Here is a 144179-nt window from a genome sequence, read left to right as displayed (position 1 = left end):
ACCTTGTAGCTGTTATAGGCTTTAGTACTTTTTATTGCTCTGTAACCTTTCTATGCCACCTTTTTCTGCTCAAGTAATGTAGCAACTTCACTATTCATCCAACTTGGAACCCTCCTCGTGGAGTATTTTTTTAATGGTATATACACATTCAAGGCATCTGTGATTAATGTTTTAAAAGCGTACCACAGTTCAATTGTATTCATTCTCTGCGCGATATCTACCCAGTTTATAGAGGCCATGTAGTACCTTAAGGCATCGCAATTTCCTTTTCTGAAATTAAAACCCATTCCTTTGCCTTTTACTTCTGCTACCTCTCTCGTCATCATCCACCGTAGAACTCCGTGATCACTTCCTGCTACTGGTTCCTCTACTGTCAGCCCTGTTATGTCATCTGATTCATGTGTGATGATGAGGTCTAGGATATTATTTTCTCTAGTACTTTCCCTGACATGTTGATACAAATAACAGTCATCTAGTTGATTTAAAAATTGTTCCTCATGTCGAGTTTCCTTCCCATTTCCTCCAATCAATTAGAGGCAAATTGAAATCACCCATAACAAGGCATTGACGCTTACTTGCCCATTCCAGTGCGTCGTCTGTTAGCCGAGTGGTCAGGAGCGGGAGTGCAGTAGCACGCGCTCTTTGAGTAGACCGGGGGTTCAAGACCCTGACTGCTGAATACGGTCGATCTGCCAACCCGCACTGGACCAGCGTGGCAGATTATGGTCCATTTCTCTCAGCATGAATTGTTGAGGAGGCTTCCATCCTGCAGTGGGTTGATAATGGCTGCACTTTACCTTTTTTGCCCATTCCATGCAAATGTGCATGTAGAGGTTTTCGTCATAATCTTCACAATCACCTGGTCTGTAGATTACTCCTACTCGCATTATACCTTTGTTTCCAACTATCTCACATCATACAGATTCTATACTAGCATGAGAAACGTCTGAATTCCGGAAAGCTATCGTCGCATTACCCCACCACCCCTCCTATCTACCCTATCCTTCCTAAATACATTATACAAGCCGTACTGAAACTTATCATCCACAATTTTCGGGTGCCTCCACGTCTCTGTAAGCCCTATTATGTCCGCGTTACTTGTTTTAACCAGCAGTTCGAATTCGCTCATTTTATTGACAACACTTCTAGCATTACTATATAAACAATTAAGACTTACTGTTCTTGTATATTTAACAACCCTTGAAATTTTTTAGGCTCTCTTCCCTGGCATTACCTACCCGCTGACTTGAAACGTTTCTGCCCCCAGAACATCTAGATAATGTCCAGTTGGGGTAACAGATAGGAACTCTTGAGGTATGTGCAAGAGTTACTTTGACCAGTATTATCAGATAAACGCGAGTCAGTATTACCCATAACCCCCCCCCTAACTAGCAGTATCCCTGAACTTTTAAGATATCCTCATTAATACTGGCAAAAACGTTTGCACCACCTTTGTTTAAGTGTATCCCGTCTCTACAAAACAAATTCCTTCTCCCTACAAGAGTGGGCCATGCTGATAGAATTTTCCCCCCTAAAGCTTTGCAGAGTTCTACAAGTCTTGAGTTAATCCACAAGGCTTTTAACATATAATCCCTCCTATCGTGTCTGGGCAAATTGCAGACACAGACATTGTGGCATAGCTCGCGGCATTTCCTCAGCATGGTCCTGTATTTTTCCAACAAATCGTCAGATCGTGTACGTTTAATGTCATTTGTCCCCATGTGAATAATAATATTCTCTTTACCCCCCCTTAAAATCTGACAATCTGTTCTTGACATCATTAATAGCTGCTCCCGGCAGACATACCCTGGTTCTACTGCACCTATCCTTATTATAAAAAATATTCCCCGTTTCCCTGACAATGGAGTCTCCTAATAAAACAATGTAATTTTTAACCAGAGTAGTTTTTGCACTTGGTTTTTCTGCTTTGAGGCTCGAATCGGGTGTGCATCACTTGGTAGATTGCTGAGGTCTTGAGTCCCTGACAAACTCCCAGATGCATTATTCTCGAGGGCATTTTGATAATGAGAATAAATGTACAGCGTCTGCTGGCATTTGAAAAGCCCTGTAGGGGTTTTATTGCGTCAAAATTTTAATCCTATAAATAAACATGCATGTATTCATTACACAGAAATCCCCTCCCCTCAGCTGTGATATCTCATACGGCTGGTATTATGCATTCATTTTCTTATACAATTTGGCAATCTGTTAGTTATAACTTACAGATTCTCCCTTTATAAGTAAACATTCATCTTTGTTAGTGGGGAACCGGTGCAAAAGGTGACCTCTCATACTGATCTTGGCCTCACCTGGGATGTTGGTCTCACTTTTCAGCCTCACTTTGCCAGGATGAGGCAGAAGACGTACGCTGCTCTTTGGGCAGTGCGTCAAGAACTCGTTGGTGTGCATCAGCCAGCGCTGCTTGTTCGGCACATCCTGAGGTGTATTTCGCCGATTCCTCTCTTTGCTTCAGAAATTTGGTCATCTGCCCCTGCCTCATACCTTCAAAAGTATCTCAGTTTAGAGTACTGGTTGCTTAGATGGATGAACAGGGTGGTAGGCCACCCCCTAACTATCTCCAGATCTATCCTACAAGCAAATCTGGGCACCACTCCCTGGAGACATATCATCATGACAAAAAATGTCTTCACGCTCGCACGGCTTCTAACGAGGCGAATTGATGCTCCATCGGTATCCACATTAATCTCTGGCCCGAGGAGAGCAAGGGGGGAGCACCCCGACTCCTGTCTTCCTCTACGTCTTACGCTGTCACACATTGATTCCCTGAGGAACATGTTTCCAGCCAATTGTCTTCGGATCTTCAATAAATTTAGGATCCACCCTGATAGGTTCTGTGAAGACAAGCCCTACAGGAAGGAAATCCTGAAGAACTGCTACCAGATTATGAAATTATAATACTCACCTGCTCCTGGATATGACAGACTGTTGGTTTTTTTTTTTTATTTTTTTTTTATTTTTTTTTTATATTACTGTATATCTTGTATATTATTGTATATTTAATCCTGTAAATGTCTCGGGTCGAGCACGCATGTACTCTTGTTTATTGTGCATGTGTTCCTCGCACCTTAGTCTGTAAATATTTACACCCTTCTGGCACAGAGCCGTCCCAGGGTGACCCAAGGTTTTTTGGGAAATAAACTGATTTAATAAATAAATAAATAATTTTCTTAAACACAGAGCCATCTAGGTAGCACTATTTATAATCAATGTCCTCCCACATTGTGTGGAAAACACCCGAGTAGTTCTAATCCTGTCAATGAGGCGAGTAATTATGTTTTACTTTTGTCATCCCCCCCGAACTCACTTCGGTAAAACAAGTCGTCTCTGATCAGATGAATCTGAGTTTGCCAAGTTCTACACAAAACACGTGAGATAAAATACTGAAATAAAATGTTCATTCAGAAGAAGATTTTGGTCACGTGGTTCTTTTCATATATTATTTTCCTATTGGTTGTAGAAGCAAATTTTCAAAATCATTTTGGCTTTAGAATTTCAAAAGAAATGTGTCAAATGCTGAACATCCTTATGTTTTGCCGACTTCCTTGCCTTCTTCGTAACTCTGAATATTTTTTATCGGCCTTGATATTTTGACACTTTTTTTTTTTTTTTATAAGCGACTGGTAACCTTGTCCAGTTCTCAAACAAATTGAAAGAGCAACTGATGACCGTAAATGGTGATGGCTTCTTTTGTATTACTTCTCTTCAATAATCTGGTAGTTCTGGACAAGGGCGAATGGAGCTCACTGTTAAATGGATTCTGGTCGTTTTTGAGCAGCACCAAATATTTGCCTGACCTTTTATTTCGATTCAAATCTTGATGATTAATATTTCCATTTTATATAATTGTCTGATAAAAATCTTTCTTAATGTACAGTAAGATGGAATTATTACTTTAAAATCGGCCAAATTTTGTACTCTAGTCATTTTTCCCCCGTATCCTTTACAATCTTTCAATAAGTGGTCGACACCCAGAATGTGTGCCCTACAAAATGGCTGATTATACGGCCATGTTATATATATATATTGTTATGTATATCTTGCAGTGGTGGTTTGGTTCATATGCGTGGAGTACTGGTCATGTCTAGCATAAATATAGATTTGGGTCTATAAACGGACACTTATTAGGCCTCTACCTTGTCAAGAGGTAACTCGAGGTGAAATGAACTCATGATTTTTAGAATAGAGATGTCGATTCATCGAAATATGCACAATAGAAGTTTACCAAGGGCACTGCTGAATATATATTAAGTTCTCGCGATAAACAAATAATAACCATCGCATTAAATTTGTAGAACGTGAAAGAAAGCTGGAACTAAGCCAACACATTTCACACCATTGCGCAATGTCTTTTTGCTAATCCAATATTTCAGGGCGTAAACTTTTTCTTGCTTTGTGACGTATGGACACAGCTGTTCTTAAGCAGTTAATTCATTCACGGTTGTATAACAGTCACGTCATCACTCGAAATTATATTAATGGAAAGAAAATGCTTTCCATGAAATAAAAAAAATTAATTTAATTATAAAACTGCCATGAAATTTAAATTATTTTATTGCGGGCATTTTCACACGTAATAAGGATTTAAAGGAGGGCAGTCAACAAACATGGGAATGTCAATGGGAAGCAGACATACGCAGAATACTGCGAAATAATTGCATTTTTATAATATATTCGTTGTTAAGCTGGGAATGTTTCATATGAGAGACAGTGTGCATCAGAAAATAGACGATAGGATGTGTGTAAATCACAAAATTACAAGGAATGTCCAGAGATGGCGCTAGATGTCTTGTCTGCTTTTGAATGTTGAATAATAAATAAATAATCTGTCAACACATAACCAATATGAATCAAAATTTACGAGATGCGTATCTGCTTATTCTTTTTAATTGAAAGCTCAATAATTTTTTTTTTATTTATTTAAACTGCCATAGCTCCATACGCTTTCAGACTACTTCGCATAGTTAGATGAATTTTACCCACGCGAGTATCACATTTGAAATAATCAAATCCCGAGGTTCGAATCCCGGCATAGCGCGAAGAGTTTTACTGGTCTTTTTCACAACGTGGCTGAGTTAGTTAGTCTCAGGAAAGGGGTTATTCGTCCAGCAAACAGAACAGCCACAATTTAAAAATATAATAAATAAATATTAATTTATTGCAAATGCAGCAAGCCCATCACAGCACCATGGCTAGGGGCAGATGAATAATACAGAGGAAATAGCATAAAATAATCGAATACACAACATGTTTCACATAAACATTAGCAACGACTAGGAATTAAAAAAGAATTTGCAGAACAGGACATTTGGCTTTCAGTTGCAGTTACTGGGTTGGAGACAGACTGCTGTTTTTATTTATTTTCATTTTATCTGATATCTGACTCTTGTAGGCTTCACAGTTGAGTAACTTGTTACAATCAACAGGCTACTCAACTGTGAAGCCTACAAAAAGGTGATGAAGATTTATGAGGTTAAAGGTTGCATTGGGGAACATCCTGTCAATTTGCATGAACCTGGAGAGGTTGAATTTGAGTTTTTTTTTTTTTTTTTTTTTTTTTATGTAAACCCCAAACACGAGAGGTATTAGGACCTATAGTACTTAGTACCGTGCTTGGGTTTGAGGTTAAGAAGACGAAAGAAAATATTTGTTGACATTGGACTTCAACTTCTGTAGATTGTAATTTTCAGGAAATACGTATGAAGGAAGGTTGTTCCAGAAAACGGCAGTTGAACGAATAAATGAGGAAGATGAAAAGTTGGTTCTGTGGGTTTGAAGTTGGACAGTAAATGGATGTTGGCTGGTGGCGGCACGTGTTCGGACTGTTTTTAAAGAGAGAACGGAAATTATTGAAGCCAATTCAGAAGAACAGTGTCCATGGAAATATTTGTAGAAGAGGCATGCAGCAGAAACAGTACGTCTATGAGAAAACGAGAGGAGAGACTCTGTTAGAGATGAATCATTAATTAACCTAACTGCCCTCTTCTGAATGGAATCGAGAAGCCTGAGAGTGATTTTGGGGGCACCACCCCAGATGTGGGAACAATATTCCATGGCAGGGCAGATTTGCGATTTATACAGAGTGAGCAGCTGTTTGGAAGAAAAGTTACGCTGAGTGCGAAATAGAAAACCAAGTTTTTTAGATGCAGAGGAAGCAATATTTGTAATGTGCTTGTGCCAAGAGAGATTAGAAGTCAGGGTAATCCCCAAAAGAGATATAACATTTTGCCTAGAAATTGGAGTGTCACTAAAGATAAGCATAGGAGAAGAAGAATCCTTTTTGCGAGACATAAGACAAGACTGAGTTTTAGAAAGGTTGAAATCAACTAAGTTGTCTTTGCCCCACTGGAGAATTACCTGAAGATCGGCATTTAAGGAATTGGTAGCAGATTTTCGAGAAGTTGAAGCTGATTGAGCAGGACAAGGTTTCTCAAAATGGAAAGTGGAATGCAATGTGCTATCATCGGCAAAACTATGGATAGGATTTCCAGTCAATGGAAGAAGGTCATTGATATACAAAAGAAATAGAGTGGGGGAAAGAACTGAACCTTGGGGGACACCGGCATTAGTGGAAAAGGTAGAAGACAGAGAGCCATCTACCATCATCCACAGTGCGGGATCAGAGAGAACACTGGATAACCAATTACTAAAAACAGTTGGCAAACCATAAGATGGAACCTTGTATAGAAGACCTTTATACCAAACACGATCGAAAGCCTTTGAGATGTCAAGAGCAACTACTTGTGTTTCACCGAACCTTTCCATTGAATTAGTCCATAAATGGGTAACATAAGCAAAAATATCACCAGTGTATAGACATTGACGAAATCCATACTGGCGATTGTTGATCAGACTGAAGGTTTCTAGGTGGTTTAAGAGTTGGCGGTTAATTGATTTCTCCATTACTTTAGAAAGAGTAGAAGTAATTGCAATAGGACGATAATTCGATGAGAGAGATTTGTCACTCTCTCTTTAGGAACTGGCTGGATATGAGCATATTTCCAAGCAGAAGGAAAAACACCTTTGGAATAAGAAAGTGAAAAAAGGCTGCAAAGAATAGACGTAAGATCAGGAGCACAGGTTTTGAGAACAAGTGGAGAAATACCATCGGGACCTGGAGCTTTCTTAGCATCAAGATTCGTCAAAATCCTTCTGACATCCTTTTGACGGAAGACCAGTACGGATTGAATGAAGCGTGTTGGGAATGGTGGGAGGTGTTTTACCAAGATCATTAATACATGAGTTGGAAGAAAAATGGGATGCTAGCAGGTCAGCTTTATCCTTGGCTGAAGTGACAACAGAACCATCTGATTTGGACAGAGGTGGGAGCAGAGATGGGCAAAAGTTGCGGCCAATAGCTTTGGCAAGAGACCAGGATGCTCGGCTACCATTAGTGCAAGAAGCAAGTTTTCTACACGTAGCCTGTTCAAACTCTAGTTTGGACTGATTAATAACTGCTTTACAATTGTTGCGAGCTTTGGTGTAGGCAGAAAATGAAACTTAAGAATTAGAAACAAGCCAATTACGATATGCAACATTGTTCTCTTGAACAGCCTTAGCGCATTTATTGGAAAACCAAGTTTTAGATAAAGGATGAGATTTTAAAGTGGAGTGTGGGATAAAGGATTCCATTCCTGCAAGGATAATTTCACTGACGCGATCTGAGCGAATGTTGACATCAGAAGTTTTGAAACAGTAATCAGACCAAGGAAAAGAAGAAAAGAAGTCTCGCAGGTCATCCCATTTTGCATTCTTGAAATGCCGAACAACAAGAGTTTGGGAATAGCCATGAGATAAAGGTTCCATTGGAGAAGAGAATCACCAAGTTGTGATCTGAAATGTCTACAAGACCTCTCACGTCGACCGTGTACTTAGAAGGGTTGTTTGTGAGAAAAAGATCAAGCGTATTGGCTGTATGATTAGGACTGTCCGGTATTCTTGTAGGTAAATGAACGATCTGTGCAAGGTCATTAGTAATTGCAAAAGCCTCACCATCTCGACCAGCTGGGACGGTGTCTATAAAACGGAAGCCAGCTGGAGTTGTGAACATTAAAATCACCAAGGAAAATTACCTCACTGTTAGGAAAGTTGGACTGGAGAAAGTCAAGTTGCAAAGAGAGGAAGTCAAAGAGCTCCCAGTGATTAGTGGAGTTGGGAGAACGGTAGAGACAACAGATAATTTTGACACAATGAGGTAGACAGATTTTGAACTAGAGAAGATCAAAGAGAGGAGATTCAAAATTGCCAAGTCTCTGACAGGGAATATCAGAACGAACATACGCACAAGTACCACCTTTGAGGCGAAAGGAATCATACAGCGAATAATTTGGGCATCTGAGATGAGCAGTAGTTGAATCAACTGATAACTGAGATTCTGTCAGAAAAAGTACATGGGGTTTGGCAGACTGCAAGTGGAAGTGAACATCGTTGAAATTAGAATTGAGACCACGTATATTTGTGAAATGAATTAGGAAGTGCTTGGGAGGTTTAGATCTTTTCGCAGATAAGCCTGGTGTATTCAATAGTAAGAAAAGTGGGTGGGGCATGCTGTATGAAGTAATGAAATTTTTGGATATGGCGCACACGTGGTAAGAATATACCCAGAACCTTGTCATAACGTGGCCTCGACAATGCCCCCTGCATACAAACTACTCGGACTCCCTCCTGTCACTATCTAGCTGATCCGGAAGATTCCTAGAGAGTTACCAATAGGTTCGGTCTGGTGTGCTAACTAGCGGCCGGCCTGCGAACACCGCTTTAGAGCTGTACCCTCGAAATGTAAGGAATGTTGGATCTCGCCACGATGTTCATCATAACCTCAAATGTCATCAATCATACTACATGATGGAAGAGATTGGGAAGGGTTGACCGGAACTTAGCTCTAGAGACTAAACATGGGTTCCACCACTTCAAGCCTCCAATAAGCAAAGTGGTGGTATTGCTCCGGTTGATGAGAGTCATCTACCACCTAGTACTGCCTGCTAACATAGAGGGACGGCATTCCTCCATGTGGTGTGGGCGCCACACTTCGACTCCTGCTTACGTTGGTTCACAACTGGGTGGTCACCCACCATGTACTTGTGCATTGAGGTTATATCCAGGATTACTAACAGTCCCACCATCATGAAGGTGCAAGCAGAGGATTTGGCTATCACAGACCGTCCAGTTTCGCCGAAATTGGGTCCATTTGACTTGAGTGTCACCCGAATATCAGTTCCATCAGCGTTTTAGACTCCCAAGTAGCAAGTACAGCTTGTCTGGCATATCTGAGAGAATGTCTGTAACAACCTTGAGGGAAAAAACAATCAACTCGAGGACCTAGAGTTGCTGGTTTCTTGAATTTTCCCTGTTGGGAGCAGCTATTGTATTGGCTAAATTTTGTGAATCGCATGTAGAAATGATTAACTTTGCATGAAGCATGACTCCAGACTCGTTGATCATCTGTTGCAGAGGCTTTGTTTTTAAGTTTTCATGAAGCTGTTGCCTGGATATTGTATGGGGAAAACGAAGCTTACTATTGAGCCATCTAAGAACCCAATATTCTAGGGAAAGAAATTTCTGGACGGAGTAATATGGTCTTAGTCGCTGACGGGCCTAAAATCTACTACTATAACAAACGATTATTGTTTTAGAAAGAGAATGAATCCCACAATGTTTTGCACATAATTTTAAAAGACACTGGTCTGTTATCTATGAGAGGGGGAGGGGACCAGGCATTCTGTGTGCTATCAGACACTTAGTCTAAAACACTGATGGATCCAATATCTTTCTATCTCAGAAGATTTAGGAGAAGTCCGGTTGGCCTGCCCCCCTAAAACCGCTCATGCACATCTTCTCGATGGTAAGCCCTGTTACCTCACTTAGGTGGCAACGACCGTGTAGAGTGGTTCCTTTCAAGACGCCTAGTCAGCGTGAAGAGGAAAAGACCAAACCCTCCAGCACATGACAACACAAAGAAACAAATGGTCCTCACTCAGTCCCCAGCGACTTTCACAACCCCCCTAACCCCTCTTAGGCAGCGAGAGGATCAGAGTGGAAGCAGAGGGTGCTAGAATCTCTGGTACGACCAGGCTGCCATGCACAGAAACTGAACTTGTCCTGTTACAACGCAAGATCGCTCATCGGTTAAGACAGGATATTAGAGCTGGAAAAGGAATTAGAAAATGTGAATTGGAATATCATCGGTTTGGCTGGAACAAGAAGAAATGAATCACTTATAAGTTTATCAAGTGAAAATCTGCTATACACCAATGGAAACAGTAAAAGAAACGATGGTGTAGTTGGCTTTCTGGTTCATAAAAGGTATAAAAAACAACATTTTGGACTTCAAAAGTACATCACCAAGGGTATCAAGTCTACTACTCAGGATTTCTAAGAGGTACAAGCTAAAGGTTATTATGATTTATGCACCAACATCGAGCCATGATGATGAAGAGTTTGAAGAAATGTACACCGAAATTGAGTCTTCTAGATGAACAGAAAACTAACTACACTATCATAATGGGGGACTTAAATGCTAAGGTTGGAAAGAGAAAAAATAGCGCAGAAAGGGAAATAGGAAATTTTGGAATTGGTGAAAGGAATGAAAAAGTTGAGACTTGTGGAATTTTCAGAATCTCGAGGATTGTCAGTAATGAACACTTTTTTCAAGAAAAGGGTGAACAGAAAGTGGACATGGAAGAGTCCAAACGGATTAGCAATTAATGAAATCGACTTCATCCTCACTAACAGAAGATATATTGTGAATGATGTTACCGTCCTGAATAAGGTAAGTGTTGGAAGTGATCACAGAATGGTAAGATGTACACTTGATATAGATGTAGGAAAGGAAAGGAAAAAACTGACTAGAGTAAATAATACAAAGGTCTTTGAGATAACAGAGGAGGAGAAAAAGCAGTATGTACTGGAACTTAAGAACAAGTTTGAGCTTCTGCAGACTGTTCAGGTTTAAGATATAGAAGGAATATTACAACTTTCTGAAAGTGATAAAAGCCCAAGAAACCTATAGGGGAAAATAAATCTAAAGAAGAAAAAATTAGTCAAGAAACACTTGTCATGTTGAACGGAAGGCGACAAATGAAGAGCAAGATTAATATTGACAAGGAGAAAATTGAATATACTGAGTTATGCAAAGCCATTAGAAAGAGACTCAGGGACATAAGAAGATTCAACACAAGAAAAGTAGAACAAGCATTAATGGAAAAAAGGACTTAAATGAACAGCCATTAGCAGTAATACAGAAAGACAAATTATACTAAAACTGAAGAATAGCGATGATGTACTTATAAATAGCAGAGAAAGCATAATTCAAATAGCAGAACACTACTATAGAGAATTATACAAGGAGCGAGGGAATGATGCCAGCAGTGGGGAAGATGGATCGCAAATTAATAACACGATATCCTTCCTGATGGGGTAGAACATGCGTTGAAGAAAATGAAGAATCAGCCCCGGGGGAAGATGAAGTTACTGTAGAGTTGTTAAAATTGGGAGGATGAGACATAACACAAAAACTGGCAAGACTTCACAAAATGCATTAGAAATGGTGTGGTATATAAGGAGTGGAATAATGCGATCATAGTTTTGCTGCTTAAGAAAGGAGATAAGTTGGAAATTATAGCCCAATTAGCTTGTTATCCCACATCTACAAATTGTTCATAAGGGTCATTACTAATAAATGAGAAAGAATACCTGATGAGAATCAACCGAAAGAGCAAGCTGGCTTTAGGACAGAATTCTCAACTATGGATCACCTTCACGTGATATCACAGCTAATGGAGAAAACAAATGAATATAAAACACCATTATGCCTGGCATTTGTGGATTATGAAAAGGCATTTGACTCCAAACAGCATAAGGCATCGTTTCGGGCACTGGAAAGACAAGGCATTGATACCCCATATATTATGATTTTGAAGAAAATACAAGAGAACGCTACCTCCTTTATTAGAGTAGACAGAGACACTAGCAAATTTAAAATTCAGAAAGGAGTTAGACAAGGAGACACAATATCTCCGAACCTGTTTACTGCTGCCCTTGAAGAAGCTTTCAGAAGATTAGACTGGTCGCGGAAAGGAGTCAATGTGAATGGAGAGAACCTAAAATTTTTACGATTTGCAGATGGCATTGTGATCAAAAGCCACGAACCCAAAAAATTAGAGGAAAATCTAAATCAGTTACGCAGAGTTAGTAAGGATTTTGGACTAAAGATGAATATGGCTAAAACAAAAGTAATGATGAACAAGTATGGCACAGAAGGGATATAATGATTGAAGGATCAGTAATTGAAAAGGTGCAGTCATATACTTATCTTGGACAAGTCATTAGCTGTAATAATGATAAAGGCTGGAAGTCAAGAGAAGAATAAATTTCGAATGGATAGTAATCAGGAAATATAGTCACATACTGAGGTGTAATATCCCAATTTGTCTGAAACCTAAAATAATGAATTAATGTATACTACCCACCATGACTTATGGAAGTGAACCTTGGGCACTCAACAAAAGAATGGAAGAGAAGCGGAGAACTACACAGCGAAGAATGAAACGAATTATATTGATAATTAGACTGTTAGATAAGAAGAGAAACACATTGATCAGGCAGCAAACTCAGGAAAGGATATTCTTATCAAAACTAAAAAACTAAAATGGTCTTGGGCAGGACACATAGCTGGAAGACATGATGACAGATGGACTAAGAAAATAACAGAATGGTACCCAAGAGGAGCTAGAAGAAAACCTGAAAGACAAAGGCGGAGATAGATAGATGAAATTCCTGAGTTTGTGGGTAGTAAATGGATGGCCAGTGCTCAAAACAGAAGGAACTGAAAAGTTGCTGGAGAGGCCTTCATCCTGCAGTGGATTGAAAATGGCTGATGATGATATCTACGAGTAACTTTGCATCTACCTCGTACAAGTTGAGAAAAAATGGGGTAAACAAGTCGCTACTCTCTTCGCACACTGTCCCATCTCATTAAGCCAGCACAATTCATCTCCTCGAATTCGTCCTTTCTGAGACCGCGGACAAACCTGATCACCTATAATCATAACCATCGCCGGCTGTAGATATGTTCAATCTAAAATGTAATTTAAAACTAAATTTATGCGCTCCTTTCTCATTTTTGGTCAGTAAAAGTAGCAAAAATTAAATATTCTTTTTATAATAAACTAGGAGTCTCCACCAATAAATTTAAAGCTAGGTTTTTAAAGGAAAAAACTTGGTTGCATGGTTAGTGAATAATACCGCGTAAAGAGGAATTGTCTGAATTTAAAGGTACTTGTGAAGAATTATCCTAGGGTGCAAATGACGTAGCTGTACATTTGTGGGTAGATAATACCTGGAGAGGGCTTCATCCTGCAGTGGATTGAAATGGCCGATGATGAATAAAGAAACGTTGCACCAGTACCAAACTTGTGATGACATAATATGCCACTGCTTCTAATTTTCGTTACCTACTAGTTGGAGTTATTAGTCCAATTAGATATCCTTTATTTAAAATCGTTTAAAAAAAATACGAAACTCTGCATTCAGATTGTCACAGACAGAAGAAATGCGAATAAATGCAAATAAAGCTGAATTGGAGTGATGATACATTGCCTCGTTGAGTATAAATCCTGCACAGGCTATTCAATTGGAAGCTCGAATGGGGAAAACGCGCAATTTGTCAGACTTTGAAAAATTGTCTTATCCGAAATGCACGTTTAACAGCAGCTACGATTCAAGAAAGGAAAGACACGACTGGTTTCTCAAAGGCATCCATCACAAAGGTTTTTAAGACTGGAAAGCATGAGGTTCTTTCAAATCTCTAAAGGTATAAGTTTGGTAGAAAAACAATACTTCAAGAGCGAAGCCTTTGTACTCGAAGGATGACTTTGTGCAAAATATGACATTCACCGTGCAGCAAATAACAACTGAATTCAATCAACCCCAGAACTGACCTACTTCAATCAGTACCTTGCTCAGAGATTTGAAGAAATCGGGTATTCGCAATCGCCTGCCTACATGAGAGCTACTTGTTTCAGAGAAAACAGAAGAATTTGCTTGCAGTAGTGCCGAGAACGTCGTGCTTAGAGAGCGAAACAATGGGAGAAAGTCATGTCGTCAGGAAAATCACGATATACTGTGTTTTGCACTGATGGTAGGCAGAGTGTGGCGAGAACCTCACGAAGCGAAGGACCCTGATTGCCATTTTAAGACAATCCAACGTCTGGAGGTGGTATCATGGTATGGGGGAATGTTTTGGTTGGCACGGACTTGGTCTGTTGATACTGGAAGAGAATCATCCATGGAGTACCTGAACTTTGTATCAGATTTACTGCACCCTGCAATTTTACACTTTTATCCCAAAGGTGATTGCCACTTAGATGTCAATGCAACATCATATCGTGCTAAATTCATACAAGAATGGTTCTGAGAACTGATACGGATTCCAATATTCAGCTGATCTCGTTCTTATCGAGAATTGTGGAAAATGCTGGAGAGAGCTACTCGGCAATGAAGTTTGCTTCATTCAACTCTGTCGTAGCTACGAGATATTTTACTAAAATAATAGGTACAATTAGGCTAAAACTCGCAAAAACACATCATAGAATTCTTGCCGCGCCTCACACTTGCTGTTATTAGCAACAAAAGCGGCCTGATTCGATACTGAAAATGGTTTGTAATATTTTGGCGGTTAGCGTATAATCCAGCCAAATAATCTACGTAGAACCCTGAAATTCAAGTCTTCAGCCAGTGATACTTTAACTGTTATTGAAGAATCCTTTGGTCTCTCGGAAGAGCTCTCCTTTCGTGAGCCCGATGTTGGAAGTCATCTTATCTATGGCAGTCTTGATGGAGGCCATGATAGTGTCTACCATGGAGCGTCTCCTTCGCCCATCTTTCTGTTTGTGTGAGTGTAGTCTCCTTTAGTGAACTTCAGTGTTGTGTGTGTGTGTGTGTGTGTGTGTGTGTGTGTGTGTGTGTGTGTGTGTGTGTGTGTGTGTGTGTGTGTGTGTGTGTGTGTGTGTGTGTGTGTGTGTGTGTTGTTCTGTCTTATGGCTCGGTAGATTGGTGCTGTTTTCCTGGAAGTAATCCCTCAGTGAGGTCAGTCAAAGCCCTCCCCTCGTTCTTTTCGGATTATCCCGGACTGTTGCCAGTCTATATATAATGTCTGTAAATTCTGTGTGCTCTGAGATGGATTTTTTGTTTACTGGACGAAAAACGGGGTTTCTGGCAGAAAAACCATGTTGCCCTCATCATCCACGTTGTGAAAAGGCCCATTGTAGTGAGCGTCGGTACGGACGCAAATTATGTGCTCCGTGTATGCCTTTAATAGTGAACGAAATTCTCTATGAACAGTTCAATGTGTAGCATCTACATGATCCTAAGGATACCAGTTACATAGTGATACTCTTCTTTGACCTGTGACTTAATCAGGAAATTATTTATTAATATGTTTATATTAATAGTAACTGAACTATGAACGTGGGCCATAAAACCGCCTGACTTTCTTTCAAGGTTATCGCTGATCCTGTATGAATAGAGCCATTTGACTAGTTAGCCTCAGTAGTCGAGACTAACTAGTCAAAGATGTTAGAGTCCTTAGAGGAATAGTTCCTAGAGTCCTTAGAGGAATAGTTCCTCTAAGGACTCTAATATCTTAATTCAGCAAAATCAGGGAGCTGCTTGTTAATGGCAATAATGACTCAGACTAAGAACACGACACTTGTAGTAACTGCTGGGACACGTGACACACCATACTTCTGCAGACGAAACCTTAATCTGCAGCAAATCAAAGCACAGAATATACCTGTTATGCTTGAGGTATTCAAGCCTCTCTCCCTTGTCACCGAGCAAATGGAAAGGGTTTTTGGGAAAATATAGTGTAAAGAGTAAACAAATAGGAACCGCAGCAACGGCAAATAGGAAGGATGACACCCCCAACCTCCGCGAAGAGAAGATAATGCATCGATAGAAATACAGAGTTGTTAAAATTAAAATATCCCTATGTAGCCAGTTCTCCCTCTGGAGCGAGTTCTAAGGCTCGCACTAAAGAGAAATTTGGACAACAGGTACAATAAAAAAATGCACTCGCCACTTATAGGAAAAAAGATTAGTTACAAAATTTGTCACTGTATGGCGCGTAACTATCTTAGTTACGATTATGAAAATAACTTATGTTATTTGCATAATCTTAAGTTATTGCCACAGCGCCACTACTCAGCACTACTGTACTGTACTTATAAAAACAAAGCAGTCTCTTCAAAATCATACAGTAGATGTTTGCCTGCACTACAACAGCAGGAATGCCAACAACGTTGCAGGAAAAGGCGCTATTAGCGAAGCTGTACTATCAGAACAATAACTTTGCAGGAAAAGGCGCTATTAGTGAAACTGTACTGTCAGAACAGCAACAGTGCAGCTATCAGAGAATTCCGGCGTCAGAAGTGCATAAGGCCCACGTGGACCTATGACTGTTTGTACTGTCCGCAAAATGATTGGAAATTTGAAGCGACAGGACATCGTGGTGTTCAACCAGGTACAGATCGAAAACGAGTGGACTCCTGTCGTCTTGAAGACGTGACTATGGCTGTCGTGGATTTATCAAGTCAATCTCCATGCGGTAGCGCAATTGTGCCAGCTGTTTCTAGTGAAGTAAACATGCCGTATTCCACTCTAAGGCTAGTAATGCGTCAGGTGTTGCAGTACTATCCTTACAAGATGCACATGCTAAAGCATGGTGATGGAGATATTCGTTTCACATACGCACTTCAGTTTCTGGCGCGAATGACAGTGGATATCACTTGGCCATGGAACATCCTTTGGAGTGATGAAGCCCACTTCTGCTTAAATGGACAAGTGAATACGCACAACCGTCGCATTTGGGAAACAGAAAACCCTCGAGTTATCCAAGAGGTCCCGTTGCATTTTCCAAAAGTGACAATGTGGTGTGGATTTACGGCCACATTCATGATTGGGCCATATTTTTTTGAACAGGTAACACCGACCGAACCCCGCACTTGTTTCGTCACTGGACAGCGATATTATGAAATGTTGGCAAATTTCGCAATACCAGAGCTGCAACAGCGTGGGTGTCTTCAGGAAACCATATTCAAGCAAGGTGGTGCGCCACCCCCACATCCACCGTTGCGGCCAAAGATTGCTAAGGCAACACTTTACAGACGAACGGGTCATCAGCTGTTGTTTCGAGACATCTTGGCCACCCCAATCACAGAACCTCACCCCATGCGACTTCTGGTTGTGGGGTTTTTTGAAGAACCAGGTGTATCGGGAAGGATGTCAAACCCTGGAAGATCTGAAGGACAGCATTAGACGTCACGTGCTGGCTATTCCAGCGACATGTTACGTTCTGCTGTAGAAAATGTTGTTCTTCGAATGGAAACAGTTGTTGACCAAAATGGAGGACACATTGAACAATTGTAGCGGTATTCAAGCGGTTTGTATTGCCAAAGCGCCATATAGTGACAAATTGTAACTATTTTTTTTTTTTCGAATAAATGGCTAGCGCATTCTTTATTGTACTTGTTTCCCAAATTTCTTTTTAGTACGAGAAAGTTGAACTCGGTCCACAGCCCTCTACATAGGAATACTTTAATTTTAACAACTCTGTATTTAATACTTTGGAAGAGGGCAATTCCGTAACCTCACCTTTGCACTGATATGCAAAACAATGACTTGGAGAATAAAGAAAGTAATTTGGATCAGGAAGTTAGACATCATTTGGAATATGAGGGAGACCGGACAAATGACCCACCCAACGATGGTAAGTGAAAAACAGTTCACAAACGCAGTCCGATACCGTCATCATAAACAAATCGTGTTGTTGTTGCATCTGTCTTAACAACTGCCAAAATGCCGGTCGTTGCGGCTCCGTACACTCAGATCCCCGTGATGCAGTAAGTGAACAGACACACATACCTCACATCTCTGCAAGCAGAATAGCCTTAGCAGTATAATAGTGGAAGCATTTACACAATTTGTTTACCCTATTGCTATGCAGGCTGAAGCGTATATGCACAATTTAGAGGAGAAATTTCTGAAAATGTATGAATGTTTATCTACTCTAGGAAGTCGCTGCACCCAGGAAGTCGCTCGTCAGTTAGCCCTAAACAAGACGGGACCACTACCAGGCTTGCCACCAACTTGGTGCTGGGTGCCAAACTTGGAAATGCCGAGACTACCAAGTGCAAGACAGCCAGTCGAAACAGTTCCAATAGGAATAAAAACAGTTGGACGGGCACGGCACTAGTCTTGAAACTTCGTCCTTTCAAACTGGTTGGTTCATCACCCAGACTTCCTCGCAGCAGTTTGTTTGTCTCGCTTTTGGCCTCGGACACGTCAGCAAAACTCATCACTGGCGTACTGTTTGAGGAACTCCAGTTGCATTTAAAGATTCAGAGACTGAACACTCATAGCACATCTTATGCTTCTTTTCGCATCTATTGTGACAGAAGCCAGTTCAAAGGATTAGAACGTGTACAAAATGGCCTGATGATGGTGCCGTGGAACCAATCAGGCCATTTTATGAATCACGAAGCAGAAAAGAAGCGATACCCTCAAATGCCCTTGAGAGATGTCCACAACAGTCCAGAATCTGACAAGACTATGTATCATTATTTCTCACTAACAACCCAACTGCTTTACATGGGAATTTCAGTAGCAAAACAAGGGAATTCCATATTTTGCCCTTAACATACATATGGAAAGGGAACTCCCAACGGTAAATGGAAATAATAAGATTGAAAACTACTCAAAAATCTTCGTCATCTCTATCTCAGATGGATCAGACCGCGAACATCCCTTGTCACGGTCAAGAGAACAGCTTCATTCCATCTCCTATTTCAAAATATGCAATCTATGAGGAATAAACTCAATGAAGTTGAGGAGCTTTTTTTTTTTTTTTTATGAAACCCCACGAGAGGTATTTGTTCACATTAGACTTGAACTTCTGTAGACTGTAATTTTCAGGAAATACGAATGAAGGAAGGATGTTCCAGAAAACGGCAGTTGAATGGATAAACGAGGAAGAAAGAAAGTTGGGTCTGTGAGTTTGAAGTCGGACAGTAAATGGATGTTGGCTGGCGGCGGCATGTGTTCGGTGTTCGGACTCTTTTCAGAGAGAGAGAGAGAGAGAAATATAGAAGCCAATTCAGAAGTATCTGTAGAAAAGGATGCAGCAGAAACAGAATGTCTATGAGACAGAGAGTGGACGGACTCTGTTAGAGAGGAGTCACTTCTTCTGAATGGAATATAGGAGACAGAGGTTTTGAGGGCACTACCCCAGATGTGGGAACAATACTCCATGGTAGGGGGAATTTGCGATTTGTACCGAAAAGTAAAGCCGACAGACAAAGCAAGTTTTTTAGATACAGAGGAAGCAATATTTGTAATGTGCTTGTGCTAAGAGAGATTAGAAGTCAGGGTAATCCCAAAAGAGATATATCATCTTACCTAGAAATCAGTGTCACCAAAGATAAGCAATGGAACAGAAGCATCCTTTTTGAGAGATATAAGATAAGGCTCGGGTTTAGAACCATTGGAATCAATTAAGTTGGCTTTGCCCCACTGGAGAATTACTTGAGATCGGAATTTAAGGAAGTGGTAGCGGATATTCGAGAAGTTGATGCTGATTGAGCAGGACAAGGTTTCTCAAAATGGAAAGTGGAATGCAATGTGCTATCGTCGGTAAAACTATGGATACGATTTCCGGTCAATGGAAGAAGGTCATTAATATAGGAGAGGAAAAGAGTGGGAGAAAGAACTGACCTTGGGGGGGGGGGATACCAACATTAGTGGAGAAGTGCTAAGAGTGCTAGGATGGTAGAAGACTGAGAGCCATCTACCATCACCCTCAGTGAGCGATCAAAGAGAAAACTGGATAACCAATTACAAAAAAACAGTTGGAAAACCATAAGATGAAAGCTTGTTTAGAAAAACTATATGCTAAACACGATCGAAAGCTTTGAGATGTCAATAGTAACTGCTTGTGTTTCGCCGAATTTTTACCATTGTATTTGTCCATAAATGGGTAACATAAGCCAGAATATCACCAGTGCATCGACACTGACGGAACTCATACTGGCGATTGTTGATCAGACAGAAGGTTTCTAGGTAATTTAGGAGTTGGCAGTTAATTGATTTCGCCATTACTTTAGAAAGAGTAGAAGTAATTGCAATGGGACGATAATTGGATGGGAGGGATTTGTCACCTTTTCAGGAACTGGCTGGATATGAGCAAATTTCGAGGCAGAAGAAAAAACACCTTTGGAATAAGAAAGTGAAAAAAGGCAGCAAAGAACAGGAGTAAATTCAGGAGCACAGGTTTTGAGAACACGTGGAGAAATACCATCAGTACATGGAGCATTCTTAATCGAGCTGGCGCCTCGATTTCCCAAACGACTGAACTGGTGGAGTGTTCGAGAGCTGACGTTGTTAAATTGTACCAGGACTGACGTCAAAATGATCAAACAACGAACCGACGGCAAAAGTGCAAAGGTGAGCGAAAGGGTGATGTTAGAGGTGAGCACCGGGTCCGACGATTCGTACAGGCGCAGCACCATTGAAGAATTTACTACCCAATACAACATGGGCCAACCCGGAACAACATCTGGCGTAACCACGCTTCGCACGTATGGGCAGACGACCCCTACGGCATTCTCTCCTAACCAAGTTCATCGGCGTAAAAGACTCGCCTGGTGCAAAGAGAACGAAAGTTGGACGTTAGAAGACTGGAAGAAGGTATGCTGGTCGGATGAGTCACGTTATTTACTCCACACAGTGGATGGTCGTGTACGGATTTGGCGTCAACAACATGAGGTTCTTCATTCATCATGCATGGTATCAAAAGTGCAGGCCGGTGGAGGCGGTTGTGTGGTGTGGGGCATGTTTCATTGGCAGGAACTTGGACCCCTGGTGTATGTGGAACAACGCTTCATTAGTCTCCGCTGTTGTCAACTACTTGCTGACTGTGTACACCCCGCTATGTTACACTTTTTCCCGAATGGCGATGGTGTGTTCCAAGACGACAATGCGCCGAGATATCGGGCACTTGTTGTGCAGGAATGGTTTGAGGTTCTGACTTAAAACATATCGTTTGGCCTGCGAACTCCGCTGATATCAATTCCATAGAGCACTTGTGGGACACTACGGAAAGGCATGGTGCCTCCGTAGCCAGGTGGGAAGGAGCAGCAGTGCGTAGCACACGCTTCTTGATTAGACCGGGGTTCGAGCCCGTCACCACCAAATACGGAGGATGCGGAAAGGTCAAGGAATGACCACCGCATATCCCGGAGCAATATGGCCTTAGTTGCTAATGCTCCTAAAAATCAAATAACTAACTAACTAACGGAAAGGCATATCAAACGTCTGGAAACACCAATCACCTCCATACCTGCATTGCTGGTCTGCGCGGGTAGCACAGTGGTATCGTCACCGTCTTCCCCACACCGGGTGGAAAAGGCCTTTAATGGGCGGAACTTTAATGGGCTTTTTTCACTCCGTGGCTGAGTTAATTGGTCCCAGGCGTAGATAGCAAGGTTTTTCTCCCCAGTAACTGGGGTTTTTTCGTCCAGCAAAACAGGCAAATCAACCATAGAACATACGCAATTTACAGACACGAATACGGGTTAATGTATTTAATTACGGGTAACCCTAAAATAATAATTTAATAACACCTGCATTGCTGACTGTATTACAGACAGCCTGGTTGGCCATACCTCCCAAACGCTTCCGACATCTTGTTGAACCAATGCCACGTCGGATAGCTGCTGTACTGAGGGCAAAGGGAGGACCTAAGAAGTATTGGGTAGGTGGTTATAATTCAGTGATCACTCAGTGTATATTTTCACATGTAAATTTGTAATTTTTTTCTCAAATTCCTACACTTGTATAATTAGTAATATATATATTTTTTCTCCTATCTCATCCTTGTTTATTTCATTGTGTTAGCCTTTACTGTAAACCCCTGGCTTGCAGCCGTTAAGGGTATTGTGTACAGTGTGGGCCTTTTATATGCAATAAAGAGTTCTTCTTCTTCTAAAAATTCCTACCGTCATCTACGTCACTTGACCTCGGGTGTTTTTCACCTGGTGGGAGGAGAACGAAGATCCCACCAACTGTGCTACCCACGAGGGCAGGAAGAATGTAGAAATTTTGGGAAAAGAAAACATAAAATTTTATCTATTTATTTTGTATAAAAGTATTCACGCCGATCCTTCTCATAGGCAGACTGGAAAGCGAGTATGTCCGTACTTCAGCATGACCCCCTCCATATTGGAAAACCTTTAACCCAAATAAGATTATTTATTTTTTTTTTTTAACATAACTAATGTTGATATACGAAGAAGCATATTACCCAGCCAGCATCCATTGATAATCTTTACTTTTGGTCTCTATAACACGTCCCACCCATTCGTATTTCATAAAAAATACAACTTACAGAAGTGAAAGCGAAATGGAAATAAGTTTCACTTGGAATCCAATCTTTAACTTCTCCGGGGCACTTTTAATAGGATCTTCTGGAAAAGTAGAAGGGGCATTAAAACGCTCCATCAAAAATCTAAAATATTAAAAACGCATCCATTCGACACACCCGAATGGATGTATCACTCTGTTACCTGGGCAGACTGTATGTTATGTCGTCGAATTGTCAGTTTGCTGGATGAAACACCCGATTTTACGGAAAAAAATATGCAACCCTCATCTCATACTGCTTAACTTAACTCCAAAAATCCCGTAAAAATTCCTCTTGTTATTAACATGATTGGATCCCGAGTTTTTTTCTACCCGGTGTGAGGAAGGACAGGGGTTATATGTACTATACCGCTAACGAGAACGTACTGGTTCTTGACGTGCTGACAATTTATAAAATATTTATTTCATACGAGGAAAAGGCTATTTTAGTTTTTTCTGGCATCACTCTTAACCCATCTGCAAATATGAAAACAGAAAAAAATTAAATGTTGTTCTGAACTTAATCAATGGGAGGAGCGATTGTTCATGTGACACCCTATTATTATTAAAGATAAGTAAGACTTTTCTGCATCTCTGTCCCCATTAAACTTGAGAATATAGGAACGTGATAGTAGGAAAAGAAGGAAAGTAATAGTGAAAACAGAATACCCTCAACAAAATTGTTCATATCATAAAGAATTGTGAACCAAAACGGTCATTTGACTCGCTCTCACACCGACTCACTCCGTGGATGGCCCAGTCCATGAGACTACCGGATTGGCAGCCACCCAGAGTAGGCCTGCCCTGCATGGATTCAAAGGTCATCCACCTCTTTCAATCCGCAGACTAGCAGAGGTTTTTCAAAACGAAAAGGACAAATTGCCTGCAGCTGGCTTGGTCCTTCTCCCTCTTAAAACAAACTTAATTCACTAACTAACTCTAAGCTACAAACAGATATCATGTTCTATAAATAATGCAGAGGTGTCGAACAACACCTTGTTAGAACAACTAGAAGAACAGAAGTTCTTCTAACTGTTCTAACTCTTTCAGAGAAAGCACCTTATAGCAGGATGCATAGACCGCTGCACATACTTAAATATTTTGGTAAGGGATCCCTATACTTTTCTCTTCCTCAAATTTCTACGCGCCATATTTTTCTTCGTTAATACCAAATATAAGAATAGCGTGACTCTAGACACTGGAGCAGAACACTGCAAAAATAGCACCTGATCTGTTAATTTTACTACGCCCGTACTTCGGTGTATGCTTACTCAAACTCGTTGCTTAACCTGACAAGGAAAAAAAAGCACTCCCGACAGTCTGGCAAGCTGTACAACATAAAAAGGGCTGGTTAGTGTATTCCATGAATTGACTTTATTTGCCTTTGAATTTACAGTAAGTAAATTCAAAGTGAGTGCTCTTAAACTAGCCTCCAAGCCAGATCACTGCATGATGCATATACCCAATATCCTTAAGAATTTCGCTAAAGGGCTGGGCTATATCTAACTTAAAAATTGTTCAAGGAATATGGTACAGTGGCATATGGTTCATTCCGAAAATGTTTCCAATATAATACAGCACCCGGAAAGAAGCAGCTGCTGGGAGCATTTGATAACCTGCTTGTAGATGCTTGGTATAATTTCGGCAGCAGGACCAGAATGCGCGATTCTAAATAGTTACAAGAGTCTTCCCAAAGCATATTTCATTATTCTGGCAGATGCCAAATGTGTGTCATCAGGACTACCCGAACGTACTTTATTATATACTCAGTGATCACTGAATTATGACAACCTCCCTAATACCATGTTCCGCCACAAAACACTCTTAAGCAATGGCTGCACTATACGTCTAAAGACGTCCGTAGGAATTCTGCAGCCACGCTGTCTGCAAAGTATTCCACAACGTCCGAATATATGACAGTTAAGTGTCCATACACCTCACTTTCATTTCCAAAACATTCCACAGGTTTTCAATTGGATTGAGGTCAGGCGAATTTGGATGCCAATCAGGATGAGTGACATCTTCACTGTGTTCCTCGAACCACTCGTGCAAAATGCGGCCCCAATGACAGAGGGCCTTATCATCCTGGAAAATTCCCGTTTGTCCGGGATTTAATGTAACATGGAGGGTGCACATGATCTCCTAAGGGCTTCCGGTAGACTTCACCAGTAACACCACCAGGGGTTCTGATTTTTGCCAGTAAAAGATGTCCCATATTAAGCACCTACCACCACCTGCCCAGGTAGCGGACACCACGCACGATGGATCCATGTTGATTGCACTACACACGAAGTCATCCGTCCGCGTGTTGCACCCGTTATTTGGGCTCATCCGACCAACACACACGTTTTCAGTCCTACAGTATCCAACTACCGTGTTATGTACATCAAGCACTTGCCGTCGATGATGATCAGCGGCGAAGAGAGAGGGTATCTCTTGGGTCGACTGCTGTGGAACCCCCTACGTCTGAGTGTGCGGCACATCATCATTTGAGATATTGTTCTATCATTTCCCATATTGTATTGCGATGTCAACTCTCGCAGAGTGACCTGCTGCTGTGTCGTACAACACGCATCTCCCTTCACTCACCAAGAACATCCACGTTGCGTAATCCTTTAGATTTCTGTCGGCGGGAAGTGGTTTGACCCTTTTGACACCATCTTTTGTACACCTTAATCAGAATGAGCTGTTGCAGAAGAGATTTTTAGGAGCATCAGCGACTAAGGCTATATTGCTCCGTGGATGTTTATAAATTGAGTGTGCTCTGTGGTCGATTTTCTGTTTGTTGGAAGAAAAACCCGAGTTACTGGGGACAAAACCATACTACCTTTGCACGAGACCGACTAACTCAGCCGTGTTGTGAAAAAGGTAAATAAAAATTCCTTGTGTCATCGACAGGAATCGAACTGAGGTCTTTTCCACCCGGTGTGAGGAGAAAGGCGATTTTACCAACTGTGCATGCAACCTGGCGCAGGTTTTTCCTTAATCGTAACCTTTTGAAAATCCATGATATCTTTGCCAAGTCCCATAACTATTGCTTTATCACTTTAACTTCCACTAAGAGACGCAAATTATCACTGCTCTAGCGTTGTTGGCCGTATATTCCATTACGAATGGAGTGGCCGCAATTCAGTGATCACTGAGTGTATATGCACAATGTTACCACTTATTTTGTGGGATTATATTGCCTCCCAACAACCTTCTACAGTGCAGTCTCCGTTTGGTTAACTTTTGTCTACCGTTCCAAAAGAATTTGAATAGCCGTTGATGTAGTCTCTTCTCTTTTGAGTACAGTACTTAAAAGGCGATATTCTCACAATATTCATTAATTGATATCCTTCTTGCAATAAACATTTCTCCTAAATTCCACTGATATGCAGCACGCAGTAGTAAGGTGTTATGAGCATCAGCGACTAAGGCCATAATGCTTCGTGTATACTGCTGTAAATGTAGAGCGATTGTAGAAAAGGGTCGAATATTTATCTGCTTGTCGGTAACCGAATCTCATTCAAATCACTTGCTGTTTCCTTTGTGATTCGAGGTGAGCCCTTATTTCCTTTTGCACTCCTGCAACCCAGCATTATTATGCAGTATTTAACAAGCGTCCCTGTTTTTCTCTGTTCCCTTTATTATTACTAGCTGTTGAAAAGCTCCCCCACTTCCCTTTTAAAGAAATTCCAAGCTTCTTGGGTCCTGCAGCTAGTCTGCACCAGAGCAATGCTCAACAAAGGTCATATACTCCTGCAGAAAAGTCGGCTTTAAGCGCCACGTATCCTTTTCCCTGGTAAATTGTGGGAAACAGAGGAAGATCCGTATCTAATATGTTGTGATCAGTGATGGGCGAGATGCAACAATGTTCACATGTTTAACTCCAGTGATTTTTTAGCCATACACTTGGCACATAAATGCGGTCGATGCGCATACCTAGTATCTCTTGTGTCCAAATGGCATCCGTATTTCCTTTTGATTGTACATTCTCCAGACATCAATAATTAAGTCATGGCTCAAACTAATTTCGTAATACAGAAGCACCCCCATACTATGTGCAGGATCTTCTGTGCCCATTTTGTCCATACACACAGTTCCAGTCCCTACCAAGGTAACTCCAGCTGACACCTAACATAAAGAGACACATACTACTGAACACTAATTCATTCCGAAGTAGCTTGAGCGCATAAACTTTATTAAGATGTATTACATGCATCTAACTTCCCATCAACACTTACCATTGACTGTCCACGTCTCTCAGCAAATTGCGAAATTTTCTTACAGAGTGTAGTAATATAACGATCCCTACCGCTCTTACATTTCTTTCCCTAAATCTCCAAGATATTAAGCATTTAATTCCGTTTCGAAATTTCCGTGCTTGTACAACATTATGGAAGTGGATTCTTGAATAAACAACACTTCAGTCCCAAGTGATAACATTATCCAGCAAACGTGATGTTGAGTTGCTGTGGACAAAAACCTTCACATTAAGAGCGCTGATATCTACCATGCGAGTGTGTCGCGTGAGGTAACAGTAAATCGATCACCTCAATTTACGGGCAAAATATACTCACGCCCCATTTGCTTAATCTACACTGGCACGCGCTAAGGGTAATATTTAGAGGGAAGGGGAAATGCAATAAGAAATAATTGCAGTAAGCAACGGTTGTGCATCCGAACCATACATACAGATTATTCACAAATAAATGCAAAATTGTTCAGTTTAAAATTTACCTGAATAATTTTCGATATTTTCTGGAAGATATAGATGGATTGGAGTCTTCTGAACTTGAGTTGAGTAGTTGCAATCTTCAGAGGGGAGAAATGTAACACTGCTAATTTCAGGAAAGAAACGTCACTTTCTTGTGTCTGCGATTTGCTGGCACTCACTAATAAGCACTTTCTCCAGTGGGAGCGAGTTCTGTCCTTTTAGGGCAAACAGAGTTTGTAAAGATCCATCCCTAGTGGTTAGGGACACACTTAGTTGTGGCCCACCACCCTGCTATGTAGGCGGACACTGGGCAGGCTTTCCAGGTGATCACCTTCTTAGTGACCAGAAACACTTGAATATTACACAGCTCGTATCATCGCAGTTGAGTTGAACTCATGTTCCTGAGCTACCATACATAAGACTCTATATATGTCGCATGGTATTTGCACACTCGTGCGCATGCGTTTTATAAAATGTAAGCTGAATACCCACTACTGGATTGGATCACACGCGCTCAGTAATAACTTCAAAACCTGTTTACTCGGTATTCCACTTATGCACTGTTTTAGTTTATAAAATTGGTCTTGGTTTTCAAAAGAAGGTGTTCTGTAAGATTGAACAATCTATGAAGTCATTGATAACTTGTAGGGTAGAGGTGTGATGGGATGTCTGTCTCCTATCTTGTATTTGATTGTTAACAAGGTCGATAGTTTATAACGATTCGTACGAGTCCTGAAGTTTTTACTGAGACCATGAAGAAGAAATGGAGCTAATCTCCTTCAGTTGTGTTTCTTCTTTGATGATATCGGAAAGACATCTTTCGAGGATATTCTGGCTTCTTCATTCTGTGCAGGTAATTCAAACTTTCTGTATATGTAGAATAATTTTATTTTTCGAAATTTATTATGATTTGAATGAGAAATTTTGTTTGCAATTTTTGGGCCTTCACTATTATTGTATTTGATACAACGTATTATTTATAAGTTCTGCTCACCGTTGGCGAAATTTAGATGGATAGTTCTATAAAGGAGATTTCTGCGGTAAGTCATGGGTCGTTTTGAATTTCGCTTGGGTAGTTGTGAATCGATAATAAAGAAACGTTGCACCAAGGTCAAACCCCTGATGATAGTCCTCGGCTTTTAAATTTAGTTTTCTGCTAGTTGGAGTTATTAGTCTAATTAGATATTCCTTATTTAAGAACTCTTAATTGTGCATTCTTTCTTTAATTTAGAAAGTGTCATGAAGTTTTAAGTTCTCTTTAACCAAAGAACATACGTTTATGGTTTGGTTAGCTGTGGATAGATTCTGGAGTACTCAGTTCCTCCACAGTTTTTTGCTTTATAGCAGTTGGTCGCTGTTATAAGCTGCGGATAATCTGGTTATTCAGTTCTTATTTGCTGCAAATAAATTTATAATGCGGTTTTAATCTGGATGTTGTATCGTTGATAGCCCGGTATTCTGCATTGAAAATGGTTGTGCAAGTTTTGCCTTGCAGGGGCTGTTGGTGCGAGCAAGACATTTCTAGTCCATTATAAGTTTTTGATGAAAATCCAAACTTATAAAAGAACAGTTTGTACTTGAATTCAAAGAAGATTCCTGTAGTTAATGTGATGTGAAATTAAGTTATATTTCTTGAATTTTCAGCGGGATTGAGCTCAAGGGTTTTTGAAGTCTTTTATTCATGCCATTTACAATTAATTAACCTAATGTTCTTCGTTTACTTTTGATCTATATTTTGAAGTGTAGGAGACACAGATAACGCAGTGGGAGGAGTTTTATTTAGTTCAAAGTCTGTTGCTAGTATGGAGATGATTAGGAGCACCACAAGCTCGTGTGACTCATTTCTGAGAGCAATCTGCAGACAGCTTTGATGGATACGATTCTTAATTGCTGTAATCAGATTGCTCCGGATTCAAGCAGTTATTCAAACTCGAGAAGGCTCATCACATTATAAAGCATATTTCATTCTTTGTAAAACTATGGTCCATCCATCCGAGTGCGCTAGGTTTGTGCAAAAAGTATCCGAATTACGCTCGTTAATCAAGGTTGAGCCAACGCAGCGCACAGAGAAAAAGTATTACGTGTTTAGACATGTCTAATCCTTGCCTCTACGCACTAAGCTGTTCATTATTAATATCAGCTGATAACAAAGACTTGTTTTCATATCTCATCATATTCAAAATGTTGGTGTGCACCGAAATATATGTATGTTGAACTTTGTTTAAAATTAGGGGGGGGGGATATATATAAGGAACGTTTTGTCTTCTTAAAATAGGGAAATGGAAGACTGTTTCCCCCACCCCCATCATCTTGTGTAATGTTACCTTAAAGTAACAATGTTGCGCCATTGAGAAAAAATAAATTAACACAACAGGTTGTAATTAAAATTCGTTTAATAAACTAGGTTAGGAACACATAAAACAAAATCTCTCATCTACATTCTAGAAAAGTACTTTGGCATTACAGGAAGCCTGCTAAAAACTATCAACCTCACTCTTACACCAAGACAACTCATCAGCTATAAATCCTTCCAACAGGAGTGCATTATAACGAGAAGAGTATCGCGGGAGGTGTCCTGTCCGGTCTGCTGTTCGCCGCTGCCCTTGAACGTTTCCTCGCAAGGTACACTGATTTCTCATCATATGTTGACGACCTCAAATTATACATAACATCTAAAGAAGCTGAACAAACTCAATCTGACAAATCAGCGAGTCTCCGCTGTTTAACTCCACCTCGTGTGTCTGTGAAGAACAGAATTAACTGTAAGAGGGCCAGAAATATGTTGATATAGGTTTGTGTTTATTCTGTTCTGGCCTCTTGGCTACCCAGAAGCATCAGTCACCTGGACAGATGATTCTGGGTCTGTATTAATTTTTATTTAAAAAAAAGAATAAAAATAAATAATAAAAAAGTAGCCTTCGATAAGTACACGTTTTGTCATCCAGAATAGCAGAGAAACAAACTGTCTTCTCACTCACACAGGTGCATGTGATGGATTGTTTTGGTTCCCTACTCGGCGTTGATTCTTTTTCTGCAAGCAAAGACTCGGAGGCAAACTTCTGGAGAGCTGAGAGATGGTTCTTAATCTGCAGAAGCAATTCCTGTAGAGAGTTAGGAGCTTCGTCGTAGATTGCACAGTTAAAGAGCAGGTGACTCCAATCTTCTGTATTCCCGCACCGGCAGAGATCGGCGTGATGCCAACCCAAATGATAGTTTTTGATTGAGGGAGCCATGTCCAGTTACCAGAAAGGAAGTTTCCATAGTTAATGAGCACCAGGGTTTAACCGATTTTAGAGAGTAAGAAGGTCACATTAAGCAGGAATTTTCTTGTCGCAGCTCCAAGTGGGGTGGTGCCCCATCTGGTCTGCCAGATACTAATTAGCTCGTTAAATCATCTGGATTTCTCTTTTTTTAGGATCTTCATTTAAATTTAGCTGGATACCAAGTAATTCTGAAGGTATTTGTTTTCTGCGTCGAAAGCAGAGTCGACGATAGATGACAAATAGATCCAACGGAAGGGATCCCGCAATAACTTGCACTGCAGCGGTGGAAACTGTTCTACAGACTCTGAGAATAGGGAGAAGCATGCTCCGGTGGATGGAATTCAGTTTTAACCTAAGTTTGGAATTGGTGGCCCGTTGAAACCAAGCTCCTGCCGCGTATGTGACTATGGACAGGAAAACGGCATTATAGTAGAGCAAGAGTCGCTCCCCTCTGGAAATTGTAATAATTGACCCTGTGATTTTTATTTTCTTATTTTAATACTCATGTGAATCAGATGAGGATAGAAGGAAAGCTTATGTTCAATAAAGACCCCTAGGAGTTTTGCCTGAGTGACTATAGGGAGCCGCTTGCCAAAAGTTTTAACTTGGGGAGGCAGCCTGGGGTCCAATTTGGATTTAAAAAGTATAATTTTTGTTTTCACTGGATTAATTTTAAGTTTTTTAGCCAATGTTCCAGATAACAAATATAATATTTACTTACTTATGTGTATTCTATGGGCAAAAAATAATCTTAAACTGTTAGCCTGGAAGTGTACGTGTAGGTAGTGTTAGTGTAATGTAACATCAGGCTACTTTGCCACCAAGTAGCAGCCACCACATGGGTAAATGCCACGTGGTGCCCGTCCCTGGCACGGACAACCGAGCCTGGGTCTACTAAATCAGTCTGTGCAATTTAGCACTAAATGCCGGCACTCACCAGTGGTAGTGCAAGACTGGTGGTGCCAGCAACCCCGCTCCCAGGCTGCCCACACTTGGAAGCCAGTTAAAAAAAAAAAAGAAAGAAAATTTCACTGCAGCCATTTTGAGCCCACTGCAGAATGGAAGCCTCCTCAACAATTCATGTTGAGGGAATTGGACCACAGTCTATAGTAGTCAGGGGTTGAACCGTCATCTACTCAAAGAGCGTGTACTACTGCACTCCGCTCCTGACCACTTGGCTACGGAGGCCTTGTAGTATAAACTAATAACTCGCTTGCCAAAACTCCAATCGAACTTGGTAACTGTTAATAATTGACGCGGTGAACTTGTTTAATTTAGAACTTAAATAATCTAAGTGTACAAAAAACTGCAGCCTGTCATCTAACAGTGCAACCAAATATTTCACTTTAGAAGCCAAGGGAATTTGCTTATTATTAATTAGCATATGGGGGTCTATTATAGTCCAACTCCCCTTCATTAACATCATAACGGTTTTGCTCTCCGAAATTTTAGATTATGCAATATAAATTCAACTCTATCTTGAAAAACTTGTCTAAATTTACCAACAGTACAAAGTACTACATTGTTGGCATAAGACACTTTATGGCAATTAGGAATTTGTCTAGTCAGCCACTGATTCAGAACGAGATTCCAAAATACTGCCCCAAAAACAGAGCTTTATGGACACCCCCAATTTATATCATTGTTAAAAACTAAATGACTTGCTTTAGCCATAATTTTTCCTACCCTCAGGATAGCTACTAATCGTTTTATACAATAACTTAGGACAATTTTTAGTGATCTCAAAGAATTTAAAATGCTTTTATACCAGACCGTGTCAAAAGCTCCTTCAAAGCCAATAAAAAGAGCTAAGACCTACTTGTAGGTAGATTATTCACAATAAGAAACAGGTCCTGTATGGCATCTTCAGTTGACAAATTCTTAAAGCCATACTGATGTTCAAAAGTTACATTATTTTTGACAAATAAAGTCTTAATCTTAATAGCAATAACCGCTCATACAACTTCCCAAGGTTTGCTAAAAGTGATATGGGCCTGTAGGCCCTTGGATTAGTTAAAGGTTTGCCTGGTTTGTGTAACAATTTCAAAAGTGTAACCCTCCAATAAACATTTATTGTACATCCACATAACAACTGAGAGAACATTTCAACCATCTTCAAAATACAATTATTTTCAACTAAGTCTGTGTCCAGTGTCTTATTAATATTTATTTTATCACAGACAGACAAAAACTCACGTTCAGTAAATAAATCTATATCATCTGGACATACGTAAAACTGATTATGATTATCCTCCATTAATTTACTTCGCTCATAAGTATCATCTGAACCAAAAACATGCTGTTTGTTATAGTCTTAATTAGTAGAGTGCCATTTGTTAGTTTCAGTGTCATTAACTACCACAGTACTAATAAGTTGTTCACGTTAATTTTATTGCGTGATAACTTAGTTACAACTAAATCCTTCCATGATTTTAATTTAATCTCATAAATACATTTATGGTAAATCTTTCTTCTAACACTGTACAATTCTTTATATACCTCTGCCTTAGTTGATCACCCACTCCTGAATCTTTGATAAACTTTTCTCAACGAACAAACTTCTCTCCTTAAATCAGAAAACTGGCCCGTCCACCATGGAACATTCCTAATGTTCATTTTCTTCTTTCTTGCAAGGCCTTAAATGATGAGTTCTGTACATAAAAAGCGTATTCTGAGGCCTTTAAGCTATTTACATACCCAGACAAATTTTCAGAAAAACTTCTAATGAATTTATCAAATTTATGCCAATTAATTCTGTTATAGTTAAAATTCTTCAAATCATCTACAGATTTTTCTTTAAGTTCATAATGGTTAACCTTAATATAAAATCTAACAGCTCGGTGATCACTATTAGTGCAGTCTGTTAGTAGGTCCCAATCACAAACCCTTCTAGCCATCTGCTGAGATATCATAGTTACATCAATATTTGAACTGCCATGTACATTGTAAAATGTGTAAGGTTCTATTTAGTAAATTTAAAACATGTAAATTCTATCAATAGTTAGACTGTACCATAATTTAGATTTGGCATTGGCATCTGTTGCAATTATTAAATTACTATTTCCTGTATTAGCCATTAAGTGAACCAAGTACTGAATTGAAACATCTACATCTTGGCTTGGAGGACAACAAACAGAAGCCAAATAAAAGAATATTACTCCCACATTAATATAAACACAAGTGGCACACTAGATGCACATACCAGACAACAGTTACATTTATATTCGGGTTAAAACAACAATAGCTGTTTTAGGCTGCACAATACAGCTATGAACAACTTTAGAAGACACTGGAACTCCAGTTACTTTATAACTGTTAGTATAAACACCCACATATAGTTCTTTAAACATAATATGTCCACCTTATTATCAGTCACATAAAACTCCAGTTCATCCATCAGCTCTTCACCTTTTGTACATTTAATTGAAGCACCGAAATTATTACATCACTATTATCAGAAACTCTACACAGATTTACGTTATGTATATTAACCATTCGCAACCCTCGTACTAGCTAACTCCAGGGCTCGAATGTATTTAGGACATTTAGCGTCTCTCACAGAATGTTGACACTCCCTACATCTCCTTTTACTGTTCGCGTTATTTGGAGGAAAATTCCTGCGTTGACAATCCACAAAAACATGATCCCTTGCCTACTATGGCCACAAGAAACAGATCTGTGTGTACAATAATTCGCTGAGTGTCCATAACCGAGGCATTTAAAGCAAATGCAAATTTTCTAAACTTATGTGAAAAATACCCAATATAAATTCTGTCATTCTCAAACAGGTGCCTATATAACTTTGGTTCAAAGCCAATTACCCAATTAGTAACCGTTTGCTTTAGAACTAGTACTAAATCTAAAGGTAATTCCATTCATTTTTAACCTTCTCTTCACTAAATCCAAAGTCCTTTAAATTCTTGTGAAACAAATTATTAGCAATGTCTTCCTTTGAAGTATCCTTGGGAGGCATGATAATTTCAACTTGTACTTAATACCCTTTCTCATAATAACTTCAGATTCAATTATTCTGTTCAACTCGTCAGGATTGGCAGTTTCAATTAGAACACCTTTATATCTTATTAATCTCATATTTATCACTTTAATATCTTTTAAATCCTCTTTCAAACTACTCACTACAACGTTCCTTACCTCTTGACTACCAGCGAATTTATCATATTTACAGGTCTCAGAATTATAGTATTATTTTGTCTCGCACAATCTTCTTTCCCTCCTCTCCACTATTTTCTCTGTCCTTTAAACCCTTATCCGTCGAGAACTCTTCAGGTTCCACATACATTACACGCATTTTTAACTTTGTCTGCAAATGACGGCTGATGGGGCTCAACCCCAGTCACAAAAGGCTGACCCCTTGCTAAGTCATCATAAAGACTCGCTCTAAGCTGTAATTTCTCGTTCTCGGCCTTCATTCTTTCGTTATCGATCCAAAGGGCCGTTGTAATAATTTTCCATATCGACTCATTTGTCGAGAACAAAATTGGATGCTGATTTTGTAACCTTGTTAGCTTCATTTGTAGTGTAATCTACCACTAACTTCTTAAGTTTAGTTATTAGTTCATAAATTGTATTAACTTCCCCATACCTACATCTCTGTTCGTTTCGCGTCTCAGAAATAATCTGTCTCCACCTAGTATAACTGTGCTGATATACAGAACTCTGTAAAATGGGCCTGACGTGTGAATTAGTGTCTTTGCGATGTGTTAGTGAATATACTGTAGGATGTGTTGTTTGTTAGGCCTCTTTGCCACCAGAAGCAGCCATCACTTGGAGAGCTACTGCCCGGTGCACGTCCACCTGCACGAAGAGCCGAGCCTGTGTCCAATCTCAAACAGCATCCACTGGAGTAGTGTTAAACTAGTGGATGCTTACCCCTTATGCACACATTGCCCAGATCTGTGCAAAAAAAAAAAAAAAAAACTTGCAATTGTAAAATGACTATGTATTCCAATGGATTCCAATTGTAAACTGACTATGCATTCCAGTTCATTTCCACAAATATTTCTACCACATATTCGAATTAGAAAAATCTGTCTCTTTTATTATCCACCATGCGTACGATATACATCTTTAACTTATTAAGATTGCTGCCTAAGTAAGCTCACAATTTTTCTCCTTTTCGAAAAATTCTGCAAGCAGTTAATTTCCCCGAGAATCCAAAAGGACAAATACGTTATTCTCATTCAAATTTGGTACATCATTCTACAGCAAGGCACAGGCCTCTTCATAGATGGGACAGTATAAAAGAATATACAACCAGTTCTAGGGTTCTCCACAAATACAAAAAGGGTCAGTTTCTAAATTCAGTTGTCAAAGGTTCTCTTTGAATGAGCCATGTCCGGTAAGAATAAATGAAGTTGTCATTATAGAGAAAAACCAAGCATTATTTTTATTCATAATTAAATTTACGTCCTTAATAAAAAGATGAGTGACTCTGCCTGCTTCACTTATGCTTCCCTTACTCTGACATGCTCATATGAATTTGTTCCCAACGTTTTAGTGTTTGTCTTAAATGGAATTACTGGATTTCCAGAAATACCCGTGATAGATAGAAACTTTCTTTTCTTTATCCAATATAATATACCTCGGTAGGCTACAAACATATCCGATGAGATAGTTGCAATCAACACCTGTAAGGCATTGTTTGACACTGTTCTATTTGTGGCCGGTAACATAGAACGCTGCACAAGGGTCAACTTAGTTCTCATTTTAACATTGACAACACTATGCGCCGAAACACCAGAAGCATATGTCATAATTGGGAGAAAAACTGCAGAGTAATCTAAACTGAGAGTTCTTTTATTCAATTCCCACTCTGATCTTGAAATCCTGAAAAGAGCAGCTGTAAAATTTTTGGTTTTCTCTGCAAGATTACAAACATGTGTGTGAAAGTTTTTAGCTTATTTTATAGGATGATTCCAAGATATTTCAAATTCTGTATACACATATGGAACTAATTTTTTTTTGAATAAAAACTCTAGGTGGCCTTTGATAATCAAACCTATTCTTAAAAATCATGATTTTGGTTTTAGAAGTTGATATTTTCAATTCATTAACTGTTGCCCATTCCAGGAGATCATTCAATACCTCATTAGCTCTATCCTCCAACATACTCCTAGACCTACCAGGTATATAGAGTCATCAGCATATGCTATCTTAAAACCAAACTCAATGTCTTTTTGTAATCCAGCACCGCATTCCATAACAAGGGACCAAGAAGTGACCCTTGTGCACATCTTCTAAAGATATGTCTTGAATAGGTTTGAGTTTGTGCTTTAACCATAATAAGCCTCTTTGAAATATGATCTTATCACACAACCATTCTTAGAGACCTGAGGGCACTTCCCTACCATATGGTGTCAAAAGCACCTTCAAAGTCAACAAAACTAGCCATTTCATACACCGAACGTGAATCTCGACAGTGACTTGTCAATGCTGTAATAGCATCCTCAGCAGAGGAACCTTTCTTAAAACCATATTGTTGTAATGAACATAGACCATGTTTTATTAATTTTTCTTGTATTCTAGGAGCCAAGAGTCTCTCAAATACTTTCCCTAAGTTCGAGAGGCTTTTCTAATATTTTTAAGAACGCAATTTTCGACATGTTTGGAAAATAACCAGTCAAAAAACGTTTATTATAGAGATTCAATAATATATTTGGATGGAACTCAAAAAAATTTACAATTGCAATGTTTTCTATAAGATAAATTCCTGGATAATTCTGTACATTTAATTTAGAAATAGCAAATGATAGCTCCATTAATGAAAATAGTTCCACATCCGTGCCACTAAAATATAAACTGTTGTCCTGACGTATATCTTGCTATTCATAATCTTGAATCAAAATCTTGATCATCATCTGGAAATAAATTAATTGTAATCGCGTCAATTAACTTTTCCATCTACTGTCTGTGCATGTCCCACTCCAACCTCATAATAAAGCACTGGACTAATTAACTTGTCACGACTAAGCCGGTACACAAGACCCTCAAGGATTACCCACAGTCGTCACTACATTTCTCCATGATAACAATTTCTGTTCCAAAATCGCTGTATGGTAAACCTTCCGTTTTTCTTTATATTCCACCCTAAGCACGTTTACCTCCTCAATATGCCAATCCCTATGTCGTTGATAATTCTGCCTGGCAACATTTGAATCAAGCAAGGAATCTTGCTAATTTAACACAGTTTTATATTTTAAGAGACTTTTTTTACAATAAAGGTGGCGCTGTAGCCAATATGTCCACCACCAGTATGTTTCCTATGTTACATAACAATATTACAAGATGGCAGTAGAAACATTTATATATTTCAGTCTGCTGGGTCTATATCCTCACTAGGATGAAAAACTGAATTACTTTCCCTAACTGGTTAACTTCTATATCTACTTGTATTCTTTCTTCATTTGCAGGTGGCTCCTTTGACAATATATCAACCCACAAGTTTATCTTCATTAATATTCATAAAATGTTTCCTATTGTCTTTGTGTAGTCCTACGTTGTATTATTTCTTTATGTTACATTAAAATATCAGAGAATATCTATTTATAAATCTCAACTATTAAACTGCTTTTTGAACACCATGAAGTTGGTTTTTGATGCCGAAATTTTTAGTTTATTCGTGTTAGACCATGCGGAAAGGTTATCTAGAACTGCCTGAATACGTTGTTCCAAAACGGTTCTTGACCTACCCGTCACTCCAACCACAAAGTCGTCCCCGTATGCTATTTTAATATATCCATCGTTGTCTCACGTCAGCCACTGCTCCAATACTGCGTTCCAGAGGAGAGGCCTCAGTAATGATCCTTGAGGGAATCCTCTGGAAACAGTTATACTATATTCAAAGTGACTTGCACAAACTTTGATTCTCCTGTCCTTAAAATAAGAACGCATTACTTGGTATGTGTACTGGTCACATCTTGTATTTCACAATGATCCGAGGGCACTCTCCCACCAACGGAAATCGAAAGCGCCCTCAAAGTCAACGAACACTGCCAAGACGTATTTTTTTTGTGAGTACTATATGTATTTAAGCAGAGTTGTAATAGCATTTGCTGTAGAGTGCCCTTTCTTAAATCCATGTTGGTGGATAGAATAGAGGTTATTATCCTGTAAATTCTTTAGGATTCTAGGTGCGATCATCCTCTCAAAGAGCTTGTTGAGGTTCGCCAATAGAGATATTGGCCTATATGCTCTTGGATCTGTTTCTTCTTGCCAGGTTTATTTAATATTTTGAGTAAAGCCAATTTCCAGGATTCTGGAAAAGACACCTAAGAAGCATTTGTTGAACATATTTAGGAGAATGTTTGGGTGCAATTCAAAAAATTTAATGATACCTGATTTTCCAAGAGATCAATGCCCTGACACTTTTTCTTATTTAGTTTAGCTACCGCAGCTCCAAGTTCTACAAAGGAGAACATCGGTACATCTGTCGACCCTGTATATTCTTGATTTTGTTTACGTGTTTCAGCTTGCTCTTCCATATCTAGTTGGACGTCATCTTTAGGGAAAAGTTTATTATAGTCGCCACAGAAGACAGCCAGTCCACAGTCTTTTGGCCCTCGTTGATAACTATTTGATAAATATCTCCACAGAGAAGTTTATTCCTTGTTATTTTATATATAATACCAAAAGGGTCAGCATTTCTTTCATTCTTAACGAGGTCTTGCCAGCAAATTAGCTTATTTTCAGTAATCGCCCTGTGGATATAAAAACAAAAACTATTTTTAGGCCACCCTAATAATTAAATTCATCTGCCGTGCTGTATGTCTTATGTCTGTTAATTCCGTGTGTTCTATGGTCGATTTGTTTGTTTTGCTGGACGAAAAACCCCAGTTTCTGGAGGAAAAACCTTGCTAAGTACGCCTGACACCGACTAACTCAGCCACGGAGCGAAAAAAGCCCATTAAAGTTCCTCGTGTCATCGACGGGATTGGAATCCGGGTGTTTTCCACCCGGTGTGGGGAGGACGGTGACGATACCACTGTGCTACTCGCGCAGACTATGAATGTATTAAGCAAGCCTTCGTATGTGAGATACAGAGCCAGAAGTAATACGTTTGCAAGATTGGGGCTGTCACTTGAACTTAAGTGATACTTGAACTTAAGTATCATCGGTCGCCATCCAGGTTCTCACCAATGTAAGACTCCTCATCTGTAGGTCACTCACTTCAGCTGCTACTAGATTAGTATTAACAACAAACAGAAACCCCATTGGGTTAATTCAAATTACAATCAGCTTAAGAGATTACAAAATGACCATTTGGGACATTTTATTTTTTATATTAAAGAAATCGGTCCCTGCCAGTTTTCCTGGCATCCATCTTTTCTAATATCCACCCCAACCTCGCTTGCTCAGTTCCCTCGATCCATATGCAGTATTTCTCTGATCTGCTTACCTCTCTAGCCAGATGACTGTTTTAAGATACCAAGACTCAGTAAGTACGGTAATTAGTTGTGTAAGTATTGTAGTAGTTGACTCTATTATCTGGGATAAAAGGGTTTAATATTTATTAAATATCTGCGTTTTGAAGATTTTAAATAAATATTCCATCTTAACATTTAGCCAATCGATAATCCAACCCTCAAGGCTAAAACGTTTTTAATGTTTACATATTTAAGGACAGGATATAAGTATCTCTGAACGTGTTTTTGTAATTGTTTCTGATTCATTGATTTATATTTCTCCTTTAAGAACCGTTATATCCTTTTAGAGATGGTTCTGTTTAATGTGCCGTCTAGCTTTTTGGATTTACTGAAATGACTAGTTCAAATGATTTGTCACTGCCTTCAGCATAGCATTCAACAAGATTTCGACAGTTCAGTGTCCTGTATGCCTATGGTAATTTTGAATCCGATTATTGCGTTATCCAATGTTTCGTGTTGATTTATTAATATTTATAATGAGATTAAGTAAAAGCAGATAATCTCATTAAATTATTTGCCTTTGGAATCATCCAAAGAATATCTTGTCGAAGTTTTGAGGTGGGGAAGATTTAGTTCTCGACATTTATTACCTGCTAAAGAGCAGATCGATTAATTAGTTATTGTCACAGTGAGTTTTACGTATTTGTTGGTTGATTAGTGGAGTCTGAAATTGCATCAAATGTTTTCCTTTTTTCCTGAGCAGGACTTTGTAAGTTCTTAAGGTCTAGATTCTGTGGCTCTTTCACTTCCCGTTGAAAACGCATTTCATTTGATTTGTTTAGAATTGAAGTATGGGTTACTAAGTGGTTAACAGATTGTAATTTAGTTGCTGTGTCTTTGGTAATGTAAGTCAGTTACGTGATAGGTGTTGTTATTCTGTACAGGAAACTTTCTGAGACAATTTCTATTTAGTTATAAAAAAATTTATTTATAACAGTTTTTTAAGGTACAGAAATTAAAACGTACCATGTTATTAAAATATAAAAAGTATCTACCAGATATTTAAACTATTAATGAAAAAATGGATAAAAAAGAAAAAAAAGCATGCGATTATTCCCTGAACATCTTTCAACCTCTGGCCGCCAGATTGCAATTCAGGCTTGTGAAAATTTACTTTTGTAATTAGCCTACACTTCTTAAAAAAATGATCGAAGAACATTCCACAAGAACATTCACTGACTTTTTCCACCTCACAGCCATCTTCAAAACTGATGTCGAACAGAATGTTAAAACTTGGTACTGAATGGTAGTCAAATACATCTGCGCACATCAAAGCTGAATTGTTCTCGCCATTGCACTGGGCACAGTTAATGTTGCGGTACCTTGCTCTTTCACTTATTACTGGATCTCGGTAACTATAGCAATTATCAAGCACAATGGTGTCCTTATAACCAGATGGGCACGTGCTGATCTCGGTTCTGTCACAGGATCTGCCGTATCCGATTGCTTCTCTCGAAAAGGTTGCAATTTCGCAGTAGTGAAAGTGAGTCTGATTGTTTGTATTGTTCCAGATTTGCAATCCCCATTTCTTTGCACCTGGATCGTAGACGATATTCTCTTTGATGTATTCATCGCTCAAATCTGGACGAAGACACTCCATAGAAACCTTCCAAAATGAAATATTTTTGCTTTCATCATTGCAGACAGCACAATAATAATTCTTATAAGTAATTCCACTGTCTTTGCTCACAACTGGCGTGTTTCCAAGTGGATCCACTTCGAAGGGTATTTCCCGTATGCACTTATTTTTAATTTCCAAATCTTCCCAGTCCGGACGACAATCACTGAGAACCAATTCAGCATGGGCGTAGGGTAACCGTATGCATTTTATCTTGGGGCCTTCCACGTTATCCGACCGGTACGGAGAATCACTGCAACAGTCTCCAAATAAATTGCACAGTTTATCACACTGACACCCTGGAATGCCTGAAACCTTGCAAGTATTTTTGAAATTTCTCCTAGATAACAAAACGCACGCAATACATAAAATGACATAAAAAAAATTATACCAGTTTCCTTCGATAGAATATCCATGAGTGATGCTCTCGTGTTTTGTATAACCAAATAATCCACAGAACTGACGAATGCCCGTCTTGAGTCTATTTCATTTTAATATAATTTCATCTTATTCCTAAAAGAAATCCCAATTAGTTTATTAGTAGTGTGGATGTCTGATATTAAAATATAAAAATACACTTCTCGACAAAATTAACAGAACAAAATGTTTTTCCTGAATATTTTATTGCGAACAGTGTCGCCGAAGGAGAATATTTGATACAATAGGTATCCCGGCATCCAAATTAAGATAATTCAATAGAAATTGATCTACCACCTTACAGAGCCCCATATTCTGCAAATTATTCATGACAATAAAATCACTGGTTGCGACCACATCACTTCATTCCTTCTTTGGCTTGCTCAGTGGGACAGCCATATCTCCAGTACCCAGGATGTCAAGTCATCATCGTTTAAATGATTCATTGAGATCGCGGGCTGTTAGACTTTCTTGAACTTGAAGCCGGGTAGTCGCAGACTAATGTGACAAGCTGGCGTAATGTGTCACGAAGGGTCTTCTCGGAACTACGGAACCAGTTTCAGGAGACAGGAACCATTTCAAGAAGAGTTGGCCGAGGTCGCCCTAAGTCTAGGTCAACCAGAACAGACCGCTATCTGGCTCTAATAAGAGAATCCTACGATGTCTTATCGTCAACTCTCTCTTGAGGTTGCTGCAGCCACAAGTGAAAATATTTCCAACCTAGCTGTGTTAAGAAGGCTCAATTCAAGTGGACTCTACGCAAGGAAGCCAATGGTTTGTATCCCATTAACCTCAAACCACCGCAGAGGTCGTCGAAACTGGTGCAACGAACATGCTACTTGGAGCCTTAACAAATGCGGTACAGTTCTGTTCTCTGATGACTCAAAATATAGCCTACAAATGGATTCCGGACGATATTTCAACTGTAGATAATAAGGAATTCAGTACAATCCCTCCAACATCAGAGAAAGCGAGACTTGTGGTGGAGGCGATATTCTCGTGTCGGCTGGAATAATTTTCAAAGGGCGGATCAATCTTCATGCTTTTGATGGGGGAACCGTAGCTGCTCAGAGGTACCGACAACCGAACCTCGAACCCTATGTGCAACCTTTAGGGGGTGCGGTTGGCCCAGATTTTATTTTCAGTCATGACAACGCCACTGCACAGAGAGCTCAAGTGGAGGAGGAATATAGTGAAGAGAATATCCAACGATTAGTATTAGTGATGACCACATGGTACAAGGAAGCCTACTGCTTATGTTGTACCAACCAAAAAAATAAAAATAAAATAATAATAGGAAGAAAATTTTAAAATAATAATAGGAAGAAAATTTTAAAATAATAATAATCAATAACACAAAAGGAAATAGACAACCTATGCGTTTCTGTACTCCCGTAAGTAATTATCCAGCTGATCTTTGAATTTGTCCGAACTGTCAGCCTCTACCACCCATATAGGGAACTTATTCCAGTAATTTATAACTCGCTGGCTAAAATAACACTTCCTGCAATCCAGTCTAAACATCTACCCCCCCGTAACTTAAAATTATGGCCCTTAGTTCTAGAATCATAACCGTGAAAATTTCGTCCTCATTCATTGTACATACGTCCCTCATAGCCTTAAACACCTCAATTAGGTCTCCTCTAAAGTGTCTAGTTTCCAAGCTATGCAATCCACATATTCGCAGTCTTTCCTCATATGGACCCTTTTGCCATCTCACCAGGCGATTTACCCATCTTTGGACCGTTTCAAGAATCACAATGTCTTTCTTTAGGTGCGGTCTCCATACTTGAACACAATATTCCAAGTGTGGTCTAACAAAAGCCTTATATAATAGGATTATTACGTGCTTATCTCTACTAGCAATTTTTCGATAGGACACCACGGGCCTTCATTGCAACCTGTCCACAATGCTCGGATAACTTCATCTGAACGTATCATAACACCAAAGTCCCTTTCCTCCACTACCGGCTTTAGTTCAACTCCAATAAATGTATAAGTTATTTTGGGGTTACTGTTCCACAGGTGCAATATTTTACACTTTACTGGATTAAAGCATATCCGCTATTTTTCTGACCAACCCAGAAGTCTATTTGGGTCACTCTGAAGAAGTCATTAACTACTCTACCAATCTTTACATCATCTGCCAATTTAGACATCACGCACTGTATCCCTTCATCGATGCGTCATTTATGAAAATCGAAAACAGCAGTGGTCCTAATACTAATCCTTCGGGAATCCCACTTCTTTTTACATCAATCCAATCTGGAGAATAACCATTTATTACAACTTTCTGTCTCCTGTCCTGAAGCTCTTCATTTAAGGATTTTCCGTGTTTTTTTTTTTTTTCTTTTGTTTTTTTTTCAAACTGTTCCAACTTATAAAGTAACCGCTCATGTGGGACTGAGTCAAATGATTTGCTGAAATCCAAATAAACAATGTCAAAATTATTCTCTAAATCCAGCTCTTGAGTGATCCTGTCAAAATAGCTAACCAGATTAGCGATTTTGACAATGAGATAATTATAGTAAATTTTAAAGTACCGTGTTTTGTATAACTCGCCTAATAAAATAGCAATAGCTTAATTTTTCGGTACTCACCTCCGATATGCGAGTACTGATAGACTGAGCTATTGTTGTTTTATTAAGTGTTAAATCAGGTTAGTTAAACATGATTTTCCCTTTACAAAACCATGCTGAGTATCATTCAGAATTCCATTTCTATCTAAATGATCCTGAATTCCACCCTTGATCATAGACTCCATTGATCATTATTTTCCCCACTACTGAAGTTGGACTAACCAGCGGTCATTTATTCACTCTTAAAACCACCCTTATGTATTGGAGATACATTGGCACTTTTCCAATTTAACAGAATCACTCCCTAGTCCAGTGATGATCTCATAATTAGCCTCAATGGTTCAATGCACCATTTGCCACCTTCCTTAAGATTATGGCGTTAATGTCATCAACCCCAGGAGCCTTACTGACTGGTCTGTAGGCTAGAAAGTTTATTTTTATTAAATAAACTTGTGAAATTTTAACATCATTAATAATTTTTTTCAACTCCACTGCCATAATTTCTCTTTGACATAAACGGTTTTTCTTCTATAAATATCGATGCAAAGTAACTGTTCAGTTCATCTGCAACTGCAACTTCAGCTGGGGGTATCTAATACTATCTCACGTCCATTAAAAAAGGTCTGATCTGGTTTGTTCTTCTCTTCTTTGAATTTATATATGTGAAGAATTCCTTACCCCCCCCCCCCTTATTTGCTCTCTTTGCCAGCGATTTCTCATAATAAGTCTTCGCCAGCCTAACCTTTTCTGTGACACGATTACAGATCACTTTGTAGCTGTTATAGGCTTCAGTAATTTTTATTGCCCTGTAACATTTCGATGGCGTCTTTTTCTGCTCAAGTAATCTGGCAACTTCATTATTCATCCAACTTGGAAGCCTCCTCATGGAGTACGATTGCCGTGGCCAGCACGATCAGCAGATTTTAATCCGATCGAACATGTGTGGGACGCCTTTGGGCGTCTCATTGCACGGCGATAGCCACCTCGTTGGTCACGTGAGGTAATGTCTGCGCTGGTGGAAGAATGGAATTTGTTTCTACAGAATCTTATGGACACCATTATATCGATCATGGCTCACTGCTGTAAAGTCTATTTATCCGTTAGAGGGTATCATAAATTTGTCTCATTTACTCTGTAAATCAATTAAATGCCTATAACTTATCCCAGAATCTATCATACTATAGTTTGCCAATGTGCAGCCTTCAACTCTGAAGACTTGTACTTTTTTTACAGTGTTTCCTTGAAGCTTTCAAGTCGCTTCCAATTTCAAAAAGCAACTTAGTCAACGTCATCTTTGGATGCTAAAACGAAATCTAATTTTTGTAAATATTCTTAAATCGTTTTTTTATTATTATTTCTTCTTGGAGACAACTGGTTGCAGTATTTCAGCAGGAAGTGCTTGAACATACATATTATTTTGTTATACAATAAAATATTACATTATATACAATTATACACTAGAAAGTAATATATCATATTCACTTAAAGCTTATAACACTTTCCAATTAAATTAAGTGGCCCATAATTTAATATGAGATCTGATATGATTTAATATGTTCATAATATGAGATCTGATATGATTTAATATGTTCATAATATGAGATCTGATATGATTTAATATGTTCATAATATGAGATCCAAATTTAATTGGATGAATTGGACAGCTTAAAATATATTTCATAAAAGGTCATTGGTTCCTAATGCCCACCAGCTATGTTCTGAATCGCCAGAGAACTGCATTATTTTTCTCCTTCGTGGGCGCAAAGTGTGACTTGAATTTAGTCTTTCATCCCAATTAAGCCTCCGATCCACATACATTTAAACCTTTCAGACTTCCATTCGCGAGAATTGATATGTGATTTTTAATCCTCTTGTTTATGTAAATAATTTGTGTTTTTTTGTCTTCATTTCATCACAGTATAATGCAATCTGAGTACTTTAATAAATTAACAATTTCATTAGATTTCAAGTCATCTGCATAAAGAAGAAATGCTCCCTGTACTTGCTCAGAACGAAAAGCAAATGTTTTTCATTCTAAGCAAGTACAGGCTGTAGCTCCCCGCAAACAGCATAGAAGAAGACGAACAAACATTTAGAAGCACCTCGTACGGGAGGAGCTTCTAAAGGCCTCTTCATCTGGGAAACTCGAATGCAAACGTTAGCACTTCGTATCCCAAACAAGAATCTCAACGCCACCACAAGCACGAGTGATACGTATCTCAGAAATTTATGGCTGGAGTAGCATGCATAAGACAAAATATATACATCAATTAGACAAATTTATAAACGACTTAAAGAATCGAGAATTCAGGAATGATTAATTGAAACGGACTTCATCTATTATAATGTTCTCCCTAAAACAGACAAATTAAACAAAAATTGCATTTGACATATTTACCAATTATGTGTGCGTCGCAAAATGAAGGTCACAACTGGTCATAATAACTCAAGGTTTTTCCTTTCTTACGAGTGGTCTCCACTTGTGGTTTCTCCCTTCTCACTCCTTTGTAGACGTAAGGATTCAATTTCCGTCAGAGAGCGGAAGAACTATTAGAGCTATCTGAGGTTGTATCTAATCTATCTACAACAGCACTTCTATAGCCTCATACAATTATCTACAGATGTATGAGGCTGTAGTTAGCCAATTTCATGTGGTGGGAAAGTGAAAGTGTTCAGGGTCAAACGGCACCAGTGGTTTCCCCCATCTCCGAGTAGTTTACCTTGTGGGTGAACTAGTTCACTGGAAAAGCTAGAGATTTAAAAGTGTGTGGGAATTGTATTTGTGTGATGTCGTGTACCGTTGTTCATCTGGTCATTTAGCCGCTGGACCCCTGCTGAGGCCCAACTTTTCCCCACTTTCGCCCCGAGGAGGCAGACCAGGAACCCACTTGACTTAGGTTACTCTGGCAGGTCCTGCCGCTGAATTTCCTGAGATTTCGGTGGCTAGGACCTATTAAAGATGTATATACTTTGTATATCCATGCAGTTGTAATTACTTTGAATGTTTGCATACAGCGCATAGCGTCCCTGCATTCATACGGCAGGAGTAGGGCAATGTGTGTGATAGTTAGGCCGAGACTGGGCAAAACTTATTTTGGATTTGATTAAATTTAGTATGTAGGACGTTCGCGTCGTGTATAGGTAGAGTGGGGAGAAGGCAGAAGGCTGGGGGTTAAAAGGTAGAAGTATGGGGGCGACAGAGTAGTTGTCCCCAGGTGGTCAGTGAGGCATGTCCATGCCTCACCAGAAGGAAAAGTAGGGTCGGCGGGGAGAGGGGGGAACAGGGTGTCTCGCCTCTTCCCACCCGGGTTTGGGTTTAAAGTAATCGGGTCAGGTGCTCGATTTTGTTCGCCAATATGGCTTGGTGGCAACGAACTGCGCGGTCCAGGTCGGTGTGTTTCTTTGACAAGACCAGGGTTGAGGTCATTCACACATTTGTAAGCCGTGTCCTTTATTCTTAGTAGAGTCGGTTTCCTTGTAGGTTCCACGATGCAGCAGCCATGACACCGAGTCGTTATCAGATCTCAGCTTGAATTTGTTTTATTGCTGTTGGTCGTGGTTTGGTTGTTGTACGATGAGGGTACGTCTCCTCTTGTAGAGGTCTTCTCCGAATTTGGCGAATGCAATGTATTGCTCTTTACTGTCGAGTATGTACTTTTCCCTGTCTCTGGGCAAGAAGATGAGAGCTGGCAGCACCTCATGCTGCCAGCTCTCAGACTCTCCACAGCAGCAGGCAGGGTCCTCTGTGATGCCCAGGGCTGTGAATTTTGCCTTCCTTGAATGCTCCGTATCCGGTAAGTAAAAAAGTTGTATATAGGCCCGGTGAAAACCACAGCGGAGCCTTCGGTGTAATTTCTCCAAGTTGGGGAGGAATTTCCTAGTGATCTCTCTCTTGATAGAGGATTCCGATTCTGGCCACTTCCAGGTCGAGTGGAAGGGTTCCAGCCAGCACCTGCAGCGTGTGTGCTCACTGTGCTGCAGGCCCGTGTGATGGCTAATAGCATAGCTCTGTGGATGGAGTCCAGTAACCTGTGGTTAACTGCCATGGTGACTTAGAGTACCATGCACAGATCGCATGTATTCGAACTTCTTCAAGCTGACCTCTGACAAGACACTATGGAACAATTGAGACTATCTGCCTGAAATGTGATGCACCATATTTCCGCACATTTAAGGAAACTCAATTTTTTTAAAGTTTACATGACTGAGCGTACAATTCGTAGAAGATAATTAGAATATGCCTCTCCTGTTTGGTGTCCAGTGTTTAACTTCATAGAGCTCTATTAAAGAATGCCCCAAATATCATTTAGAAAGTTCTTAAATTAAATCTTAATTGGTATTTTTCAATTTAAATCGGTACAAAGGGATGAAAAGCGTTTTTATGAACATATGTCTGGACACACTTCTCTTCCGAGTTATGTTTTTAACAAAGAGAAGGTAAGGCCGCTTGCAAAAAATTCCATGGTAAAAATTCCAGGGTTCCAGGAAGACTACAAGTAACTTTCCTGCATTTCTTAGACAACGGAACCATAGCCTCGCCACAGGGACAATCTCTAGCCTTCCCACTTTGCCAACTTTTAGTAGACACAATATATATGGATAAATGAGAACTTTCCGGGTGATCCTAATGACAGTTTCTTTTTTTTTTTTTTTTTTTTTTTTATTAACCCGAACGTTTTCCAAATTGTGTAGTACCATGACGTGTCATTTGGTGATGACATCTGCTACTGTGGATCTGGGGTATTGCAGTTTTGCTAAAATGGTACAAACAGGATTCCCTAATATCAATCGAACCTATGCCTTGCTGTCAGAAGTCACTGTACTAAATTGCTTGACTCGACTATTGCGTTGGGCTAATTACTTTTAGCTTGAACACGTTGCTTTTGTACCTGTTCCTCGCATGTGGATGGCGAGTATGATTAATTATTCCCAAATTCCAGGCGAATCTGAATACGTTTCACAGTATATTGGATAGGCATAGTTTCGATTGATATTATCTAATCCTGTTTGTGCCATTTTAACAAAACTTCAACACCCCAGATCCACAGTGGCAGATGTAATCACTAAACGAACACGTCATGGTGCTACAAAATTTACGCGGAGATGGGGGACACCCCTGGTGCCGTCAGACAACTAACACACTTTACTTTACGGTATATGGGATACAGATTTTATCATCGATACTTGTAAATCGCATATAAGTATCTCTGAATACGAATTTTTATAATTTGTTTTGGATGGGGGAAATTTCCTGGTTGATGTACTTTTTGAATTAGTGACGCTGTTGATTTTAGCCGCATTAGCAGCTTAAGCCATATTGACACCTGTATTTAGACAAAAAAAAGAGAGCTTTTATTGTGTCATTTAATGTTTTGTGCTTAAACCTTTTGCTTTTATGACAGCCTTCAATCTTCGCGGCATACTCTCAACCAGCTTTTTATAAATGTCAGGTGATATGTTCCTCCACTCGGCCTTTAACACAGTCACCAGTTCTGCCTTATTCTTTGGGCGATCTCTACGTGCACGTACACGACGATCCAATACATCCCAACGATGCTCGATAGGTTCAAATCAGGACTCTGGGCTGTTTAATTCAAATTTTCCACACCCACGACCTCAAACCATTCTGTTACGACCCAAGCGGTATGGTATGGCGCGTTGTCTTGCTGATACAGGTATTGGTCTTTCCCGAAGTATTGCCATAATGTTGGAAGTGCATAATTGTACAGGTTGTCCTGGTATTGCACAACTTTCATGGCTTTGTCGATAACGACTAACGGGCACAAGCAGAACCATGGAAGGAGCCCCATACCACAACACTGCCTCCACCAAACTTCATCGTTGGGAAAAATACGGAGGATGCGGAAAGGTCAGGGAATGACCACCGCATATCCCGAAGCAATATGGCCTTAGTTGCTAATGCTCCTAAAAACCAAATAACAAACAACAACAACAACAACAATCAGGAAGAACTGTTCCCCTGGCATTCGCCACAGCCAGGAACGGCCACCAGCACACTTTCTTCCAATCTGCTAACATCCAACTTGCATGCTCTTTCACCATGTGAATCTTATACGTCGATGAACCTTGGTTAGGAGAGGATGCTGTAGGGGTCGTTTGCTGGTATAGTCCATACATGCGAGCGTGTGATGCATGGTCATGCCAGCTAGTGTTCCAGGTTGGTCCATGTTGTATTGGGTAGTCAAATGTTCAATAGTGCTGTGCCTGTACGAGTCTTCGGATCTGGCGCTCACCTTTAACATCAACCTTTCGCTGATTTTTTCAGTTTTGCCATGGGGTCGTTGTTTGACCATTTTGACGCCAGTCCTGGTACATTTTAACTACGCGTCTCCGGAACACCCCACCACTTTAGCCGTTTGGGAAATCGAGGCACCAGCTCGTCGAGCACCCACAATCTGTCCTTTATCAAAGTCCGATAATTCCCGTATTCTAACCTGGTTTCCTTTAAAACCCCGTCCCCGGTCAGGGGAGGGAAGAAACAGGTCTCTGTCTTCTCTCCTCCCTGCCTACCCTCATACTTTGCCTGGCGGGGCTCGTCTGCACTGACCACTTTGGGGATGCCTACTTTATCGTCCCTATTCTTCTATCTGTTTTCCCCCAATCTTTAGTCTCCCCCCTTCTCTTAGTAAACCTACCGAATACACCCCTTAACAATGTCGCCAAATTCTAATCAACGTCTGAATTCTACCGTTTTCTTGTTAATCTCTTTTGGCCAAATTCTAGTATACACCCCAATTTTTTTTTTAGGCCTTGCCACTGAAATCCTTGAAAATTAGGTGGTGGAGTCTACCGTGTACTTAAATAATCTATTGGGTACCTGACTTGCCTCCTCGTGGCAAAGTGTGGGCAACGGTGGGTGCCAATAGGAGCCCAACGGCTAAATGGTCAGAGAAACAACAGAACATAACATTACACAAAGACCCCACACACTTTTTAAATCTCTGGCCTCTGCAGAATTCTGTGTCACTCACAAAGAATACAACGCGGAGATGGAGGAAACCCCTGGTGCTGTCAGTCAACTAACACACTTTACTTAGTCCGATAAATCCTTCCTTTTTCACGCTCGTAATTTTACTACCTACTGAATCACTGACACCTTACTATGCTACGTAGGTCGACTAACTCCTCAGTCTCGTACCTCACGCGGTCAACGGGTCTCATTCAGTTTTTATAGGGGTGGTCATAATTCAATGATCAATCAGCGTATACTACCACTAGTTGGTTATCATTCCTCGCACATGGGGATGGCCAGGGACCATGTGACAGCTTACAGGTGATATGAAATACAGCATCAATCATCTGCCACTATAGTGATAACACATACACAGCATCACCATAATTTCATTGATATACCCAGTTTGTAGGGTATATCAATGAAACAGCTATTTCGCACTAAAGCTGATCATGAGTCCGCTGGTCTTGATTAGAGGATAATTCTTTCTCATGAGGGACAGGGACAATGAGTTTAAATGCAAGATGGAGCAGTGAGTATAAATATACATTGATGGCAAAATGTAGCATAAAAACTGTGCTAAGGGACTGACTAACTCAGTCACGTTGTAAAAAAAAGTCCATAAAATTTCTTGTTATTGACATGCTTCGAATTCGGCCCTTTTCCGCCAAGCGTCAGAGGACGGTGATTACAACCATTGTTATTCGATGGGATGGAAAACTTTGGATGTACCAAAAGCCATAAAGGTACTCATCCGAGTGCTCTCCTGTCTCCGTCATTTCTACTATCCACCCCAACCGCAGCACTCACTTCTTGTTTGATCGCTTGTTCAGTTCCCTGGAACCAAATTCCGTATTTAGTTGATCTGCTTACCTCTAACCGGATGACAGTTTTAAGATACTAAGACTCAATTAGTTTGGTATATATTGTTGTAGTTGATTTTTTTATCTGTGGAAAAATGTTTAACTTTTATTAAATATCTGCGTTTTGAAGTTAAAAATGAATATTCCAGCTTAACATTTAGCCAACCGATAATCCAACCCTCAAGGCTAAAACTTTTTAACATTGTGTGTTGCACCAAAACAAATTTTTATGCTACATATTTAAGGATGGGATACAAGCATCTCTGAACGTGTTTTTGTAATTGCTCCTGATTCATATATTTATTATATCTGTCTTTTAAGAACCGTTATCACCTTTTAGACGTGGGTCTGCTTTGATGTTTTGTCTAGCTTTTTTGGATTTTCTGAAAAGACTAGTCACAATATTATGACACTGTCTTCAGCATAGCCTTCAACAATATTTCAAGAGTGCCGTGTCCTATATGCCTATGATCATTTTGAATTGGATTATTATGTTACTTGACTCTATCGTGTTTATTTATTAACATTGATAATCAGATTAAGTAAAAGCAGATAGATCCTTATTAAATTTTTGCCTAAGGATTCATCCAGAGAATATCTTGTCGAAGTTTGAGGTGAGGATGATTTCTGTCCTCAGCATTTGTTATCTACTAAATAGAAGATCGGCTTATTTGAGCTTGACATATTTGTTATTTGCTCAGTGCCTTCTGAAATTGCATCAAGTGCATGGTAAATTTTCGGAGTTTTTTTTTTTTTATATACTTATGGCCACGTCAATTATTGTATGTTGCAATTTTTGTCTTCGAGATTTAACAGGTTCTTGTTTTTTATTTGCATGTTGAGTATTCATGCCTTTGATGTTTATTTATTATTTTTGGTGTGGTTGCTTGAAAAAGGATTTTTTTTTTCTTTTTCCTGAGCTTCATAAGTTCTTAGTTCTAGATTCTGTGGCTCTTCTACTTCAGGTGGAATACGTATCTCATTTGATTAGATGAGAATTGAAGTGTGGGTGAATAAATGGTTAACAGATTGTAATTTAGATGCTGCGCCTTTGGCAATGTGAGTCAGTTATATGATAGGTACTGGTTTTGCTGGTCTGTACAGGAATGTTACTGAGACAACTTTTAAATTGAAATTTTATTTTTTACAGTTTTTCAGATACAGAAAAAAAACAGTGATATGTTGTAAATGAAATTCGATATACTATGTTATTAAAATATATAAAAATATCTGGAAGATATTAGAAAATTTCAACTATTAATGAAAAAGAGAGAGAGAGAGACAGAGAGAGAAAGCAAATGGTTCCCTGAACTCCTTTCAACCTCTGGCCACCCCCGGGCAATAAGGGCGTGGGAACAATTTCCTTTGTAATCGACCTGCATTTCTTAAACAAAGGATCAAAGGCCTCTCCACAAGAACATTCGCCAACTTTTCCCACTTCACAGCCATCTTCAAAACTGATGTCCAACAGAAGGTTCAAACTTCGTATTTGCATTTTTCGAGATCCCCCCCAACGTTTTTTTTCTGGGCACGTCAAAGCTGAAATGTTCGCATAGTTGCACCAGGCACAATTGATGTTGCGGTACGTTACTGTTCCAGCTTTCACTGGATCTCGGTAACTATAGCAATAATGAAGCACAAGGGGATCCTTATAATCAGATGGGCACACGCTAATCTCGGGTCTCTCACAGGGTCTGTTGTTTACGATCGCTTTTCCAGGCTTGGTTCCAACTTTGCAGTAGTGAAACACAGTCTGATTGAGTGTAGTTTCCCAGATTTTCAACCCCCATTTCCTTGCACCTGGATCGTAGACGATATTCTCTTTGATGTATTCCTCGCTCAAATCTCGATGAAAACACTGCACAGAAACTTTCCAAAACGATATATTTTTGCTTTCATCGTTGCACACAGCACAATAATAATTCTTGTAAGTAATTCCACTGTCTTTGCTCACAACTGGCACGTTTCCAAATGGATCCACTTCGAAGGGTATTTCCCTTAAGCAGTTATCTTTAATTTCCAAATCTTCCCAGTCTGGACGACAACCACTGAAAGGCAATTTATTGGAGGAATCGGGCAACGATATGCATTTTACTTTGGTGCCTTTCGAATTATCGGACAGGTAAGGAGAATCACTGCAACAGTCTCCAAATGAATTGCATAGTTCATCGCACATACACTCTCGAGAGTATGAAGATGATTTGCAAGTATTTTTGCAATTAGGAATTAAAATCGGCTCAGCATTTTCCACCAGATAACAAAATGCGGGCAATACATAAAATGGCATAAAGAGAAATAAACATAAGTTCTTCAATAGAAATTCCATGACTCGTACTTTAGTGCTTTGTATAACCAAAATAATCGCCTGAACTAGCGAAAGTGACCTTCCTGCGTTTATTTCGTTTTAATATAATTTCATCGTATTCCTAAAAGAAAACCAATCAGTTTATTATTATTGTTGATGTCTGACATTTGAAATTTAATCATAAACGTCTTGGCAAAATTAACAGAACAAAATGTTTTCATGAATATTTTATTGTGAACAGTGTCATCAACGGCGAATATTTGATATAATAGGCATCGTAGCATCCAAATTCCCAATAGTATCCAATATAAATCGATCTATCACCTTACAGAGCCGCACATTTGCAAATTATCCACGCGTATAAAAATAAAACTGTTCGTTCCCACACTTCGAACATTTCGTTCCCATATTTGAGCTTGAGAATCAGGATGGCAAGTCATCGTCGTTTAGATTATTCTTTGACTTCAGTTTCGACTCGTTGGCCGAGTTAAATTGGATACCACTCGGATACAAAATTGGATACTATTATATTGGATGCTACTCTGTTTCAAATCGAGTCTTATAGTCCCGATTTGAAACAGAGCAGTCGCAAGTGGAGGTGGCATGTAGGCTTAATGTGTCATGCAGTGCTGTCTCCAGACTGTAGAAGCATTTTAAGAAGACAGGAACCAATACAAAAAAAGCTTGTAAAGGTTTCACGAGAGCTACTGACAACCATAACAGACCGTTATCTGGCTCTAACAGCAAGACAGAACCGTACTATGTCCTGTCATCATTTGTACCTTGAGGTAGCTGTGGCAACAACTGAAAACATTTCCAACAGGATTGTGTTAATGAGACTCAATTAAACCGGATCCTTTCAAGGAAGCTAGTGGTTTGTATCTAATTAGCCCCAAACCACCGCAGAGCTCGTCGGAACTGGTGCCGTGAACATGTGACTTGGAGCCCTGACAAATGCGGCACAGTTCTGTTGTCTCATAAGTCCCGTTTTAGCCTACAAATAGGTTCTGGATGTTATTTCATCTGGAGACGACAAGGAATGCAGAACCATCTCTCCAACATCAGAGAAAGGGACATTCACGGTGGAGGCAGCGTTCTTCGTGTTAGGCGGAATAATGATCAACAGCCGCACCCTCCTTCACGTGTTTGATAGCTGAGGGTGCCGTAACTGCAAGTGTACTGAGAAGCGATCCTCGAGCCCCATGTGCTGCCTTTTAGGGGTACGGTTGGCACAGAGTTTCTTTTCATACACAGCAGTACTACTGAGCAGAAAGCTCAAGGGGTGGAGGAATATCTTGAAACTGAAGGTATCCAACGACTGCCGTGGTCAGCACGATCATTAGACTTAAATCCGATCGAACATGTCTGGGACGCCTTTGGGCGTCGCATTGCACGCCAACAGCCAATTCCTTGGTTACTTAGTGAGCTAAGGTTTGTGCTGGTGGAAGATTTGATTTGATTTTGATTTTATTGGCGCATTAGCTACTTTTTTTTTTTTTTTTTTTTTTTTTTTTATGAGAACCCCAAACACGAGAGGTATTATAACCTATAGTACTTAGTACCGTGCTTGGGTTGGAGGTTGAGAAGACGAAAGAAGATATTTGTTGATATTGGACTTGAACTTCTGTAGATTGTAATTTTCAGGAAATATGTATGAAGGAAGGTTGTTCCAGAAAACGGCAGTTGAATGAATAAATGAGGAAGATGAAAAGTTGGTTCTGTGGGTTTGAAGTTGGACAGTAAATGGATGTTGGCTGGTGGCGGCACGTGTTCGGACTGTTTTGAAAGAGAGAGCGGGAATTATAGAAGCCAATTCAGAAGAACAGTGCCCATGGAAGTATCTGTAGAAGAGGCATGCAGCAGAAACAGTGCGTCTATGAGACAGCGAGTGGAGAGACTCTGTTAGAGATGAATCATTAATTAACCTAACTGCCCTCTTCTGAATGGAATCAAGAAGCCTGAGAGAGGTTTTGGGGGCACCACCCCAGATGTGGGAACAATATTCCATGGCAGGGCGGATTTGCGATTTATACAGAGTGAGCAGCTGTTTGGAAGAAAAGTAACGCCGAGAGCGAAAGAGAAAACCTAGTTTTTTAGATGAAGAGGAAGCAATATTTGTAATGTGCTTGTGCCAAGACAGATTAGAAGTCAGGGTAATCCCCAAAAGAGATATATCATTTTGCCTAGAAATCGGAATGTCACTAAAGATAAGCATAGGAGCAGAAGAATCCTTTTTGCGAGATATAAGACAAGATTGAGTTTTAGAAGGGTTGAAATCAACTAAGTTGTCTTTGCCCCACTGGAGAATTACCTGAAGATCGGCATTTAAGGAATTGGCAGTAGATTTTCGAGAACTTGAAGCTGATTGAGCTGGACAAGGTTTCTCAAAATGGAAAGTTGAATGCAATGTGCTATCATCGGCAAAACTATGGATAGGATTTCCAGTCAATGGAAGAAGGTCATTGATATACAAGAGGAAAAGAGTGGGGGAAAGAACTGAACCTTGGGGGACACCGGCATTAGTGGAGAAGTTAGAAGACAGAGAGCCATCTACCATCACCCTCAGTGAGCGATCAGAGAGAAAACTGGATAACCAATTACTAAAAACAGTTGGCAAACCATAAGATGGAAGCTTGTTTAGAAGACCTTTATGCCAAACACGATCAAAAGCCTTTGAGATGTCAAGAGCAACTACTTGTGTTTCACCGAACCTTTCCATTGAATTAGTCCATAAATGGGTAACATAAGCCAGAATATCACCAGTGGATCGACACTGATGAAATCCATACTGGCGATCGTTGATCAGACGGAAGGTTTCTAGGTAGTTTAAGAGTTGGCGGTTAATTGATTTCTCCATTACTTTAGAAAGAGTAGAAGTAATTGCAATGGGACGATAATTGGATGGGAGGGATTTGTCACCCTTTTTAGGAACTGGCTGGATATGAGCAAATTTCCAAGCAGAAGGAAAAACACCTTTGGAATAAGAAAGTGAAAAAAGGCGGCAAAGAATAGGAGTAAGTTCAGGGGCACAGGTTTTGAGAACAAGTGGAGAAATACCATCAGGACCCGGAGCTTTCTTAGCATCAAGATTCATCAAAATCCTTCTGATATCCTTTTGACGGAAGACCACAGGAGGCATTGAATGGAGCGTGTTAGGAATGGTGGGAGGTGTTTTACCAAGATCATTAATACATGAACTCAAAGAAAAATGGGATGCTAGCAGGTCAGCTTTGTCCTTGGCTGAAGTGACAACAGAACCATCTGGTTTGAACAGAGGTGGGAGCAGAGATGGGCAAAAGTTGCGGCCAATAGCTTTGGCAAGAGACCAGAATGCTCGGCTACCATTAGGGCAAGAAGCAAGTTTTCTACTCTTAGCCTGTTCAAACTCTAGTTTGGACTGATTAATAACTGCTTTACAATTGTTGCGAGCTTTGGTGTAGGCAGAAAATGAAACTGAAGAATTAGAAACAAGCCAATTACGATATGCAACGTTCTTCTCTTGGACAGCCTTAGCACATTTATTGGAAAACCAAGGTTTAGATAAAGGACGAGATTTTAAAGTGGAGTGTGGGATAAAGGATTCCATTCCTGCAAGAATAATTTCACTGACACGATCTGAGCAAACGTTGACATCAGAAGTTTTGAAACAGTAATCAGACCAAGGAAAAGAAGAAAGGAAGTCTCGCAGGTCATCCCATTTTGCATTCTTGTAATGCCAAACAATACGAGGTTGGGAATAGCCATGAGATAAAGGTACCATTGGAGAAGAGGCAATCACCAAGTTGTGATCTGAAGTGCCTAAAGGACCTCTCACTTCAACCGTGTACTTAGAAGGGTTGTTTGTGAGAAAAAGATCAAGCGTATTGGCTGTATGATTAGGATTGTCCGGTATTCTTGTAGGTAAATGAACAATCTGTGCTAGGTCATTAGTAATTGCCAAAGCCTCAGCATCTCGACCTGCTGGGTCGGTGTGACTAGAAAACGGAAGCCAGCTGGAGTTGTGAACGTTAAAATCACCAAGGAAAATTACCTCATTGTTAGGAAAGTTGGACTGGAGAAAGTCAAGTTGCAAAGAGAGGAAGTCAAAGAGCTCCAAGTGATTAGTGGAGTTGGGAGAACGGTAGAGACAACAGATGAATTTTGCACAATGAGGTAGAGAGATTTTAAGCCAGAGAAGATCAAAGAGAGGAGATTCCAAATTCCCAAGTCTCTGACAGGGAATATCAGAACGGACATATGCACAAGTACTTCCTTTGAGGCGAAAGGAATCATACAGCAAATAATTTGGACATCTGAGATGAGCAGTAGTTGAATCAACTGATAACTGAGATTCAGTCAGAAAAAGTACATGAGGTTTGGAAGACTGCAAGTGGAAATGGACATCGTTGAGATTAGAATTGAGACCACGTATATTTGTGAAATGAATTAGGAAGTCCTTGGGAGGTTTAGATCTTTTCGCAGATAAGCTTGCTCTATTATTTTGACAATTCATGGTGTATTCAATAGTAAGAAAAAGTGGGTGGGACATGCTGTATGAAGTAATGAAATTTTTGGATATGGCGTACATGTGGTAAGAATATACCCAGATCCTTGACATAACGTGGCCTCGACTATGCTCCCCGCATACACACTACTCGGACTCCCTCCAGTCACTATCTGGCAGAGTAGAGGTAGCAAGATTATACACTAGCTGATCCGGAAGCTTCCTAGAGAGTTACCAATAGGTTCAGTCCGGTGTACTAACTAGCGGCCGGCCTGCGAACACCGTTTTAGAGCTGTACCCTCGAAATGTAAGGAATATTGGATCTCGCCACGACATTCATCATAACCTCAAAAATCATCAATCATACTGCATGATGGAAGAGATAGGGAAGGGTTGGCCGGAACTTAGCTCTAGAGACTAAACATGGGTTCCACCACTTCAAGCCTCCAATAAGCAAAGTGGTGGTATTTCACCGGTTGATGAGAGTCATCTACCACCTAGTACTGCCTGGTAACATAGAGGGGCGGCATTCCTCCATGTGGTGTGGGCGCCACACCTCGACCCCTGCTTACGTTGGTTCACACCTGGGTTGTCACCCACCATGTACTTGTGCATGAAGGTTATACCCAGGATTACTAACAGTCCCACCATCGTGAAGGTGCAAGCAGAGGATTTGGCTGTCATAGACCGTCCGGACTTCGCCGAAATTGGGTCCACTTTGACTTGAGTGTCACCCGAATATCAGTTCCATCAGCGTTTTAGACTCCCAGGTAGCAAGAACAGCTTGTCTGGCATATCTGAGAGAATGTCTGTGACAACCTCAAGGACCAAAAGGCTATAATGCGCCAAGACCGTGTAATATAGAAAAATTTAACATCTCAGTGACCTAATTAATTAGGCCACCGTGTCCAGATCTAATAATAAATATATAAAAAGAAAAATCAATAAAAGATATAACAATAACATGTAAATTTTAAATAAGATTAAAAACGTTTATGGCTTTCAAAAAGCTAAAAATAGCAGACACATTGTCATTGTCGGATAAAATCTGACTGAGTGTATACGGCTCAGTCAGATGATTAAAGGCGGTAAAACGGATATTGCTAAAATCTGGACAGTCAACTAAAATGTGTCTAATAGATAAAATTGTGCCACAGGACTCACACATAGGAGGGTCATCAGCCCTCAGCAAAAATGAATGTGTCAAATGACTATGTCCTATGCGGGTCCGGGCAAGAACAACTTCCTCCTTACGAATCCTGCGCAGACTAGACTGCCACGGTTCAATTACAGGCTTTATACGATATAGTTTATTTCCAGTCTGTCTATTCCACGAGTCCTGCCATTGGGAGTGTATCTTCTGCTGTATTGTTTGCCTGTAGTCTGTATAGGGGACTGACAGGCAGCGATTTTTATTGGGGATTGCTGATTTGGCTGCGGTGTCAGCCAAATCATTTCCCTTAATCCCAACGTGGCTCGGAATCTATCAGAAGCGGATATCATATTCACGTTCCGGGAGGAAGTGAATCTTCTGCTGAATGCAAGACAGAACCGGATGAGGATTATATATCACAGATGTTAAAGCCACTGAGAGATGTTAAAGCACTAACACACTGAGAGAGTCAGAATATAAAATGAACCGTTGGTGTTGGCATTCACTAATGGGTTCCAAGGCTAACTCTATAGCGTGCAGCTCTGCAGTAAATGTGCTGCATTCAGAGGGAATCTGCTCCGATGTGGTGCTGTCTGTAAAGACAGCAGCAGATCCCACATATGATTCCGACTTCGAGCCGTCTGTGTAAACTGGCGCGAAGTCAGAATGTTCAGCTCGGTGTGCTGAATGAAGCTGCAGGTAGACAGACGATGGAGTGTCTGACTTTCCCCAATTCCTAAGGGACAAGTCACATGCCGGGAAATGAGCATGCCAAGGTGGAAGGGGTTGCTTCGGTGTTTGGGCAACCTTGTCTACCTTGATATTAAGTTCTTTGAGTAGCTCTTGGAGACGAATACCAAAAGGACGATTGGCACTCTTACGGGTGTTGTACAAATTTTCCCATCGTGGCTCAAAAACGGATGGCCACGTAGGATGGTCTGGCAGGGATTTCAGCTTTAAAGCGTAGTTTAGAGACAACTGCTTACGTCGAAGCGATAACGGCGGTTCGTTTCCTTCGACGTATAAGCTCTGGACTGGAGATGTTCGATATGCTCCAATAGCGGTACGGAGAGCCAGATGATGGACAGGATCCAGCCACCGAAGTACACTGTCTCTGGCCGAATTGTATACCAGGGACCCGTAATCTAGTCTGGATCGTACAAGTGCACGGTAGATGCGTAGAAGGGTGCATCGATCCGCACCCCAAGATGTTGAGGAAAGAGAGCGCAGAATATTCAGCCCTCTTGTGCACTTTGTGCGGAGTTGACGGATGTGTTCCAGAAAATTCAACTTTTTATCAAATACGAGTCCCAAAAATTTTGTGTCCCCCGCTACTGGAATAGCATTTCGTCCGAGCCTTAATTCAGGTTCAGGATGAAGATTACGCTTACGACAAAAGTGTACGCAAACGGTCTTCTCCGGCGAGAACCTGAAGCCATTTGCAAGTGCCCAGGAGTTGAGGCGATCAATGGCTTTCTGCAGTTGCTTTTCAATAACCCTCATGTTGCATGACTGACAAAATATGCTAAAGTCATCAACATAGAGGGCACTGTTTACAGTTGGAGGAAGTTGTTCTGTGATGGAATTTACTTTGATGGCAAAAAGCGTGACACTTAATACTGATCCTTGTGGTACTCCCTCCTCTTGGCTAAAGGAACGAGAGAGTGAGGATCCCACACGAACTTGGAAAGATCGATTGGCTAAAAAGTTTTTAATAAAAATGGGGAGTTGCCCCCTAAGACCCAGGCTATGCAGATCTTTTAAGATGCCAAATCTCCAAGTTGTGTCATACGCTTTCTCCATGTCAAAGAACACCGACACCAAGTGTTCGCGTTTTAGGAAAGCATCCCGGATGGATGTTTCCAGTCTAATAAGATGGTCCAAAGTGGACCGGTTCCTTCGGAAGCCGCACTGGATATTGGAGAGAAGGTCATTTGATTCTAAATACCATATTAGACGAGAATTGACCATTCTCTCCAGGATTTTGCACAGACAGCTAGTCAGAGCAATAGGACGATAATTGGTGGTGACTTTTGGATCCTTTCCTGGCTTAGCAAAGGCGAGAACGATTGCCTTGCGCCAGGAATCCGGAAACTGCCCTTCAATAAAGATTCTGTTATACAGAGAGAGCAGATAATCCATAGATTTTGGTGAAAGATGTTTAACCATTTCATAATGGATGCCATCTGGTCCAACAGCACTTGCTTTGGAAAGAGCGAGGGCTCTTTTCAGCTCCTGAATAGTGAACGATCCATTGTAGGGATAGATGCTCTTAGACTTAAAATTAAGTGCCTGTTTTTCCAGTTTATGTTTCAGGACCAGGAACTCTGGGGAGTACGAGGATGTTGTGGAGATGTTAGAGAATGTTTCCCCAAGAGCATTGGCTATTGCAGTTCGATCTGCAATAGCGCATCCATTATAATCTAGGATTGAAGAAGGGTGGGATGTATATTTCCCCTTCATTTTCCGGATTTTATCCCAGACTACCTTAGAATTGGTAGACTGGTTAATAGATGATGTAAAACGGATCCATGATTCCTTTTGACTCTGACGGCGAATGTAGCGTGCTTTGGCTCGTGCACGCTTGAAGGCTATTAGATTAACAGTGGTAGGATATCGACGGAATATCCCCCACGCTTTGTTTTGAGCCTTTTTTGCTGCTGTGCATTGTGAATTCCACCAAGGTTTGGGAAATGGTGGAAACCAGGCAGATGTTTTTGGAACAGCATTCGCAGCTGCTTGGACAATGATTTCTGTGATATACGTTACTGCGTCATTGATAGGCTCCTGACTGACTGTACTGAGGTCAAAATTTGCCTGATGTTGGAAGGCATTCCAGTCAGCCTGATCAAACTTCCACTGTGGTAACCTAAAAGGAAGACATGGTCTCCCACTGTGTAACAAGGTTATCACAGGGAAGTGATCACTTCCGTATGGATTCTCCTCCACTTCCCAAGTGAGTGAAGGGAGTAGAGAAGGGGAGCAGATTGAGAGATCAATGGCAGAAAAAGTACGGGTAGGCATGTGGAAGAAGGTGTTTGTTCCTATTTACAAGGGAAAGGGCATTGTCATTGAGCATACGCTCTATGACCCGTCCCCTTCCAGTGATGTTAACCCTACCCCACAGGGTGTTATGTCCATTAAAATCCCCAAGAAGTAAGAAAGGGGGGGGCAACTGCGTTACAAGATCATCAAGGTCTTCCTGGGAGATGTCAGTCCCAGATGGCAAATAAATAGAGCAGACCGTTAATAGAAATCCCACTGTAAGGCGAATTGCAACAGCCTCTATGCTGGTTGTAATTAGCAAGGGCTGAACTGGGGTCTGATTATTCACAGGGATAGCCACTCGTCCATGAGCAGGACCATCCGCAATTCTATCCTTACGAAAGATTGTGATGTTATGCATGGTGGGATCATCATTTGCCTTTAGATAAGTCTCCTGCAAGCAAAAGCAAACTGGCTCGTGCTTTTGCAGAAGGGCCTTGATGTCATCTGTATTTCGCCGGAATCCACGAAAATTCCATTGTAGGAATGTAGCCATTATTTTGGCTTGGTGGGTCCATCAGGCGGCTTCCGAGGTGCTGAGGGCTTACTTTTATCAGTCTTGGCTTTATCTTTTTTGGGGAAGAATGGACGCTGTCCGGTGTCCATTTCTTCCTCCACGAAGAGTTGCAAGACTGAATCGTCCGGTACCTCCTTGTCCTCTACATCCATTGATTCTGTTAATTTTGGTTGCTCTTTTTTACCACTTGGTTTTGTTAGTGGTGGAGCACTAGGAGGTACGGATATTGGAGTAGCAGCTGATTGTGTTTTTGTGGTGGGCTTTTGTGAACTCAATAAATAGCGTGCAATCGGCGTGAATGTGGTATAGTCATATCTGTTTGTGTACCGATAGTGCACTTCGCAGAAACCTTCTGAGCATATGAAGGCTTCCCGCTATTTATTAGTTGTATGCGTTTTCTAGCCTCTGGGTAGGAGATGTTAAGCTCCGTTTTTAACTTTTGTATCTCCTTTTCGTCCTTCCACCACTGGCATGCTCGAGAGTATGCAGGGTGCTCTCCTTGGCAGTTAATACAGTTAGGCTTAGGAGCTATACATTCCTTGCTCTCGTGATCTTTAGCACCACATCGAGCACAGGCAGGGTTACCACGACAAGCTGTTTGTGAGTGGCCGTAATTTTGACATTTAAAACACCTCAGTGGGTTTGGAACGTAAATCCTCACTGGGCAGTTTAAGTACCCTGCCTTGATGGAACTTGGAGGCCTTGGGGTGTTGAATGTTAGGATGAGAACTCGGGTAGGGACAAGATTCCCATCCTTACGCATGGATATTCGCGTGACAGCTGTTACTCCTTGTTCTTTTAATTCAGAGCAGATCTCTTCTTCAGAAACGTGAAGAAGATCCCACTCTGATATCACACCTCTTGAAGAGTTCAAAGTTTTGTGAGGGGTTGTGATGATGGGTATTCCCCCTATAGATGTGGCTTTCAAAAACTTTTCAGCTTGATTTACATTTGATGCTTCTATTAGAATATCTCCAGAACGCAGCCGTTTTACGGATTTGGGTGAACCTGCCATCCCTTCTAATCCTTTCTGGATGAAGAAGAGTGACATTTTCCCAAGTGACTGCTCTCCGGTGCAATGGAGAATGAGGAAAAGAGGTGTCACAGATGTTGTTTTCTCCTCAGTTCTGGCTCTTTTAGCTGAATTACTTTCACTCTCATCTAACGATCGATTAGGTAGGGGCCTTGTTGGGGCCCCAGAAGAAGAATTTAAATTACTCATAGGAGTAAAGAAAAAATGTCTGATGCCTAAGTACCTCACCCACCACGGAGCCCTACGAGGGGGCGCCCACTCGTGAACTAGCAGGTACTGCGTACACGAATGGGACGCCGAGTTCGCTTAGAACACCATACCCACGTTACAAATAAGTCTTTATCCCGTCCCAGGACCAAAGGGAGGGAGACTTATTGGAACGCAGTTGACCCTAGCAGTATAAAACCACCCGCCGATTGATCCCAGTCGAGCCGGTCCGGGACCGCCCATCTTGTCGAAGCAGGGGCCAAAGTGGTGTATTAAGGCTGGGCCCGTCAACCACCAGGATCCCCCTTTCCGCTTCCACGGGTCGCGGCGCACGGCTGCACACGCCGGATTCCAAAGATGTAACCCTGGAACCAAGGTATGGGCGTTAGATCCCAGTGATGCTAATCTGGAAAACCAGCAGCATCACTGGGAGGTCCCCTCACCACGTACAGGTGCCCACGTCGACGGGCTGGTGGAAGAATAGAATGGATGGGATTTGTTGCCATAAAATCTGATACACTATTATGCCGAGCATTGTTCACCCCTGTCAGTCCTGTTTAGCTGTTGGAGGGGGAGGTCAGAAGACGAACCATTGCATCTCATATGATTATATTTTCGAGAATCTTGTATCGGCTTTCTGTAATGTGACCTTTTGGATAATTCTTATACAACCCCGATAAATGTCCCTTATAGCTATCCGAAGTTTCTTGCTCTCTCCTCATTTTATCGTTATTATGTGGTAAACCATCATACCAAATTTTGTACCGCTTTATCACAAGTTTCGCAAGTTACATCACGATTTCTACGTATTTTGTTTTGTCGAAAAGTGCATAACGTTTAATATGGACATCTATAAACATTATTTTCGATGAGAATGTTTACTCGATCATTGCCGTCTGAATAGAGCTCAAATGCCATCTCATCCATTAGACAGTTTCGATTATTTTTTGAATACTTCCAGGAATGTCTGACTCCCACGTTGATAGTAAAAGACAAAACTATTTTCTTAAAGAGCTTTCTCTCAAGCGTTTTCAATTGTTAACAAGCTACTACATAATCTGTGAACAGATTATGTAATAAATTTGTCTCTTTTACTCACGTAAATCAATTTAACCCCAGGGGCTCACATCTGGTGAGTATAGGCTTGGCACACTCGGGGTCCTGAGCTTGAATATCATCATTCTTCTCTTTCAGGGTAATTCAGAATTTTTTTTGGTCGGTGCAGCATAAGCCTCAGGCTTCCTTACACCATATGGCTAATAACAATAATTAAATGCTTATAACAAATCCCAGAATCTGTCATACTATAGGTTGCTAATATGCAGCCTTCCACTGAAGACCTGTTTTTTATGGTGTTTACTGAAAATTTTGAAGATCCCAAGTCACTTCCAATTTCAAATAGCATCTTACAATCAAGGTCATCATTTGATGGTAATACGAACTCTGATTTGTCCAAATATTCTTTGTGTCGTTTATAATCATTTCTTCTAAGAGACAATTGGTTACAGCATTTTAGCAGAAAGTGCATGAACACACATGTTCTGTTATACATGACAATATAATATAATATTCTATACACTAGAATGTAATATTTCATATTTAATTAAGGTTTACAACACTTATTAATTAAAAATTAAGAGTGGTTTATAATAATTAACACTGCTACATTTTAAAAAAATGATTTCAAGAAATTAATGGGAATTAAATTAATGGCAATTTAATTTAATTAATGGCAGCATAATTGGAGGTAATATTACAGGAAACTATAAAATAAGGGCTTTACAGTTCACTTTTGCGGTTCTCAGTGATTAATTTTTTTCCTGTTGTCTCGCACCACTATCGAATTTAAGGTGGATTTGAAGGTATGCATTTTTAAAAACTAAAGGACGGAGGTTTCCTTTGAGCATGAGCTTTCTTATAATATAATCAGTTTTTTGTAGATCCCGATAGAGTCAATTTTATCAAATTTCAAGTCATCTGCATAAACAACAAATGCTCTTCATTCTGAGCAAGGAAAGGGTGTATGTAGCTCTGCTTCAAAGGATAATGCAAAGCTCTCCAGATGAAAAAGCTTTTAGAAGCTCCTCCCACAGAGGAGCTTCTAAAGGCTTCTTCATCTAGAGGTCTCTGCATTTAGAAGTGACATTTAGAAGCTCCCTAGAAGGAGCTTCTAAAGGTCACTTCATCTCGGGAACTCCAAAGCAGACCTCTCGACAAGTTAAGTGGTAAAACCACTGTGCATTTTCGGAAGATGTCTCTTCCGCAGTGGAATTTTTATTTTTACAAAGATATGTCCAGTTATGAAAGAAACTTTCTTTTCAGATGAGAGTAATACCAGATATGGAAATTTTGTCAAAAGTGGATGCGGTGTCTGCGAATACAATGTCCATTTGCTATTTGTAGGTTAAGGGCATTGAATTTGAGAGTTTCCGTGAAATTTATAGTAGTCGATCTTTGGATAATCACAGAATGCAGGGGTACTCGAGTCTGTGAATGAAGCGAAGATGGTTGATGTATTTGAGATGAGTTTTTTAGATAAAAATCCAATAACAACGTGTGTTCTGTTATTATCTGGCCTCTTGGCTACCCAGAAGCATCAGTTACCTGGATATATGATTCGGGGTACTCGTCAACACCACGGGAAGGTGGGCCAATTCCAATGAAGCACGTACTGTCTCAATTCGACACTCTGACTCACCTGATGTTGTCAAAAGGTGGGCTAGATTCCTCTGGGGACCCATTCCAGAGGGAAAAGAAGAGAGAAAAAAATTAATTTTAAGCTGCTGTCTGGGGATCCCCATTCGTAGCCTGTGTTATTCTGTTGGAGGTTTTCTTGAATAGTTGCGTCTAGAAGTTGTGGAAAGCAGTCAGGTTCTCTGGTGTCTGTAGTAGAATGTCCAGTTGGTTTTCAGTGACAGTAATGGTATTAGCTAGGTCTTGCCTCAGGTCCTCCTAGAGAGCGCACTCAAAGAGAAGGTGGAACCAATTCTCTTTGGCGCCGCAGTAGCAGACGTCTATGGGTATTAGGACTTGTTGGAAGAGCTTCTCGTTCAATGAGCCATGCCTGGTGACTAGGAATGATGTTTCAAGAGTTAGACAGCCACTTCTGCACTGACTTAGAGGAGGGGAAAGTGATATCCGGAAGGAATCTCCTTGTAACTGCTCCCTTGATGGAAGTGTCCCATCTTCTCTGCCACATGTTTATCATCTCATTATAACAGCGTGTTCCCTCTACCTTAGGGTTGATATCCAGGTTTAGCTCAATGTCCAAGATCTCGGTCGGAATTTTCTTCCTGATTCTAAAGGTCAGGTCACGTAAGGTTATATACAGGTCCAATGGAAGGGTCAGCTAAGACCTGGATGGCAGCAGTGGATACTGATCTGCATACCCTATGGGTAGCCAGGAGCATTGTCCGTTGTATAGAGCCTAATTTGCCTATCATTTTTATCAATCTAGCTCGGTGGAACGAAGCATCTGCAGCATACGACACGATCGGAAGGAAGACTGATTTATAGCATAGCTGGAGCGAACGCTTGGACAGGCCTCATTCGTTCCTGGTGATTCTGATGATTGAGCCTGAAATATTTTTCACCTTGGAGCTGAGATGGATGAGGTAGGGGTGAAATCTTAATTTGTGATCAAGAACCACTCCTAGCACAGTGGTCTGTGTGACAATGGGGAGTTATACATAAGTTAGAAGAAGAAGAAGTTCTTGATAAGTTAGAGATATAGCAGCTTTCGTGAATTATAGCACTAAATTTATTAAATTTGGTGTTTTGTCTTTCCATACCTCTAGTTACCTTCGCTAAATTAAATTATTGAAGACACGTTACTTATAGAATAAAAACAGTTTACAGCACAATACGCTGACCCCTCATTACCTCCGTTTCCTTGGTGCAGAAACATACATCAACATTTTTTATCGTCAATTCGCTCTTATAAAATTCTAATAATAGTTTCGAGTAACAGGTAGCTCCGGTGAACCTGTACAATATTACTTTCATAAAATAATAAGTTAAAAATCCATTGTCATAATTTTAATTAATAACTGTAACACAGTTAATAATATATTATTTAAATGTTACCCAAGATAGGTGTTTGTTTGTTTTTTTAGAAGCTCGGAATAAGAAAAAGTAACGTAATCAATTCTCTGTATTTTGCAATTTTCAGATCTTCTAGAGTTATGGGTGTTGGTATTTAGCCTAAGATTGTTCGATCATCTCAAGATATAGTTCAGAGCGCTTCACCTAGAATTTTTCATATTAATAATCGATCATTAAATAAATACACTACAGAATAGACTTCTCTCTTTCCATTAATTTTTGTAGGGCGTAAATTATGGATATAAACAAATTAATTAAATAAATTTTAGTAGTTCTTAAGCTAACAGCGTTTAACATACTTACTGCCACATACTTAAACCAGTCGTGCACGTTTCTGGTTATCTCTATTTGCAATCCATTTCCAGTTTAATCTCCAGCTTAGCTATGAGATTGATACTCTCAACATTTGAGCAAGTCTTGACCTTCCCAAATAATCTTGATGCAGTTCTCTGAAATATGTGAAACAATCAAAGCTATGGAATTAAAAAGCAGTAGTAAGACACCGGTGTGTTATGTTAGAAATGTTCAACAGCACTTCCTCTTATCCCCACCAAATATCTCAATCCAGCCACGCGCACGAGTGATACGCATCTTAGCAATTTATGGCTGGAATGGCATTCATAAGATTAAACAAGTAGATTTGACTTATTTACTAATTATGAGTGCGTCACAACCGGTCAAGATAACCCCTGATATTCCTTTCTTAGAAGAGGTCGCCCCTTGTGGTTTCTCTCTTTTCACTCCTTTGTAGAGGTATGGATTCATTTCCGACAGAGAGCGGAAGAATTCCTACAGCTATCTGAGGCTGTGGTTATCCGATTTCACGGGGCTGGAGTAAGTTCTCTCCCATGAATTTATTCCAAGTTTTACAGCCGATAAATGTATAGAAATATCTCATCGTGAAATGCAAAAGAATTGGATCGATCTCCCAAGAAACAGAAGAGAGAATAAAATTTTCCATTGCTGCTCTTTACCATGTCCTGCTCTGCGGTTTCCACCCGGAAATAAAACGTGAGAAGGAAGTGTTCTTTTCAAAGGAAACGTTTTAGAGATAAAAATATGTAATATTATAAATTACTACTTATATTTATTTCATGACGCATTTCTCCAAGTAAATGAACCAAATACCGCGTACATTAGACAAATCTTTTCTTGAGAACGGAATCCCTTATTATTAAATATAATAATAGTTTTATTAGTTAGTTGCCCATTAAAATCAACAAATGTTTTTAAACTTTGTTTGACTATTACTATTTCTTCTGTTTTCGTGTTGCAAATTATAAGACATCTGTTAATCATCCCAATTTTAAAATTTTAACAATGAGTGTAAGGGAAATTTAAGTATCCCCCTGTATCTGTTTTTCTATTCACCTGAGTAGTTCACGCATTGCATTTTCGTTTTTATCTAAAGCACCCAAACTTAATTCATATTCCCGAAGCCATATTCCTGATTTGCTTATGCCAAGAGATATTTGAAATCAGGTAATGCAATATGGATATGTAGTCTTGTCTAATGATATGAGTGTTATTGAGAAGAAGCACGGGAGCAGTACACTCCGTTTTCCGAGATATGAGGCAGGACTGAGTTTTAGTACGATTTAAATGAACTAAGTTATCAATTATCCCATTGGAGAATTATTTGGACATTGGCATTTAAGGAATTAGTCATGGATATTTGTGGAAATGAAGCATTTTCAGAAGAGCAAGATTTCTCAAATTGGAAAATGGAGTGCAGTGTTTGTGATAAGCGAAACTATGGACAGGATTTCCAGTCAACCGAAGAAGATCACTAATATACAAGAGGAAAACACTGGGAGAAAAAACTGAACTTTGGAGAACACCAGCATTAGGGGAAAAGAGAGAGAGAGCACCATCTACTATCACCTGCAATGAACGATCAGAAAGAAAATAACATAACCGACTGTTTTTTGCAATTGGTTTGCAAAATTCTGCAAGAAACAGTCGACAATTCATAAGCGGGAGCTTGTTTAGAAGCGCTTTATGCCAAACAAGACCAAAAGCCTAATAAATATCAAAAGTAACTGGTTGAGTTTCACCATACTTTTCCATTAAATTTGTCCATAGATGGATAACGTAAGCCAATACATATCACCATTGAATCGACACTGACAGAATGCGCACTGGCGATTATTGATCAGATGAAAGTTTCCAGATTGTTTCGGAGTAGGCGGTTAATGGATTTCTCTGTTAATGTGGAAACAGTAGAAGTAAGTACAATAGGACTTCACCCGATTTGTCACCCATTTTAGGAAATGGCTGGATATGAGCAAATTTCCAAGTAGAAGGAAAAACATAAGTAGAATAGGAAAGTTTAAAATGGCGGCACAGAACAGAACTTTTGCTTTATTATAGTTGGTTGCTTGACAGTAAGCTTGTTTGTTTATTCAGCTGTTATTTACTGTAAAAAATTTTATTATTCGCTGCTACCAGTGCAGCTTGTTTTTACCTTAAATACAAGTCAGGTTCACTGTTTATTTGTCGAAATTTCTAGTCTTACCTGTATGCTAGTGAGACTGAGATGTTTCTTGTCATTTTGAAGTTTTCAGTAAAGATATGAACTTAGGGAAAAAAACAAAAAAAAAAAACCGCAGTTGTATTTGAACCTAAAGTTACTATTAGTTAATATCAAGAAGAAGGGAGTTACATTACTTGCGTTTTTATTGCACATAATAGAGCTTCAACACATACATGAAATATTTAAAAGAGAAGGTTTTACCCCATTATGGAACTTACCTTTATTTATGAGATGCAGAATTAGTTCTTTGCGAATTTTCTGCCGTTCAAGGTCTGATAAGCTGTTTAGGGAATTAGTATTAGCAGTTGCAAAGCATCGTATTGAGCTGTCATTGGTGTATATTATAATCTGCAAAGAGTCGACATGTATGGTTAAATGCACAGAATTTTGAATGTTATAAGCGGTTCATATGTATTAAATTTTTTGAAAGTTTGCATTATTGATTGTGTTTTGCTTATTGCTTAGTTTAGGAAGTTGCAAATTTTATTTGTAGTTTCATGAAACTTGGTTTACGAAATTGACGTTAGTTTTGTTGGCTTGTTTCAATAACTTGGTTTAATGTGTGCTTTACGTGTCAAATGGTTGCTGTTGCTCAATACCCGACATGGAACTCAGGAGCTACAACCTGATGTAATAATAAGATGACTTTCTTTTTTCCGAGGTTACATGCATTCAGATTCCAGAACTGTGGTTTGTCGTGAATTCCTGTCTTAGACATATATCTCATTTGACTTTGTGATCTGAGGGGCGGTAATAATTGAAGTTTATTGTATACAAATAAAATTCTAATCAATACTGCTTCTTCAATATCTCTCGAATATTCTGCAACATAAATATAATTTCAAATTATTCAAGAGACGTTAGCTACGCTACGCAGATTGTATCCAATCGAACTTCTTCAAGGTTACCTCTCAAAAGACACTGTGGAACAATTGAGACTATTTGTTGGTAGTGTGATGTACCACATTTCATGAAATAAAGGAAAGAGAATGACAAAGTTTCAAATTCTGATTTTTTTATCGATTTATTAATACCTTTATCTGAAACGTTACAATAGTATTTTATCTTATTTTATTACAGAATGCAGTTTGTATACTTCACACTGTAACACTGTGAGACAGACTCTGGTAGTAAGTTAAAAAATTTTGTAAATGCTACCGGTATCTATGAGAAAAATCAGTTCATTGATTCTTCTATTTTCTCTAAAAAAAAAAACTGGTTTCCAAGAATTAAGACATTACGCATTGTCCTTGAACAAATTTCTGTCCAGGAAGGCCGCACGTAACTTTCCTGCATTTCTTGGACAACGGATCAATAGCCTCGCCACAGGGACAATCGCTATCCTTTCCCACTTCGCAGCCATTTCCAACGTTGAAATCCATCAAGATACCTAAACTATCTACTGCTCCTTTGGAAAGAATTTTATCGGCGCACCATAAAGGCGAATCTTTCAGGCCGTTGCAGCGAGCACAATTAATGTTGCGGTACCGTCTTTCGTTGGTTGTTACTGGATCTCGATAAGTATAGCAATCGCCAACCACAGTAAGATTTCTATAACGAGGTGGACAGGTACTTATCTCGGATCTGTTACAGGTTCTTTCAGTAGCATTCAAGTTGCCGGAGGTGGTTCCAACGTCGCAATATAGAAACGCTGTCCGATTTTGCGTATGGTCCCGGATTCGCAAACCCCATAACCGCGCAAGTGGATCGTAGACGATATTCTCTTTGATGTATTTGTCTGTGAAACTTTCATCAAAACAATCCACAAAAATCTTCCAAGAAGCAATATTTCTACTGTCACCATTGCACATAGCACAATAATAATTCTTGTAAGTAATTCCACTATCCTTGCTCACAACTGGAACGTTGCCAAATGGATCGATTTCAAAAGCCATTTCTTGCGAACAATTCTTTTTTATTTCGAAATCCCTCCAGTTTGGACTGCAATCGCTGATGGCTAACACATCCTTAGTGTCAGACACTCGGATGCATTTAACCTCAGCACGTTTCAACACGATTGACCGATAAGGGGAATCAATACAGCAGTCTCCAAATGTCTCACACAGTCTGTCGCATTTACAGTTAACACTGTCCAAAAATTTGCCAATGCATTTATTGTTACAGCGAGTATTATTTTCCACAGAGTTATCTTCCTGAAAATTTATATTGCATGCATGAAACGAAATCAAACAAATTAAACATAATTGTTTTAAGAGATAATCCATGGTGAGTGCCTTAATGTGTATTCATTGGCATCGAAACAATCCAGCAAAGAAGAGCCTTTTCTGAGCTGTTGTGTCACTTGGAGATCGTACGCAGTATTCCTAAAGAGAAAAATTTGTTTTAATTAGCATTTTGAAATAAATAAACTTCTGAAGTAATAGTATATAGAAATCACTAGGTGATCGAAAAGTAAGACCACTCGAATGTTTGTTTGAAAAATATTTATTCCTGATTTTCCAAGTTTCGAATGCTTAAACAAGGTATTTTTAGAAAGAAGGAAATGCTTATAACTATCCTAGGTTAGAGAAAACTCGTGTGCCCTTGCAAGTGAAGAGTGCTGTGGTCAAAATGATCGCATCTGCTAGGTACAACAATTATAGGCACATTAGGTTTAGATGCTGTTTGCTAACAGGTAAGTGGGCCATGGTCGGTGCAAAAGTAGAGGGAGAAATTTGTCTGTGGTATGTGGCTGGAAAGCATTCTTCTGCAATCCTTCAGGATGAGTGTATGAATGCGCGGCTATTGGTTAAGGATGGCACCAAAGGAGATGAGCGTTTCCTATAGCTCAAGGATGTCCAGCACTCAACCCATTCTTCTTTATTGTGCAGTCCGCGGCCAAGCAGGTAGCTTTAAGTGTTATGTCCTACTCAGTACCTCTCCCCAAGCTTAAACTTAGTTAGTTGAGCGATAAAAGTTATAAGACAGATGTGCCTTATCGCGAAAATCAGCAGCAAAGGATACATAAATATATATTTAAGGTTGAAATGATGAAAGTAGAGAAGAGCGAATAAGTGGAGGTGTCAATTATGCAAGGTCCCAAAAGTAATGGGAAGAAGAAAAATGAAGTATTGAAAGTGGAAGATAGAGAAAGAATGAGAAAAACCTAAACGATTTGACGAATTAAGTGAAATTTACAGGCTGAATTGATAAGCCGATTGGAGGAAAGGAAACTGAAAAGTAAATACTCTATGATTAGTTAAATATACAAGGAATAGCAAGCATCAGATAAAAGGTGGAAAGGTTTTGATTAAAAATAGTCCAAAAAAGGGAAAAGAAAAAAATATATATCAGATGCAAGCTGAAAATATATATTGATACATGATGCAAAGACTTTTTTTTTTAATTTTTCAGCTTGCAATAAATATTAAATTTCGTAATTTTTGTAGAAAGGATTGTAGCTATGGAATGTTATTCATGAAATCCGGTCAGTCTCAACCAGAAGACAACTTGCATCAAAATTCCCCACAGGATTACTAAAGGCTAATTTCAAGAAGAAAGTTACTTCTTTCGTAAATCAATTTCTCGCAGATCAAAAACAAAAATCAACATTTTCTTTCAACTCTCTGCATAATGATCCTTTGTGATATTGAAGAACGTCACAGACGATGTCAAAGATCGTCCGGTATATGATTCGCAGCCGTCGATCTGGGAAAATAACCTCTCGTCAGCATGCTGTGCATTCCTCCCTGTTTTTCACGTTTATGTTTGCACTAGTACGATCATTTCCGAATGCACCACATCAGTAGCTTAACCCCTTGGAATGCCACGGCATTCGCACTGTGCACGGCGGTAATTACCACATGAATTTCTGCTCGGTCTCTTGCTTACTAAAGCCTTTTAGTGAGCAAAAAACGATTCATTGATCGAATCTTCACGACGGGCCACTTTTGCGTTTGTAGCACCATTTTGATTCAGCTGTTGTGGCATTCTTGCAAGCAGCTGTTGCCCCCGACTGGCGCTGGCCTCCCTCCACCTGTTGACGCGTTCAGTGTTTAAATCAAATTAAAGGTCGTTCTCATATAGACTTATGAATAGCTTTCCAATACGCCCCCATATTATTATTATTATCATTTCATTCGCTATCACGTAGGGTCGAGTCAGCAAGGCTTCAGTCTTCGGCAAGTCTAGTCTCCCGATCAGCAGATAATTATGCCAGTGTTAAGATGTTTTGTGGTATGATTTCTGTGTCCATGGCTTGGAAACCAAGTTGGCAAATAAAATGCCACTGCTCAGCCATTTATAGCTGAGCAGTGATCCTGGTTAACGTCTCAGGACCCAATTCTCTAATCCTAGGGAAGCTTTGATAGTAGTGTCCAGGGCAGACAACCAAATCTGAGATGGATAAATTGGATTCATTAAGTCGTCACATGCATTAACTTTCAATTTTCAACCAAAGTAAAACTCTATATTTTGTTAACGCGAAAATTGCCTATTATAATTTGCCCACAATTTACAAACAAACACAACTAATTTCTTTAGCCTCATAGTCCTAATTTCTTTAGCTTTAAACACTAGCAATGACAAAACACTAACTGTTACTCCTCTACCATACTGTTATTGTGTCTTGTTCTTTATTTTTCAAATGGATTCGCTCATCATTGAGGAAAAAAAGGAGGTTTAAGGAACAAAGCCACAAGTTGTGCGTCCATATTTGGTCCCAGTAACAACTCCGATCCTTCAATGAACACTTTCTGCGAGTTCCTTGTTGCAGGAATCTGAATCTGTTCCTCCTCCTGTTGAAATGCCAGCTCTGTTGTAAGGGGGGAAGGAAATATTACGTTCTCTCCGATCTGATGCAAAATTTCAGTTAATCGAATCCCATTAAACATCTTTAGGCGTAATTTTTATAGACTATCAGAATGTGGACATGACAGAACTGTCTAGGATGTCAGTGTACGATTCGACTTGATGGTTGTTAGCGGTATAATTAACCGTAGGAAACCGAACCACAAGATGCGCCTCTCACACCATGACCAATGCGTCTCGAGCGTCACTGTACGCACAATAAACCGCAATAAATAGCGTTTCCCTGTAATTCTCCAAATTTACACTGACAGAGCTACTCACCTGACTCATCACTCAATATGACTTGTTTCATGGATCAAGGCATTGCGATAGGCACTACTGAAAGACTCCTGGAATCCATTGGTCTGATGCAGGGCTTGTGTACAGCAGACTTCCGTGAAAATCCATGTTGTGCAGTTCGTGCCTATCATTGATACACTTGTGGAAACTGTGTCGCATGGAACATTGCGTCGCACACAGTGACAAACTGCTAACATGGGATCCATCTATTCCTCTTTGAAACATCATGCGCGCCTTTTGATTGCTTGCTTGTGCTATCTCTGCTATTTCGTGCACACGTCTAGATCTGTTCCAAATCTGCTTATATCGCGTTAGCATCGTTCACTATACTGGCAAGGGTATCCCACTATTTTTGGTAATGTAGTGTATTTACGACACGAAACAAGCCTCGGAGGCTTAAAATTGACGTTCCTCATATGTGCACTATTCGGAATTAGCGAAATAGCTCAGAAGAGTAAGAAAAGATTCTACTATTTCAATTTGGTAAGATGAATTAGAACCTCCTAGAGGGCAAAGGTTACAATCGCTGTCCTCCGATATTGTGTGGAATAAGTCTGGGTTGGAATCCTATCTCGACGGGGAAAGATTTCTTATCTACTCTTCAGTTTCGAATTACTTTCCTATTATCAGATTTACAGCGTTCAGGTTGTAGCGCTGGCTACATCGGATGGTGTTGTAGAATAGGAAATTCTGTGTTGCAACATGCTTCAAAAATACTGTATTTATTTATTACTTCGCCAACTATTTCAAAAGCGACTTGGCAAACGCAGAGAGACGAATAGTTTCCCTGCATAATGATGAATTGTCAAGGATATATTCTTCCCATTTTGACGGTTCTTTGAAAACGATTAGAGGTAATTCTACAAACCCGTTTCTGCTTGTACAGGGAAATATTCTCATATTTTGTGATATTAAATTACTGCCAGAGTGAGTTTATTCTAGCTTCTCAAAAAAGAAAAATAAGAAAACGTTTATTTCTTCCATATTCTAAACAAGAATCAAGCTGAAACTTGCTTCCCATATACTATTTGCATGTATACATACACTTTTTTCATTCACTTTTCAAAGACAGCAGTCGTGTGTATCTCGTTTGTTCGGAATCTCCTTTGTGCAAAAGTTTTTAACCTCGAGCTTTAATTTTAGAACAGATATGAACAAGTGAGATGATCTGAAAAGACAATTGAATATAATGGCAACTTTAAATCATTTTTTACATCTATACCAGTTAAAAATAAATAATAATAAGTATATGTGCAATCATCTATAAATCGAAACATTATTTTACTTCATTCCCCAACTCCCTGTGAGTGTTCTTAAAATCATGAAATTGTTTATTTTCTAGAGCAATAGTGGTTTTCCCACTTGTGGTTCGTTTTAGAATGGTCTGGGTTAGAATCCTATCTCGACGGGGAAAGATTTCTTATTTCTGACTATCTTAGTCAGCCAGAGCAGAGAATTTCTAAAAGGCCTCAAATCGAATAACTCCTCAGGGAAGAGATGAGTTACTCTGGATATTCCATCCAACCCAACATGTGAATCAGCCTGCTTTTTTGCTTTTTTTTTTTTTCAGGCGCATAAGAGAAAAATACGGGAGTTGAAAACCATGTTATCCTCTCTTGTATCCAACTGACTTTGTGAAAAAGGTCCATAAAAGAACCTCACGTCATTGAGGGAATTCGAACACGGGTCTTTTCCACCCGATGTCGCCAGGACCATGATTATATAAATTGTGCTGTCTGCAATTAGCCGTGGACACAGTTATACAGATATAATGCAAAGGAATAGTATATTTACTTTGTGTAATGCCTTCATAAATCGTAATAACAATACCAGCATAAAACAAGGAATTAAAAATAAAACGTAACTATTGGGTAATAAAATTAATAATCTATTTAAATACAGACCACGACTAACTCTTAAAGCAATAGAAACGAACCCGCGGAAGTTTTAACATACCCACTTGACAATACATAGTATATCCGTATTGTCGATTTTAGTATTTCCATTGTATTGTGCCCTCGTGGATAGCGCAGTTGATAGAATCTCCATACTCCCCACACCGGGTGGGAAAAACCCGAGTTCGAGTCCCCTCGATAACGTGAGGAATTTTTACTGGCCTTTTTCACAATGTGGCTGATTTCATCGCTCTCAGGTGAGGGTAGCATGATTTTTCCTCCAGAAAACCTGGGATTTTCATCCAGCAAACAAAATCGGCCACAGATCACACGCAATTTACAGATATTCTAAATATTTGTTATTCACAAGGACTTACAAATGAATCAGTCATCAAAATAAAGATTTTCGACACACTTACCTTCAATTGTTCATTCCAATTTTCCCAAATTTCGAGTTAACTCCATTTGGAATCCATTTTCAGTTGCATCTCAAGGCTCGTGATGGGAATGTTGCTGCTGCTCTTACAACTACATAATATCTATTTAAAATCGTATGCAGGTAACCTGCTTTTCCTGGTATGAAATTACTGAAGCGGTGAACCTATCAAAACAAGGGAAAGTGAAATACAAGATGACGTCAAGAGATACATTATCTTAGACATGTTCTTGGCAACTTTCCTTCTGTCCCATGCACGTGTCAAGGCATGCGCACAATTCTAACATAACAAATTCGTGGTTGGTATAAGAATACATGTTTCAGCAGGCCAGTTAAGTCAGCATCTCCAAGAAACCAATTCTAAAGAGCTGAAACTTTGATTGGTCCCACTAATTAGAAAGTGCACAATCTCTTTCCATATACTTAACAAATAATTCCGCCAAAATGTTTAGATTTGACAAATGAAAATTTTCTCTGTTCAAATACGAAGTTACATATCAATTCACCTATTCTCAGGAACTTATGAAGAAGATTAAATCCAAAATTTGAAACTCAGAATAGCCAACTACTTTTAAGAAAATAAAATCATCACATAAATAAGTTCGAAAACAGCACTAATCTAACAGGAAAGGAAGAACAAAAAATCCTTTTAAAAACTTTACTACGCCCTGTTTTGTCTTCAAATCCAGACGGAAATAAAACTTAGAGGAAGCCTTCTTTAGAAGGTAGAGTTGTGTAGATAAGAATGCCCACGTTTTAACTTTCTGGTTTCCTCGAACATGAATCACATTCCCTGAATCAGTGTTAAAATTATCTTAGCTTGGATCCTTCCAGTGCACTGGGCAGTTTTAATATCAATATCGGCAGTGAAAACCCGAACTAGATCTTCCCTTACGAATTACTAAAACAATTTTTACATACATGTTTGTTCATGAACTTGTATAGCCTTTGTGGATTAATGATTTCTGTAGCCGTGTGTTTTATAATTTGCAGGACAAGAATGGTGATTTGAATAGATCTCAGCATGAGTTCTTTAAGTAGAGGTCACGCTTGACCAATCTGATAAATTGCTATGATGTAGTCATTAAGCATTTGGATTTTAAACAATTTTAATATTATATATCTAGGCTTTAGTAAAACTTTTCATATGGTTTCCTGTGGAATTACTGTGAGACTGTTTGATTCCATACCAACAATATTTATCCAATAATATTACTGCTGTATAAACTGAAAGAAGTAGAAGTTTAATTTACTGATAAGATCCAACGCTGGATGGCTAAAAGATAGGAAACAGAGGATTGTCACAAACGGTGAGTTTTCAGGGTGGACCAGCGAAACAAGTGATGTTCCTGAGGGATCAATGTTGGGTTTGTTCATGAATGATTTTGATAACGGTATCCATGGTAAGCTCCCAAAATCCGGCCGGGCAATGTTGCTTCAGAAATACTTGGATGGTTCCATATGTGATCTGAAAATTGGCAACTAAAATGCAGTATAATTCTTCTAAATGTAAGGTTTGTGAAACAGAAATGCAGGAGTCATGTATAACATAAGGAGTTAAAAGCGGTTTAAGAGAGAAAATACTTAAGTGTTCAGATTCAATCTGACATAATTTTCATTGCAATATAGAGAGGCACTAGGTAGAAACATGGTCTCGTGGTCATGATTTATAGGGACGCTAGTAGACAGAAGAATATCATTATATCTTTCCATCCCTCTTTATATCCCTCTTTCCAAGGCGATGGTTATACAAAAATTGAAATACTGTATTCGGGTCTGGAGTCCGCGCCAAAAAAGAGAACTTCTAGAGAGTAGTCAGAAAGGGCGAGTAGATTGGTGGAGAGCGTAAAGCGATACCTATATGAAGAAGCTTTCAAAGTACGGACACAAAGAATCACAACCAGACATCTTTAGGGAGAATATTTAACTGAGTTGTAAAAAGCAATGAATGGATTGAATAAAATGAATAAGGAAGATCTGATCACCCTCGTTGGAAGAAAAGAAGGGGATACAAATATAAAATCCCAAGGTATAACAAGATATTTGATCTCATAAAATTCATCCATGAGCAGCAGGTTGTTGAACATAGGAATAATTGCCTCCGAACGTTGTGGAGGATAAATGAATAGTAAATGAATCTGAAAATTAATTCAGCATTCTTATAAACACAGGCCTTATGATCTAAGAAGATAAATCCAAAAATTTTAAACTGTAATAAATGTATCTGGCTTTCGATTCCTCTTCATTTTGTACTTTCCCGTCAGAATGAGAAGAACATTCGTTCTCTTTATTACTCCTTTTTATATGGTTAAGATTATCATACGGGAGTCAGCAAACTGACAAGAATATATACACAATTCACGGACACATTATGTTGACGTCTCATAGGCTTCTTTGCTTTGGAGTAAATCCCAGACGATTCGACTTATGCCCCCTTTATTAAAAAAGCCAAATGACTTAATAGGAAGAAATAATCATATCTCTCAGAGAGAAAAGTATATGTATCTAACAGGAAAGAAAAAGAAATTCCTTTTAAAAACGTTACTACGCCTTGTTCTATAACATAGAAGAAGCCTTCTTTTAAAAGGAAGAGGTGTGTGGGGATAAGAATGTCTCACAGTTTATCTTGCTGGTTATTTACTGATAAAGGAATCAAGCAATCACTAAAACAGTATCTCGTCTACTGTCCTTCAAGTGCATTAGGCAGTGTTAATAGCAATCTGAGTAGTTGTTGGGTTTTAGGAGCATTAACGTCTAAGGCCATATTGCTCCGTATATACTCTCTCTAAATTGCTTGTGTTCTGTGGTCGAATTTCTGTTTGCTGGACGAAAACCCGAGTTTCCAGGAGAGATAAAAACAATTGTTACTCGATCTCAGGCTACCCTCGCCTGAGACCGAGCAACTCGGCCACGTTGTGAAAAAAGTCCATAAAATTCCTCTCTGCATTGAGGGGACTTGAACCCAGGTCTTTTCCACTCGCAGTGGGGAGGACGGCGACTCTACCAACTGAATATGAGCAGTAAATAAGCGGTTAACATCTTCCCTTATGAATTATCTAAAATTCTTGAATACACCTTTATTCATTTTATATAGAATTCGGATGCCAGGAGTAGCGATGGACAGTGACCATAGACTAGTTGTAGGTGTGCTAGCGTCAGTGATAGAGAAAAATAAAAGAAAACAAGAGAGGTGGATTGAGATATGGAGGCTGAAAAACGAGGATAGATATAGGAAAATGTATAGAGGAAAGATAGAAACTGAGTTTGTTTGTTATTAGGAGCATTAGCAAATAAGGCCATATTGCTCCGGGAATATGCGGTGGTTATTCCCTTGACCTTTCCGTATTTAGTGGTGACGGACTCGAACCCCGGTCTAATCAAGGAGCGTGTATTACGCACTGCTGTTCCTTCCCACCTGGCTACGGAGGCGTAATAGAAACTGAGGCCTGAGAATGAAATACAAGGAGTAAAAGAGGAATTGGAAGAATTTTAAAAAGCTTTAGTTGCCCCTACGGTGGAAGTATGTGGGAGAACAAGAGGTTTGAGGTGCTGGAAAGAGACACGGAGGAGGAACGAATAGTTGATGAAGAGAAGGCAAAATGATTGGAGAACTGGTCGCACAATATGCTGGATCTTGGACGGGATCTGTGCATGGCTTATTGGATATTGAAAAAGCACATGATAGCGTAGAAAGAAGAAACATATGGGAAGCGTTAAGGAAAAAGGGATAGGAAAGTCCTTAATAGCGAGTATTAAAAGTTTTATACAGAAGGACTGAACGCTGTGTGAAAACAGTGGTTGGAAACACAGGCTGGTTCTAAATTAATAATGAACTGAGACAAGCTACTGCACTTTCACCTCTACTGAGCATACTAGTAATGGGTGATATTTATCAAATTCTGTGGAGACAAGAATACTGAGACAAAAAAAAATGAAAGTGATTGTTTACCGATGATTTGTTATTTTGTTGGAGAGGAGGAGGCACAAGAGTAGGTAGAAAATTGTATTTCTTTGCCTCCCTGGATGAGGGAGGCAAAGGAAGGAAGGAAGGAGGGAGGTGATTAACAGCTTTATTGAGGAAAAGAAGATATTTAGAGAGTACAGTGGACAAAGAAGGAAGAATTTATGGAGGAAAGAAAACCAAGGAAAAGGTTTTATAACTGTGTAAAATATCTAGTTTGCAGAAGGGAGAAATCTGAGAAGTGCAAGATGGTACAGTTTATTATGTACTTGTAATAACCTATGGAGCGGAATCATAGGGAATTGGGGAGAAGAATGTTAGCAGAATGCACGCAGTGGAAATGAAACTTCTCAGAGGGGTATGGAAAGACCGGGTGGAGGAGCGAGAAAATAACTACAAGAAATGATTGAGAGGAACAGACTGAAATGGTTTGCCCATGTGAAATAAATGACAAAGTATTATGTAATGACACAATAGCTGTGCGAAAAAGAGTACAATATACGTCGTCATTACCAAAGTAAGCACGCGGCACAATATTCAAAACTCACAGAAAATCAACGGAAGCTAAAATTGTAAAGTTTAAAACGTAATTGCATCATCACAATGCAATTTATTCGTTAAAATAAAAAATGATAATGAGGCAATTAACTAAAGTAAGCTTACGAATAGCTCATTTATTGGCCAAGAAAGGGAAACCATTTACCGATGGTGAATTAATTAAATCATGTTTGCTTGTGGCAGCCGAAGAAATGTGTCCAGAGAAAATGGATTTGTTTCGATCTGTCAGTCCTTCGGTGAGAACAACTGTTAGAAGTGTTGAGGACATCGCGAGCCACGTCAAGAGTCAATTAAAAGACAAGGCAAAATATTTCAAGTGGTTTTCTTTGGCTCTTGATGAGTCTACAGACATTACTGGTTCTGCCCAATTGTTGCTGTTTATTCGAGGAGTCAGTACTGAGTTATCGAGGTTACTTAAGAATTAGCTTCTATGGATAGTCTTCATGGAACAACTACAGGCGAAGATACTCAAGGAAGTCGAGGAAACGCTAACATAGTACAATTTGCAATGGAATCAGTTGATAGTGGTAAAAATATGTGTGGAACGGGGAAAGGATTAGTTGGACAAATTTTTAAGGCTTTTGAAGAAGCTAAATGTTCAAAACCTCTGGTAATTCATTGTATTATTCACCAGCAGGCTCTTTGTGGGAAACACCTCAATCTGTCATGTGTTATTGAACCAGTTGTGTCAGCGGCTGACTTTATTCGCTCTCGTGGACTTAACCATCGTCAGTTTCGTGATTTTTTTTGTTGTTCTATGAGTAGAATTACCCATGTAAATATCTTCGAGCTTGCTACCTGGCCCGCCGAACCTAAAAATTTTACGATCTGGCCCTTTCCAAAAAACGTTTGCCGACCCCTTCTTTAATATATGGGATCAGACACAACTTGTCAATGTAATAATCTTCTATTTTTTCCATGAATTAATATATTTTGTAGCTAATGGCGTGAAGTAGAATGAAAATTCATAATCATGTAATTTTTTAAGTCATTAGTTGCCTTTCATCACTCTTCCACGTGTTCAGCAGCTTTGAGTGAGATCGTTTTTATTAAACTGTGTTTGGGAACTATTATTGAACTGCTTCCTCTTCCTTGTAGTTTTTCGGATAGCTTTAACTGATATTTCACCTATTACTGAGCACATATTGATGAGAGATTCGGCCAATCTTAGATCACCTCATAATTTCATTTTACCAGATTTTAAGAATTTGTGGTGCATCGGATGCTTTTTTCCCAAACGAATTCTTATAGTATGCCACGTCTTTATAGCCTTTCTGTATTAATGATGTCTGTAGCAGGGACGCCGAACCTACACGCGTTGAATCCTGGATATGGACAATTTCTGGTAGGAACAGAGATGGATTTCAAATCCTTCAAAGAGTTTGCTGTCCAGTTATTTCGAAGACAATTAATCTTGTTACAAGTAGAGGAGCAAGGAAATTAATTGTTATATCGTGTGATGAGGTCTTGTGGCTGACTGGAAAACAACCAGGTTGGCTGATCATTAGAGTGGATTCCAGTATTGCAACTGGGTAGGTGCAGGATGTGCGGTATAGTTCTAATTATAGGTAGGAACTCACCCTGTGTGGGCAATGACGCCCCCTAATCGTTTCAGAGAGAAAGACATCTTGGAGAATTCTTGTGCTGATGGAATACGATTCATAGTATACTTTGAATGTATACTATGAATCGTATTTGTTACACTGTATGAATGGTATTGTAATACTGCGGGTTTGCCCGAATTTGACAGAGACCACCTGGTACAATAAATAAAAAAAAAGCCCGTGTGTACTATGTACGCACGAAAGTTATTTTATGTGAAAACATCTTTGACGAAAATATGAAACGGAAATTACGTCACTTCCTAAATGACGTCAATGCCGTCACTAACTTTGATTCCGTAGAGTAAGTAGAGGGCGTGAATCTGCTACTTACCGGTGGAAGGTCAAAGATGTCGCTACCAATTCCAACCCGTTTGAACTTGTTGCTCATCTTCCTTTTCTCATACTTATCAAACCAATTCTCTTTCCAAATGTCGGTAGAATCGTCACCCATGTTTTATCGTTCCATTTCTTTGTTCGATTTTCTATTATGCTGTCACTCGATAGGTGTATATAAGTTACAACAACTGAACTCTCAGACATCGGTTGACGAAGCAAATACCAAACAGCAATAATCGAATCTGACTCTGAGGTTGAGGTTGCTCACAGTGCTTCTCTGCTTGCTTTCTCTGATGCAGGGATTGTATCATCTTCGCTTAGGGGAAATGACTCATATTGTTGTCTATGACCTAGAGAAGAATTTAACCAAAGACCAGGTTCCAGAGGACATTTTCTATAAAAATCTTACAGTTCAATTTCACCATGGTTGATATTAGAAAAGAAATAACACTTCGTTTTACTACAAAAGCTAATGCGAAGAGCTGCACTCATTGGGTATTGGGCTCTTTCACCCCGAATTCATAAAGGAATTATGACCCTATTTTTCGTAGGCTTGACTACACATAAATTTAGACCTTTCTTTGCAGTCACCAAGTCATCTGTCTTGGGTATGGGCATACCAACTAAACGTGCCATCAATAAACCCCAAACTGCAGCCATTACTCGTGTAAAGGACACGTTTATGGGGAGTGTCCAAATAAAAGCGATGTCCTGTCTCTGCAAATTTTCGTACCAGTAAACGGGATTCAAAACATTTAATACGCGACTCCAACTGCCCAGAGTTTTTGCGCGCCAAAGAGGATGTTACGCTATGAAAATCTACGACTTCCATGGCGTACAACAACAAACTAATTATGGATAAGTTGTCTCTTACCACTTCTTCACCTGCAGATGATTCAATCTCTGAAGTAAGCTTGATTCAACTGAGTGCTCAGCGGTCATGATTGGTGGCGGATGAAGCCCGAAAGATGAAATTAGATATAATAACCTTACAAGAACTCTACCATTTCTGTGCTAAAATAACTGGATATCCTTTCTCTTTTAGGGTTATTCAGCCAGAACATGCTGAACCACGTATAGCCCGGTTCTATACTTCGTCATAGTCAATCCTAAATTGAACATACCCAAGACAATTAGCCTTACAAATCAATATGCTGTTTGCACAAGTGTATCAATTTTGGTGAGTTAGTCAGTCTCAGGCGAGGGTAGTGTGAACAGAAACTCGACCTCAGAACACACGCAATTTACAGACATCATACATGGCGCAATGTGCCTTAGTCGCTGATGCTCCTAAAAACCCTACTACAATATAGGACAATAGTATAAGTGTATCTATTCCTTACGGCTCTTACTTTTTTTAGTTTCGCTGTACTTCCCACCGTCTCCGACATTATATTCCCTCTTGGCTACCTTGATCAATTATTATCTTAAAACCACTCTTATTCCACGAGAAATTTAATAATATAGTTTATTAGGCTGTTCGCCTATATTACTATACATTAAGATGATGTTTCTGGTATCTTACCAATACCCACCATCAGACCAAGCTATTGGATGAACAGAAAATAGAAAGGGTTGCGAATTTGAATATTTTAGAATATTACAATTACTTATAATTCAATTACCAATTATTACAATTTGCAAATTATGATTCTAAAGTATTAAGCTTTGAATTGCCATTACAATAGAAAATAGGAAATCCAAAGTTAAACAAAGGGATTAAATTCTTACCTGGTACTTGGTAAGAATTTAATTTAATTCAGTAAAAAATGGTTAAACTAGTTTACTCCAACAAATCTGTCACGAATTTGCCGTAAACTAACTTAACCCTGTTTTTTTTAACGGTTGCAAAAAATAACTTTTTTCTTTTAACTTTACCTCTTTTTAACAGTGCACACTAAACATTATGGTCACCGTTTTTTTAGCGAAAAAAGGAGTCCGTGATGTTTAGTGTACACCGTTTTTGCTTGAATCCGTTCAGAATGTGACGGCTTAAACTAGCCTGATCTTTTTTTCACTAGTGAAAATGAAAGTCTGTTAGGAAAACTCCTACTACAAACTGTGTGGGGGGGATAATTTAGTTATTTTTATTTCTATTATTTATATTTATTATATTTATTATTTCCCCTTTTATTTCTATCCCCTTTTAGTAATTTCACCCCACTTACGCATCTGACTATTTCTTCCCAGAAAATTGTAAGTTCAAGGGGAAAGCTCCTTAAAGTTTTTAATTCCCTTTGGATAGGCTTTTACTCAGAACAACAAAAAACTCACAAATGTTGTATATAAAAAATAAGTTTATTAGGCATATTTACATGATCATAATTAAAAAGCCAAATAATAATTGAATTTATACCTAAGACAACATGATTTAGTCTCATCTTATTATATACATCTATCTTAATCTTGCATTGGTTGAAACCATCAATTACAATACCAATCCAGTTTCATTCCCTCCTGTATACATTCAATCCTGCATCCTTTAAAAACCATCAATAACAAAATCGATCCCTTTCTATAATTTTCTTCAGATATTGATCATGCATCAATTAAAACCGTTAATAACAAATTAACAATCCTCTTTCTATTAATTCTTACATAATTCAATACTTATTCATTTATCTATCATAAAGATTATTAAAAGGTATCACTGACTTCTATTTCCCATCCAAAATTTTCTATATTTATCTATTAGCTTGTCCTGGCTAATGTTCCTTCAGCACATTTCCTAAATTTAACTTATCCTTGCTACTGAGTAATTCTTATGCACAGTATCTTTCTAAAGTCCTGCTACTTAATTTCGGGGTTCCTACAGTTCGGGGTTCCTACAGTGTGTATGAGAACAATTATGTGACTAACCACTTACTTTGTTATCTCGGGGCTCTGCGGCATGTCCTTTGTCTTTCTCGCGGTGAACAGCAGATCATCTCCATCTAGAACTCATCTTGCAATCTTTGGAGAGTTCGACAGGGGTTTTCGGGTTTGCTTCTTGGGTTTCGAGTACCTTTGTTCCTAAAAGAATGATTCACTCATCTGGTCAGCACGTTTGTTCTCCTTTCGGTCCGGCTCCGGATTCTATCTGCTTCAGCTCCATTACCTCCAGGCATCAGGCATTTTGTTTATCCTACAATAAGCTAACTTAACAGTGTTAAGTTTTCTCCATTATTATAGTTGCCTACTGCGCTTTAGTGAACTCAAAAAAACTCTGAAAACTCTGAACTCTCCTTACTGAAACAAAACTGTGTCGGCTACTGGCTGACGGATTGACTAACTGCTACATCTTAACTTGATCCCCTCTCTTTTCCCCAACACTCATTTTTACTCTAACTGCCCAACTTACTGACATTGACTCACTCTTCCCTCTTCAACTCCTCCCCACTTTTTTTAAAACTCTCTCCGACCAAAAACAATCTTTTTTCTTTCCCCCTTTTTTCCGTCCCCATCCACAGTTGTCTTCGGAGTTTGTCACGCCTCCCCACAGTGTTTTCTACCAATCCCCTCTTTCTTTATTCATTATTTTTCCTTTAATTCGTTGAAAAGCCTCGGTCAGCCTGCCCCGTAGCACGTGAACAATACTCCCTATTTTCAACCTGTTGGATCTGTGGCCATCCGGTGTGTTCTTTGAAGTAGCCGGTTGTCCAAAACAACACATTACCCTACACGTATAACGCCTCGTCTCTAAGACATTTTAAAACCACAAAGAAGCGACATTCGTGACTACAGCATCTATTTTTGGGAACTTGAGTGTGTGTTTACGAACCGATTACCTGTCTGCGGTAATTTGGCTGTACTAATGTGTCTCGGAATGACCCTCACTTGTTTGTCGCACTAAGCCACCCGCTGTGCTTTCCGTAGTGTTCCTTGTTTTAGCGAAGGTAAGGCTAATTGTTCTGTTTTCGTTTCACTACCCTTTCCCAGGACAACTAATTTGGTTCTGCCAGTGCTATGTAGGAATTTTTACAATAGGAATAATTTTAATATTTTCAACCCCTTCCAGAATAAATTTTATTTCGAAACTGCAATTTTATTCCTATATCTCATTAATGGCAAGAATCTAAACAAAAAGAACTAATTTTTCAAATAATAAAAAAATCAGATTTTTTTTGTAAGATTTTCAATATTCTTACAAAACGAAGGTATGGGTTCCCGGCCTTGTGGCATAGTGTTTAGGTTAGGGCGTCACCTGTAGTCTCCCACAACTGCGCCATCTGTACTCTCGTGAAGTATACAGGACTCTGCAAATGCCAGTGGCATGTTCTATAGTATTGTGTTGGGTTCTGTTGTTTCTCTGGTTTCATCCGCAGGACCCCTAATGGGACTATACGTTGCCCACCACAACCACCACTGGGAAGTGAGCCAGACTGCCCATTATACTCTGGCTGGCCTCTGCCAGGGTTGCCTGAGCTTCCTGGCAGAGGGGCATAGTGCTTAGGGTAACGCGCCATCTGTGGTCTCCCACAACTGCACACCTGGAAGAGGACTATCTATTGTATTTCTGCCTGCTCTACTGTCTTGCAGAACGGCATTCACTCTAACGAAAAATCCTAGTAATTAGCAGCCAATCAGCGCTAAGCAGTGGGTGGAGCTAAATCTGGCCTTCACTTGCTGTCGCAAAGATCCATGAGTAAGAATCTTGTTCTAAAGTTTAGCCTTCCCCTCTGTTCCATTTTACAGCGCTCTTGTTGTTTCCGCTAACTAATATTTTGAAGAATTTTACTAGTAAGGACTAGTAGAAACGGATTTTGGGATTTACTGCAACATATACACTAACTATAGAGAAGTTAAGACATAGGAGGGGTAGAAGAGCGATTGCAGAGAAACCCATTTCATTTAATTCCCATGGGCCGATTAACACAATCCAATAATGCGAAATTGCTGCATTATCCGAAAATAAACTTTTGGTGTATTTGATGTAATGCAAAGCGAAGCTTCTCGGACATGACAGTTCCTTTCTTGTGCCTCCCCTAGACATACAATAAAGTTAAGATAATACTGTTTCCGTGTAATTCGAGAGAAGCTGAGCTAAGCCTGGCACATAAATAACATCCAACATGGATGTTATTTATGAATTCAAAATATCAGTATGATAAAATACGTGATTTATCAGTGAGAACAAAAGCCATGAATACGCAGTGCTTTTGGAACAATCCCCTCCCCACCTTAAAGATTTTTAAAACAATATTTATACTTTTACTTCAAAGAAAACGGGAAGGTTGTGGGCAATCGAAAATAAATAAATATCACACTGATGTCCGTAAAATAGAAATGTAGTTCATTAATCATATATATTAGAGAGACAGACAAAAAACAAATTATTATTTTTTTTATTTACAATGCTTTATTCATTTATGTTAGAAAATTAATCTGATTACAGTAGTATTTTTGCCATATTTCAAAACAGAGTTCATACTGTACATCCCACACTGTAATATTATGAGACAGGTGCTGGTAATATATGCAAAATATGCTTGACCTCGTGCAATGGAAACAATTCCTTTGACGGTTATTTATATACTTTATTAAAATCTATTTCCAAACCTTATTGACTTACACACTTTCCTTGCACCATTTTCTGCCCTGGAAGGGCACATGAAACTACCCTACATTTCTTAGAAAGTGGATCAAAGGCCTCTCCACAAGAACAATCGCTAACCTTTCCAACCTCGCAGCCTGCTCCAATATCTATGTCCAACAAAACGCCCAAACTCTGTCCACTGCCATCTCTGGGAAGGATTACATCAGCGCATATTAGTGATGAATCCTTGATGCCATTGCATCGAGCACAGTTAATATTCCTGTACCTTTTTTCTCTTGTTTCCACTGGATCTCTGTAAGTATAACAATCACGTAGCACAGAGTAATTCTTATAATCAGATGGACATACAGCGATCTCAGATCTGCTGCAGGATCTTTCAGAGTCCCTCAAGTTGCTCGCAGTAGTTCCCACGTTGCAGTAGCGAAACTCCGTCCGATTTAGTGTATCATTCCAGAATCTCAACCCCCACAACTGCACAGCTGAATCGTAGACAATATTCTCTTTGATGTATTCGTCACTCAAACCATTATCAAAACAATCCACGAAAATCTTCCAAGAAGCAATGTTTCCACTGTCACCATTGCACAAAGCACAATAATAATTCTTGTAGGTAATGTCACTGTCCTTGCTTACAACCGGAACGTTGCCAAATGGATCGACTTTGAAGTCTGTTTCTCGTGAACAATTATTCTTTATTTCTAAATCTCTCCAATCTGGACTACACTCGGCAACAGCTAACACCTCTTTGCTTTCAGTCACTTGAATACACTTTACTCCCTCGTGTTTCAGTTCAATTGTCCGATAGGGAGAATCAATACAGCAGTCTCCAAAAGTTTCACAAAGGATATCGCATTTACAGTTAACAGGGTCCAACAATCCTCCAGAGCATATATTTGAACATCGATTGCCGTTTTCCACATAATTGCGATCAAGAAAAATTACTGGGCTTGAATATAACGGGATTAAGAAACTTAAACAGATCTTTATTAGAAAATTCATAACAACCGCCTTATTTTATATTTTTCGCACTTAGAATAAGTCAGTAGAGCAAAAGAAATTATCCTTTTTGACGGTCTTTAATTCCTTCTACGATTGTATTCTTAACGAATTCTGAAGTCGTATTCCTAAAAGAAAAAAAATTGCTTTCAATTAGTGTATATATATAATAAACTACAACTTAATAATTTTCGGATGTTTCTTATGGAATAACGGAACTCTGAAGAAATATAATATAGAATCTGTTGCATTACATAAAGGGATCTAAAATAATTTTAGTGTACGCATTACACCGCCAGAGGCGTTCATAACTTCATTGTAAATGGTTAATTACAGCTGATATACAAGAACGTCACTAACACTGTCAATGCATCTTTGTTTTGTGAGAACTGGAAACCGTTTCTTGTCAGTAGCTCAAATTTGTCTTTACCCCTCCTTAACTGTAATTCAAGATGGCGATGATCTTACAGCTGCTTTATCTTCTCTTCGAAAGTTACCTTTCGACAAAGCTCATACGAAATCTAAAACGGCATGTGAACGAAATCAACACGAGATATGGCCATGAGGTTTGCTATTAGAAAAAGGAAACTTGGTTCCACATCAACTTAAAACACTGACCAGTGGAATTCATTACTCAAGGCCTCTCTACATCCTCCTAAAATTAACATTGGGTATTGTATCATATAAGTTGGATAAGCTGACTAATTTTAGCCTAATTTGAAAACGCGCTAAAACTGTGAAAGTTTTTCGATAGATGACAAGCTTTTGCCATCAATTATACTGTCCAATTTACTGTATACGATTATTGTACAATTGTCGAATAAAACGGTTCAACAGGCCATATCTTTCGTGTTGCAGTGGCTGATATTGCCTCGGCGTTTGTTGATCGTATCATCTATAGAGGCTTGTCTTTCTCCATTTGCCACTTAAATCTCATATATGCATCAACGAACCCTCATGGACTCCTTGCCATTTCTTATGTTTTAGAACGAATCAGCAACTTAGGCCATATACAACTGTATTATGTAATATTAGTTTATTATTATTATTATTATTATTATTACAATCAGTTTATTGATCCTATAGGATTCATCCCTGGACAGCCATAGTCTAGGAGGCTGATGACTACATACTTAGGTGCGAATTACCACATACGCAAGAGGTTACATTACAGTACATGTGAGTCCCACTTGATAAAAGTTTACAGGAGTCATATTTACAATGTATTGTTTGCATGAGTCATAATTATAAAATCTTATCAACAACAACAGCTATTCAGAGTATCTTTAAATTTACTATTCAAAGACATTCAATTTAAATGGAAGAACGTTTTGGGTGGAATGTTAGTAGGATCGACTAAGATACAAGACGGTCAACATTACACAAAGTCTCCGTGATATGGATTCCATCAGACTTGAAGGAGACCTGCTCTCTGTTGTTCCCAGAGTTTAGGCTTGGGGATAGCTCAATGTATCATGCAGTCATAAAAGCCTGTTATACTAGCGTGCATAAAGAAACTGAACAGTGATCATCAATTTGGATGAGAAGTGTTTCTAAAAACATCTTTGGTAAACGGCATCTTAGCAAAGCTTTTCGGAGCCAATTTTAAGCTTACTAAAATTCTTGATTGTGTTTGTTTGTATGCATTACCGAAGACTGTCAGCCATGTTTAGTGAGGAGTGGAGAGTTAGCTTCAGATCGTGAGAGAGCCTCACGTTGGGTCGCGTGCGTGAAATTATATTGCCAATCTTTTGTGCACATAGCTTCCCTGTGAGAAGTTGAACATTGTCAGAAAGTTCCTTGTGATAACAAGCAGTCTCCAAGGCTTGATGTTGAGGTTCGAGTAAAATGTGACTCATAAAATGGTGAAGGTGTTGTCGGCGACTCTATTGAGCCAGCTGAGAAACCAATATTGAAACCCGAAAACAGCTTTAAAGTGGTGATAATTAGAAGCAGAGGACCAAATCAACGAAGCGTATAGGAGTATGGAGACGAGGCATTTCATGATATATTTAGATGTGAGCGCAGGGTTTTGGATTCCTACTAGCTCCTGCCTAGTGGCCCAGAGAACGGAATACGTTTTGGCTTCCATGTGGGTGAAATGTGGTACAAACGTTACACCCTTGTCTCACATTAGCCCAAGATCCAAAATGAGAGGTCACCTTCGAAAGTGGAGCACTCTACTATAATTGGGATGTTAGTTTTTATTTTCCTGTTAGAGATCGTGAACTGGGCTGATTTTCTTGAGTCAGAATGCAATAAAAATAGTTCTCCAGTCTCCGAAATATCCTATTGGCTTGTTGGCATATTGCTTCTGTCTTTCGACACCTGCTGGAATTGATAAAAAAAAATTTATAGTCGTCCGCATACATATCGTAAAGTTGTTATTAGCTAAGAAAGGTTCCAGACCTGCAGCACAGAGAGTATGCCACCTTGCGGAAAACACTGATATTGTGAAAGAGGCTTCTAAGTCCTGGTGCGTAACAGTAATCTTTCGCCCATTCAGCATGCGGCTGAGTATTTATAATAGGTTTCTTGTAACATTAAAATAGTTCTCCAAGAAGGAAAAGGAGGGTCGGCGGGGAGAGGGGGGACAGGGTGTCTCCCCCCTACCGCCTGGGTTTGGGTTTAAAATAATCGAGTCAGGTGCTCGATTTTGTTCGCCAATATGGCTTGGTGGCAAAGAACTGCACGATCCAGGTCGGTGTGTTCCTTTGACCAGTCCAGAGTTGAGGTCATTGACACATTTGTAAGCCGTGTCCTTTATTCTTAGTAGAGTCGGTTTCCTAGTAGGTTCCACGATGCAGCAGTCATGACGCCGAGTCGTTATTAGTTCTCAGCTTGAATTTGTTTTATTGCTGTTGGTCACGGTTTGGTTGTTGTACGATGAGGATACGTCTCCTCTTGTAGAGGTCTTCTGCGAATTTGGCGAATGCAATGTATTGCTCTTTACTGTCGAGTAGGTACTTTTCCCGGTCTCTGGGCAAGAAGATGAGAGCTGGCAGCACCTCATGGTGCCAGCTCTCAGACCCTCCACAGCAGCTGGCAGGGTCCTCTGTGATGGCCAGGGCTGTGAGTTTTGCCTTCCTTGAATACTCCGTGTCCGGTAAGTTAAAAAGTTGTATAGAAGCCCGGTGAAAACCACAGCCGGGCCTTCGGTGTAATTTCTCCACGATGGGGAGGAATTTCCTAGTGATCTCTCCCTTGATAGAGGATTCCGATTCTGGCCACTTCCAGGTCGAGTGGAAGGTTTCCAGCCAGCACCTGCAGCGCATGTGTGCTCACTGTGCTGCAGGCCCGTGTGATGGCTAATAGCATAGCTCTGTGAATGGGGTCCAGTAATCTGTGGTTAACTGCCATGGTGACTTTAGAGTACCATGCTCCCGATGCATAGGTTGCTATCGGTATAAAGGCTGCTTTGTATATGAGCTTGAGGGTTTTGCTGCTTAGCCCCCAATCCCTTTTTGCGACGCTGGTGACGAGGGTCGTGTAGCCCCTAATTTCTTTCCTGGTGTAGTTGAGATGCGCTTTAAAGGAGAGCGTGTCGTCAAGTATTACACTTAGGTACTTATGCTCTTTTGATAGCCTCAGTGTGGTGGTACCAATCTTGATCTGAGAGGGAGTAAGTTCCCTCCCCCTGAACGAGTTATTCCAAGTTTTACAGCCTGCACAACATGCAGATCACAAATAATGTACTTACTGCAGTAGCCGATATGCCAAAAACAAAACAAGAAAGGAAAAAAATCTACTCAGTAATATACATTTCAAATTGAAAAGGTGAAATTAAGAAAGGAGGCATTATACTTAATACAAGCAGGTATTAAAGCCTCGCTCGAAAATTTACCGATCAACGTGGATGTCTCTTAGGAGAACAGATATAATAAAATGCGCACTCGTTAAATGAATTGAAATATCTCATGAAATGGAAAAGAATTGGATCCATCTCCCACTAATAATAAAACAGAATAAAATTTTACATTGCTGCTCTTTGCCATGCCCGGCTCTGCGGTTGCCACCCGGAATTAAAGGAGGATTTGTTCTTTTCAAAGGAGGGGTTCTATAGATAAAAGTATGCAAGATTATAAATTGCTGCTTGTATTTATTTTATGAACGGAATCCCTTATTATTGAATATATTAATAGTATATATTAATAGCTGAAGAAGGGGAGAAATATAGGGCAATTTGCATTCGGAAATTTAGAAGAAAGTTCAACAAAAGGAATTAACCTTTTGAATGGATTATTCAAGAACAAAATTAAATGACGAAGAGTGCGAAGGTTTTCATTGTTTTTCTCAATTAAAAAGATGGTTTACAAATTACTCACGAAGTCCGAGACTATTCTTACATAGGTCTCCTTTGGAGGTATATGCAATGTAAAATGCAATGGAACAAGCATTTTTCGACAACTTAGATGTAGAGTTACTCTTGAATTGTTCGGGAAGAACACCTGGCGAAATTTTAAATAACGATTGTAGTTTAGAGATCTTTGCTATTATGCAAATTAATTTCTTATTCACATGTACCCTCTGCGTTTTTCTTATGAAAATCCAACCACTAAAATTATTAGAATCTACAGTACTTAGTACTCTACGTGGGTTGTAGGTTGAGAAGACAAAAGGGGATACTTGTTGATATTATACTTAAATTTCTGTAGAATATTAATTTTCAAGAAATGAAGGAAGGTTGTTCCAGAAAAGAGAAGTGGAAGGGATAAATGAGAAAACGGAAAACTGGTTCGGTTTTAATTTGGATAGTAAAAGGATGCGACACATCTTGAGAGAGAGACTTCGCAATAAATGTGTGGACAGGTATGGTCGGTGACTGCTTAGTCGGCCCATACCTGTTACCATCCCGCATGAACTCCGCTAAATATCGGATCTTTCTTGAACAACTTCTACCAGGGTTACTTGACGATGTTCCAGCAAATGTGAGACGCAACATTTAGTTTCAACATGACGGGGTGCCTGCCCATTATGGAAGGTGTGTTCGTGACCATTTGAACAGGCTTTTTGGGCTTCGATGGATTGGCCGTGGTGGACCCGTTGCCTTGCCCCCCCCCCCCCACGCGCACCCGATTTTTCGAGCCTTGACTTCTTTCTGTGGGGACACTCAAATCTATCGTGTATGAATCGCCTGTGGAGACAGAAATGGATCTCGTGGTGAGACTCGTCTGCGCTGCTGCTACTGTCAAAGAAACTCCAGGTGTGTTCGACCGTGTCCGCCAATCCATGCTGCGTCGGTGTCACGCATGAATCGCGTCTCATGGTGGAACCTTCGAGCATCTGTTGTAACATCATGAAATGCATCCATCTCGTACTCCATTGTTAATATTATGTCAAATAAATGTTTGCCACTAACTACTGTCTTGTGTCATTTCTGCTTCTTGTGCCTATGCTACTACTTTCCCGTGACGTTTCCGGTTATGGGTTCCTATGCGATTCACATTCCTTTAGATGTTACCTACCTTCCCTAAACGTTTGTACCAATATTTTTGAGACACCCTGTATAGAGCCGGGTGACATCAGGTGCTGGCCAGTCTCTGTGGATCTGATATTGTTTTCGCGCTCTGTGGACATCTCTCCTTAGATTGGTCAATTCCGTTGTCAACCAAGTAGGGAGTTTGTTGCATTTTCTCTTCTTACTTGCCGACCTACAGAATGCCTTGGTTATGGCAATTTGTATGGTTTCTGCCAGTTCTTCAGAAGAAAGCACTGTGAGATGGGAGGAGTCTGGTTCCGGAAAGTCCTGTTTAATGGATTCTTAAAATGTTGCCCAATCTACCTTTTTCATGGAGAATCGGACAAAGCCAGGTTGTTGTTGTTCATGGAGAGGGACTGGCGGTTATTTATTAGTAATGTGGATATATATGACCATGTGGTCACTAAGTGTCCAGTCTGGGATGGTTTTCCAGTTTTGTATGTTTTCTGAGATAACTGGTAGTAATGGTTACATCAATATTAGTCTGTCCTATTGAATTGCAATATGCAAGTAGTTTGTCTGGTAGATTCTGGATGGTAAGGTTCCTGGAGAGGATAAGATCTTCCACCATCAGTCCTCGGGGATCAGGAAAGGGGCTGTGCCAGAAATGGGTCTTCGCATTAACCTCAGCCGTAATTAGGATGCTCTTTGAGTGGTGCAGGTTACAAACCTCGTGCAGAGCCCATGAACCTCCAGGACATCCAGTTTCTCGTTTAGAACAATTTTACAAGTTTTTGAGTCTGTATTGGTGGGTTGTATGATTCTTGCTTGGGTTGAGTACCCTGTGCTTTTATGGGTATTGCTAGCAGGGATTTTGGTTGCATATGGCTCCTGAATTGCAATAATATCAATCTTGTTATCTTTAGTTGCTTTTCGGATTTCATCAACCACCACACGTGATCGTTGTCCATTAATTTTCATGACCTTAAGTGTTTGGGATATTCTGTTTAGATTGAGTAGTTGGTTGATTGTTGAGCTGAATATCTGGAGTTTGGTCAGCCTACTGGGGACTAGGACAGAGGGTTTCAACCATCCGCGGTCCTACATCCCCGGTCCTAAGTCGTACCAGTTCTAGTGTTTTTTGGTATTCCGTGCAAGCTGCATCTCTAACAGAATGATTATGGTGACATCGTTTTCTTTTGAAATTAATGCAGCTGAACTACTTATCCTTGCTCGGGGATTCGGCATGTACGTGACCGCTTTGAGCACAGTGACCACATATTCATGATGTGTGGGTGCAATGCATTGAAGTATGGCCAAACCCTAGGCAAAGGAAGCATTTTGTCACCACAGTGAAGGGCCTAAATTTATGGGAGCTGCAACCAAATAAAATCCTGTCAAGGGACATCAGTCTCCGGAACAGGTTTGGTGCCAGTGTGATGACTCGGTGCGTTACTGATCCCTCTTTAGCTTTGATATTAAACCTAATTGTGATTTTACTCCGAACCTCTTCAACGGTATGTCCTAATTCGGCAAGATTCTTGAAGAACAGATCCTCCAACATTTATTCATTGGTTAGGTCTCTCAGCATACCGTATAAAACAACGGACGGGTAATCCAGTTTTGGGGGAGTCAATGAAATTCGTGAAGATTGCATGCTGCTGGCTGCTGCAATGGTCACTAAATCACTTTGAACGTGGTCTCCACTAAGAATCCACGGTTCCGGATGAGCCTAAGTGTTTTGACTTTCGCATTCTTAAAATCTGTCTTCAGGGTTTCTTTTACTAGATCTTTGATTTTTCCACTGGTGTTGAGTTCACATCCCTCCGAGGCACGTAGGAGAAGAATGTGCTGTGGTTTCGAGTTATCTCCTTTTGTTGGTTGCATTTGGTTGATGGGTCTACGCTGTGGGATCGATTTTTTTGGGTCTTGCAACCCTTACATTGATTTTAACAGGGGCTGGACTGGGACCAGATCTTTCTCCGGTTCCACGTTTTCTTTCTGAGATAGAGGAAGCCTAGAAAGCTTGTACAGAACTTTCTCACGTGTTGTCACGTGTTTCTCACGTGCAGTTGAGGAGGAGGGAAAGAAAGCAGCTCTATGTGGAGGAGCTGGAGGAGGTGAGGAGGCAGCACAAGTGATTCCAGGATGGAGCCTGCTACAGGGGTTGAGATGCTGAAATCTAGTTTGGGGGAAATTGACTGGTCAGGATCCCCAGATGGTGACCTGTTACGTTCACTAACTGGTGATGGAGAGGAGAGTAGAGGACGGTTCTTATCTTCTCTTGCTCTTCTTTATTCTGGATGAAGTTCTACTTATTGATTTAAGAGGGGGGGGAAAGGTTGGGATCTTCCGTTTCCTCCTCTGGAGAGGAACTAGAATCTTCTCTCGAGCTCAGAGTTGGTACCTTCATTTTGTAATGTCCGATTTAAAAAAAAAAAAAAACAGCAATTTTAGAGACGAATAAATTCTGCAGATCTCCAGAATCCGTCTACCAAAAAGGTTTACTGAAAAGTTAGTTACAACTTAAGCTGGTATGGGTTCAAACTTCTGCCTCCAGGGGGTGCTGAGGGGAAGAATTTGCACGTAGTGTTATTGGGCGTCAGTAGTTCTGTGGGTCGGCAAGTCATGTGTATTTATACACAGTAAAGAAAACTAAAGTTCACTACACAAATTAATTATGTGTGGTGAACTTTATGCATATTAGACTAATTAACCTGCTATCATAAATTGATTATATCCGAGTCATTAGTTCAACTTCCGACTTTGAGTATACCTTCTTCAGGCCTTAGTAAGTTGACCAGTGGCCGGTCTCCTTTATGGTCACGTGATTTGCTGTTGTTTGAGACAGAGGGCTTTCTCCCAGCCATGGAAGAAGCAATGGCCGTAATTAAGTAACTGAACTGAATTTTCCGTGCGAAAGGGAATGTCCCCCAAAATCACAAAAAGTATTGACAGTTCAAGATGCAAAATAAATCAGCATGTAGCAAATAAACAAAGCCATTAATTTTAGCACAATAAGGCAAAAATAACGCTCCATTTACAGTGAAATAAAGTTCTAAAATTAGAATAAAAACAATGACAAGTCTTGTATAGCGTCGACACTACGTTTATTTCTCGACATTGCCGAAGTAGATGTCTGTAAAAATAACGTATTTCAACTCACTAGACCAAAGGGATTCTCTGTGACTTGAATTTATCTCAGAAACTGAAGTTTGAACCCCCTTTGCAAATCACACTTTGAAGAGCACATAATCCGAGTACTTACTGCTTCCAAGCGTGTGAACAATCACATTGGTGCAATGTAGACATGTATACTATCTTATGTAAGGTGGCTCCCAAACGCTAGTTCAACTCCGCCGTGGTACACTGTGATGTTACAAACACTTGGCAGAAAGATCAGAAATGTGTGTAATGCTATGTTTGTGCCGTGTATGTGTTTGTTATGTTGTTTAGTTGTTTCTGGCCTCTTTGCTATCAGGAAGCAACAAACAACAGGATGGTGCGTCCTGATACCCGTCTACGGCGCGAGGAGGCGGGCCACAACTGAGCGCGAACCGCAGCAAAAACCTCGCGTGTCACGTACTGAATGTCCAAATCATTCAAAATATGAGCAAATAAAGTTAAATTTAACAATAAATTAAAATATTATAATAATAATCAGAAAAATTAAAGATAAAAATAAGTAAAAAAATAAAATAAAATTCAGTAAAAATAAAGATAAAAATAAGTTAATAATATGGGGAAAAATAATAATAAAAAAAAAAAAAGGAAATTAAAAAAAAAATCATCCTGCCCCAGTGTAAGGATGCGGACCCCGCCTCAGGACCGGCCTGAGGTTAGCAGGAAATAGAAGTCAAGAAGACACAGTGATGTCACTCGGCGTCATACACGTTTGATAACCAACTGTCCAAGTCGAAGATGGTACCTGAGCAAACAAAATGGTGGTAGTGACGATGGTGGTGGTATCACGAGATAGCGATGTTACAGATGCTAGTCTGAACTGGAGGTAGAGTTAGAATAGGAGTAGTTTCTGAAATTGGGGCACTACTGATGATTTGTCTACCTCTGGCAAAGGCTTAATGTGCAAAATCTTGCAGAAGATAATTTTTCTTTGGAGTCCAAGAGAGAAGACTCATTGCCTGGGGAGAATGGTTGACACAGAGCAGACAGAGCCTGACGAAGATCCAAGTAATATGGACAGGTGAAAAGAACATGTTGCCAGTTTTCTGGGCTGCCAAAGTTGCAGAGGGGTGAATTAGACAGGTTAAACATAGCAAATTAATACGAAGGGAACCATAACCAGTTAGAACATTGGTGCAATGAGTATAAATACTTGAACACTCCACACATCATTACCGACCGTCCACCTGCCTGAACAGTTCCTGATTCGCACGACGGGTGCATAGCTTCATACGGATTCCGCCAGTTACGCATCCTCCCGTCCGCTTGAAATAGTGGGAAACCGCACAGATCAGACCGTCTTCAATCATCTAGGTCCAATGCCAATGTTCTTTCGCCCAGTTGAGACGTAGAGTCCTGTGTCGTGGTGTTAGCAATGGGACTCTGGCGGTTCCCATAACCTATTGCGGCTAATGATAGCCTGATGGTCTTAGTGAAGAAGTTTCTCTTACCTCCCTCGTTGAAGTGGGCGCTTATTTGTGCCACTGTCGCTCTCCGGTTGGCTGAAACAGTGCGAGACAGACGTCGATGGCCACGTTCATACACCACGTTTCTCCTCCCACAGCGCCTCTGTTAACGAAGAGATGTTATTCCCGAAATGGCGAATTCCCAATATTCGCTTGATACTGTGGAATGGGGATAGTGCAATTTCTGTAATACCTCCGCGATAGAGTGACACATGCGTCGGGCTCCCACTATCATCTCTCTTTCAAAGTCGGTTAACTCATGACGATTATCCATACTGACACCGAATTACCATCTCTAATTGAATGCAGTGTACCTATATACCTGCCAAGCGGTGGGTTCGTCCACTAACGAGAGGGTTAACAGCGTCGCGTTGCCCAAGAACGCCATGAATTCTGCCATTTAAGTTCATGTTCTTTGGTCAGTTTGTTGTACATAAAAGAGAAAGCATGAAACCCGTACTTGGAAATGACTAACTCAGTCATGGCGTAAAAGAAGGTCATAAAAATTTCTTCTCACTGAAAAGCTTCGAACTCAGTCCTTTTCGGCCAAGTGTGTGGGAGCGGTGATAAAGGCCATTGTGTTATTCGATGGGTATGGAAGATCTTCTGTCGTACCAAAACATATAAATGTACTCATCCGAGTGCTCTCCTATCTTCGTCATTTCGACTAACCACACGAATCTTTTCCAATCGTAGAACTCGCTTCTTTCATCTCTTGCTTAATTCCCTCGACCAATATACCGTATTTTCTGATCTGGTTATCCGTCAAGCTGGATTACTGTTTTCAGATTAGAAGACTTATTGCGGAAATTAGTTTGGAAAACATTGCTGTAATTCACTCTTTTATTTGGGGTAGTAGTAGTAGTAGCAGTGGCATTTTTATTTTATTTTATTAATAGCAAGATACACAACAGGTAACCATTAACAGTGTATCTGAGATCAGATCAATAAACATAATAACAATAATATGAAATCCAACAGGACGATAAACATTGATATAGATTCAAACAATAAAAGCATATGTACAAAAGGGGATTGTATTAAGTTAAGTTACCGGTAAAACAAGTAATAATTAATCCGTTAGAGAATAGAAAAATAATATAACAAATAATAAGCTACAATAATTAGATGTGATCTAGTCATTTTGCAGTTTAAGAGAAGAGTGGATGGAGTTCATCAGTGATTGGGAGTTGTCAAAGAAGTCAATGAGAGAGTCATTTGCTGATTTGCTGATTCTGTTCAGTGGACTGAACTTCATAAAGTCCGTGTTGGCAGAGTCAAGGCGAAACGGTGTGGGGTTCCTGACTTGTCTACAGGGAGCATTGAAGTTTATTTTACTCAGGATATCAGATGCTTCATAAATTCCAGTGATTACTTTGGCTAGAAGGGCGATGTCAGCAGTAACTCTTCTAGTGCACGGAGGCCTCAGATGAAAGTAATCACACAGCGATTCATAATACACTGAGTGATAGAATAGAGGATTGCGGTACGTAAGGTAACGGACAAAGTTTTTTGGACTGCTTCAATTTTGTTAGTTAAAGTCTTTGTGTGAGGATTCCAGATGGGTGAACTGAATTCAAGGATTGGCAGAACAATAGTTTTATAAAGGATAACCGCATATCTGTAGTTTTTGATCTTGTATGTGTTCCGTTTGATGAATCCCAGTGTTTTGAATGCTTTGCTGGTGATTTTAAGGACATGGGCATCGAATTTAGCACTGCTGGAAAAGAGAATCCCCAAGTCGTTAACTTGGTCACACCTTTCGATGATCACAGAGTTAACAGTGTACTCCGTATTAATTAGTTGTGGAGATCTGCAAGATGAGAAAGAGATTACTTTGCACTTCGAGGGGTTAGCAGACAAGCCATTCAGAGATAGCCACAGAGAGAATTTATTGAGAGCACATTGAAGCTGTTGAGAATCGGTAATCTCCTTCACTGCTGAGAGAGCAAAATTTGATGCAAGAAAGCAAGTGTATGAGCTTATGCAGCATCAGCCAAAAAAAAAAAAAAAAAAAATCACACCATTCCCTCCAAATGCCTGTCCAGTTCCTCCTTAAATTTATTCAACCTATCAACTTCCACACCGACAGATTGAAGTTTGTTCCAGCAATTAACCACCCGCCGGCTAAAGGCAAATTTCCGCACATCTAATCTGCATCTGTCTTTTCTTAATTTGAATTTATGCCCCCTTAGGTTCGTAATCTGAACAAGTGGAAGGATCCTATCAGATTTCAGCGTGCTCAACCCATTCAAGGCCTTATACACCTCAATCAGATCACCGCGCAGGTGCCTTGTCTCCAGCCACTGCAATTTGCAGAACTTAAGCCTCTCTTCATTCCCCTCACCAATCTTGATCCCTTCATTCCCCTCACCAATCTTGATCCCTTCATTTCCCTCACCAATCTTGATCCCTTCATTCCCCTCACCAATCTTGTTGCCCTTCTCTCTACACGCTCAAGTAAATCTACATCCTTCCTAAAATGAGGCCTCCAGTCCTGTACGCAGTACTCAATGCATGGCCTGACCATTGCCTTATACAGAGGGACAATCACCTCCTTCTCCCTGCTAGCAAAATTCCTATATATCATTGACAAAACCCCATGACCTGCCCTGGCAGCCTGTCTGCATTGCTCAGAAAACTTCATATCTGACTGCACAATTACTCCCAGGTCTTTTTCATTTTCTACCACCTTAAGTATAGTAACACACAGTTGGTACGTTTCTCTGGGGTTACTTCTACCCATATGCAGTACTTTGCATTTGTCAAGGTTAAACTTCAGTTGCCACTTCTTAGCCCATCTGCCCAAATTATCTAGATCCTGTTGCAGTAGCACACTGCCATTACTGTCATTAACAACCCTGCTAACCTGTGTATCATCTGCAAACTTCGACATTAAGCCTGATATACCTTCATCAATATCATTGATAAATATACAAAACAACAATGGACCTAACACCGAACCCTGTGGGACTCCACTAATAACATTAGTCCAAGAAGAGCAGCACCAATTGATTACCACCCTCTGTCTTCTCGCACTTAGCCATCCTTTTATGCATTGTAGCAACTTACCCTTAATACCATTCTGCTCCAATTTGTACAATAGTCTTCCATGCGCAAGAGTGTCAAAAGCTTTCCTGAAATCCAAATATATGATATCAAAATCATTTTTTGCATCCAGTTCCTTTGTAACCACATCATAACATCCTATCAAATTTGTCAGACAAGACTTTCCCTTAACAAACCCATTAAAAAAAACACACCTTTTTAATGGGTAAACTCTTTTACCCATTAAAAAGGGTAAAAGAGTTTAACCTTTTTATTAAATATCTGTTTCGAAGATTTGTAAATCAATATTCTACCTTAACATTCAGTCAACCAATAATCCAACACTCGAGGCTAAAATTTTTTTAATGTTTTGTGTTGCACCAAAACAAATGTTATGCTACATATTTAAAGACTGTATATAAGCTAGTTGAAATGCCATGAAACTGTCTTCAGCGTAGCATTCATCGAGATTTCGAAAGTGCAGTGTCCTTGTATGCCTATGGTAATTTTGAATTCGATTATTATGTTACTCAATGTTCCGTGTGGATTTATTAATATTTATAATCAGATTAAGTAAATGCAGATACTCTCATTAAATTATTTGCTTTAGGAATCATCCAGAGAATATCTTGTCGTAGTTTTGAGGTGGGGAAGATTCAGTCCTCAGCATTTATTACCTGCTAAACAGAAGATTGGTTAATTTGTGGATTTGACAGTGAGCTTAACTTATTCGTCGTTTGTTCAGTGCCTTTTGAAATTGCGTCGAATGCATGGAAACTTTTCGAAGTTTTTTTTTTTTTTATATTAATATACTTATGGCCACATAAATTACAATATGTTGTAATTTTTTTCTTTCAGATTTTACAGGATTCTTTTTTTGGGTCTTGCAACCCTTACATAGATTTTAACAGGGGCTGGACTGGGACCAGGATCTTTCTCCAGTTCCACGCTTTTCTTCCTGCGGTAGAGGAAGCCTAGAAAGCGTGTACAGAACTTTCTCACGTGTTGTCGTCCTTGACTTTAGCTCTTTATTTACTGCCTTGAGCTTCTCAAGGCAGTAAATGAAGAGCTTTCCTTTGTTCTTTCTTGTTTGTGTGTGTCGGGAGGAGTTGAAAAAGAAATGTTTTTCTTTTTCCTGAGCAGATCATCGTAAGTCTTATGTATTGATTCTGTGACTCTTTTACTTCAGTTTGAAAACGTATTCAATATGATTTGATGAGAATTTAAGTATGGGTTATTAAGTGGTTAACAGATTCTAATTTAGATCTGCGTGATTGGTAATGGGTAGTGGTGTTGCTAATCTGTACAGGAATGTGTCTAAGTCAATTCTTTTTTAATTAAATAGAAATTTTATTTATATCAATTTGCAGATACAGAATACAATGATGTTGGAGATAAAATTACAACGTTCCATGCTTTTAAAATATAAAATATCTGGCGAATATTTAGAAAATTTAAACTATTAATGAGAAATGGATAAAAGAAACTGAAAAAAAGCAGACGATTCCCCAAACTGCCTTCCAACCTCTGGCTACCCCCAAGGAATTCGAGCGTGTGAAAATTTGCCTTTATAATTGGACTACATATCTTAAAAAAAACATCAAAGAACATTCCACAAGAACACTGGCTAGCTTTTTTCCCAACTCACAGCCATCTTCAAAACTGATGTCGAGTAGAATGTTAAAACTTGGTCCTAAACGGGGGGGAAATTACATATACTGTATATAAATAAATAAATAAATTTTCTGTTTATACTGGGGGACGACCAAACGGTCAGAGGAGTTTACAAGATACACAGAATATATGATGCGCACTTCAAAGCTGAAGTGTTCGCTCCGTTGCACCGGGCACAGTTAATGTTGTGATACCTTACGCCGACCGGGCTAGCCGAGTGGGTAAAGTACCTGCCCGGCAACCCAAAGGTCGCGGGTTCGATTCCCGCCTCGGGCTTGGATCAAAGTACTGCAAAAACCTTGGGAGGTGCAATATGGCCACAGAAGCCGATGCGCCAAGAACTACCAAATCAAAAAAAAAAAAAATGTTGTGATACCTTACTCTTCCACTTTTCACTGGATCTCGGTAACTATAGCAATTATTAAGCACAATGGCGTCCTTATAATCAGATGGACACGAGCTGATCTCTGTGCTCTCACAAGATCTTATGTTTTCAAACGGAAAAGCTACGCAGTAGTGAAATTGATTCCGATTTTTTTGCATTGTTCTATATTTGCAAACCCCATTTCCTTGCACCTGGATTGTAGTAAATCCTTGACTTCCAGCTGGTCCCACAGTCCTAGAATGACGTGCATTGCCGCTCTGTTGACTTTATTCTAGTCATTGAACATGTAGTCGTGGAGTCGCTGACGCACAACTTTCATGGCTTTGGAGTTTTCCTGCGGATCCCCTTCGTCATCGGAGGAGTCCTGTCTGAGCCGCTGCACAGCAGATTTCTGGGTAGACCCGAAAATCGTCAAATCATTGGATAAGTCATCTTCCATGTAGGCCTCGATAAGGTCTCCAGGCAAACGGTCGAGCACTACTTGAGTCGTTACTGGACCTGAGCCCCCGACGCTGCCGTCCGCAGTGCCAGAAGCGCCAGGATCAACAACATCCATCGCCTCACCGTCAAGTGTCTTCAAGCCTAGCTTGGCCCTTGGCTGAACAGACATAATCAGTTCCTTTGAGTAAATACAGATAATTTGCAACAGTACTTACTTTTAAAAGTATATATATTTATATATGGCTTTATGGGCTTATGGAAACAATGTTCGATTCCAAGAGAGTCCCGCACTACACTAGTCAATTTTGACCTACACTAGTCCGTCGATCAGGGCCTACTTATCCGACCAGGAGTCCCCTGGTCACCCACCCCGGACTGCGTGGAAGTGAGGCCAATCAGTCAGCAGTAGTTCACTGCACAGGTCAATAAGAAGTCTCTTATTGGAAAACACTAAGATCACTCTAATAAACGCTAGATCAAAGCAATAAAAACACTGTTTGGACAGTAAAAGAATACCGAATGGTTGCGAAACATGTTTGGATTGGTTAGAGAGAGAGAGACTTGTTTAGAAGAGCTTTAGGTCAAACAAGATCAAAAGCCTGAGAAACGTCAAAAGTTGTTGTTGTTTGTTGTATTTATTGGTGCAAGGGCTACTAAGGCCATAATGCACCTATTTCAATCATATTTGGTACATGATTGTTATATTAAATAAAAGGATTCAGATAATGTGATATTTGTTTATCATTTTGAGGAAGGTAAAAACATCATTAATATCTTGTCGGTCTCCGAGAATCTGTTGTAAGGTAAGTTTATTAGAAGAATATAGATGTGACGTCAAAAGTAAATGCTTGAGTTTGACTGTACTTTTCTATTGAATTTGTCTACAGATGGTAAAGTAAACCAATAACCACCACCATTGGATCGACACTGGCGGGATGCACACTGGCAATCATTAATCAGAAAAGTAGAAAGAAAAATATAAGTGTAATAGGAAAGTGTAAAATGGCAACACAGAACAGAACGTTTGCTTTATTATGGTCGGTTGCTTAACAGTAAGCGCAATCGTTTGTTTTTACAGCTCTTATTTACTGTAAAATCATTACAATATTACAATTCGCTGCTAACGATGCAGTTTTGTTTTCCCTTAAAAACAAGTCAAGTTCACTGTTTATTTGAAATACTTGTCCAAGTTCTGTCTTACCTGCATGTGCTAGTGAGACTGAGATGTTTCTTGTCATTTTTAAGTTTTTAATAAAAATATGAACTTAAAAACCAGTTGTTGAATTTGAACTCAAAGTTTCTTCTAGTTAATATCAAGCAGAAGTGAGTTATATCACTTGCATTTTTTTATTGCGCATAATAATGCTTCGACACATACACTGGTGGGCAAAACTTAAGGACCAGTCAGATTTTCATCTGACTGGTCCTTACGTTTTGCCGACACAATAACGGCAACAAAACGGTACAGAGGGACTTTATTCAAAAATGGCAACATAGCACTGGCTGCCATGGAACAGAGGGAAGAGGTGATCCTTATTAGATGTGGCCACCCCTAATGTCGATGCAGGCTTTGCACTGCCTGTCCATACTTAGAACAATGTTGTTGATAGGTTCTTGTGGTAACATCGTCCATTCCTCTGTCAGCGCCATCTTCAGCTGGTGAACATTTCTGGTGTGTGTGGAAGTGCCGCTAGGCGTCTCCCCAGAGCGTCCCATATGTGTTCGATGAGATTTAAATCGCGGGAACGGACAGGCCAATCCATATGAACTATGTCCTCTTTCCAAAAGCATATCAACAGTTGCAGTGCAATGGCCTTATCATCCATAAACACGAACTCGGGGCCAATGGCACCTTGGAACAGACGCACATGGGGAAGGATTACCTCAGTACAGTAGCGTACAGCGGTTATAGTACCGCCTTCCAGTATCTGAAGTTGTATACGTCCATCCAAGATAACGCCTCTGCAGGCGAAAACACCTCGACCACCATAAAGATCCCTTTCAGTAATGTTTGTGGGGTGTTACCGTGTGCCAACCTCTCGCCAGATTAGCTGACGTCCAGAATCGTTGCTGAGACTGAATCTACTCTCATCTGTAAAGAGTACCTTACCCCATTGCGCTGCTGTCCAGTCCTTGTGTTCGATCCACATTGTAAACCGTGTCTCCGATGGGCAGGTGTTAAAGGGACACAGCGTACTGGCCGTCTGGCAAACAGTCCACTTTTGTGGAGTCGCCTGGCCACAGTAAACCGCGATATCCTGTGCTCCTGTGCAGCTGGTCTTGAATGGATTCCGCTGTCTAGTGTCGGTTCCTCTCTGCCTATCGGAGTATATAGCGGTCATCATTGGGCTTTGTTTTTCGTGGGCGACCACCACTGGTCCTTCGAACAGCTGTTCCTGTCGTTCTGAAGGCCGACCACGCACGATGCTGCTATGGGCGATACCGAACTCTGCAGCCACACTCCTCGCACTTCGACCTTCCTCAAGCTTCCCAATTATTCGACCCCGGGTAAAGTCATCCAGATGTTATCTACTGGCCATTTCGTTGTCTGTACCACTGTATGAAGCCAGTCGAACGTCTGTAACAATCGTGCTCACCATTTGGTAATTTTCACATAACTGCTGCTGCTTTTATCTGTTTATGTGAGAGCCCCTCATCACGATTCAAATTTTTGCATGTCTACCAGCTTTCTACAGAACGGCCACAGTTATGCAAATCGCCACAGGCTGTTTCGCTTGATTTTGCGGTTGTAACCTTTAGAAATAGCGTTGGTCCTTAAGTTTTGCACAACAATGTATGTGGAATATTTAAAAGTTTTACTTCACTGTGGAATTTGCCGTTATTTATAAGATACAGAATTAGTCGTTGGCCGAGTTTTTTCTTCCGTTCGAATTCTTATAAATTGTTTGCAGAATTAGTATTAGTAGTTGCAAAGCATTCTGTTGATCTGTCATTGGTGTATTTTATAATCTGCAAATAGCCGACATGTATGGGGAAATGCACCCAATTTTGAGCATTAAGTTAGTTCGCATTTATTAAAGTTTTGGGAGTCTGCATGATTGATTGTGTTTTGCATATTGTTTTGTTTACGAAGTTACAAGTTTTACTTGTAGTTTCATAAAACTTGGTTTACGAAATTGAGTTTAGTTCTGTTGGCTTCTTTGAGTAACTTTTTTTTAATGTGTACTTTAAGTGGCAAATGGGGACTATTGCTCAACTTTAATGCTAGACACGGAATGAACGAGCTGTAATCTGATGTCCTGGTGATAATAAAATTATTTAGTTTTCTTTTTCCGAGGTTAATTGCTGTCAGATTCGAGAACTGTGGTTTGTCATGAATTGACAAACCACAGTTCTGAGGGAAGGTAATGATTAGAAGTTTGTCTACAATTAAAATTCGAATCAATACTGCTTCTCCATTATCTCCAGAATATTCTGCAATATAAATATGATTTCAAAATATCCAGAAGACATTTACTACGCTACACGGATTTCATCCATTCGAACTTCTTCAAGCTGACCTCTGACAAGACACTATGGAACAATTGAGACTATCTGCTTGAAATGTGATGCACCTATTTCCGCGTATCTCAGGAAACTCAATTTTTTTCAAGTTTGCATGACTGAGAGTACAATTCGTAGAAGATAATTAGAATATGCCTCTCCTGTTTGGTGTCCAGTGTTTAACTTCATAGAGCTCTATTAAAGAATGCCCCAAATATAATTTAGAAAGTTCTTAAGTGAAATCTTAATTAGTATTTTTCAATAGAAATCGTTGTAATGAACATTTAAATCGGTACAAAGTGATGAAAAGCGTTTTTATGAACATAGGCCTGGAAACTCTTCCCTTCCGAGTTATGTTTTTAACCAAGAGAAGGTAAGGCCGCTTGCAAAAAATTCCATGGTAAAAATTCCAGGGTTCCAGGAAGACTACAAGTAACTTTCCTGCATTTCTTAGACAACGGAACCATAGCCTCGCCACAGGGACAATCGCTAGCCTTTCCTACTTTGCAGCCATTACCAACTTTTACATGGACAAGACACAATATACATGGATAGATGAGATAACTTTCCGGGTGATGCTAATGACAGTTTTTTTTTTCCACCCGAACGTTTTCCAAATTTTGTAGTACCATGACATGTTCATTTGGTGATGACATCTGCTACTGTGGATCTGGGGTATTGCAGTTTTGCTAAAATGGCACAAATAGGATTCCATAATATCAATCGAACCTATGCCTTTCTGTCTGAAGTCACTGTACTAAATTCCAGGCGAATCTGAATAAGTTTCACAGTATATTGGATAGGCATAGTTTCGATTGATATTATCTAATCCTGTTTATGCCATTTTAGCAAAACTTCAACACCCCAGATCCACAGTGGCAGATGTAATCACCAAATGAACACGTCATGGTGCTACAAAATTTACGCGAAGATGGGGGACACTCCTGGTGGCTTCAGACAACTAACACACTTTACTTTACTGTATATTGGATACAGATTTTATCATCGATACTTGTAAATCGCATATAAGTATCTCTGAATACGAATTTTTATAATTGATTTGTTTTGGATGGGGGCAATTTCCTGGTTGATGTACTTTTTGAATTAGTGACGCTGTTGATTTTAGCCGCATTAGCAGCTTAAGCCATATTGACACCTGTATTTAGACAAAACAAAAGAGCTTTTATTGTGTCATTTAATGTTTTGTGCTGAAACCTTTTGCTTTTATGACAGCCTTCAATCTTCGCGGCATACTCTCAACCAGCTTTTTATAAATGTCAGGTGATATGTTCCTCCACTCGGCCTTTAACGCAGTCACCAGTTCTGCCTTGTTCTTTGGGCGATCTCGACGACCTCAAACCACTCTGTCACGACCCAAGTGGTATGGTATGGCGCGTTGTCTTGCTGATACAGGTATTGGTCTTTCCCGAAGTATTGCCATAATGTTGAAAGTGCATAATTGTCCAGTATTGTCCTGGTATTGCACAACATTCACGACTTTGTCGATAACGACTAACGGGCCCAAGCAGAACCATGAAAGTAATCCCATACCATAACACTGTTTCCAACAAACTTCATTGTTCGGAGGATACAATCAGGAAGAACTGTTCCCATGGCATTCGCCACAGCCAGGAACGGCCATCAGACTGGTAGAGTGCGAACGTCGACTCGTCTGTCCATAGGACTGTTTCCCACTGCTCTACAATCCATGATTCGCGCTCCTTACACTATGTTAATCGGCATCTAGCATTTCTTGATGTGATCGGTGGCTTGTGAACACCTGCACGAACATTGTAATCCATATCATGGAGTGCCCTTCGTATTGTACTAGTGCTAACATTAGTCCCAATACTCTTACAGAGGATTTGTGGGACTTGAGACAATATCAAATTACGATTCGCGCGCACAGCTCTTCGCAGAATTCTCTTGTCCCGTTCTGTTAGTTTTCGGAGTTTACGAGGCCGTTTTTTGCGGATTCAGTCCCGTTCCTCGTCCATTTGCTTATGACATCATTGAACTAGGGATCCTCAGAGTAACGCGATGTCTCGTACAGAACGCTTGCTTATATGGCATCCTGCTATCATTCCGCATTGGAAGTCTGTTAATTCTGTTGAACCTGTCATCTTACATACCCACTTTTGAAACTGTCTGTTTGAAACCTAGTGTGCATATTTATAGCAGGCTCTGTGACGTGTTGCATGCATAGGACCTGTTTCCACATCCATGGAGGAGTGTCCGGGGGTGATCTGATTGAGACTCATAAGACAATGAGTGTTGTCTTATGTAAGGCTGCTCCTAAACGTTAGTTCAAGTCTGCCATGGTTAACTCCACCATGGTCTGTAGTGATATACAAACTCTGTAACATGGCCAGAAATGAGCGTGGTGAAAGCTGTTGTTAAGTTGTATCTGGCCACTTACCTACAGGATAGTAGCGATCATAGGGAAGGCGGCTTCCCAATACATGACCATGCCAAAACTGTCCTAAAGGAACCATTTCTGCTTCTTCCTGTGAGAAGAAGCAAAAGTCCTCTCGGTGCAACAGTCTCCTATTATCACGTATGGTGGTCAGAAAAACAAATTATCCCATATCCACGTGATATAGTGCAATACAAGGTGGATACCAGTAGTACCCAAGTCTAGTACAAGCAGATCCCGTCTATAGAAAACTGGAGATCAGCGAAGCTTGCCCACCTAAGGGCATTTAAAAAACAAAAACAACACATCATGTGCCGAAAGTGAATATAGTAAGCAAACTTTTGTACATGAGATAGAGATCCAGAAGCAATAAGCCTGCAAGATTGGAGGTGTCATTTCAGTGAACTATCACCAGATCGCCATCTAGGCTGTCGCCCATATGCGAATTTTTCTCATCACTAGATTGTTCTTAACTCACTTCAACAACTAGTTCATTAGTATCAGCAACAAACAGAAACCCCATTGGGTTAACTTAAATAACATTCAGCTTAAGAGATTACAAAATCGACCATTTGAGACTTTTTTTTTAATTTATTGATGGAGGTCCAAGCCAGTTTTCCAGGCAACCCCACCATCTATCACAATAACGATCAGGTAATTTCTAGAATAACATACACTAGGTGATCACCGAATTATGATCACCTATCTAATACTTTGTTGGTCCTCCTTTTGCCCTCAGTACAGCAGCTATCCGTCGTGGCATTGATTCGACAAGATGTCGCAAGCGTTCGGGAGGTATGGCCAACCAAGCTGTGTGTAATGCGGTCAACAATGCAGGTATGGAAGTGATTGGTGTATCCAGACGCCTGATATGCTTTTCCTAATGTCCCACAAGTGCTCTATGCGATTGATATCAGGGGAGTTCGAAGGCCAATCGATATGCTGGAAGTCAGAACTCTGTTCCACATACCATTCCTGCACAACAAGTGCCCGATGGCTCGGCGCATTGTCATCTTGGAAGACACCATCGCCATTCGGGAAAAAGTGTAGCATAGCGGGGTGCACACAGTCAGCAAGCAGTTGATGATAGCGGAGACCACTGATACGTCGTTCCACATGCACCAGGGGTCCAAGTTCCTACCAGTGAAACATGCCCCACACCATACAAACGCCTCCACCGGCATGCACTTTTGATACCATGCATGATGGATCAAGTCTCATGTTGTTGACGCCAAATCCGCACACGACCATCCACGGTGTGGAGTAAATAATGTGACTTATCCGACCATTATATTATACCTTCTTCCAGTCTACTAATGTCCAACTTGCATGCTCTTTCACCATGCGAATCTTATACGTCGATGAACCTTGGTTAGGAGAGGATACCGTAGGGGTCGTCTGCTGGTATAGCTCATACGTCCGAGCGTGCGACGCATGGTCATGCCAGATAGTGTTCCAGGTTGGTCCATGTTGTATTGGGTAGTCAACTGTTCAAAAGTGCTGTGCCTGTTCGCGTCTTCGGATCTGGCGCTCACCTCTATCGTCAACCTTTCACTGATCTTTGCAGTTTTGCTGTCGGGTCGTTGTTTGACTGTTTTGACGCCAGTCCTGGTACATTTTAACTACGGCGGCTCTGGAACATCCCACCAGTTCAGCCGTTTGGGAAATCAAGGCACCAGCTCGTCGAGCACCCACAATCTGTCCTTTATCAAAGTCCGATAATTTCGGTACTCTAACCCGGTTCCCTTTAAAACCCTGTCCCCGGGCAGGAGAGGGAGGAAACAGGTCTCTATCTTCTCTCCTCCCTGCCTACCCCCATACTTTGCCTGGTGGGGCTTGTCTCCACTGACCTCTTTGGGGATGACTACTCTATCGTCCCTATTCTTCTATCTGTTTTCCCCCAGTCTTCAGTCTCCCCCCCTCTCTCACTAAACCGACCGAGTACACCCCTTAACAATACCGCCAAATTCTAATCAATGTCTGAACCCTGTACTTAAATAATCTACTGGGTGCCTGACCTGCCTCCTCGTGGCAAAGTGTGGGCAACGGTGGGTCCCAAATGGGGCCCAACGGCTAAATGGTCAGAGAAACAACAGAACATAAAGACCATACACAAAGACCACTCCCCACACACTTTTTAAATCTCTGGCCTCCGCAGAGTTCTGTGTCACTCACAAAGAATACAACGCGGAGATGGAGGAAACCCCTGGTGCTGTCAGTCAACTAACACATTTTACACTTTACTTAGTACGATAATATCCTTCCTTTCACCCATCACGCTCGTAATTTTACTACCTACTGAATCACTGACACCTTATCTATTCTACGTATTATCTATTCTAACTCCTCAGTCCCGTACCCCACGTGGTCAACGGGTCGCATTCAGTTTTCATAGGGGTGGTCATAATTCAAGGATCACTCAGCGTACACTACCACTAGTTGGCTATCATTCCTCGCATATGGGGACGGCCAGGGACCATGTTACAGCTTACAGATGATATGAAATACAGCATCAATAATCTGCCACTATAGGGATAACATCATACACAGCATCACCATAATTTCATTGATATACCCAATTTATAGGGAATATCAACGAAACAGCTGTTTCGCACTAAAGCTGATCATGAGTCCGCTGGTCTTGATTAGAGGATAATTCTTTCTCATGAGGGACAGGGACAATGACCTTTTAGGACAAGGAGTTTAAATGCAAGATGGAGCAGTGAGTATAAATATACATTGATGGCAAAATGTAGCATAAAAACTGTGATAAGGGACTGACTAACTCAGTCACGTTGTAAAAAAGCCCATAAAATTTCTTGTTATTGACATGCTTCGAAATCGACCCTTTTTCGCCAAGTGTCAGAGGACGGTGATTACAACCATTGTTATTCGATGGGATGGAAAACTTTGGATGTACCAAAAGCCATAAAGGTACTCATCCGAGTGCTCTCCTGTCTCCGTCATTTCTACTATCCACCCCAACCGCAGCACTCACTTCTTGTTTGTTCGCTTGCTCAGTTTCCTGGAACCAGATTCCGTATTCAGATGATCTGCTTACCTCTAGCCGGATGACAGTTTTAAGATACCAAGACTCAATTAGTATGGTAATTAGTTTGGTATATATTGTTGTAGTTGATTCTTTTATCTGTGGAAAAAGGTTTTAACTTTTATTAAATATCTGCGTTTCGAAGTTTACAAATGAATATTCATGCTTAACATTTAGCCAACCGATAATCCAACCCTCAAGCCTAAAACTTTTTAACATTGTGTGTTGTTGCACTAAAACAAATTTTATGCTACATATTTAAGGATGGGATATAAGCATCTCTGAAAGTGTTTTTGTAATTGTTCCCGATTCATTTATTTATTATATCTGTCTTTTAAGAACCGTTATCACCTTTTAGACGTGGGTCTGCTTGATGTTCCGTCTAGCTTTTTTGGATTTTCTGAAAAGATTATTTGCAATGTTATGACACTGTCTTCAGCATAGCCCTCAACAATATTTCAAGAGTGCCGTGTCCTATATGCCTCTGATCATTTTGAATTGGAATATTATGTTACTTGACTCTTTCGTGTTTATTTATTAACATTGATAATCAGATTAAGTAAAAGCAGATAGATCCTTATTAAATTTTTGTCTAAGGATTCATCCAGAGAATATCTTGTCGAGGTTTTGAGGTGAGGATGATTTCAGTCCTCAGCATTTGTAACCTACTAAATAGAAGATCGGCTTATTTGAGCTTGACATATTTGTTATTTGCTCAGTGCCTTCTGAAATTGCATCAAGTGCATGGTAAATTTTCGGAGTTTTTTTTTTTTTTAATATACTTATGGCCACGTGAATTATTGTATGTTGCAATTTTTGTCTTCGAGATTTAACAGGTTCTTGTTTTCTATTTGCATGTTGAGTATTCATGCCTTTGATGTTTATTTATTATTTTTGGTGTGGTTGCTTGAAAAAGGAATTTTTTTCTTTTTCCTGAGCTTCATAAGTTCTTAGTTCTAGATTCTGTGGCTCCTCTACATCAGGTGGAATACGTATCTCATTTGATTAGATGAGAATTGAAGTGTGGGTGAATAAATGGTTAACAGATTGTAATTTAGATGCTGCGCCTTTGGCAATGTGAGTCAGTTATATGATAGATACTGGTTTTGCTGGTCTGTACAGGAATGTTACTGAGACAACGTTTAAATTGAAATTTTATTTTTTACAGTTTTTCAGATACAGAAAAAAAACAGTGATATGTTGTAAATGAAATTCGACATACTATGTTATTAAAATATATAAAAATATCTGGAAGATATTAGAAAATTTCAACTATTAATGAAAAAGAGAGAGAGAGAGACAGAGAGAGAAAGCAAATGGTTCCCTGAACTCCTTTCAACCTCTGGCCACCCCCGGGCAATACGGGCGTTGGAACAATTTCCTTTGTAATCGACCTGCATTTCTTAAACAAAGGATCAAAGGCCTCTCCACAAGAACATTCGCCAACTTTTCCCACCTCACAGCCATCTTCAAAACTGATGTCCAACAGAAGGTTCAAACTTGGTAATAAATAAGCCGACTCCTCCCAACTTTTTTCTGGGCACTTCAAAGCTGAAATGTTCACACCGTTGCACCGGGCACAATTGATGTTGCGGTACCTTACTGTTCCAGTTATCACTGGATCTCGGTAACTATAGCAATTATGAAGCACAAGGGGATCCTTATAATCAGATGGGCACACGCTAATCTCGGGTTTCTCACAGGATCTGTCGTTTACGATCGCTTCTCCAGGATTGGTTCCAACTTCGCAGTAGTGAAACACAGTCTGATTGAGTATAGTTTCCCCGAATTTCAACCCCCATTTCCGTGCACCTGGATCGTAGACGATATTCTCTTTGATGTATTCTTCGCTAAAATCAGGATCAAAACATTGCACAGAAACCTCCCAAAACGAAATATTTTTGCTTTCATCGTTGCACACAGCACAATAATAATTCTTGTAAGTAATTCCACTGTCTTTGCTCACAACTGGCACGTTTCCAAATGGATCCACTTCGAAGGGTATTTCCCTTAAGCAGTTATCTTTAATATCCAAATCTTCCCAGTCTGTACGACAACCACTGAAAGGCAATTTATCGGAGGAATCGGGCAACCATATGCATTTTACTTTGGTGCCTTTCGAATTATCGGACCGGTAAGGAGAATCACCGCAACAGTCTCCAAATGAATTGCATAGTTCATCGCACATACACTCTGGAGGGTATAAAGATGATACACTGCAAGTATTTTCGCAATCAAGAGTGAAACTCTCCTCAGAATTTTCCACCAGATAACAAAATGCGGGCAATACATAAAATGGCATAAAGGAAAATAAAAATAAGTTCTTCAATAGAAATTCCATGACTCGTACTTTAGTGCTTTGTATAACCAAAATAATCGCCTGAACTAGCGAAAATGACCTTCCTGAGTTTATTTCGTTTTAATATAATTTCATCGTATTCCTAAAAGAAAACCAATCAGTTTATTATTATTGTTGATGTCTGACATTTGAAATTTAATCATAAACGTCTTGGCAAAATTAACAGAACAAAATGTTTTCATGAATATTTTATTGTGAACAGTGTCATCAACGGCGAATATTTGATATAATAGGCATCGTAGCATCCAAATTCCCAGTAGTATCCAATATAAATCGATCTATCACCTTACAGAGCCGCACATTTGCAAATTATCCACGCGTATAAAAATAAAACTGTTCGTTCCCATACTTCGAACATTTCGTTCCCATATTTGAGATTGAGAATCAGGATGGCAAGTCATCGTCGTTTAGATTATTCTTTGACTTCAGTTTCGACTCGGTGGCCGAGTTAAATTGGATACCACTCGGATACAAAATTGGATACTATTATATTGGATGCTACTCTGTTTCAAATCGCGTCTTATAGTCCCGATTTGAAACAGAGCAGTCGCAGGTGGAGGTGGCATGTTGGCTTAATGTGTCATGCAGTGCTGTCTCCAGACTGTAGAAGCATTTTTAGAAGACAGGAACCAATACAAAAAAAGCTTGTAAAGGTTTCACGAGAGCTACTGACAACCATAACAGACCGTTATCTGGCTCTAACAGCAAGACAGAACCGTACTATGTCCTGTCATCATTTGTACCTTGAGGTAGCTGTGGCAACAACTGAAAACATTTCCAACAGGATTGTGTTAATGAGACTCAATTAAACCGGATCCTTTCAAGGAAGCTAGTGGTTTGTATCTAATTAGCCCCAAACCACCGCAGAGCTCATCGGAACTGGTGCCGTGAACATGTGACTTGGAGCCCTGACAAATGCAGCACAGTTCTGTTGTCTCATAAGTCCCGTTTTAGCCTACAAATAGGTTCTGGATGTTATTTCATCTGGAGACGACAAGGAATGCAGAACCATCTCTCCAACATCAGAGAAAGGGACATTCACGGTGGAAGCAGCGTTCTTCGTGTTAGGCGGAATAATGATCAACAGCCGCACCCTCCTTCACGTGTTTGATAGATGAGGGTGCTGTAACTGCAAGTGTACTGAGAAGCGATCCTCGAGCCCCATGTACTGCCTTTTAGGGGTACGGTTGGCACAGAGTTTCTTTTCATACACAGCAGTAGTACTGAGCAGAAAGCTCAAGGGGTGGAGGAATATCTTGAAACTGAAGGTATCCAACGACTGCCGTGGTCAGCACGATCATTAGACTTAAATCCGATCGAACATGTCTGGGACGCCTTTGGGCGTCGCATTGCACGCCAACAGCCAATTCCTTGGTTACTTAGTGAGCTTATTTAAGGTTTGTGCTGGTGGAAGAATGAGTGGGATTTGTTGCCATAAAATCTGATACACTATTATGCCGAGCATTGTCACCCCTGTCAGTCCTGTTTAGCTGTTGGAGGGGGAGGTCAGAAGACAGGAACCATTGCATCTCATATGATTATATTTTCGAGCATCTTTATCGGCTTTCTGTAATGTGACCTTTTGGATAATTCTTATACAACCCCGATAAATGTTCCTTATAGCTATCCGAAGTTTCTTGCTCTCTCCTCATTTTACCATTATCCTGTGGTAAACCATCATACCAAATTTTGTTCCGCTTTATCACAAGTTTCACAAGTTACATCACGTTTTCTTTTTTTTTTTGTTTTGTCGAAAAGTGCATAACGTTTAATATGGACATCTATAAACACCATTTTCAATGAATTTTGTTTCGCTATAATCCAAGAGGCTGTCTATTCTCGGTTCGGCCTGGATATACAGAATTTTTCAGAAATGTTCACTCAATCATTGCCGTCTGAATAGAGCTCAAATGCAATCTCATCCATTAGACAGTTTCGATTATTTTTTGAATACTTCCAGGAATGTCCGACTCCCACGTTGATAGTAAAAGACAAAACTATTTTCTTAAAGAGCTTTCTCTCAAGTGGTTTCAATTGTTAACAAGCTACTGCATAATCTGTGAACAGATTATGTTATAAATTTGTCTCTTTTACTCACGTAAATCAATTTAACCCCAGGGGCTCACATCTGGTGAGTATAGGCTTGGCACACTCGGGGTCCTGAGCTTGGATATCATCATTCTTCTCTTTCAGGGTAATTCAGAATTTTTTTTTTGATCGGTGCAGCATAAGCCTCAGGCTTCCTTGCACCATATGGCTAATAATAATAATTAAATGCTTATAACAAATCCCAGAATCTGCCATACTATAGGTTGCTAATATGCAGCCTTCCACTGAAGACCTGTTTTTTATGGTGTTTACTCAAAGTTTTGAAGATCCCAAGTCACTTCCAATTTCAAATAGCATCTTACAATCAACGTCATCATTTGATGGTAATACGAACTCTAATCTGTCCAAATATTCTTCGTGTTGTTTATAATCATTTCTTCTAAGAGACAATTGGTTACGGCATTTTAGCAGAAAGTGCATGAACACACATGTTCTGTTATACAAGACAATATAATATAATATTCTATACACTAGAATGTAATATTTCATATTTAATTAAGGTTTACAACACTTATTAATTAAAAATTAAGAGTGGTTTATAATAATTAACACTGCTATATTTTTAAAAAAATATGATTTCAAGAAATTAATGGCAGCATAATTGGAGGTAATATTACAAGAAAATATAAAATAAGGGCTTTACAGTTCACTTTTGCGGTTCTCAGTGATTAATTTTTTTCCTGTTGTCTCCCAAGACTATCGAATTTAAGGTGGATTTGAAGGTATCCATTTCTAAAAACTAAAGGACGGGGGTTTCCTTTGAGCACGAGCTTTCTGATAATATAATCAGTTTTTTGTAGATCCCGATAGAGTCAATTTTATCAAATTTCAAGTCATCTGCATAAACAACAAATGCTTTTCATTCTGAGCAAGGAAAGGGTGTAGCTCTGCTTAAAGGACAATGCAAAGACCTCCAGATGAAGGTTTTAGAAGCTCCTCCCACAGAGGAGCTTCTAAAGGCTTCTTCATCTAGAGGTCTCTGCATTTAGAAGTGACATTTAGAAGCTCCTTAGAAGGAGCTTCTAAAGGTCACTTCATCTCGGGAACTCCAAAACAGACCTCTCGACAAGTTAAGTGGTAAAACCACTGTGCATTTTCGGAAGACGTCTCTTCCGCAGTGGAATTTTTATTTTTACAAAGATATGTCCAGTTATGAAAGAAACTTTCTTTTCAGATGATAGTATTACCAGATATGGAAATTTTGTCAAAAGTGGATGCTGTGTCTGCGACTACAGTGTCAATTTGCTATTTGTAGGTTAAGGGCACGTTGAATTTGAGAGTTTCCGTGAAATTTATAGTAGTCGATCTTTGGGTGATCACAGAATGCAGGGGTATTAGAGTCTGTGACTGAAACGAAGATGTTTGATCTGTTTGAGATGATTTTTTTAGATAATAATCCAATAACTATGTGTGTTCTGTTATTGTCTGGCCTCTTGGCTACCCAGAAGCATCAGTTACCTGGACATATGATTCTGGGTACTCGTCCACACCATGGGAAGGTGGGCCAATTCCAGTGAAGCACGTACTGTCTCAATTCAAGACTCTGACTCACCCGATGTTGCAAAAAGGTGGGCCAGATTCCTCTGGGGAGGAATTCGAGAGGGAAAAGAAGAGAGAAAAGAATAATAATATAAATAAATAAAATAATAATAATATTAAATAAATAAATAGAAAAAAAATCCCGTGGTGTAATAAAAAATAAGCTACACTAGGGCAGAGAGGAGGGAAAAAGTACGCTAGTGCAGAGCGCGAAGGAAAAAAGAAGAGAGAAAGAAGGACAAATAAAAGTTTAAAATTTAATTTTATTAATTTTAAATCTGCTGTCCGGGGATCCCCATTCGTAGCCTGTGTTATTCTGTTGCAGGTTTTCCTGCGCGTGAATAGTTGCGTCGAGAAGTTCTGGAAAGCAGTCAGGTTCTCTGGTGTCTGTAGTAGAATGTCCAGTTGGTTTCCAGTGACAGTAATGGTATTAGCTAGGTCTTGCCTCAGGTCCTCCTAGAGAGCGCACTCAAAGAGAAGGTGGAACCAATTCTCCTTGGCGCCGCAGTAGCAGACGTCTATGGGTATTAGGCCTTGTTGGAAGAGCTTCTCGTTCAATGAGCCATGCCTGGTGACTAGGAATGATGTTTCAAGAGTTAGAGACAGCCACTTCTGCGCTGACTTAGAGGAGGGGAAAGTGACATCCGGAAGGAATCTCCTTGTAACTGCTGCCTTGGTGGAAGTGTTCCATCTTGTCTGCCAGATGTTTATCATCTCATTATAACAGCGCGTTCTCTCTACCATAGGATCGATGTCCAGGTTTAGCTGAATGTCGAAGATCTTGGTCGGAATTTTCTTCCTGATTCTAAAGGTCAGGCCACGGAAGGTTATATGCAGGTCCAATGGAAGGGTCCCAGCTAAGAGCTGGGTGGCAGCAGTGGATACTGACCTGCACACCTTATGGGTAGCCAAGAGCATCGTCCGTTGTATAGAGTCTAATTTGCCTATCATTTTTACCAATATAGCTCGGTGGAACCAAGCACCTGCAGCATTCGACACGATCGGAAGGAAGACTTAGTTATAGTATAGCTGGAGCGACCGCTTGGACAGGCCTCATTCGTTCCTGGTGATTCTGATGATTGAGCCTGAAAAATTTTTCACCTTGGAGCTGAGATGGATGAGGTAAGGGTGAAAGCTTAATTTCTGATCAAGAACCACTCCTAGCACAGTGGTCTGTGTGACAATGGGGAGTTGTACATAAGTTAGAAGAAGAAGTTCTTGATAAGTTAGAGATATCGCAGTTTCGTGAATTATAGTACTAAATTTATTAAATTTAGTGTTTTGTCTTTCCATACCTCTAGTTACCTTCGTTAAATTAAATTATTGAAGACACGTTACTTATAGAATAAAAACAGTTTACAGCACAATACGCTGACCCCTCATTACCTCCGTTTCCTTGGTGCAGAAACATACATCAACATTTTTTATCGTCAATTCGCTCTTATAAAATTCTAATAATAGTTTCGAGTAACCGATAGCTCCGGCGAACCTGTACAATATTACTTTCATAAAATAGTAAATTAAAAAGTCATACACAAAGACAGGTGTTTGTTTGTTTTTTTAGAAGCTGGCAATAAGAAAAAGTAACGTAATCAGTTCTCTGTATTTTGCAATTTTCAGATCTTCTAGAGTTATGCGTGTTGGTATTTAATCGATCATTAAATAAATACACTACAGAATAGACTTCTCCCTTTCCATTAATTTTTGTAGGGCGTAAATTATGGATATAAACAAAAGAATTAAATAAATTTTAGTAGTTCTTAAGCTAACCGCGTTTAACATACTTACTGCCACATATTTAAACCAGTCGTGCACGTTTCTGGTTATCTCCATTTGCAATCCATTTCCAGTTTAATCTCCAGCTTAGCTATGAGATTGATACTCTCAACATTTGAGCAAGTCTTGACCTTCCCAAATAATCTTGATGCAGTTCTCTGAAATATGTGAAACAATCAAAGCTATGGAATTAAAAAGCAGTAGTAAGACACCGGTGTGTTATGTTAGAAATGTTCAACAGCACTTCCTCTTATCCCCACCAAATATCTCAACCCAGCCACGCGCACGAGTGATACGCATCTTAGCAATTTATGGCTGGAATGGCATGCATAAGATTAAACAAGAAGTAGATCTGATATATTTACCAATTATGAGTGCGTCACAACCGGTCATGATAACCCCTGATATTCCTTTCTTAGAAGTGGTCGCCGCTTGTGGTTTCTCACTTTTCACTCCTTTGTAGAGGTATGGATTCATTTCCGACAGAGAGCGGAAGAATTCCTACAGCTATCTGAGGCTGTGGTTATCCGATTTCATGGGGCTGGAGTAAGTTCCCTCCCATGAATTTATTTCAAGTTTTACAGCCGATAAATGTATAGAAATAACTCATCATGAAATGCAAAAGAATTGGATCGATCTCCCACGAAACAGAAGAGAGAATAAAATTTTCCATTGCTGCTCTTTACCATGTCCTGCTCTGGGGTTTCCACCCGGAAATAAAACGTGAGAAGGAAGTGTTCTTTTCAAAGGAAACGTTCTAGAGATAAAAATATGTAATATTATAAATTACTACTTATATTTATTTCATGACGCATTTCTCCAACCAAATGAACCAAATATCGTGTACATTAGACGAATCTTTTCTTGAGAACGGAATCCCTTATTATTATATATAATAATAGTTTCATTAGTTAGTTGTCCATTAAAATCAACAAATGTTTTTAAACTTTGTTTCACTATTACTATTTCTTCTGTTTTCGTGTTGCAAATTATAAGACATCTGTTCATTACTGTTAATCATCCCAATTTTAAAATTTTAACAATGAGTGTAAGGGAAATTTAAGTATCCCCCTGTATCTCTTTTTCTGTTCACCTGAGTAGTTCACGCATTGCATTTTCGTTTTATCTGAAGCACCCAAACTTAATTCATATTCCCGAAGCCATATTCTGATTTGCTTATGCCAAGAGATATTCAAAATCAGGTATTACAGTATGGATATGTAGTCTTGTCTAATGATATGAGTGTTATTGAGAAGAAGCATGGGAGCTGTACACTCAGTTTTGCGAGATATGCGACAGGACTGAGTTTTAGTACGATTTAAATTACTTAAGTTATCATTATTCCATTGGAGAATTATTTGGATATTGGCATTTAAGGAATTAGTCATCGATATTTGTGGAAACGAAGCTATTTCAGAAGAGCAAGATTTCTCAAATTGGAAAATGGAGTGTAGTGTGTGTGATCAGCGAAACTATGGACAGGATTTCCAGACAACCGAAGAAGGTCACTAATATACAAGAGGAAACCACTGGGAGAAAGAACTGAACTTTGGAGAACACCAGTATTAGGGGAAAAGAGAGAGCGCCATTTACTATCACCTGCAATGAACGATCAGAAAGAAAATAACATAACCGACTGTTTTTTGTAATTGGTATTGCAAAATTCTGCAAGAAACAGTCGACAATTCATAAGCGGGAGCTTGTTTAGAAGAGCTTTATGCCAAACAAGAACAAAAGCCTAATAAATATCAAAAGTAACTGGTTGAGTTTCACCATACTTTTCCATTAAATTTGTCCATAGATGGATAACATAAGCCAATACATATCACCATTGAATCGACACTGACAGAATGCACACTGTCGATTATTGATCAGATGGAAGTTTTCAGATTGTTTCGGAGTAGGCGGTTAATGGATTTCTCTGTTAATTTGGAAACAGTAGAAGTATATACAATAGGACTTCACCCGATTTGTCACCCATTTTAGGAAATGGCTGGATATGAGCAAATTTCCAAGTAGAAGGAAAAACATAAGTGGAATAGGAAAGTTTAAAATGGCGGCACAGAACAGAACTTTTGCTTTATTATAGTTGGTTGCTTGACAGTAAGCTTGTTTGTTTATTCAGCTCTTATTTACTGTAAAAAATTTTATAATTCGCTGCTACCAGTGCAGCTTGTTTTTACCTTAAATACAAGTCAGGTTCACTGTTTATTTGTCGAAATTTCTAGTCTTACCTGTATGCTAGTGAGACTGAAATGTTTCTTGTCATTTTGAAGTTTTCAGTAAAGATATGAACTTAGGGAAAAAAAAACGCAGTTGTATTTGAACGTAAAGTTTCTTTTAGTTAATATCAAGAAGAAGGGAGTTACATTACTTGCGTTTTTATTGCACATAATAGAGCTTCAACACATACATGAAATAGTTAAAAGAGAAGGTTTTACCCCATTATGGAACTTACCTTTATTTATGAGATGCAGAATTAGTTCTTTGCGAATTTTCTGCCGTTCAAGGTCTGATAAGCTGTTTGGGGAATTAGTATTAGCAGTTGCAAAGCATCGTATTGAGCTGTCATTGGTGTATATTATAATCTGCAAAGAGCCGACATGTATGGTTAAATGCACAGAATTTTGAGTGTTATAAGTGGTTCATATTTATTAAGTTTTTGGAAAGTTTGCATTATTGATTGTGTTTTGCTTATTGCTTAGTTTAGGAAGTTGCAAATTTTACTTGTAGTTTCATGAAACTTGGTTTACGAAATTGACGTTAGTTTTGTTGGCTTGTTTCAATAACTTGATTTAATGTGTGCTTTACGTGTCAAATGGTTACTGTTGCTCAATACCCGACATGGAACTCAGGAGCTACAACCTGATGTAATAATAAGATGACTTTCTTTTTTTCGAGGTTACATGCATTCAGATTCCAGAACTGTGGTTTGTCATGAATTCCCGTCTTAGACATATATTTCATTTGACTTTGTGATCTGAGGGGCAGTAATAATTAGAAGTTTATTGTATACAAATAAAATTCTAATCAATACTGCTTCTTCAATATCTCTCGAATATTCTGCAACATAAATATAATTTCAAATTATTCAGGAAACATTAGCTACGCTACGCAGATTGTATCCAATCGAACTTCTTCAAGGTTACCTCTCAAAAGACACTGTGGAACAATTGAGACTATTTGTTGGTAGTGTGATGTACCACATTTCATGAAATAAAGGCAAGAGAATGACAAAGTTTCAAATTCTGATTTTTTTACCGATTTATTAATACCTTTATCTGAAACGTTACAATAGTATTTTATCTTATTTTATTACAGAATGCAGTTTGTATACTTCACACTGTAACACTGTGAGACAGACTCTGGTAGTAAGTTAAAAATTTTTGTAAATGCTACCGGTATCTATGAGAAAAATCAGTGCATTGATTCTTCTATTTTCTCTAAAAGAAAACTGGTTTCCAAGAATTAAGACATTACGCATTGTCCTTGAACCAATTTCTGTCCAGGAAGGCCGCACGTAACTTTCCTGCATTTCTTGGACAACGGATCAATAGCCTCGCCACAGGGACAATCGCTATCCTTTCCCACTTCGCAGCCATTTCCAACGTTGAAATCCATCAAGATACCTAAACTATCTACTGCTCCTTTGGAAAGAATTTTATCGGCGCACCATAAAGGCGAATCTTTCAGGCCGTTGCAGCGAGCACAATTAATGTTGCGGTACCGTCTTTCGTTGGTTGTTATTGGATCTCGATAAGTATAGCAATCGCCAACCACAGTAAGATTTCTATAACGAGGTGGACAGGTACTTATCTCGGATCTGTTACAGGTTCTTTCAGTAGCATTCAAGTTGCCGGAGGTGGTTCCAACGTCGCAATATAGAAACGCTGTCCGATTTTGCGTATGGTCCCGGCTTCGCAAACCCCATAACCGTGCAAGTGGATCGTAGACGATATTCTCTTTGATGTATTTGTCTGTGAAACTTTCATCAAAACAATCCACAAAAATCTTCCAAGAAGCAATATTTCTACTGTCACCATTGCACATAGCACAATAATAATTCTTGTAAGTAATTCCACTATCTTTGCTCACAACTGGAATGTTGCCAAATGGATCCATTTCAAAAGCCATTTCTTGCGAACAATTCTTTTTTATTTCGAAGTCCCTCCAGTTTGGACTGCAATCGCTGATGGCTAACACATCCTTAGTGTCAGACACTCGGATGCACTTAACCTCAGCACGTTTCAACACGATTGACCGATAAGGGGAATCAATACAGCAGTCTCCAAATGTCTCACACAGTCTGTCGCATTTACAGTTAACACTGTCCAAAAATTTGCCAATGCATTTATTGTTACAGCGAGTATTATTTTCCACAGAGTTATCTTCCTGAAAATTTATATTGCATGCATGAAACGAAATCAAACAAATTAAACATAATTGTTTTAAGAGATAATCCATGGTGAGTGCCTTAATGTGTATTCATTGGCATCGAAACAATCCAGCAAAGAAGAGCCTTTTCTGAGCTGTTGTGTCACTTGGAGATCGTACGCAGTATTCCTAAAGAGAAAAATTTGTTTTAATTAGCATTTTGAAATAAATAAACTTCTGAAGTAATAGTATATAGAAATCACTAGGTGATCGAAAAGTAAGACCACTCAAATGTTTGTTTGAAAAATATTTATTCTTGATTTTCCAAGTTTCGAATGCTTAAACAAAGTATTTTTAGAAAGAAGGAAATGCTTATAACTATCCTAGGTTAGAGAAAACTCGTGTGCCCTTGCAAGTGAAGAGTGCTGTGGTCAAAGTGATCGCATCTGCTAGGTACAACAATTATAGGCACATTAGGTTTAGATGCTGTTTGCTAACAGGTAAGTGGGCCATGGTCGGTGCAAAAGTAGAGGAAGAAATTTGTCTGTGGTATGTGGCTGGAAAGCATTCTTCTGCAATCCTTCAGGATGAGTGTATGAATGCGCGGCTATTGGTTAAGGATGGCACCAAAGGAGATGAGCGTTTCCTATAGCTCAAGGATGTCCAGCACTCAACCCATTCTTCTTTATTGTGCAGTCCGCGGCCAAGCAGGTAGCTTTAAGTGTTATGTCCTACTCAGTACCTCTCCCCAAGCTTAAACTTAGTTAGTTGAGCGATAAAAGTTATAAGACAGATGTGCCTTATCGCGAAAATCAGCAGCAAAGGATACATAAATATATATTTAAGGTTGAAATGATGAAAGTAGAGAAGAGCGAATAAGTGGAGGTGTCAATTATGCAAGGTCCCAAAAGTAATGGGAAGAAGAAAAATGAAGTATTGAAAGTGGAAGATAGATAAAGAATGAGAAAAACCTAAACGATTTGACGAATTAAGTGAAATTTACAGGCTGAATTGATAAGCCGATTGGAGGAAAGGAAACTGAAAAGTAAATACTCTATGATTAGTTAAATATACAAGGAATAGCAAGCATCAGATAAAAGGTGGAAAGGTTTTGATAAAAAATAGTCCAAAAAAGGGAAAAGAAAAAAATATATATCAGATGCAAGCTGAAAATATATATTGATACATGATGCAAAGACTTTTTTTTTTAATTTTTCAGCTTGCAATAAATATTAAATTTCGTAATTTTTGTAGAAAGGATTGTACCTATGGAATGTTATTCATGAAATCCGGTCAGTCTCAACCAGAAGACAACTTGCATCAAAATTCCCCACAGGATTACTAAAGGCTAATTTCAAGAAGAAAGTTACTTCTTTCGTAAATCAATTTCTCGCAGATCAAAAACAAAAATCAACATTTTCTTTCAACTCTCTGCATAATGATCCTTTGTGATATTGAAGAACGTCACAGACGATGTCAAAGATCGTCCGGTATATGATTCGCAGCCGTCGATCTGGGAAAATAACCTCTCGTCAGCATGCTGTGCATTCCTCCCTGTTTTTCACGTTTATGTTTGCACTAGTACGATCATTTCCGAATGCACCACATCAGTAGCTTAACCCCTTGGAATGCCACGGCATTCGCACTGTGCACGGCGGTAATTACCACATGAATTTCTGCTCGGTCTCTTGCTTACTAAAGCCTTTTAGTGAGCAAAAAACGATTCATTGATCGAATCTTCACGACGGGCCACTTTTGCGTTTGTAGCACCATTTTGATTCAGCTGTTGTGGCATTCTTGCAAGCAGCTGTTGCCCCCGACTGGCGCTGGCCTCCCTCCACCTGTTGACGCGTTCAGTGTTTAAATCAAATTAAAGGTCGTTCTCATATAGACTTATGAATAGCTTTCCAACACGCCCCCATATTATTATTATTATCATTTCATTCGCTATCACGTAGGGTCGAGTCAGCAAGGCTTCAGTCTTCGGCAAGTCTAGTCTCCCGATCAGCAGATAATTATGCCAGTGTTAAGATGTTTTGTGGTATGATTTCTGTGTCCATGGCTTGGAAACCAAGTTGGCAAATAAAATGCCACTGCTCAGCCATTTATAGCTGAGCAGTGATCATGGTTAACGTCTCAGGACCCAATTCTCTAATCCTATGGAAGCTTTGATAGTAGTGTCCAGGGCAGACAACCAAATCTGAGATGGATAAATTGGGTTCATTAAGTCGTCACATGCATCAACTTTCAATTTTCAACCAAAGTAAAACTCTATATTTTGTTAACGCGAAAATTGCCGATTATAATTTGCCCACAATTTACAAACACAACACACTGACCTCATAGTTCTAATTTCTTTGGCTTAAACACTAACTGTTACTCCTCTACCATACTGTTATTGTGCCTTGTTCTTTTTTTTTTTTTTTCAAATGGATTCGCTCATCGTTGAGGAAAAAAAGGAGGTTAATGAACAAAGTCACAAGTTGTGCGTCCATATTTGGTCCCAGTAACAGCTCCGATCCTTCAATGAACACTTTCTGCAAGTTCCTTGTTGCAGGAATCGGAATCCGTTCCTCCTCCTGTTGAAATGCCAGCTCTGTTTTAAAGAGGGAAGAAAAGATTACGTTCTCTCCGATCTGATGCAAAATTTCAGTTAATCGAATCCCATTAAACATCTTTAGGCGTAATTTCTATAGACTATCAGAATGTGGACATGACAGAACTGTCTAGGATATCAGTGTACGATTCGACTTGATGGTTGTTAGCGGTATAATTAACCGTAGGAAACCGAACCACAAGATGCGCCTCTCACACCATGACCAATGCGTCTCGAGCGTCACTGTATGCACAATAAATCGCAATAAATAGCGTTTCCCTGTAATTCTCCAAATTTACACTGACAGATCTACTCACCTGACTCATCGCTCAATATGACTTGTTTCATGGATCAAGGCATTGCGATAGGCACTACTGAAAGACTCCTGGAATCCATTGGTCTGATGCAGGGCTTGTGTACAGCAGACTTCCATGAAAATCCATGTTATGCAGTTCGTGCCCATCATTGATACACTTGTGGAAACTGTGTCGCATGGAAACATTGCGTCGCACACAGTGACAAACTGCTAACATGGGATCCATCTATTCCTCTTTGAAACATCATGCGCGCCTTTTGATTGCTTGCTTGTGCTATCTCTGCTATTTCGTGCACACTTCTAGATCTGTTCCAAATCTGCTTATATCGCGTTAGCATCGTTCACTATACTGTCAAGGGTATCCCACTATTTTTGGTAATGTAGTGTATTTTCGACACGAAACAAGCCTCGGAGGATTAAAATTGACGTTCCTCATATGTGCACTATTCGGAATTAGCGAAATAGCTCAGAAGAGTAAGAAATGTTTCTACTATTTCAATTTGGTAAGATGAATTAGAGCCTCCTAGAGGGCAAAGGTTATAATCGCTGTCCTCCGATATTGTGTGGAATAAGTCTGGGTTGGAATCCTATCTCGACGGGGAAAGATATCTTATCAGTTTTCTGATAAGAAATCTTAAACTCTTTTTTTTAGAGATTTCTTAAAAACAAGATTTCTTAAACTCTTCAGTTTCGAATTACTTTCCTATTATCAAATTTACAGCGTTCAGGTTGTAGCGCTGGTTACATCGGAGGGTATTGTAGAATAGGAAATTCTGTGTTGCAACATGCTTCAAAAATGCTGTATTTATTTCTTCGCCAACGATTTCAAAAGCGACTTGGCAAACGTAGAGAGACGAACAGTTTCCCTGCATAATTATGAATTGTCAAGGATATATTCTTCCCATTTTGACGGTTCTTTGAAAACGATTAGAGGTAATTCTACAAACCCGTTTTTGCTTGTTCAGGGAAATATTCTCATATTTTGTGATATTAAATTACTGCCAGAGTGAGTTTATTCTAGCTTCTCAAAAAAGAAAAATAAGAAAACGTTTATTTCTTCCATATTCTAAACAAGAATCAAGCTGAAACTTGCTTCCCATATACTATTTGCATGTATACATACACTTTTTTCATTCACTTTTCAAAGACAGCAGTCGTGTGTATCTCGTTTGTTCGGAATCTCCTTTGTGCAAAAGTTTTTAACCTCGAGCTTTAATTTTAGAACAGATATGAACAAGTGAGATGATCTGAAAAGACAATTGAATATAATGGCAACTTTAAATCATTTTTTACATCTATACCAGTTAAAAATAAATAATAATAAGTATATGTGCAATCATCTATAAATCGAAACATTATTTTACTTCATTCCCCAACTCCCTGTGAGTGTTCTTAAAATCATGAAATTGTTTATTTTCTAGAGCAATAGTGGTTTTCCCACTTGTGGCTCGTTTTAGAATGGTCTGGGTTAGAATCCTATCTCGACGGGGAAAGATTTCTTATTTCTGACTATCATAGTCAGCCAGAGCAGAGAATTTCTAAAAGGCCTCAAATCGAATAACTCCTCAGGGAAGAGATGATTTACTCTGGATATTCCATCCAACCCAACATGTGAATCAGCCTGCTTTTTTGCTTTTTTTTTTTTCAGGCGCATAAGAGAAAAATACGGGAGTTGAAAACCATGTTATCCTCTCTTGTATCCAACTGACTTTGTGAAAAAGGTCCATAAAAGAACCTCATGTCATTGAGGGGATTCGAACACGGGTCTTTTCCACCCAATGTCGCCAGGACCATGATTATATAAATTGTGCTGTCTGCAATTAGCCCGTGGACACAGTTATACAGATATAATGCAAAGGAACAGTATATTTACTTTGTGTAATGCCTTCATAAATCGTAATAACAATACCAGCATAAAATAAGGAATTAAAAATAAAACGTAACTATTGGGTAATAAAATTAATAATCTATTTAAATACAGACCACGACTAACTCTTAAAGCAATAGAAACGAACCCGCGGAAGTTTTAACATACCCACTTGACAATACATAGTATATCCGTATTGTCGATTTTAGTATTTCCATTGTATTATGCCCTCGTGGACAGCGCAGTTGATAGAATCTCCATACTCCCCACACTGGGTGGGAAAAACCCGAGTTCGAGTCCCCTCGATAACGTGAGGAATTTTTACTGACCTTTTTCACAATGTGGCTGATTTCATCGCTCTCAGGTGAGGGTAGCATGGTTTTTCCTCCAGAAAACTTGGGATTTTCATCCAGCCAACAAAATCGGCCACAGATCACACGCAATTTACAGATATTCTAAATATTTGTTATTCGCAAGGACTTACAAATGAATCAGTCATCAAAATAAAGATTTTCGACACACTTACCTTCAATTGTTCATTCCAATTTTCCCAAATTTCGAGTTAACTCCATTTGGAATCCATTTTCAGTTGCATCTCAAGGCTCGTGATGGGAATGTTGCTGCTGCTCTTACAACTACATAATATCTATTTAAAAGCGTATGCAGGTAACCTGCTTTTCCTGGTATGAAATTACTGAAGCGGTGAACCTATCAAAACAAGGGAAAGTGAAATACAAGATGACGTCAAGAGATACATTATCTTAGACATGTTCTTGGCAACTTTCCTTCTGTCCCATGCACGTGTCAAGGCATGCGCACAATTCTAACATCAGAAATTCATGGTTGGTATAAGAATAGATGTTTCAGCAGGCCAGTTAAGTCAGCATCTCCAAGAAACCAATTCTAAAGAGCTGAAACTTTGATTGGTCCCACTAATTAAAAAGTGCACAATCTCTTTCCATATACTTAACAAATAATTCCGCCAAAATGTTTAGATTTGACAAATGAAAATTTTCTCTGTTCAAATACGAAGTTACATATCAATTCACCTATTCTCAGGAACTTATGAAGAAGATTAAATCCAAAATTTGAAACTCAGAATAGCCAACTACTTTTAAGAAAATAAAATCATCACATAAATAAGTTCGAAAACAGCACTAATCTAACAGGAAAGGAAGAACAAAAAATCCTTTTAAAAACTTTACTACGCCCTGTTTTGTCTTCAAATCCAGACGGAAATAAAACTTAGAGGAAGCCTTCTTTAGAAGGTAGAGTTGTGTAGATAAGAATGCCCACGTTTTAACTTTCTGGTTTCCTCGAACATGAATCACGTTCCCTGAATCAGTGTTAAAATTATCTTAGCTTGGATCCTTCCAGTGCACTGGGCAGTTTTAATATCAATATCGGCAGTGAAAACCCGATCTAGATCTTCCCTTACGAATTACTAAAACAATTTTTACATACATGTTTGTTCATGAATTTGTATAGCCTTTGTGGATTAATGATTTCTGTAGCCGTGTGTTTTATAATTTGCAGGACAAGAATGGTGATTTGAATAGATCTCAGCATGAGTTCTTTAAGTAGAGGTCACGCTTGATCAATCTGATAAATTGCTATGATGTAGTCATTAAGCATTTGGATTTTAAACAATTTTAATATTATATATCTAGGCTTTAGTAAAACTTTTCATATGGTTTCCTGTGGAATTACTGTGAGACTGTTTGATTCCATACCAACAATATTTATCCAATAATATTACTGCTGTATAAACTGAAAGAAGTAGAAGTTTAATTTACTGATAAGATCCAACGCTGGATGGCTAAAAGATAGGAAACAGAGGATTGTCACAAACGGTGAGTTTTCAGGGTGGACCAGCGAAACAAGTGATGTTCCTGAGGGATCAATGTTGGGTTTGTTCATGAATGATTTTGATAACGGTATCCATGGTAAGCTCCCAAAATCCGGCCGGGCAATGTTGCTTCAGAAATACTTGGATGGTTCCATATGTGATCTGAAAATTGGCAACTAAAATGCAGTATAATTCTTCTAAATGTAAGGTTTGTGAAACAGAAATGCAGGAGTCATGTATAACATAAGGAGTTAAAAGCGGTTTAAGAGAGAAAATACTTAAGTGTTCAGATTCAATCTGACATAATTTTCATTGCAATATAGAGAGGCACTAGGTAGAAACATGGTCTCGTGGTCATGATTTATAGGGACGCTAGTAGACAGAAGAATATCATTATATCTTTCCATCCCTCTTTATATCCCTCTTTCCAAGGCGATGGTTATACAAAAATTGAAATACTGTATTCGGGTCTGGAGTCCGCGCCAAAAAAGAGAACTTCTAGAGAGTAGTCAGAAAGGGCGAGTAGATTGGTGGAGAGCGTAAAGCGATACCTATATGAAGAAGCTTTCAAAGTACGGACACAAAGAATCACAACCAGACATCTTTAGGGAGAATATTTAACTGAGTTGTAAAAAGCAATGAATGGATTGAATAAAATGAATAAGGAAGATCTGATCACCCTCGTTGGAAGAAAAGAAGGGGATACAAATATAAAATCCCAAGGTATAACAAGATATTTGATCTCATAAAATTCATCCATGAGCAGCAGGTTGTTGAACATAGGAATAATTGCCTCCGAACGTTGTGGAGGATAAATGAATAGTAAATGAATCTGAAAATTAATTCAGCATTCTTATAAACACAGGCCTTATGATCTAAGAAGATAAATCCAAAAATTTTAAACTGTAATAAATGTATCTGGCTTTCGATTCCTCTTCATTTTGTACTTTCCCGTCAGAATGAGAAGAACATTCGTTCTCTTTATTACTCCTTTTTATATGGTTAAGATTATCATACGGGAGTCAGCAAACTGACAAGAATATATACACAATTCACGGACACATTATGTTGACGTCTCATAGGCTTCTTTGCTTTGGAGTAAATCCCAGACGATTCGACTTATGCCCCCTTTATTAAAAAAGCCAAATGACTTAATAGGAAGAAATAATCATATCTCTCAGAGAGAAAAGTATATGTATCTAACAGGAAAGAAAAAGAAATTCCTTTTAAAAACGTTACTACGCCTTGTTCTATAACATAGAAGAAGCCTTCTTTTAAAAGGAAGAGGTGTGTGGGGATAAGAATGTCTCACAGTTTATCTTGCTGGTTATTTACTGATAAAGGAATCAAGCAATCACTAAAACAGTATCTCGTCTACTGTCCTTCAAGTGCATTAGGCAGTGTTAATAGCAATCTGAGTAGTTGTTGGGTTTTAGGAGCATTAACGTCTAAGGCCATATTGCTCCGTATATACTCTCTCTAAATTGCTTGTGTTCTGTGGTCGAATTTCTGTTTGCTGGACGAAAACCCGAGTTTCCAGGAGAGATAAAAACAATTGTTACTCGATCTCAGGCTACCCTCGCCTGAGACCGAGCAACTCGGCCACGTTGTGAAAAAAGTCCATAAAATTCCTCTCTGCATTGAGGGGACTTGAACCCAGGTCTTTTCCACTCGCAGTGGGGAGGACGGCGACTCTACCAACTGAATATGAGCAGTAAATAAGCGGTTAACATCTTCCCTTATGAATTATCTAAAATTGTTGAATACACCTTTATTCATTTTATATAGAATTCGGATGCCAGGAGTAGCGATGGACAGTGACCATAGACTAGTTGTAGGTGTGCTAGCGTCAGTGATAGAGAAAAATAAAAGAAAACAAGAGAGGTGGATTGAGATATGGAGGCTGAAAAACGAGGATAGATATAGGAAAATGTATAGAGGAAAGATAGAAACTGAGTTTGTTTGTTATTAGGAGCATTAGCAAATAAGGCCATATTGCTCCGGGAATATGCGGTGGTTATTCCCTTGACCTTTCCGTATTTAGTGGTGACGGGCTCGAACCCCGGTCTAATCAAGGAGCGTGTATTACGCACTGCTGTTCCTTCCCACCTGGCTACGGAGGCGTAATAGAAACTGAGGCCTGAGAATGAAATACAAGGAGTAAAAGAGGAATTGGAAGAATTTTAAAAAGCTTTAGTTGCGCCTACGGTGGAAGTATGTGGGAGAACAAGAGGTTTGAGGAGCTGGAAAGAGACACGGAGGAGGAACGAATAGTTGATGAAGAGAAGGCAAAATGGTTGGAGAACTGGTCGCACAATATGCTGGATCTTGGACGGGATCTGTGCATGGCTTATTGGATATTGAAAAAGCATATGATAGCGTAGAAAGAAGAAACATATGGGAAGCGTTAAGGAAAAAGGGATAGGAAAGTCCTTAATAGCGAGTATTAAAAGTTTTATACAGAAGGACTGAACGCTGTGTGAAAACAGTGGTTGGAAACACAGGCTGGTTCTAAATTAATAATGAACTGAGACAAGCTACTGCACTTTCACCTCTACTGAGCATACTAGTAATGGGTGATATTTATCAAATTCTGTGGAGACAAGAATATTGAGACAAAAAAAAATGAAAGTGATTGTTTACCGATGATTTGTTATTTTGTTGGAGAGGAGGAGGCACAAGAGTAGGTAGAAAATTGTATTTTTTGCCTCCCTGGATGAGGGAGGCAAAGAAATACAATTTAAAGTTTACTGAGGCTAAAAGTAACGCAATGAAAAGGAAGGAAGGAAGGAAGGAAGGAGGGAGGTGATTAACAGCTTTATTGAGGAAAAGAAGATATTTAGAGAGTACAGTGGACAAAGAAGGAAGAATTTATGGAGGAAAGAAAACCAAGGAAAAGGTTTTATAACTGTGTAAAATATCTAGTTTGCAGAAGGGAGAAATCTGAGAAGTGCAAGATGGTACAGTTTATTATGTACTTGTAATAACCTATGGAGCGGAATCATAGGGAATTGGGGAGAAGAATGTTAGCAGAATGCATGCAGTGGAAATGAAGCTTCTCAGAGGTGTATGGAAAGACCGGGTGGAGAAGAGAGAGAGAGAGAGAGAGAGAGAGAGAGAGAGAGAGAGAGAGAGAGAGAGAGAGAGAGAGAGAAAAAACGGGAGAATAACTACAAGAAATGATTGAGAGGAACAGACTGAAATGGTTTGCCCATGTGAAATAAATGACAAAGTATTATGTAATGACACAATAGCTGTGCGAAAAAGAGTACAATATACGTCGTCATTACCAAAGTAAGCACGCGGCACAATATTCAAAACTCACAGAAAATCAACGGAAGCTAAAATTTGAAAGTTTAAAACGTAATTGCATCATCACAATGCAATTTATTCGTTAAAATAAAAAATGATAATGAGGCAATTAACTAAAGTAAGCTTACGAATAGCTCATTTATTGGCCAAGAAAGGGAAACCATTTACCGATGGTGAATTAATTAAATCATGTTTGCTTGTGGCAGCCGAAGAAATGTGTCCAGAGAAAATGGATTTGTTTCGATCTGTCAGTCCTTCGGCGAGAACAACTGTTAGAAGTGTTGAGGACATCGGGAGCCACGTCAAGAGTCAATTAAAAGACAAGGCAAAATATTTCAAGTGGTTTTCTTTGGCTCTTGATGAGTCTACAGACATTACTGATTCTGCCCAATTGTTGCTGTTTATTCGAGGAGTCAGTACTGAGTTTTCGAGGTTACTTAAGAATTAGCTTCTATGGATAGTCTTCATGGAACAACTACAGGCGAAGATACTCAAGGAAGTCGAGGAAACGCTAACATAGTACAATTTGCAATGGAATCAGTTGATAGTGGTAAAAATATGTGTGGAACGGGGAAAGGATTAGTTGGACAAATTTTTAAGGCTTTTGAAGAAGCTAAATGTTCAAAACCTCTGGTAATTCATTGTATTATTCACCAGCAGGCTCTTTGTGGGAAACACCTCAATCTGTCATGTGTTATTGAACCAGTTGTGTCAGCGGCTGACTTTATTCGCTCTCGTGGACTTAACCATCGTCAGTTTCGTGATTTTTTTTGTTGTTCTATGAGTAGAATTACCCATGTAAATATCTTCGAGCTTGCTACCTGGCCCGCCGAACCTAAAAATTTTACGATCTGGCCCTTTCCAAAAAAAGTTTGCCGACCCCTTCTTTAATATATGGGATCAGACACAACTTGTCAATGTAATAATCTTTTATTTTTTCCATGAATTAATATATTTTGTAGCTAATGGCGTGAAGTAGAATGAAAATTCATCATCATGTAATTTTTTAAGTCATTAGTTGCCTTTCATCACTCTTCCACGTGTTCAGCAGCTTTGAGTGAGATCGTTTTTATTAAACTGTGTTTGGGAACTATTATTGAACTGCTTCCTCTTCCTTGTAGTTTTTCGGATAGCTTTAACTGATATTTCACCTATTACTGAGCACATATTGATGAGAGATTCGGCCAATCTTAGATCACCTCATAATTTCATTTTACCAGATTTTAAGAATTTGTGGTGCATCGGCTGCTTTTTTCCCAAACGAATTCTTATAGTATGCCACATCTTTATAGCCTTTCTGTATTAATGATGTCTGTAGCAGGGACGCCGAACCTACACGCGTTGAATCCTGGATATGGACAATTTCTGGTAGGAACAGAGATGGATTTCAAATCCTTCAAAGAGTTTGCTGTCCAGTTATTTCGAAGACAATTAATCTTGTTACAAGTAGAGGAGCAAGGAAATTAATTGTTATATCGTGTGATGAGGTCTTGTGGCTGACTGGAAAACAACCAGGTTGGCTGATCATTAGAGTGGATTCCAGTATTGCAACTGGGTAGGTGCAGGATGTGCGGTATAGTTCTAATTATAGGTAGGAACTCACCCTGTGTGGGCAATGACGCCCCCTAATCGTTTCAGAGAGAAAGACATCTTGGAGAATTCTTGTGCTGATGGAATATGATTCATAGTATACTTTGAATGTATACTATGAATCGTATTTGTTACACTGTATGTATGGTATTGTAATACTGCGGGTTTGCCCGAATTTGACAGAGACCACCTGGTACAATAAATAAAAAAAAAGCCCGTGTGTACTATGTACGCACGAAAGTTATTTTATGTGAAAACATCTTTGACGAAAATATGAAACGGAAATTACGTCACTTCCTAAATGACGTCAATGCCGTCACTAACTTTGATTCCGTAGAGTAAGTAGAGGGCGTGAATCTGCTACTTACCGGTGGAAGGTCAAAGATGTCGCTACCAATTCCAACCCGTTTGAACTTGTTGCTCATCTTCCTTTTCTCATACTTATCAAACCAATTCTCTTTCCAAATGTCGGTAGAATCGTCACCCATGTTTTATCGTTCCATTTCTTTGTTCGATTTTCTATTATGCTGTCACTCGATAGGTGTATATAAGTTACAACAACTGAACTCTCAGACATCGGTTGACGAAGCAAATACCAAACAGCAATAATCGAATCTGACTCTGAGGTTGAGGTTGCTCACAGTGCTTCTCTGCTTGCTTTCTCTGATGCAGGGATTGTATCATCTTCGCTTAGGGGAAATGACTCATATTGTTGTCTATGACCTAGAGAAGAATTTAACCAAAGACCAGGTTCCAGAGGACATTTTCTATAAAAATCTTACAGTTCAATTTCACCATGGTTGATATTAGAAAAGAAATAACACTTCGTTTTACTACAAAAGCTAATGCGAAGAGCTGCACTCATTGGGTATTGGGCTCTTTCACCCCGAATTCATAAAGGAATTATGACCCTATTTTTCGTAGGCTTGACTACACATAAATTTAGACCTTTCTTTGCAGTCACCAAGTCATCTGTCTTGGGTATGGGCATACCAACTAAACGTGCCATCAATAAACCCCAAACTGCAGCCATTACTCGTGTAAAGGACACGTTTATGGGGAGTGTCCAAATAAAAGCGATGTCCTGTCTCTGCAAATTTTCGTACCAGTAAACGGGATTCAAAACGTTTAATACGCGACTCCAACTGCCCAGAGTTTTTGCGCGCCAAAGAGGATGTTACGCTATGAAAATCTACGACTTCCATGGCGTACAACAACAAACTAATTATGGATAAGTTGTCTCTTACCACTTCTTCACCTGCAGATGATTCAATCTCTGAAGTAAGCTTGATTCAACTGAGTGCTCAGCGGTCATGATTGGTGGCGGATGAAGCCCGAAAGATGAAATTAGATATAATAACCTTACAAGAACTCTACCATTTCTGTGCTAAAATAACTGGATATCCTCTCTCTTTTAGGGTTATTCAGCCAGAACATGCTGAACCACGTATAGCCCGGTTCTATACTTCGTCATAGTCAATCCTAAATTGAACATACCCAAGACAATTAGCCTTACAAATCAATATGCTGTTTGCACAAGTGTATCAATTTTGGTGAGTTAGTCAGTCTCAGGCGAGGGTAGCGTGAACAGAAACTCGACCTCAGAACCCACGCAATTTACAGACATCATACATGGCGCAATGTGCCTTAGTCGCTGATGCTCCTAAAAACTCTACTACAATATAGGACAATAGCATAAGTGTATCTATTCCTTACGGCTCTTACTTTTTTTAGTTTCGCTGTACTTCCCACCGTCTCCGACATTATATTCCCTCTTGGCTACCTTGATCAATTATTATCTTAAAACCGCTCTTATTCCACGAGAAATTTAATAATATAGTTTATTAGGCTGTTCGCCTATATTACTATACATTAAGATGATGTTTCTGGTATCTTACCAATACCCACCATCAGACCAAGCTATTGGATGAACAGAAAATAGAAAGGGTTGCGAATTTGAATATTTTAGAATATTACAATTACTTATAATTCAATTACCAATTATTACAATTTGCAAATTATGATTCTAAAGTATTAAGCTTTGAATTGCCATTACAATAGAAAATAGGAAATCCAAAGTTAAACAAAGGGATTAAATTCTTACCTGGTACTTGGTAAGAATTTAATTTAATTCAGTAAAAAATGGTTAAACTAGTTTACTCCAACAAATCTGTCACGAATTTGCCGTAAACTAACTTAACCCTGTTTTTTTTAACGGTTGCAAAAAATAACTTTTTTCTTTTAAATTTACCTCTTTTTAACAGTGCACACTAAACATTATGGTCACCGTTTTTTTAGCGAAAAAAGGAGTCCGTAATGTTTAGTGTACACCGTTTTTGCTTGAATCCGTTCAGAATGTGACGGCTTAAACTAGCCTGACCTTTTTTTCACTAGTGAAAATGAAAGTCTGTTAGGAAAACTCCTACTACAAACTGTGTGGGGGGGATAATTTAGTTATTTTTATTTCTATTATTTATATTTATTATATTTATTATTTCCCCTTTTATTTCTATCCCCTTTTAGTAATTTCACCCCACTTACGCATCTGACTATTTCTTCCCAGAAAATTGTAAGTTCAAGGGGAAAGCTCCTTAAAGTTTTTAATTCCCTTTGGATAGGCTTTTACTCAGAACAACAAAAAACTCACAAATGTTGTATATAAAAAATAAGTTTATTAGGCATATTTACATGATCATAATTAAAAAGCCAAATAATAATTGAATTTATACCTAAGACAACATGATTTAGTCACATCTTATTATATACATCTATCTTAATCTTGCATTGGTTGAAACCATCAATTACAATACCAATCCAGTTTCATTCCCTCCCGTATACATTCAATCCTGCATCCTTTAAAAACCATCAATAACAAAATCGATCCCTTTCTATAATTTTCTTCAGATATTGATCATGCATCAATTAAAACCGTTAATAACAAATTAACAATCCTCTTTCTATTAATTCTTACATAATTCAATACTTATTCATTTATCTATCATAAAGATTATTAAAAGGTATCACTGACTTCTATTTCCCATCCAAAATTTTCTATATTTATCTATTAGCTTGTCCTGGCTAATGTTCCTTCAGCACATTTCCTAAATTTAACTTATCCTTGCTACTGAGTAATTCTTATGCACAGTATCTTTCTAAAGTCCTGCTACTTAATTTCGGGGTTCCTACAGTTCGGGGTTCCTACAGTGTGTATGAGAACAATTATGTGACTAACCACTTACTTTGTTATCTCGGGGCTCTGCGGCATGTCCTTTGTCTTTCTCGCGGTGAACAGCAGATCATCTCCATCTAGAACTCATCTTGCAATCTTTGGAGAGTTCGACAGGGGTTTTCGGGTTTGCTTCTTGGGTTTCGAGTACCTTTGTTCCTAAAAGAATGATTCACTCATCTGGTCAGCACGTTTGTTCTCCTTTCGGTCCGGCTCCGGATTCTATCTGCTTCAGCTCCATTACCTCCAGGCATCAGGCATTTTGTTTATCCTACAATAAGCTAACTTAAGAGTGTTAAGCTTTCTCCATTATTATAGTTGCCTACTGCGCTTTAGTGAACTCAAAAAAACTCTGAAAACTCTGAACTCTCCTTACTGAAACAAAACTGTGTCGGCTACTGGCTGACGGATTGACTAACTGCTACATCTTAACTTGATCCCCTCTCTTTTCCCCAACACTCATTTTTACTCTAACTGCCCAACTTACTGACATTGACTCACTCTTCCCTCTTCAACTCCTCCCCACTTTTTTTAAAACTCTCTCCGACCAAAAACAATCTTTT

The 144179-nt window shown here is 39.5% G+C and overlaps 4 protein-coding genes across 4 annotated transcripts; all 4 read right to left on the bottom strand.

Moving 5' to 3' along the window:
* Positions 1-72937: 72937 nt before the first annotated feature.
* On the bottom strand, positions 72938-79227 carry LOC150078943 (uncharacterized). Its single transcript, XM_090382896.1, has 2 exons — positions 79111-79227; positions 72938-74032 (listed from the first exon to the last, which is right to left on the bottom strand). The coding sequence occupies exon 2, from the start codon at positions 73931-73933 to the stop codon at positions 72938-72940; it is 996 nt and encodes a 331-aa protein (XP_090239022.1). The 5' UTR covers positions 73934-74032; positions 79111-79227.
* Positions 79228-91125: 11898 nt separating this feature from the next.
* On the bottom strand, positions 91126-92121 carry LOC150078942 (uncharacterized). The gene has a single exon (XM_090382895.1). It carries the CDS (start codon positions 92119-92121, stop codon positions 91126-91128), a length of 996 nt encoding a protein of 331 aa, XP_090239021.1.
* A 25840-nt stretch (positions 92122-117961) lies between these two features.
* Positions 117962-124712, bottom strand: LOC150078941 (uncharacterized). Its single transcript, XM_090382894.1, has 2 exons — positions 124499-124712; positions 117962-119144 (listed from the first exon to the last, which is right to left on the bottom strand). The coding sequence occupies exon 2, from the start codon at positions 119042-119044 to the stop codon at positions 117962-117964; it is 1083 nt and encodes a 360-aa protein (XP_090239020.1). The 5' UTR covers positions 119045-119144; positions 124499-124712.
* Positions 124713-127760: 3048 nt separating this feature from the next.
* LOC150078940 (uncharacterized) lies at positions 127761-134282 on the bottom strand. Its single transcript, XM_090382809.1, has 2 exons — positions 134166-134282; positions 127761-129049 (listed from the first exon to the last, which is right to left on the bottom strand). The coding sequence occupies exon 2, from the start codon at positions 128948-128950 to the stop codon at positions 127955-127957; it is 996 nt and encodes a 331-aa protein (XP_090238935.1). The 5' UTR covers positions 128951-129049; positions 134166-134282; the 3' UTR covers positions 127761-127954.
* Between the last annotated feature and the right edge of the window lie 9897 nt (positions 134283-144179).

Source organism: Mastigoproctus giganteus, chromosome 10 (genome assembly GCF_048544385.1).
Source record: "Mastigoproctus giganteus isolate SK-2022 chromosome 10, ASM4854438v1, whole genome shotgun sequence".
Lineage (NCBI taxonomy): Eukaryota > Metazoa > Arthropoda > Arachnida > Uropygi > Thelyphonidae > Mastigoproctus > Mastigoproctus giganteus.
The sequence above is the reverse complement of the archived record's forward strand: the minus strand, read 5'-3'. Positions and strand labels throughout refer to the sequence as shown.

Excerpts from the sequence above, each read along its gene's own strand:
- LOC150078943 (XM_090382896.1), bottom strand. The coding sequence starts at position 73,933 with ATGGATTATCTCTTAAAACAATTATGTTTAATTTGTTTGATTTCGTTT.
- LOC150078942 (XM_090382895.1), bottom strand. The coding sequence starts at position 92,121 with ATGAATTTTCTAATAAAGATCTGTTTAAGTTTCTTAATCCCGTTATAT.
- LOC150078941 (XM_090382894.1), bottom strand. The coding sequence starts at position 119,044 with ATGGAATTTCTATTGAAGAACTTATTTTTATTTTCCTTTATGCCATTT.
- LOC150078940 (XM_090382809.1), bottom strand. The coding sequence starts at position 128,950 with ATGGATTATCTCTTAAAACAATTATGTTTAATTTGTTTGATTTCGTTT.